Source organism: Mytilus californianus, unplaced genomic scaffold (assembly GCF_021869535.1).
Source record: "Mytilus californianus isolate M0D057914Y unplaced genomic scaffold, xbMytCali1.0.p SCAF_2, whole genome shotgun sequence".
NCBI classification, from domain to species: domain Eukaryota; kingdom Metazoa; phylum Mollusca; class Bivalvia; order Mytilida; family Mytilidae; genus Mytilus; species Mytilus californianus.
In genome coordinates this window covers 104,185,010-104,302,185 of record NW_026262668.1, presented here as the reverse complement: position 1 = coordinate 104,302,185, position 117,176 = coordinate 104,185,010, and the positions used below count along the sequence as shown (strand labels likewise).

General features: G+C 32.6%; 3 protein-coding genes and 2 long non-coding RNA genes across 15 annotated transcripts; 2 read left to right on the top strand and 3 right to left on the bottom strand.

The window, feature by feature from the left end:
- The first annotated feature begins 27,728 nt into the window (after positions 1-27,728).
- Positions 27,729-53,513, top strand: LOC127730651 (uncharacterized GMC-type oxidoreductase Mb1310-like). Its single transcript, XM_052239150.1, has 12 exons — positions 27,729-27,849; positions 29,251-29,373; positions 37,080-37,285; positions 37,881-38,070; positions 39,862-39,996; positions 41,533-41,654; positions 44,705-44,872; positions 45,260-45,410; positions 49,106-49,263; positions 50,524-50,698; positions 50,953-51,178; positions 53,247-53,513. The coding sequence occupies exons 2-12, from the start codon at positions 29,262-29,264 to the stop codon at positions 53,383-53,385; spliced, it is 1,782 nt and encodes a 593-aa protein (XP_052095110.1). The 5' UTR covers positions 27,729-27,849; positions 29,251-29,261; the 3' UTR covers positions 53,386-53,513.
- Positions 46,561-47,249, bottom strand: LOC127730669 (uncharacterized). The gene is made up of 2 exons (XR_007995212.1): positions 46,785-47,249; positions 46,561-46,624 (listed from the first exon to the last, which is right to left on the bottom strand). It is a non-coding gene; the product is annotated as an uncharacterized LOC127730669 (long non-coding RNA).
- A 1,613-nt stretch (positions 53,514-55,126) lies between the features above and the next one.
- LOC127730672 (uncharacterized) lies at positions 55,127-85,579 on the bottom strand. Its single transcript, XR_007995214.1, has 2 exons — positions 85,537-85,579; positions 55,127-55,461 (listed from the first exon to the last, which is right to left on the bottom strand). It is a non-coding gene; the product is annotated as an uncharacterized LOC127730672 (long non-coding RNA).
- On the bottom strand, positions 56,568-74,895 carry LOC127730656 (tRNA N6-adenosine threonylcarbamoyltransferase, mitochondrial-like). Of its 11 annotated transcripts, none has more exons than XM_052239158.1 (10): positions 74,504-74,886; positions 69,685-69,784; positions 67,032-67,126; positions 63,863-63,925; positions 63,064-63,193; positions 62,187-62,391; positions 61,255-61,403; positions 58,887-59,017; positions 58,464-58,535; positions 56,568-56,735 (listed from the first exon to the last, which is right to left on the bottom strand). In XM_052239158.1, the coding sequence occupies exons 1-10, from the start codon at positions 74,731-74,733 to the stop codon at positions 56,657-56,659; spliced, it is 1,254 nt and encodes a 417-aa protein (XP_052095118.1). In that variant the 5' UTR covers positions 74,734-74,886; the 3' UTR covers positions 56,568-56,656. The 11 variants fall into 11 exon arrangements, 10 of the variants coding, with proteins under 10 accessions (XP_052095118.1, XP_052095126.1, XP_052095123.1 ...); XR_007995209.1 differs by lacking the exon at positions 56,568-56,735 and adding an exon at positions 59,734-59,812 and having other exon boundaries at positions 74,504-74,891; XM_052239166.1 differs by lacking the exon at positions 58,887-59,017 and having other exon boundaries at positions 74,504-74,891.
- LOC127730648 (glycine--tRNA ligase-like) lies at positions 75,025-104,811 on the top strand. The gene is made up of 17 exons (XM_052239147.1): positions 75,025-75,309; positions 81,077-81,178; positions 83,834-83,933; positions 86,465-86,606; positions 87,069-87,157; positions 88,430-88,506; positions 89,539-89,684; positions 90,408-90,557; positions 91,265-91,427; positions 91,753-91,917; positions 92,924-93,029; positions 93,539-93,686; positions 96,764-96,849; positions 97,693-97,802; positions 98,626-98,719; positions 100,186-100,373; positions 104,564-104,811. The coding sequence occupies exons 1-17, from the start codon at positions 75,079-75,081 to the stop codon at positions 104,675-104,677; spliced, it is 2,211 nt and encodes a 736-aa protein (XP_052095107.1). The 5' UTR covers positions 75,025-75,078; the 3' UTR covers positions 104,678-104,811.
- Positions 104,812-117,176: the final 12,365 nt, after the last annotated feature.

The following is a 117,176-nucleotide window of genomic DNA, read 5'->3' as shown; positions in this document are numbered from 1 at the left end:
TCCCAACTTGATAAAAGTGCCTGTGTATAAAATGTCTTAGTATTTTAAGTTAATTATTTATACGTTTGGACTGTTTTATCTGTCCTCAGGCTCAGAGCATTCGAAATTCGAGGTGTAAACACCCATTTATCTAATGAAATATACTCAACTCCCAAATGGTCAAATTTTAAACAGAATGGAGCGACAGTGAACATAAAAAGGGTATATTCACCTCATAATTATCAATAGGTACTCTCTCAGTTTCCAGTTAATGCGTGTTAGCAGACGACGTACTGCACTGCCTTGTACGTGGGCATATAAAATGCGAATCGAAATACAAACAAAACGAAAAATAAAAAGGAACGAAACGAAACGAAACGAAACGAAACAAAACAAAACGAAGCAAAATGACAAGACAAGACACAAACCAAAAACAAACCAAAACAAATGGAACGAATCAAAATTGAAAAAATGAAAAAAAAAAAATGAATACAAGTCAATATTTTTTAAAAACTTTTTAATAATTGAAAAGTTTAAATTCTCAGTAAATTTCAGACTGTGTGTCCAGGCTGGTCTCGTTCTCAGAAAATTTCTCACACAAAATGTGGGTATATATTTGTACTGATACGGTCGTTAATAATTTAGCACAAATCTTCCTGCTGTCTTTTTCAAACACACTTTTTTCGTTCTGAAGAGGGGCCTCGGTGGCCGAGTGGTTTAAGTAGTTACTACTGTTATTACTAGCCAGTCAACACTGAGGTTGTGAGTTCGAACCCCGCTCGTGCGGGTGCACTCGACTCCAATCTTAATCAGTGACGAGGATTATCAGTTTTCCTATCGAAGGTCGGTGATTTTCTCCGGGTACTCCGGCTTCCTCCACCAATAAAAACTGTCCGCCACGAAATAGCCCAAAAGCGGTGCTTAAAAGTGGCGTTAAAACACCAAAAATCAAATCAAATGAAATCGTTCTTAAGAACAAAATGTGTGTGTTTTCTGGGACTATTATACTAATTATTAGTACAATAGTCCCAGGTGTTTTGTCGAAAAAATGACATCATAGATATGATCAGATATTAAACGGAAATGACAAACGGTTTACTGTCAATAAATCGTATAGTCTGTTCACTATGGCATGGTATTGGTTGCAAAAATTTGATATTTTTCATTTAAATGCAATATTTTTATTTTAATTGGTATATTTCTTCATTTAAATGCAATATTTTTTTATTTGAATGGTATAATTTTTCATTTAAATGCAATATTTTTTTATTCAAATGGTATAATTTGTCATTCAAATGCATTTTTTTTTTTATTTGAATGGTATATTTTTTCATTTAAATGCAATATTTTTTCATTTAAATGCAATATTTTTTATTCAAATGGTATAATTTGTCATTCAAATGCAATATTTTTATTCAATTGGTAAAGTATTTATATGCAATAATTGCATTATGGGAAATTCTTTGACGTCATAAGGTCAAATTTACAACACCGTTTGTGATTGGTCTGTAATTGTTTGGATTTCTCCCCTTTCTTTCTAAACATGAGTGACCAAGAATTAAAAAACGCGTCAGAATATCGCCCCTCTAACTAAATCTGGCGTTCGTGCGAGTTCTACACTTGCTGTTAAAATATTCTGGTCCTAACTATTATTTCTATTTCAAAATTTCGATGGTCAAAACGTTCGGACCACCACTTTTCAAAAACTTTCATTATTTATGGATCTTGTGCATGTATAACGTTTTTTTAAATAGATTAGACACCGTTGGTTTTCCCGTTTGAATGGTTTTACACTAGTCATTTTTTGGGGGTCCTTTATGAGGGGGGGGGGGGGGTAGGAGGGGTCCTGATCCCGAAATTCGAAAAAAGAATTCCCGGATCCCGAAAGGATCAATCCCGAAATCCCGAGCTTAAAAACACCCGATCCCGGAGTCCCGATAAAGGTCCTACCCCCCCCCCCCCCCCTTTATATCTTGTTGTTCGGTGTGAGCATAGACTACGTGTGGAAGACCGTACTTTGACCTATAATGGTTTACATGTACAAATTATGACTTGGATGGAGAGTTGTCTCATTGGCACTCATACCACATCTTCTTATATCTATATACAACGTAAACCAGACGTTTCTCAGATTGTTTTTTTCTTTTTATAATAAATCCTTTGCCGCGCGTTGTGTACTGATTGATACTTCAGTCTGGGAGAACAAGATTTATTTCAGTACTAGTTGTAATTAGCTTTGAGCAAACTTCCAGTAATTGCAAATACTCTTATGTCGGTGCTATGTGTCTATTGTCTTAGTATTAGGGTTTTTTTTGTGTGTCTCCTACTGATCTTTTGAGTTAATCTAATTGCAACTGATTAGTGCAGGTTGTTCTTTTATTGGACTGTTACACTGACTGTCAGAGCTTCGGGATGGGTTGAGTGCTCACAAACATGTTGTTGTACTGTTACACTACTGTCCCAGGTTAGGGGGAGGATTGGGATCCCGCTAACATGTTTAACCCCGCCACATTCTGTATGTATGTGCTTGTCCCAAGTCAGGAGCATGTAATTCAGTGGTTGCCGTTTGTCGCTGTGTTATACATATTTGTGTTTCGTTCATTTTATTGTACATTAATTCGGCCGTTAGTTTTCTCGTTTGCATTGTTTTACATTTGTGATTTCGGGGCCTTTTATAGCTGACTATGCGGTGTAGGCTTTGCTTATTGTCGAAGGCCGTACGGTGACTTATAGCTGTTGATTTCTGTGTAATTTGGAGAGTTGTCTCATATGCAGTCATACCACATCTTCGTTTTTATATAAACCCTGCCATATTCTTTATTTGCCTGTCCCAGGTCAGGAGCCTGTAGTTTAGTGGTTGTCGTTGGTTCATGTCTCGACTCATATTTGATATTTTGTAAATTGTTTTGTTATGTATAATTAGGCTTTTAGTTTTTCGTTTAAATTGTTCACACTTTTCATGTCGGGCTTTTTAAAGACGACATTACAGTAATAGGTTTTTGTCATTGTTGAAGGCATTACGATTGTCTATAATTGCTTACATCCAATTCATATTTGAACTCCGGTGGATAGTTACCTTATTAGCAATCATATCCCATCTCTTCGTTTTTATATTATATACCTGACTTCTAAACTCGTGTTTTCCTGAACAAGCATGAAATATTTGTCACTGGGCGTTAAAAATTAGCAACAAACAATCAATCAATTTAAACTTGTGTTAAATAAGAGGAAAACCATTTGATATTTATTTATTTGTTGGGGTGGGGGACAGAAGGATTTCATATATGAATATGGTTGCCTGGTATAAGAGCTGAAAATAGGCATGATTAGCGACAGATTAAAATGAATAATAATGCCATCTCTTCCCTTCCCCATCCTTCATCTATAAATTAAACTGACCACCACGGTATGGCCCAATAGTGTTGAAAGTAGCGTTAAACACCAATCAATCAAAATCCCATCCCTAGAATATCAAATAATAGTCCCTTAACTGTTATTGTCTGTGTAGTTCTTACATTTATCCAGCTTATCGTCCTACAGGGATGCCCTAGCTACTAAGGCTGGCATACCATAAAAACGTTTATAACACAGCTCACATTCTAATATATCTGCATTCATAAATTTATTAATGTCATTTAGACTAAACGACGCCATATTTGTTATGTGCCTCTGTCGTCCAAAATACCTATAAAAAAAGAAGAGATGGAAGAGAGCCAGAAGATCTTCCCAATGCAAAAAAACAGAAATGGACTTCTTCTGGCTCACTACCGAAGAACAAACAAACGCGCCCTATTAAAATGTTTTAAAAACGCCTTGCCCCTACCCTTTTTTCCAAAAAAATGGCATTGTTAAATATATATACATATATATAATCATCATTAAAATGCTATTATATTTTTATAGGACCTACTTTATTACATGATCTGGGACTAATGACATCTATCTATAAGTCCAAGCATACAGTAAATTATTATAATATGAATATGTTTCTTGTTTTAATAACTACATATGATGCTATGCATGAGTCACCATTTATCAGGACAGCAATTGGGTTTACATAGAGAGAATAATGTGCAAAAAATAGATAAGGGGCGGGACCAAACCTATAGATAACATATAAAAAAATGATGAAATATGAAAAATACGTTGATTGTTTTTTGGTTGCCTTATGTCCAGTGGCAAATATTTCACGCATGTTTAGGACAAATATAATAGAGATCAAAGGATAAAGAAAAGAGTGAAATGGTAAAAACTAAAAGATATAGAATTATAGAAACGATCTTTGATCTGAACACCCTCCCCCTCCCCTCACACACACACCATAACCATTACTGCCAATACTCGCATATATACATCTCTATACAAATATATAAATCTGATTTGTATCTAATTATATTATATACTGTGTCACAAAATAATCTTGTATAACCCCCCCCCTTTCCAAATGCAGTATTGAAAAGTAAATCATTTATAAGTCCTGAAGAAAAAATATGTTTTGAAATATGCCCTGCATACTTATTTATGCAAAGACATATAGTAATTATTGAACTACTGTGGGGCTTGAAAAAAAAATCTATTTAAGGGATTCGAAGATGGGAACTGTAAGTAAAAAAAAAAGCTCAGCAACGAATCCTAAATGTAAAATGATTTGCGGCATATGACATGAGAGCACATATTATAGATAGTCCAAAATATGAAGTTCACCGCGGCCTTATACAGTGTACGTCCTATGTCATAGGACTATTGTTGTAACATGGGTTAGTAACTGGTTCCAATTTATCCCGAATTGTCTTTATTAAAGAATTAGTTCCGGAGTATCACAGCTCAGGTCTCTTCTTGTGGGTCTCTGGTTCTGTTGTCGTAATTAGGTGATTTTTTTTCTACATGTAGCAAAAAAGACGGGGCTTAGCTGTTTTTTTTATTTTATTTCAATGTGTAGACTGAGGGGAGTTTCTTCAGAAAGGGTTTTCATTTGAGGCGTTTTTGCCATGCACGCAGGCCGGCATCTCTTTCTATCCATGAACAGGTTGTGTGTCAAATTAATTATTATTACTTGTCAAATTAATAAAATTAATATAGAAATAAGTAATGAGGCATTGCGAACTGGTCAGCTAGCAGGACACATTAATGTTCGTTACCAACCAATCATCAATAAGTGTAACTCTCCCTCGAGAGATACTTACTTGATCTACTAGTGATTATAAATATAAAAAAGAAGATGTGGTATGATTGCCAATGAGACAACTCTCCACAAGAGACCAAATGACACAGAAATTAACAACGATAGGTCACCGTACGGCCTTTAACAATGAGCAAAGCCCATACCGCATAGTCAGCTATAAAAGGCCAGTGTTAACCGTTCGTCTATTAAAGAATGACGTATTATTTATATTTCTCTCTGCAGAGCAGGGAAAGGTATTTGTTAACAACAACAACAATATTGATACACGACAAGACTAAAAAGAATTAATGCCGAGTCGTCGAGTTTTTCGTATGCTTTTGCACGCCTTGTATCAGCTCCATCCTGTGAAAAAGGGGTATCTTTATTCTTTATCCCATATATGATGATGTATAATGCAACACTAAGACTAAAGATCATGATAAAAAATAATCCGAAATATTAAACATACACGAACTGAGAAAAAAGCATTAATTTCTGCCAAAAAAATGTGATAAAAAAAAATTTGTACGGAGGACACTTTATTTTTTTGTCGTCGTGCTCTTCCTTTTCACTATATAGAAAGATAGTATCTATAGGTATTTTCACTTCTATAACAGAAGGATCCATATACTAAGTAAACATTTCAATGAAAAACGCACGACCTTTATTCCGATAGGGGAAACAAGATTTAAAAGGTTCATTTTCTATGTATTTCCAAAATTATCCACACAAACTAAGCTAAAAGAAAAATACATTTGATATAATAAAATAAAAAGAGTGAGTGTCGAGTTGGCGAAGTGGTATCCTTGCTGCCGAGCCGAGACTCAACAGACAAGGATAGAACTAGCTGCTTTTGGCTCAGTAGTAAGTAGTCATTTATCCACTACGCTACGGCTCACCCGATATCTAATAGGAAAATTTAACTATTTAAACTGTACTGGCTCTGTTGTGCAATATCCTGTATGTACATACGCATGTGTAATTATCGTCATGCATATATTGTGGGAATTTTAAATACTTTGATCAACATTTCCTTAAAATATCACTGTTAATGAAACCATCATTCAAAATAGGTTAAAAATTCTTGATAAAAATCTAACTGAGGAGTATAAGATTCGATCCCATATCTCCTCTATTGCAAGTCCAACGTGTTAACCGTTCGTCTATTAAAGAATTTAAACATAAAGTTTATAAATTGAGGCTATTTATACATGATGATCAATGATTTTGTTTAACACATGAGTACACGTACGATGAAGAACATATGAGAAATGACGTATTATTTATATTTCTCTCTGCAGAGCAGGGAAAGGTATTTGTTAACAACAACAACAATATTGATACACGACAAGACTAAAAAGAATTAATGCCGAGTCGTCGAGTTTTTCGTATGCTTTTGCACGCCTTGTATCAGCTCCATCCTGTGAAAAAGGGGTATCTTTATTCTTTATCCCATATATGATGATGTATAATGCAACACTAAGACTAAAGATCATGATAAAAAATAATCCGAAATATTAAACATACACGAACTGAGAAAAAAACATTAATTTCAGCCAAAAAAATGTGATAAAAAAAAATTTGTACGGAGGACACTTTATTTTTTTGTCGGCGTGCTCTTCCTTTTCACTATATAGAAAGATAGTATCTATAGGTATTTTCACTTCTATAACAGAAGGATCCATATACTAAGTAAACATTTTAATGAAAAACGCACGACCTTTATTCCGATAGGGGAAACAAGATTTAAAAGGTTCATTTTCTATGTATTTCCAAAATTATCCACACAAACTAAGCTAAAAGAAAAATACATTTGATATAATGAAATAAAAAGAGTGAGTGTCGAGTTGGCGAAGTGGTATCCTTGCTGCCGAGCCGAGACTCAACAGACAAGGATAGAACTAGCTGCTTTTGGCTCAGTAGTAAGTAGTCATTTATCCACTACGCTACGGCTCACCCGATATCTAATAGGAAAATTTAACTATTTAAACTGTACTGGCTTTGTTGTGCAATATCCTGTATGTACATACGCATGTATAATTATCGTCATGCATATATTGTGGGAATTTTAAATACTTTGATCAACATTTCCTTAAAATATCACTGTTAATGAAACTATCATTCAAAATAGGTTAAAAATTCTTGATAAAAATCTAACTGAGGGAGTATAAGATTCGATCCCACATCCCCTCTATTGCAAGTCCAACGTGTTAACCGCTCGTCTATTAAAGAATGTAAACAAAACAATGTCAAATTGAGGCTATTTATACATCATGATCAATGATTTTGTTTAACACATGAGTACACGTACGATGAAGAGTATATGAGAAATGACGTATTATTTATATTTTTCTCTGCAGAGCAGGGAAAGGTATTTGTTAACAACAACAGCAATATTGATACACGAAAAGACTAAAAAGAATTAATGCCGAGTCGTCGAGTTTTTCGTATGCATTAAAAACATGGAATCCCGAGGTCCCGAATTTAAAAAAATGTAAATCCCGACATCCCGAAATTCGAAAAAAGAATTCCCGGATCCCGAAAGGATCAATCCCGAAATCCCGAGCTTAAAAACACCCGATCCCGGAGTCCCGATAAAGGTCCTACCCCCCCCCCCCCCCCTTTATATCTTGTTGTTCGGTGTGAGCATAGACTACGTGTGGAAGACCGTACTTTGACCTATAATGGTTTACATGTACAAATTATGACTTGGATGGAGAGTTGTCTCATTGGCACTCATACCACATCTTCTTATATCTATATACAACGTAAACCAGACGTTTCTCAGATTGTTTTTTTCTTTTTATAATAAATCCTTTGCCGCGCGTTGTGTACTGATTGATACTTCAGTCTGGGAGAACAAGATTTATTTCAGTACTAGTTGTAATTAGCTTTGAGCAAACTTCCAGTAATTGCAAATACTCTTATGTCGGTGCTATGTGTCTATTGTCTTAGTATTAGGGTTTTTTTTGTGTGTCTCCTACTGATCTTTTGAGTTAATCTAATTGCAACTGATTAGTGCAGGTTGTTCTTTTATTGGACTGTTACACTGACTGTCAGAGCTTCGGGATGGGTTGAGTGCTCACAAACATGTTGTTGTACTGTTACACTACTGTCCCAGGTTAGGGGGAGGATTGGGATCCCGCTAACATGTTTAACCCCGCCACATTCTGTATGTATGTGCTTGTCCCAAGTCAGGAGCATGTAATTCAGTGGTTGCCGTTTGTCGCTGTGTTATACATATTTGTGTTTCGTTCATTTTATTGTACATTAATTCGGCCGTTAGTTTTCTCGTTTGCATTGTTTTACATTTGTGATTTCGGGGCCTTTTATAGCTGACTATGCGGTGTAGGCTTTGCTTATTGTCGAAGGCCGTACGGTGACTTATAGCTGTTGATTTCTGTGTAATTTGGAGAGTTGTCTCATATGCAGTCATACCACATCTTCGTTTTTATATAAACCCTGCCATATTCTTTATTTGCCTGTCCCAGGTCAGGAGCCTGTAGTTTAGTGGTTGTCGTTGGTTCATGTCTCGACTCATATTTGATATTTTGTAAATTGTTTTGTTATGTATAATTAGGCTTTTAGTTTTTCGTTTAAATTGTTCACACTTTTCATGTCGGGCTTTTTAAAGACGACATTACAGTAATAGGTTTTTGTCATTGTTGAAGGCATTACGATTGTCTATAATTGCTTACATCCAATTCATATTTGAACTCCGGTGGATAGTTACCTTATTAGCAATCATATCCCATCTCTTCGTTTTTATATTATATACCTGACTTCTAAACTCGTGTTTTCCTGAACAAGCATGAAATATTTGTCACTGGGCGTTAAAAATTAGCAACAAACAATCAATCAATTTAAACTTGTGTTAAATAAGAGGAAAACCATTTGATATTTATTTATTTGTTGGGGTGGGGGACAGAAGGATTTCATATATGAATATGGTTGCCTGGTATAAGAGCTGAAAATAGGCATGATTAGCGACAGATTAAAATGAATAATAATGCCATCTCTTCCCTTCCCCATCCTTCATCTATAAATTAAACTGACCACCACGGTATGGCCCAATAGTGTTGAAAGTAGCGTTAAACACCAATCAATCAAAATCCCATCCCTAGAATATCAAATAATAGTCCCTTAACTGTTATTGTCTGTGTAGTTCTTACATTTATCCAGCTTATCGTCCTACAGGGATGTCCTAGCTACTAAGGCTGGCATACCATAAAAACGTTTATAACACAGCTCACATTCTAATATATCTGCATTCATAAATTTATTAATGTCATTTAGACTAAACGACGCCATATTTGTTATGTGCCTCTGTCGTCCAAAATACCTATAAAAAAAGAAGAGATGGAAGAGAGCCAGAAGATCTTCCCAATGCAAAAAAACAGAAATGGACTTCTTCTGGCTCACTACCGAAGAACAAACAAACGCGCCCTATTAAAATGTTTTAAAAACGCCTTGCCCCTACCCTTTTTTCCAAAAAAATGGCATTGTTAAATATATATACATATATATAATCATCATTAAAATGCTATTATATTTTTATAGGACCTACTTTATTACATGATCTGGGACTAATGACATCTATCTATAAGTCCAAGCATACAGTAAATTATTATAATATGAATATGTTTCTTGTTTTAATAACTACATATGATGCTATGCATGAGTCACCATTTATCAGGACAGCAATTGGGTTTACATAGAGAGAATAATGTGCAAAAAATAGATAAGGGGCGGGACCAAACCTATAGATAACATATAAAAAAATGATGAAATATGAAAAATACGTTGATTGTTTTTTGGTTGCCTTATGTCCAGTGGCAAATATTTCACGCATGTTTAGGACAAATATAATAGAGATCAAAGGATAAAGAAAAGAGTGAAATGGTAAAAACTAAAAGATATAGAATTATAGAAACGATCTTTGATCTGAACACCCTCCCCCTCCCCTCACACACACACCATAACCATTACTGCCAATACTCGCATATATACATCTCTATACAAATATATAAATCTGATTTGTATCTAATTATATTATATACTGTGTCACAAAATAATCTTGTATAACCCCCCCCCCCCCCCCCCCCCCCTTTCCAAATGCAGTATTGAAAAGTAAATCATTTATAAGTCCTGAAGAAAAAATATGTTTTGAAATATGCCCTGCATACTTATTTATGCAAAGACATATAGTAATTATTGAACTACTGTGGGGCTTGAAAAAAAAATCTATTTAAGGGATTCGAAGATGGGAACTGTGAGTAAAAAAAAAGCTCAGCAACGAATCCTAAATGTAAAATGATTTGCGGCATATGACATGAGAGCACATATTATAGATAGTCCAAAATATGAAGTTCACCGCGGCCTTATACAGTGTACGTCCTATGTCATAGGACTATTGTTGTAACATGGGTTAGTAACTGGTTCCAATTTATCCCGAATTGTCTTTATTAAAGAATTAGTTCCGGAGTATCACAGCTCAGGTCTCTTCTTGTGGGTCTCTGGTTCTGTTGTCGTAATTAGGTGATTTTTTTTCTACATGTAGCAAAAAAGACGGGGCTTAGCTGTTTTTTTATTTTATTTCAATGTGTAGACTGAGGGGAGTTTCTTCAGAAAGGGTTTTCATTTGAGGCGTTTTTGCCATGCACGCAGGCCGGCATCTCTTTCTATCCATGAACAGGTTGTGTGTCAAATTAATTATTATTACTTGTCAAATTAATAAAATTAATATAGAAATAAGTAATGAGGCATTGCGAACTGGTCAGCTAGCAGGACACATTAATGTTCGTTACCAACCAATCATCAATAAGTGTAACTCTCCCTCGAGAGATACTTACTTGATCTACTAGTGATTATAAATATAAAAAAGAAGATGTGGTATGATTGCCAATGAGACAACTCTCCACAAGAGACCAAATGACACAGAAATTAACAACGATAGGTCACCGTACGGCCTTTAACAATGAGCAAAGCCCATACCGCATAGTCAGCTATAAAAGGCCAGTGTTAACCGTTCGTCTATTAAAGAATGACGTATTATTTATATTTCTCTCTGCAGAGCAGGGAAATGTATTTGTTAACAACAACAACAACAATATTGATACACGACAAGACTAAAAAGAATTAATGCCGAGTCGTCGAGTTTTTCGTATGCTTTTGCACGCCTTGTATCAGCTCCATCCTGTGAAAAAGGGGTATCTTTATTCTTTATCCCATATATGATGATGTATAATGCAACACTAAGACTAAAGATCATGATAAAAAATAATCCGAAATATAAAACATACACGAACTGAGAAAAAAGCATTAATTTCTGCCAAAAAAATGTGATAAAAAAATATTTGTACGAAGGACACTTTATTTTTTGTCGTCCTGCTCTTCCTTTTCACTATATAGAAAGATAGTATCTATAGGTATTTTCACTTCAATAACAGAAGGATCCATATACTAAGTAAACATTTCAATGAAACACGCACAACCTTTATTCCCATAGGGGAAACAAGAATTAAAAGGTTCATTTCCTATGCATTTCCAAAGTTATCCACACAAACTAAGCTAAAAGAAAAATACATTTGATATAATAAAATAAAAAGAGTGAGTGTCGAGTTGGCGAAGTGGTATCCCTGCTGCCGAGCCGAGACTCAACAGACAAGGATAGAACTAGCTGCTTTTGGCTCAGAAGTAAATAGTCATTTATCCACTACGCTACGGCTCACCCGATATCTAATAGGAAAATTTAACTATTTAAACTGTACTGGCTTTGTTGTGCAATATCCTGTATGTACATATACGCATGTGTAATTATCGTCATGCATATATTGTTGGAATTTTAAATACTTTGATCAACATTTCCTTAAAATATCACTGTTAATGAAACTATCATTCAAAATAGGTTAAAAATTCTTGATAGAAATCTAACTGAGAAGTATAAGATTCGATCCCATATCTCCTCTATTGCAAGTCCAACGTTTTTTTTTTTTTTTTATCTTTATTGATCATACTTCATATATATACATACGACAATTATTATATACACACATTTCGAATCCATATACACACATTTATATACAATATTATCACAGTTTGAAAATATCCATTCATTTTTACAGTTATATACATTATATATTTACTTTCAAAATATCCATTCATTATTACAGTTATATACATTATATATTTACTTTCAAAATATCCATTCATTACTACAGTTTTATACTTTATATACATGTACAAGTCCAACGTGTTAACCGTTCGTCTATTAAAGAATTTAAACATAAAGTTTATAAATTGAGGCTATTTATACATCATGATCAATGATTTTGTTTAACACATGAGTACACGTACGATGAAGAACATATGAGAAATGACGTATTATTTATATTTCTCTCTGCAGAGCAGGGAAAGGTATTTGTTAACAACAACAACAATATTGATACACGACAAGACTAAAAAGAATTAATGCCGAGTCGTCGAGTTTTTCGTATGCTTTTGCACGCCTTGTATCAGCTCCATCCTGTGAAAAAGGGGTATCTTTATTCTTTATCCCATATATGATGATGTATAATGCAACACTAAGACTAAAGATCATGATAAAAAATAATCCGAAATATTGAACATACACGAAGTGAGAAAAAAGCATTAATTTCTGCCAAAAAAATGTGATAAAAAAAATTTGTACGGAGGACACTTTTTTTTTTTGTCGTCGTGCTCTTCCTTTTCACTATATAGAAAGATAGTATCTATAGGTATTTTCACTTCAATAACAGAAGGATCCATATACTAAGTAAACACTTTAATGAAAAACGCACGACCTTTATTCCGATAGGGGAAACAAGATTTAAAAGGTTCATTTCCTATGTATTTCCAAAATTATCCACACAAACTAAGCTAAAACAAAAATACATTTGATATAATAAAATAAAAAGAGTGAGTGTCGAGTTGGCGAAGTGGTATCCCTGCTGCCGAGCCGAGACTCAACAGACAAGGATAGAACTAGCTGCTTTTGGCTCAGTAGTAAGTAGTCATTTATCCACTACGCTACGGCTCACCCGATATTTAATAGGAAAATTTAACTATTTAAACTGTACTGGCTTTGTTGTGCAATATCCTGTATGTACATACGCATGTATAATTATCGTCATGCATATATTGTGGGAATTTTAAATACTTTGATCAACATTTCCTTAAAATATCACTGTTAATGAAACTATCATTCAAAATAGGTTAAAAATTCTTGATAAAAATCTAACTGAGGGAGTATAAGATTCGATCCCACATCCCCTCTATTGCAAGTCCAACGTGTTAACCGTTCGTCTATTAAAGAATGTAAACATAAATATAATAAATTGAGGCTATTTATACATCATGATCAATGATTTTGTTTAACACATGAGTACACGTACGATGAAGAACATATGAGAAATGACGTATTATTTATATTTCTCTCTGCAGAGCAGGGAAAGGTATTTGTTAACAACAACAACAATATTGATACACGACAAGACTAAAAAGAATTAATGCCGAGTCGTCGAGTTTTTCGTATGCTTTTGCACGCCTTGTATCAGCTCCATCCTGTGAAAAAGGGGTATCTTTATTCTTTATCCCATATATGATGATGTATAATGCAACACTAAGACTAAAGATCATGATAAAAAATAATCCGAAATATTAAACATACACGAACTGAGAAAAAAACATTAATTTCAGCCAAAAAAATGTGATAAAAAAAAATTTGTACGGAGGACACTTTATTTTTTTGTCGGCGTGCTCTTCCTTTTCACTATATAGAAAGATAGTATCTATAGGTATTTTCACTTCTATAACAGAAGGATCCATATACTAAGTAAACATTTTAATGAAAAACGCACGACCTTTATTCCCATAGGGGAAACAAGAATTAAAAGGTTCATTTTCTATGTATTTCCAAAATTATCCACACAAACTAAGCTAAAAGAAAAATACATTTGATATAATAAAATAAAAAGAGTGAGTGTCGAGTTGGCGAAGTGGTATCCTAGCTGCCGAGCCGAGACTCAACAGACAAGGATAGAACTAGCTGCTTTTGGCTCAGTAGTAAGTAGTCATTTATCCACTACGCTACGGCTCACCCGATATCTAATAGGAAAATTTAACTATTTAAACTGTACTGGCTTTGTTGTGCAATATCCTGTATGTACATACGCATGTATAATTATCGTCATGCATATATTGTGGGAATTTTAAATACTTTGATCAACATTTCCTTAAAATATCACTGTTAATGAAACTATCATTCAAAATAGGTTAAAAATTCTTGATAAAAATCTAACTGAGGGAGTATAAGATTCGATCCCACATCCCCTCTATTGCAAGTCCAACGTGTTAACCGTTCGTCTATTAAAGAATGTAAACATAAATATAATAAATTGAGGCTATTTATACATCATGATCAATGATTTTGTTTAACACATGAGTACACGTACGATGAAGAACATATGAGAAATGACGTATTATTTATATTTCTCTCTGCAGAGCAGGGAAAGGTATTTGTTAACAACAACAACAATATTGATACACGACAAGACTAAAAAGAATTAATGCCGAGTCGTCGAGTTTTTCGTATGCTTTTGCACGCCTTGTATCAGCTCCATCCTGTGAAAAAGGGGTATCTTTATTCTTTATCCCATATATGATGATGTATAATGCAACACTAAGACTAAAGATCATGATAAAAAATAATCCGAAATATTAAACATATACGAACTGAGAAAAAAACATTAATTTCAGCCAAAAAAATGTGATAAAAAAAAATTTGTACGGAGGACACTTTATTTTTTTGTCGGCGTGCTCTTCCTTTTCACTATATAGAAAGATAGTATCTATAGGTATTTTCACTTCTATAACAGAAGGATCCATATACTAAGTAAACATTTTAATGAAAAACGCACGACCTTTATTCCCATAGGGGAAACAAGAATTAAAAGGTTCATTTTCTATGTATTTCCAAAATTATCCACACAAACTAAGCTAAAAGAAAAATACATTTGATATAATAAAATAAAAAGAGTGAGTGTCGAGTTGGCGAAGTGGTATCCTTGCTGCCGAGCCGAGACTCAACAGACAAGGATAGAACTAGCTGCTTTTGGCTCAGTAGTAAGTAGTCATTTATCCACTACGCTACGGCTCACCCGATATCTAATAGGAAAATTTAACTATTTAAACTGTACTGGCTTTGTTGTGCAATATCCTGTATGTACATACGCATGTATAATTATCGTCATGCATATATTGTGGGAATTTTAAATACTTTGATCAACATTTCCTTAAAATATCACTGTTAATGAAACTATCATTCAAAATAGGTTAAAAATTCTTGATAAAAATCTAACTGAGGGAGTATAAGATTCGATCCCACATCCCCTCTATTGCAAGTCCAACGTGTTAACCGTTCGTCTATTAAAGAATGTAAACATAAATATAATAAATTGAGGCTATTTATACATCATGATCAATGATTTTGTTTAACACATGAGTACACGTACGATGAAGAACATATGAGAAATGACGTATTATTTATATTTCTCTCTGCAGAGCAGGGAAAGGTATTTGTTAACAACAACAACAATATTGATACACGACAAGACTAAAAAGAATTAATGCCGAGTCGTCGAGTTTTTCGTATGCTTTTGCACGCCTTGTATCAGCTCCATCCTGTGAAAAAGGGGTATCTTTATTCTTTATCCCATATATGATGATGTATAATGCAACACTAAGACTAAAGATCATGATAAAAAATAATCCGAAATATTAAACATATACGAACTGAGAAAAAAACATTAATTTCAGCCAAAAAAATGTGATAAAAAAAAATTTGTACGGAGGACACTTTATTTTTTTGTCGGCGTGCTCTTCCTTTTCACTATATAGAAAGATAGTATCTATAGGTATTTTCACTTCTATAACAGAAGGATCCATATACTAAGTAAACATTTTAATGAAAAACGCACGACCTTTATTCCGATAGGGGAAACAAGATTTAAAAGGTTCATTTTCTATGTATTTCCAAAATTATCCACACAAACTAAGCTAAAAGAAAAATACATTTGATATAATAAAATAAAAAGAGTGAGTGTCGAGTTGGCGAAGTGGTATCCTTGCTGCCGAGCCGAGACTCAACAGACAAGGATAGAACTAGCTGCTTTTGGCTCAGTAGTAAGTAGTCATTTATCCACTACGCTACGGCTCACCCGATATCTAATAGGAAAATTTAACTATTTAAACTGTACTGGCTTTGTTGTGCAATATCCTGTATGTACATACGCATGTATAATTATCGTCATGCATATATTGTGGGAATTTTAAATACTTTGATCAACATTTCCTTAAAATATCACTGTTAATGAAACTATCATTCAAAATAGGTTAAAAATTCTTGATAAAAATCTAACTGAGGGAGTATAAGATTCGATCCCACATCCCCTCTATTGCAAGTCCAACGTGTTAACCGCTCGTCTATTAAAGAATGTAAACAAAACAATGTCAAATTGAGGCTATTTATACATCATGATCAATGATTTTGTTTAACACATGAGTACACGTACGATGAAGAGTATATGAGAAATGACGTATTATTTATATTTTTCTCTGCAGAGCAGGGAAAGGTATTTGTTAACAACAACAGCAATATTGATACACGAAAAGACTAAAAAGAATTAATGCCGAGTCGTCGAGTTTTTCGTATGCATTTCCACGTCTTGTATCGGCAGCTCCATCCTGTGAAAAAGGGGTATCTTTATTCTCTATCCCATATATGATGATGTATAATGCAACACTAAGACTAAAGATCATGATAAAAAATAATCCGAAATATAAAACATACACGAACTGAGAAAAAAGCATTAATTTCTGCCAAAAAAATGTGATAAAAAAATATTTGTACGAAGGACACTTTATTTTTTGTCGTCCTGCTCTTCCTTTTCACTATATAGAAAGATAGTATCTATAGGTATTTTCACTTCAATAACAGAAGGATCCATATACTAAGTAAACATTTCAATGAAACACGCACAACCTTTATTCCCATAGGGGAAACAAGAATTAAAAGGTTCATTTCCTATGCATTTCCAAAGTTATCCACACAAACTAAGCTAAAAGAAAAATACATTTGATATAATAAAATAAAAAGAGTGAGTGTCGAGTTGGCGAAGTGGTATCCCTGCTGCCGAGCCGAGACTCAACAGACAAGGATAGAACTAGCTGCTTTTGGCTCAGAAGTAAATAGTCATTTATCCACTACGCTACGGCTCACCCGATATCTAATAGGAAAATTTAACTATTTAAACTGTACTGGCTTTGTTGTGCAATATCCTGTATGTACATATACGCATGTGTAATTATCGTCATGCATATATTGTTGGAATTTTAAATACTTTGATCAACATTTCCTTAAAATATCACTGTTAATGAAACTATCATTCAAAATAGGTTAAAAATTCTTGATAAAAATCTAACTGAGAAGTATAAGATTCGATCCCATATCTCCTCTATTGCAAGTCCAACGTTTTTTTTGTTTTTTTTATCTTTATTGATCATACTTCATATATATACATACGACAATTATTATATACACACATTTCGAATCCATATACACACATTTATATACAATATTATCACAGTTTGAAAATATCCATTCATTTTTACAGTTATATACATTATATATTTACTTTCAAAATATCCATTCATTATTACAGTTATATACATTATATATTTACTTTCAAAATATCCATTCATTACTACAGTTTTATACTTTATATACATGTACAAGTCCAACGTGTTAACCGTTCGTCTATTAAAGAATTTAAACATAAAGTTTATAAATTGAGGCTATTTATACATCATGATCAATGATTTTGTTTAACACATGAGTACACGTACGATGAAGAACATATGAGAAATGACGTATTATTTATATTTCTCTCTGCAGAGCAGGGAAAGGTATTTGTTAACAACAACAACAATATTGATACACGACAAGACTAAAAAGAATTAATGCCGAGTCGTCGAGTTTTTCGTATGCTTTTGCACGCCTTGTATCAGCTCCATCCTGTGAAAAAGGGGTATCTTTATTCTTTATCCCATATATGATGATGTATAATGCAACACTAAGACTAAAGATCATGATAAAAAATAATCCGAAATATTGAACATACACGAAGTGAGAAAAAAGCATTAATTTCTGCCAAAAAAATGTGATAAAAAAAATTTGTACGGAGGACACTTTTTTTTTTTGTCGTCGTGCTCTTCCTTTTCACTATATAGAAAGATAGTATCTATAGGTATTTTCACTTCAATAACAGAAGGATCCATATACTAAGTAAACACTTTAATGAAAAACGCACGACCTTTATTCCGATAGGGGAAACAAGATTTAAAAGGTTCATTTCCTATGTATTTCCAAAATTATCCACACAAACTAAGCTAAAACAAAAATACATTTGATATAATAAAATAAAAAGAGTGAGTGTCGAGTTGGCGAAGTGGTATCCCTGCTGCCGAGCCGAGACTCAACAGACAAGGATAGAACTAGCTGCTTTTGGCTCAGTAGTAAGTAGTCATTTATCCACTACGCTACGGCTCACCCGATATTTAATAGGAAAATTTAACTATTTAAACTGTACTGGCTTTGTTGTGCAATATCCTGTATGTACATACGCATGTATAATTATCGTCATGCATATATTGTGGGAATTTTAAATACTTTGATCAACATTTCCTTAAAATATCACTGTTAATGAAACTATCATTCAAAATAGGTTAAAAATTCTTGATAAAAATCTAACTGAGGGAGTATAAGATTCGATCCCACATCCCCTCTATTGCAAGTCCAACGTGTTAACCGTTCGTCTATTAAAGAATGTAAACATAAATATAATAAATTGAGGCTATTTATACATCATGATCAATGATTTTGTTTAACACATGAGTACACGTACGATGAAGAACATATGAGAAATGACGTATTATTTATATTTCTCTCTGCAGAGCAGGGAAAGGTATTTGTTAACAACAACAACAATATTGATACACGACAAGACTAAAAAGAATTAATGCCGAGTCGTCGAGTTTTTCGTATGCTTTTGCACGCCTTGTATCAGCTCCATCCTGTGAAAAAGGGGTATCTTTATTCTTTATCCCATATATGATGATGTATAATGCAACACTAAGACTAAAGATCATGATAAAAAATAATCCGAAATATTAAACATACACGAACTGAGAAAAAAACATTAATTTCAGCCAAAAAAATGTGATAAAAAAAAATTTGTACGGAGGACACTTTATTTTTTTGTCGGCGTGCTCTTCCTTTTCACTATATAGAAAGATAGTATCTATAGGTATTTTCACTTCTATAACAGAAGGATCCATATACTAAGTAAACATTTTAATGAAAAACGCACGACCTTTATTCCCATAGGGGAAACAAGAATTAAAAGGTTCATTTTCTATGTATTTCCAAAATTATCCACACAAACTAAGCTAAAAGAAAAATACATTTGATATAATAAAATAAAAAGAGTGAGTGTCGAGTTGGCGAAGTGGTATCCTTGCTGCCGAGCCGAGACTCAACAGACAAGGATAGAACTAGCTGCTTTTGGCTCAGTAGTAAGTAGTCATTTATCCACTACGCTACGGCTCACCCGATATCTAATAGGAAAATTTAACTATTTAAACTGTACTGGCTTTGTTGTGCAATATCCTGTATGTACATACGCATGTATAATTATCGTCATGCATATATTGTGGGAATTTTAAATACTTTGATCAACATTTCCTTAAAATATCACTGTTAATGAAACTATCATTCAAAATAGGTTAAAAATTCTTGATAAAAATCTAACTGAGGGAGTATAAGATTCGATCCCACATCCCCTCTATTGCAAGTCCAACGTGTTAACCGTTCGTCTATTAAAGAATGTAAACATAAATATAATAAATTGAGGCTATTTATACATCATGATCAATGATTTTGTTTAACACATGAGTACACGTACGATGAAGAACATATGAGAAATGACGTATTATTTATATTTCTCTCTGCAGAGCAGGGAAAGGTATTTGTTAACAACAACAACAATATTGATACACGACAAGACTAAAAAGAATTAATGCCGAGTCGTCGAGTTTTTCGTATGCTTTTGCACGCCTTGTATCAGCTCCATCCTGTGAAAAAGGGGTATCTTTATTCTTTATCCCATATATGATGATGTATAATGCAACACTAAGACTAAAGATCATGATAAAAAATAATCCGAAATATTAAACATATACGAACTGAGAAAAAAACATTAATTTCAGCCAAAAAAATGTGATAAAAAAAAATTTGTACGGAGGACACTTTATTTTTTTGTCGGCGTGCTCTTCCTTTTCACTATATAGAAAGATAGTATCTATAGGTATTTTCACTTCTATAACAGAAGGATCCATATACTAAGTAAACATTTTAATGAAAAACGCACGACCTTTATTCCGATAGGGGAAACAAGATTTAAAAGGTTCATTTTCTATGTATTTCCAAAATTATCCGCACAAACTAAGCTAAAAGAAAAATACATTTGATATAATAAAATAAAAAGAGTGAGTGTCGAGTTGGCGAAGTGGTATCCTTGCTGCCGAGCCGAGACTCAACAGACAAGGATAGAACTAGCTGCTTTTGGCTCAGTAGTAAGTAGTCATTTATCCACTACGCTACGGCTCACCCGATATCTAATAGGAAAATTTAACTATTTAAACTGTACTGGCTTTGTTGTGCAATATCCTGTATGTACATACGCATGTATAATTATCGTCATGCATATATTGTGGGAATTTTAAATACTTTGATCAACATTTCCTTAAAATATCACTGTTAATGAAACTATCATTCAAAATAGGTTAAAAATTCTTGATAAAAATCTAACTGAGGGAGTATAAGATTCGATCCCACATCCCCTCTATTGCAAGTCCAACGTGTTAACCGTTCGTCTATTAAAGAATGTAAACATAAATATAATAAATTGAGGCTATTTATACATCATGATCAATGATTTTGTTTAACACATGAGTACACGTACGATGAAGAACATATGAGAAATGACGTATTATTTATATTTCTCTCTGCAGAGCAGGGAAAGGTATTTGTTAACAACAACAACAATATTGATACACGACAAGACTAAAAAGAATTAATGCCGAGTCGTCGAGTTTTTCGTATGCTTTTGCACGCCTTGTATCAGCTCCATCCTGTGAAAAAGGGGTATCTTTATTCTTTATCCCATATATGATGATGTATAATGCAACACTAAGACTAAAGATCATGATAAAAAATAATCCGAAATATTAAACATATACGAACTGAGAAAAAAACATTAATTTCAGCCAAAAAAATGTGATAAAAAAAAATTTGTACGGAGGACACTTTATTTTTTTGTCGGCGTGCTCTTCCTTTTCACTATATAGAAAGATAGTATCTATAGGTATTTTCACTTCTATAACAGAAGGATCCATATACTAAGTAAACATTTTAATGAAAAACGCACGACCTTTATTCCGATAGGGGAAACAAGATTTAAAAGGTTCATTTTCTATGTATTTCCAAAATTATCCACACAAACTAAGCTAAAAGAAAAATACATTTGATATAATAAAATAAAAAGAGTGAGTGTCGAGTTGGCGAAGTGGTATCCTTGCTGCCGAGCCGAGACTCAACAGACAAGGATAGAACTAGCTGCTTTTGGCTCAGTAGTAAGTAGTCATTTATCCACTACGCTACGGCTCACCCGATATCTAATAGGAAAATTTAACTATTTAAACTGTACTGGCTTTGTTGTGCAATATCCTGTATGTACATACGCATGTATAATTATCGTCATGCATATATTGTGGGAATTTTAAATACTTTGATCAACATTTCCTTAAAATATCACTGTTAATGAAACTATCATTCAAAATAGGTTAAAAATTCTTGATAAAAATCTAACTGAGGGAGTATAAGATTCGATCCCACATCCCCTCTATTGCAAGTCCAACGTGTTAACCGTTCGTCTATTAAAGAATGTAAACATAAATATAATAAATTGAGGCTATTTATACATCATGATCAATGATTTTGTTTAACACATGAGTACACGTACGATGAAGAACATATGAGAAATGACGTATTATTTATATTTCTCTCTGCAGAGCAGGGAAAGGTATTTGTTAACAACAACAACAATATTGATACACGACAAGACTAAAAAGAATTAATGCCGAGTCGTCGAGTTTTTCGTATGCTTTTGCACGCCTTGTATCAGCTCCATCCTGTGAAAAAGGGGTATCTTTATTCTTTATCCCATATATGATGATGTATAATGCAACACTAAGACTAAAGATCATGATAAAAAATAATCCGAAATATTAAACATACACGAAGTGAGAAAAAAGCATTAATTTCTGCCAAAAAAATGTGATAAAAAAAAATTTGTACGGAGGACACTTTTTTTTTTGTCGTCGTGCTCTTCCTTTTCACTATATAGAAAGATAGTATCTATAGGTATTTTCACTTCAATAACAGAAGGATCCATATACTAAGTAAACATTTCAATGAAACACGCACGACCTTTATTCCCATAGGGGAAACAAGATTTAAAAGGTTCATTTCCTATGTATTTCCAAAATTATCCACACAAACTAAGCTAAAACAAAAATACATTTGATATAATAAAATAAAAAGAGTGAGTGTCGAGTTGGCGAAGTGGTATCCCTGCTGCCGAGCCGAGACTCAACAGACAAGGATAGAACTAGCTGCTTTTGGCTCAGTAGTAAGTAGTCATTTATCCACTACGCTACGGCTCACCCGATATTTAATAGGAAAATTTAACTATTTAAACTGTACTGGCTTTGTTGTGCAATATCCTGTATGTACATACGCATGTATAATTATCGTCATGCATATATTGTGGGAATTTTAAATACTTTGATCAACATTTCCTTAAAATATCACTGTTAATGAAACTATCATTCAAAATAGGTTAAAAATTCTTGATAAAAATTTAACTGAGGGAGTATAAGATTCGATCCCACATCCCCTCTATTGCAAGTCCAACGTGTTAACCGTTCGTCTATTAAAGAATGTAAACATAAATATAATAAATTGAGGCTATTTATACATCATGATCAATGATTTTGTTTAACACATGAGTACACGTACGATGAAGAGTATATGAGAAATGACGTATTATTTATATTTTTCTCTGCAGAGCAGGGAAAGGTATTTGTTAACAACAACAACAATATTGATACACGACAAGACTAAAAAGAATTAATGCCGAGTCGTCGAGTTTTTCGTATGCTTTTGCACGCCTTGTATCAGCTCCATCCTGTGAAAAAGGGGTATCTTTATTCTTTATCCCATTTATGATGATGTATAATGCAACACTAAGACTAAAGATCATGATAAAAAATAATCCGAAATATTAAACATACACGAACTGAGAAAAAAGCATTAATTTCTGCCAAAAAAATGTGATAAAAAAATATTTGTACGAAGGACACTTTATTTTTTTGTCGTCCTGCTCTTCCTTTTCACTATATAGAAAGATAGTATCTAAAGGTATTTTCACTTCTATAACAGAAGGATCCATATACTAAGTAAACATTTCAATGAAACACGCACAACCTTTATTCCCATAGGGGAAACAAGATTTAAAAGGTTCATTTCCTATGTATCCCTGCTGCCGAGCCGAGACTCAACAGACAAGGATAGAACTAGCTGCTTTTGGCTCAGTACTAAGTTGTCATTTATCCACTACGCTACGGCTAACCCGATATCTAATAGGAAAATTTAACTATTTAAACTGTACTGGCTTTGTTGTGCAATATCCTGTATGTACATACGCATGTGTAATTATCGTCATGCATATATTGTGGGAATTTTAAATACTTTGATCAACATTTCCTTAAAATATCACTGTTAATAAAACTATCATTCAAAATAGGTTAAAAATTCTTGATAAAAATCTAACTGAGGAGTATAAGATTCGATCCCATATCTCCTCTATTGCAAGTCCAACGTCACGCCCCGAAATGACAAATGTAAAACAATTCAAACGAGAAAACTAACGGTCTAATTTATGTACAAAAAATGAACGAAAAACAAATATGTAACACATCAACAAACGACAACTACTGAATTACAGGCTCCTGACTTGGGACAGGCACATACATACAGAATGTGGCGGGGTTAAACATGTAAGCGGGATCCCAACCTTCCCCCTAACCTTGGACAGTGGTGTAACAGTATAACATAAGAACGAACTATAAAAATCAGTTGAAAAAGGCAAGTTAACTCATCAGATGGATACAAACAGAAATACTACACAGAGTGGACGTGGCCGGGTACTTGTATATCCCAACAACAAGTAGACACTAAGTACAGATCTGAGAGTACTCGCAGTTACTGACAGCTAGTTCAAAGCCACTAACAACTAATTAAAAAAATCATGCATCTAAGACTAAATTATCAATAAGTACAAATCCAACATCCAATTATTGAAGAGGCATGCAACTTTTACATTCAAGATACAAAAAATTTCATTTATAAAATAGAGTCACACGAGGTAAAAAAAGTATGCAATCTTATTGCCTATGATGTACGTCAATGTACACACATATGATCATTGATAATTTAGACGAAACTGTTATCAATGCATTAGAATTTATTGACACACAGGAGAATATACTTTAAAGATTCTCAACAAAATAGATTTAACTGCATTTGTTAAATCCATTCTTAGAAACAATGAATTTGAGTTTAATGGACTGTTATACAAACACATTATGGGAGCACCCATTGTCACCAACATGCACAGATCTGCATCTGTCTGCCCTATTCATTAAAATCTTAGATAAGTTCCAATGGAGAGAAAACATCAAATTACACTGTCAATAGGGATGACGGTTTTATGGTCTTCACAGGCAAACTAGAGCAAGTTGAAGATTTCTTTAACCTTGCAAACGAAATTGACCATCTACTTAAGTTCTGATATGAGGTGTCGACATCTAGTATGGCCTATTAAGAGGGTGGTAAAGGGTTATTCACGTTCGTGCAACGTTTTCGGCCTTTTTTATTTCACGTGTTACCGTGTTTCGACGTTTTATTTCTCGTTTTCTCGTGTTTTGTTCGATGTGCGTGCTTCGTGTTTTCCCTTAATTAATTTCCGTGTTTCGTGTCGGTACTCTTATTTTCTCGTGCTTGTCCCGCATTTGATTAAAAAGTAAACCGGGACTAATTCAACGTCAGCCCAAATATTGTTTTGAATAATAAACTAATTAACTGGTCCCAAGATATTTATCAATAGCCTATTGTATTACTATGATAAATCGGATGCAACTAACGGACGCTAAAAGGTGACCACATGCAGGGTCGCTATGTCCATTTATAATGACTGCATGATCTCCAAGAACGGCTGAGTAATAACTTTTGGTACTATTTTCCTTAATATTTACGATTTTATTCCTTGGCTCCGTTTTTCCAGAGTGTTTTTTTCGTGCAACGTTTTTGTGATTTGTTATTTCAGGTGTTTCCGTGTTCAGACCCTCCCTTTTGCCACCCTCTATTTAGATACCAAAGTGTACAAAAGTGAACGATTCCATAATAATGGAATTCTTGATGTTAAGTCACATATATTAAAAACACAGAAACGTATCAATATTTATCAATCACTAGTGCACATCCAAAACACACATAAATTTAAGAGCATTACAATGTGTGAATAATATAAGAAATTTCTACTTCTACCACTAAGTGACCACCGCCATTTGGTTGACTATCCTGTCACTGTTTGGTGTGCGCTTGCATACTTTACAAGTCCAAAAATAATTTTAACAGAAAGGAAATAATTTGTGCTGTACATAACATTTATACATGGTGCAAATAAAAACACGGGACTTGAAATTTAATGTGCATGCAGTAGTCTCTTGAACGAGTCAAGACTTTCTGCAGCGGTCACTGATAGTGACATCAATGAATTAAATAAACATTTAATTAACTTACAAGATAACTTAATTGATAGAGAGTACTGTAAAAAGGAAACAGTAAAAGTTGTAAAAATGTATATTAACGAACAGTCTTTATTTTACTTCATTTGAAACAGATTTTTTTTTATTTGATTTGTCAAAATGACAAGTGTGCATAATGATTTTATTGTTACAAATCAAATCCCAAAAGCCCACTTTAACTCAGTATGTAGAAACCACAGCACTATTTTAAAATATCTCTCTGTGAATATCTAGACACAGATGTTTGATACCATAGGTCGTTATAATTAAATCTTGACCATTTAGCTTTCACTTGTTTATCAAAGGGTACAACTGTCAACTTTGCTCAAGTTAGGCAACCCTTGCAATGCATAAAATGTAGTTTTACAATAAATACACGTTTGAAAAGGATCTAAAGATTGTTTATTATCATATATCAGATAAGTGAATTAGCGATCTGTGAAAATTCTTTATTGCCATGTTTTAAATATCTTAGATACACCGTATGGAGATGCTCTTAATTGCAGGAAGCTAATACAGATAAGATGAATAGGTGTTCCGAATGAACAATAATTTAACTTCCGAATATTCCTCCATAGACTATATTTCTAACTAATAAATATGCGTGAACCCTCAGGGGTTCACGCAAAAACTACTATACCAATTGAATAAAAAAATATTGCATTTGAATGACAAATTATACCATTTGAATAAAAAAAATTGCATTTTAAAAATGAAAAAATATACCATTCAAATAAAAAATATTGCATTTGAATGACAAATTATACCATTTGAATGACAAATTATATCATTTGAATAAAAAATATTGTATTTAAATGAAAAATTTTACCATTCAAATAAAAAAATATTGCATTTAAATGAAGAAATATACCAATTAAATTAAAAATATTGCATATAAATGAAAAATATTTAATTTTTGCAACCAATATCATGCCATAGTTCACGTGAGTCTGTTCCTAGTATATATGTAATATCGATCTGTTTTATTGAGGGGAAATGGCGATCTACCTCTTTTATTGCGGTGTTGACGGCAGATATTGTATAAAGTTTCTATTTAATTTATTTACAACTACTACTATTTTAGGCAAAGACGATAGGCTCGTATAGACATCTGTTTTTTGTTTTCCTCTACTATGAATGTCTGATTGTGTATATATATGTGTGTCGTTGGAATGCATTCTCGTTGGTGTATACCCAACATCTAATAGACGATCATAGACTATCCAACGTAACATAAAACTGTAAGGTTTACAAAGAGCATTTTGTTTTCCAAACATGAATCTTAAATGTCACTGACATTCAATGTTAAAAATAATTTCCATATAAACGTATAACTCTTATTTGTATTAAAGTTAATGTTTCATAATTCGTGCTAATATGACTTTTTTTTAAATATCCAGTTGGCATATACTTAATATATGATAATTTTCTTGTAATCACATGGGTGTTGGTAATATTTTTTTACATATCCAGTTGACATATACTTAATATATGATAATTTTCTTGTAATCACATGGGTGTTGGTAATAAAGTGTTCAAGGCTGAAGAGTAATAATAGAACACAGATGAAGGCCACCGGAAAATAGGACTACTTTTACCATGTATTAATGACAACAAGCCCTATACTACATGCTGGCAGATAGGTAAGTGCATCTTTCTAAGGATTTTTCTTTTTGTATATCTTAGCACTTTGTGTTTTTTTCAGTTCTGAGAAAACAAATATGTATCTTCTACAAATGTTTACAGGTCGTGAAATATAGCGTTGAATAATTATGACCGAAGACAAGATTACAAATGAGTAAATTTTTTATAGTGGTTTTTTTTTCGTTTGAAAACAAATATGCAATTTCTACAAATGTTAATCTTCGTGAGATATATATAAGATAGTTATTAGTGAAAGAGTAATAAGCAAAATTCCTATTTCAACATTTCATTCAGTGAAGTAAATATATGATAGAAAAACAAAGGATATGGGGTATCCATCCATGACACAAAATCAGTACATGCACAGCAAAAAACACAAAAAGCAAAGGAACAGTGCTTTTATTGCTGTTCTTCATCTCAAAGTCACAGTAAGGCCTTAACATGAAACAAAAACACTCTCACCTCGCTGGTAGTTTAAGACGACCCCTAGCACCGGTTTGAACGTTATTCTTTGCAAAACAATGGTACACTACTAAATTTAACAATATGAACATCAATTAATGAGAGAGACTTTCTATACAAAACTATTAAAGAATATATATGCAAAATATATGTTTACCGTCGGATGATGAAAAAATTTAGCTGTACAAGCTTTGAGACATAGACATATATTGTATTATATGTCTTTGGTAGAGAGTACACATAAATTTATATTTTCAGACAATGTACAAGTATTGTTTTAATCCTGCAATTCAAACTTGACTCTGAAACATTAATTTATTTTCTTTTTTAACTTTTTGTGTTGTCCATATTTTGGCGACTTTTACTTGTACATACTGGATACAAGAAACTAAAAGTCAGCTATTTCTAAAAGCTGAATAACAATGATCACTTTGATGAACGTAGTGCACTGCGGACAATCGAGATATGTGGGTTTAATACTGATTTTAAAGAAGACTCGGAGAGAAATAGATAAAAGTTTTTTTGTAGAACTGAAAATGTTAACCCTTTGACCCTTTATATAGCTTTGAAACAGTACGAGCTACACAAAATCCTCTGACAAAATATTGCAAAAGAAGTAAATAATTATATATGAAAACAAGAGTAAGCGATTTCAGTCCCTTTGCACAGAAACTCCCTGGAAATAAACAAGTACACAAAATACAGAGATATGGACGAATAGCGTTTAATTTCAACCATATTAAAAAAAAAACCAAACAATTAAACAATAAAAGAAAGTGTTAAAGAATAAATAGATAATATTTAAAATGATGCAGAACACTTCCATAACTGTCATCACTTCACCCATTATTACTGTCGTTTATTTAATATTATTTCAACATTGAATGCAGCATGGATACATACTTTCGCATACCTTTAATCATATCAATTTCTTTCAGATATAGTCACAATGATGGAAGTTTTTTGTAGGGTAGCTGTCTTGTCGACGGTTTTCATACCAATGACAATTTCTGAGAGAATTTTGAACGAACCAACTCTAGACTCGTATGATTACATTGTTGGTAAGTTTGTTTTTGCTTCACGTCTTCACCAAGTCAAACCCCTTGAAAGTACCATCCATTTAACATTGGTTGCAATAACATACCGTGATTGCATAGTTTAAATTAAAAAAAAACGACATTTCACCTCTGGTATATATCATAAAACGATATTTGTTGACATGATGTTACTAACGAGTCTGCATCAAAAACGAAGGGTAGTATTAAGATTAAGTTAATTGCATATTCTACTTATATTTACAATGCAATACAAAAAATCATCGTGACCTAACAACACCAACCATTTACCAATGAGCTGCTACGCGCGTTGTGCTGTACGGTCACTTCATATTCTATAAATGTCATCAGGTGAAAATGGAAAAACGTTCCCTAGAACAACAGCCTAGTCAATTTAGCTCTAAAATCGCTCAACCTGCAACTAATTGCAACACAAGGTTTTTTTAGTGCAAATTTTAATATAGACTTGTACTAACAACATACTAAAACTATACATTGATATAATTTGCGGAAAAGGTTATTTTGGGGTGAAATATGTGGTTTTTAGAGAAAAAATGCTGATACTGGAAAAGAAGAAAAATTGTTATTTATGGTTACATTTTTAGACCTAAAGCTCGTTGAAGACAGGAAACCTTATGTTATAGAGTATTATGTAGTCCTCTAGTTATTATTATTCATATTGAAGTAATTTTGAGGTGAAATGAGTGATTTTTAGTGAAAAAACGCTGAAAACTGGAAACGTAGAAAATCTCCGTTGCTAATGGTTAATATTTTTGAAATTTGATCTATATAGAAAAATGAACATACTATTTTATGTTTTATTTGTGAAGTCCTTTTGTTATCAATATTAATATTTGGGTAATTTTGGTTGAATATATGTTTTAAGACCGAAAACCCGGAAAACTGGAAATGAAAAGACTAGTCTCGGTTATTGATGCATGGTTAAAACTTTCAAATTGGGATCTTAACAGAAAATAGAGAATACTATCTGATGTTTATCTTAAGAAGTCCTATAGTTATTGGTATTTAAAAAAATTGTAATTCTTGTGTAAAATGTGATTTGTAGAGAAAAATTGTGAAAAATGGAAAAAAAAACCTCGATTATTCATGGTTAAAACTTTTAACATAGGATCTTTATAGACATACTATATTATCTTATGTTTATCGCATATGTATTCCCCTTGTTATCGATATCAATAATAATCAATTTGGTGTGTGAAATATTTTGTTTTACACAATAACTACAAAACAAGAATATATCCATAGTACACGGATGCCCCACCCGCACTATCATTTTCTATGTTCAATGGACTGTGAAATTGGGTCAAAACTCTAATTTTGCATGAAAATTAGAAAGATCTTATCATAGGGAACATTTGTACTAAGTTTCAATATGATTGGACTTCAACTTCATCAAAAAATACCTTGACCAAAAACTTAAACAAAAAACTTTAATCTGAAGACGGACGAACGAACAGACGCACAGACAGAAAAACATAATGCACCTAAGTGACGGGCATATAAAAGAAAAATTTTAAAATCTTGGTTTTTTCTAGTTAGATTTTTAAAAACGAAACAATGGAGAATGGAAACAGGGAATTTGTCAAAGAGAAAACAAGGCCACTAATGGGTCTTTAACATAGCAAGTAAATCCGGCACACGGAGGTGGACTTTAGCTGACCCCTTAATTATGTTGTACACTAGTTCAGCAAAATGGACACCACCCTAAACTCCAGTACATACAAATGAACCAAAATTATCACACAAAAAAAAACACACACAAGACAAACAAAGGCTAGAGGTTCATGACTTGGGATGGGTGCAATAATGTGGCAGGGGTAAAACATGTTGTGTGAGAACTAAACCCTCCCCTAGTTTCTCTAGACAATATAGAATAAACAAACACACAGTAAAACTCAGTTTTAAATATGTGCATTTTGTGGAAGTTTCAAATTTTATCTTATGTTTCGGTTATGTATAAAATTTATAGTAATTACACGTGTAGGTATAATAAACAAAAAATGAGTGTGTTCAAAAATAACTCTTAATCAGTTTGGTTACTGACTTTGATTTTGTCATGTTAATTGCTGGAAAAAGTCATTTTTCTAGTGTCCTTGTATCGTCATTGACTGTATTTGAATTGCATAAAGTCACAGTTAAACACAGACGATGTGATTGCAGATTTATCTTAATGTGTTGCTAATTTTATTTAGCAAGCTCTATCAATGTCCACGTTTAATTTCAGATATATAAGCTTTTTAAATTTAGGAACATATACTAGTTCACTGAATTAGCATTAAATAAAGGCAACAGTAGTATACCGCTATTCGAAATTCATAAATCGGTTGAGAAAAAAAACAAATCCGGGTTACAAACTAAAACTGAGGGAAACACATCAAGTATAAGAGGAGAACAACGACACAACAGAAACTCAACACTAAAATGCAACACACACAGAAACGAACTATACTATAACAATGGCCATTTTCCTGACTTGGTACAGGACATTTTAAGAAAAAATGGTGGGTTGAACCTGGTTTTGTGGCTAGCCAAACCTCCCGCTTTTATGGCAATGTTAAATATAACATTAAAATGACATGATTACATAACAGGACTACAATACAAATAAATGGCAGAACATACAGGACAGAGACACACACAAATAATAGCTATCAGAAGGTACCAGGCTTACAATTTAATACGCCAGACGCGCATTTCGTCTACATAAGACCCATCAGTGACGCTCAGATCAAAAAAGTTAGAAAGCCAAAACAAGTATAAAGTTGAAGAGCATTGAGGACCAAAAGTTCCAAAAAGTTGTGCCAAATACGGCTAAGGTTATATGCCTGGGATAAGAAAATCCTTAGTATTTAGAATAATTCATACTTTTGCAAACAGTAAATTTATAAAAATGACTATATAATAGATATACATGTTAACACCGATGTGGTGACTAACTACAGAATAAAAACGAATACGTAAAACAACCTAAATCAGCACATAAAAAAGGCAGAGCCGAACAACGTATTATATGTTAGCCGAAGAAATCGACGCACAATGTGACGTAACATTTAAATTTCTATAAATTTCCAAACAATAGGAGAGAGTTCAAGATTAGGTTTGTAATACCGATACAAGATGTATTAATAACAATGAAAATTACAATACTTATTAATATAAAATTGTGGTAGTAATTAGATAATTAATTATATTATCAAGCTATGTCGGTATTCTAAATCAAACTGTAAACCAAATACATCGTATAAATTTAGTTGACTCAAACTAAAATCTTATAAATGAACTGGGTGGTTAATTATCTTTACCGTAACACACGAATAGAACAGAAAAAAATGAAATTACAACTACAAACGATAAGACATTTGACAAAATCCGATGAGAATAACAAATATAACATCAAAACTAAATTAAAAGAGGGGCAAAAGATACCAGAGGGACAGTCAAACTCATAGATAGAAAATAAAATGTAGATCTGATATTGTTTAAGACAATTTCAAGAGCAGCTTTGTCAATACCATAATAAGTTTACCTCAAGAGCTTGAATTTAAATAGTAATTGTACTATTAAAGTGGACCAATTTTGGATGTTGAAAATGAGATAAGCACTGTTGAATGAATTTATGGGATTACTTCCTGGAGGAAGTGTTAATAGCAACAACGCATTATGTGTGTACCATATAAACCTGCATGTGTGTGGTGGTCTGAAACATCAACCAAATGGTAATGACAAAGAACTAACATGGGTTGTCTGCTATATGAAAATATTATGGTCAAAGATATATATATACTTACTAGTATATAAAGAAAAGCATTACCAAGTTCTTTATTTAATATATCTCATTGAATTAATTTAAGAAAAGGTAATCAGCTTTAGCCTAAGAACTGTAAAAAAATTATCATGCATCATCTGTGTATGAATTAAAATTTGTAACTGTCTGTGGGCGACTTTGATGGCCAGAGAAACGTTTAGATAGTCATGTCTAATCTGAAGGTATGTCTGTTGGTTTTTGTTAGTCGTTTGGGTGCTTTCTCGTTGACTTTAAAAACCTCAAATCTCTCTTTATTCTCTTTCTCTGTTGGTTTTTGTTAGTCGTTTGGGTGCTTTCTCGTTGACTTTAAAAACCTCAAATCTCTCTTTATTCATAAATATACTCTATTACAGATATATCAATGTTAAAGACGATGTTTTATGCTTCCGGAATGCTGACCTGTATTCAACTCATTTGAACGAAACTGTAAAAATATTTAAAAAAAATACACCTCATGCCAGAAGAATACAAATGTTTAGTTTTAAGGTCCACTAAACTCTATCAGTGATCTCTTGGTAGTAAGTTTGATCGCTTGCCAATGAAACCATCACTTATTATAAAATCTCCCCACTTTAAAAACATAAGAAGATGTTGTATGATTGCCAATGAGAAAACTTTCCACAAGAGATATCAATGATGTGGGTGTGGATGTAAACAACTATAGTTCATCGTCAAAATATAAAACAAGTCAAACGAGAAACTCAAAGGCCTGATTAATGTTAAAACAATAAACGGAAAAACAAATATGACAGACAGCAAACAATAACAACCAAGTAATAAAGGGCCACTGACTTGTGATAATCATATTCATAGTGTGCAGGGTTAACCCTGTTTGCGAGCACTCAACCCTCTTATAATAAGGAACAGTTTTTATTTAGGTGCCGGCTGAGGACCACCTTCTGGTGCGGGATTTTCTCGTTGCATTGAAGACCCATTGTCCTGGTGGCCTTCGGCTGTTATCTGCTCTTGATCTGGTCGGGTTGTTGTCTCTTTGACATACAATATTCCCCATTTCCATTCTCAATTTTATTTAAATAGCAAACAACGTAAGAACAAATTGTAAAACCCAGTAGGAAAGGGCTCAACTTAAAAAGATCAGCACGGATTGACCAAAAGGACAATGAGTTCTCATAGCTAGTCCAAAGCTTAGTAATTACAGTTGATGAATAAATACTGTTGGCACCGACTAAAATATAAATAAGTACACATCCGATTAGTAACCAAAGTGAAAAGTGGATTCAGTGTTACAGTCAAAGCTTTATTTATATGGTGTGTGAGTACTGAGATCGTCGCAAATTACATGAGTAGCTATTTGCTTCGAGGAGCCTGAAATTTTCATTTGTGAAAAAATATTTAACATAAAATCATTTAACACTCATCTTTCTTATTTTTTCTGAAACATTGTTGGATTCTAAATCTTAACATGTTTGTTCCAGAAGGTAAATGAAAAAAAATATGTTGTTTTCTTTCTAAAGTTGTGGAGAAAAAATACATTAAAGACTTTGAATCTTGCAATAACATTTTTTTTTATAAAGAACAAAACATGTGTTTCTGGAACCCCTCCCCCAACAAAAAATAAACTGTCTGCGCCTTTAACACAGGGGCAGAATTCTTTCGAATACCAAGTAAGAATGTGACTAAGTTGATTTCTCTAATTCAGTACAGTTTTCCATTTATAGGTTACTTACCAACACTATTTTGGCGAACTAGATTCTTGGATTGTAAAATAGCAGAACACAATCTCGGTCTATATCTTTATTCAAATAAAAAATTTTGAGACAGGAAAGTGATTCATTTGTAAAATTATTCTTTCAAATTGAAATAATTATGTATTGTATTGTATTATTTCAACTGTTTTAAAAAATACCGAACATTTTTTGTATAATTTTATTTTTTTCAACTTTGGCAAATAAGGGGAAGCAACTCATATAACCTTACTTTTACTACAAAACATTTTTATAAATTACACCACTTTCCGCAAAATATGTTTTTGTATAGTTTTAGTATGTTGTTCATAGATAGTAACAGACTTGTTTTTCAGAGAAAACTTTGTGTTGCAATTAGTTGCAGGTTGTTCACTAAATTGACTAGACTAACAGCCAAGATCATATAATATCATTGATATGGTCATAATTATAAATTATTTACAAAACTTTGAATTTTCGAAATACTAAGGATTTGTCTACTCCGACGAATAGATTAACTGGTAAAACTAAATTTTATCATCGGTACAAGGACATCATTCGTAAATATAAATCAACATGCAGACATTTTATATTTTATGGTAACATTCTTTACAAAGCACAAAAATGTCGGCATTCACCTCAAAAGCTAACCAAACCTTTAAACTGACTTATTCGGAAAGGATATAGTTATGATACTGTTGTCAAGTCATTAAGGATTGCATATTTTGGTATTAATATTGATTCACTCATAGGGTCTTTGCATCGGAAATAAACACATTTATTCTAAAACCAGTTGTTGGCATGGTACGGGTTATGTTCTTTTCATATATTTTATGATGGTATGATACTAAACCCTAACGGGAGGGATTGTACTTGATTTTCATATGATGAAGTTATAATCTTTCAATCAGTTTAATTGAGGCCTGGAGCTGGCATGTCAGTAACTGCTAGTAGTCCTTTGTTCATTTATGTATCATTTTCATTTTGCTTAGTTTCTTTTGTTACCTATTCTGACATCGGACTCGGACTTCTTTTTAACTGAGTTTTACTGTGCGTATTGCTATGTGTTTCTTTATTCTACATTGGCTAGAGGTATAGGGGGAGGGTTGAGATCTCACAAAACATGTTTAACCCCGCCGCATTTTTGCGCCTGTCCCAAGTCTGGAGCCTCTGGCTTTTGTTAGTCTTGTATGTTTTTAAATTTTAGTTCATTCATATGTTTTGGAGTTTAGGGTGACGTCCATTTTCACTGAACTAGTACACAATTTTATTTAGGGGCCAGCTGAGGACCACCTCCGGGTGCGGGATTTTCTCGCTGCGTTGAAGACCCATTGGTGGCCTTCGGCTGTTGTGTGCTCTTTGGTCGGGTTGTTGTCTCTTTGACATATTCCCCATTTCCATTCTCAATTTTACCTTAGCTGTATTTGTCAAAACCTTTCAGAAGGTTTGGTCCTGAATGCTTTTCAACTTCGTATACACTTTATTTGGCCTTTTAAAACTTTTTTATTCGAGCGTCACTGTAGACAAAACGCGCGTCAGGCGTACAAAAAATTAAGTTCATTTACAAACACTGGGTCGATGCCACTGCTGGAACATAAGACCTTTATTTTAATTTAAGTATTGTTTTCAGATTACCAAAACACAGTCTTGCAGTGATAAAATGAATTTCAAAATTGGCACGTTGGTTTTAACTGCCAAGTATATTCTATACTGATGAAAATGTAATACAAATGAAATTACGGGTATAAAACTGGAAATTGTAATCTCCTTTTATTTACATAAAATTTAAATATAGTTATGCTCAAGGTCTTTGGAAAAATATATAACACTAAAATCAACCATTGACCTATAAAATATAAGACATTCCAGCTAAGCTCTTTGTATATCTTTCGGTAATACGTATAGTTGGGTTGGGACATGAAGAAATACCATTTGATATTATAAATATATACGTACGGAATAAAACATAAAGATTAACATTTTTGAAATAACGCAAAAGTTTGCGAAATAATGCAAAGTTTGAGAAATTATGCAAAAGTTTGCGAAATGAAATTTATTGATTTAAAACAAAATCATGTGGTTCTATTACGCTTCCGTAGATTCCTTATGCTCAGCCCTTAAATTTTGCGATACAGTTGTTATTTCATGGTCTGTTCTAGTTTTGACCAGGACTATTTACCTAGCATGTCATTTTTTTTCAGTCGGCGGAGGCACTGCAGGGTCTGTTCTGGCGTCACGTCTGTCAGAAGATCCCGTATCTGTACTGTTACTAGAGGCAGGTGGTTCAGAGCTAGATAACCCATTGATAGATGTTCCTCTTATGACGACCTCACTACAGTTTTCTGAACAAGACTGGCAGTATTTTACGGTCCCACAAACAAATTCATCCCTATCTTTGACTAAAAAGGTAGCTTAAGTATTTCTGAAAAGTGACTATTATATATACTTTTCAACAAATTAAGTTCTCGTTACCATTTGATTAAAATTAATCGACTGTAAACATCTTATCTCCCTTTCGGAATATTTACTGTTAAAATTAATTTGGAAGAAGCGTGCTGTTATTTAGGCTGCACATGTCATATGGAAGCCGACCAGTGTCATTCTAAGTCACAACTCAGTAACTCGTCATAACGAATTGGCTAACTCGGTATAACGACTTAGCTAACTCGTTATAACGACTTACTAGTAGTTACTCTTGATAACGACTAAGCTTACTTTTCTTAACAATTTAGCTATCTCGTTATAACGACTAAGCTATCAATATCTCGTTATAACGACTGAGCTAACTCGTATAACGATTAAGCTAACTTGTTATAACGAGTAACAAAGTCATGATACAGACTTATATTTAAAGTACACCCTGACACTTACCGGCTTCCGTAGAATGAAAAGAACAACCTTCCTGTATAGGAATAAATATGATGATTGAAGTATTTAGTTGTATGCAGACTTACATTCAAGTCAGAAACATTAAACTAATACTTGGTAAGTGTTTTTTGTAGCAAGGATATTGGCCAGTGGGTAAGGTTTTAGGAGGATCGAGTTCTACTCACTATATGGTACACATCCGTGGAAGCCCACATGATTATGACGAATGGGCCGCCGAAGGATGTGATGGGTGGAGTTATAATGATGTTTTACCGTACTTTAAAAAGTCAGAGGATGTTCAGATACCGGAATATAAAGATAAAGGTAATACAGTGAATACACATGTATAGCTTTTTACTTAGAGGTGAGATCTTACGAAAAGTTCGAATTACTTCTGTAGAGGATAAAATCAAGACCAAAGAATCAGTTGACAAAAGAGACAAAGAACAGTCCATAAAACACATCACAGAAACTGAAAACAGCCAGACGAATAATAACTGCCAAAAGGGTGAAGTCGGATGCTCCGAAAGGGAAAACAGTTACACACATGTAGCATCCATGCACTGGCAAAACAGTTAGGAACATGTAGCACCCAATGGCAAAACAGTTACGAACATGTAGCACCCACTGGCAAAACAGTTACGAACATGTAGCAACGACAATATATGGAAAATACACATTCATCTATGTAGTGTTACCACATTTATTAATTATTTACGTTTTCGTATCAGATGAACTATCCAAAAAAATCGACAACTAAAATATTAATGCAAACAAATCTGGTAGTGAAATACTACATTAACATACAAACGCTGAAATATCTCGCCTGCTTTACTTGTCAAGATTAAACTTACACTGAAAGTTTGTAATACGAAGGTGTTGCTACAAATATCATATACATTTAACTGTATCAATGATCCATGTAAATGAGGTTAAGGTCAGATGAACACTGTCAGACAGACATGTGCACCATGCAATAATTTCGTACACCAAATATAGTTGACCTATTCCTAGTAGTATCTGAGAAAAAGGCACAACCATGCAAACTCAACATTGACTAATGAGCCATGAATATGAGGTCAAGCTCAGATGAAACATGCAAGACAGACATGTACACCTTACAATCTTTCCATATACTAAAAATAGTAGTCCATTTGGTTCTAGTATCTGAGAAATAGAACAAACCTGAAAACTTAACATTGTCCAATGAACCATGAGAAAAGGTAAAGGTCCAATGAAACCTCCCAGACAGACATGTACATTTTACAATCATTCCATACATCAAATACAGTGGTCCTATTGAATATAGTACATGACCAAAATACAAAAACTTAACATTGACCATGAAACCATGAAAATGAGGCCAAGGTCATATAAACCCTGCCAGACAGACATGTACGTTTTACAATCATTCCATACACCAACTGTAATTGACCTATTGCTGATAGCATCTGATAAAACTGACAAAACCAAGAAAATTAACATTGACCAATGAACCATGAAACTGTAGTCAATGTCATATGAAACTACCAGACAGACATGTACTCTTTACAAGCATTACATACACCAACTATAATTTACCTATTGCTAATAGTAACTGATAAACTGACAAAACCATGAAAAGTAACATAGACCAATGAACTATGAAAATGGGATAACGGTCATATGAGACTACCAGAAAAACATGTACAACTTACAATCATTACTTACACAAGATATAGTGGCGTTTTGCTGATAGTATCTGAGAAATAAACAAAAGCACAAAAACTAAGCATTGTCTACTGAACCATGAAAAAGGCCATGGTCAGATGAGACCTTCCGTCCTATTACTCATAACAAGTGAGTATTTTACATGACAAAAGAAAGTGTACACAGCAGTCACTGATTTATGAAAATGAAGTCACTGGCAATAGACATATGACGGACAATAACTTCGTAACATATATTATCTGTATACAAGGTATGAATCATCCAGGTGTTCTACCCTCTTAAATATAAAGCTTAAAACAAATAGTTTACGCCGCCGCCGCCGGATTGTAAACCCTATGTTTCCCATTCTGCGAGGCGAGACAAAAAACAATTAAAAAAATAGTTATATAAATGTAATTTTGACAGCGTATCGTTCAACTGGTGGACCAATTACCGTTACCTCAAACCCTACAGCGGATAGCCAACTCATCAGTGTTTACCAGCAGTCCGCATTAGAAAAAGGATGGGCCATAACAGACTGTAGTGGGCCGAACATTACAGGTTAATATAATTACAAGTATAAAATTATGGAAATGTGGTCTGATTGCAAATGAGACAACTATCTAACAGAATCCAAATGAATTGGATTTAAGCAACTATAGGGGACTGTACGGCCTTTGACACTGGGCAAAATCCATACCGTATGGTCAGCTATAAAAGACAAAATATGAACTTGACAATTAAAACGAAAAAAATCAACCGCCTGATTTATGACTAAACACTAACAGACAGCAGACAACAACCATCTTTATAAAAGGCTCCAGACTTTGTACAGGCACATATATAATGTGGCGTGATTAAAATTTGTTAGTGAGCGCTCAACCCTACCATTAACCTGGGACATATGATCACATATTAGACCAATTTTGTTTACAGTTCTGTTCAGGTTTGAACTTTTGTTATTTAAAATCATGTAACATGTACATTAAAGAATATGTTTATAACTGACGGTACCATTTATTTAATCTCTCTAAATGTGAATTCAATTTTGAAATAAAGAAAGAGTTTTAAAAGTTTTGATTTTTAACCTTTCTTTTTCAATATTAATGCATGCGCAGTTCCGGTATTATTCCAGTTAGTTTTTTTTAGATATCATATCGCCTTATTGTTCGCTGGCTTTTTGATCGCTAGCTTCAGCCTGGTCAGTTACTATTATGATTTGAATTAAAAACAAATAAGATCTGTAAATGAAAAAAATAAAGATAAGTGTTGCCTTAACAGAATGCGGAACATCAAAGAAGAGGCCAACGTTTTTCATAATTGACTTGAAAAAATCGACCAAACTCTACTTTCAGACTATCCAGACCTAAAATTCAGATATTTTGCTTTAATTTGCAATATAAATCAAGTTTACTGAACCTTTAGACAAAGTGTAGTCTATTTTACAAAACAAATACATTGGACATGTAAAATCCTGAATAATTTGCTTGTTTCCCCATTGAATTGGCTATACATAGATATATGTAATAAGAAAAACACGTTGTCCATATAACCTTCCATTCACTTGCTAGTTTTTTGTTATTTCTACCAATTGTTCCGATGTAAACGATACAGACCAATTGGTTTGTAATACCTATAATATTTTTAAAATAGCTTACATAATAACAAAGGGTGACTTCGACTGAATTTCTACAGACGTCCATATAAGAATCTCTAAATTATGTCTGTTGGGTCCAGGGGCTGATCCAGGATTTTTGGAAAAGGGGGTAATTCCATATATAACGGATTATATACCACAGATAAAAATAATTTTGGACGATTTAATGCTAAAAAAAATCATATAAATCGTGAAAAACATGGTATAATTTTTTGGGGCGATCAAAAAGGGGGGCGTACGCCCTATACGCCCCCTCCACCTGGATCCGCCACTGTGATCTGCTTCGAAGTTGTATTTTAGCAGTTTATAAGGTATCAATTATCACATGCTGTCACATTTGATATTTTGCAATCTGTTGATTTACTTGAACTTTAATTATTAAATAAATTTGTTTAATACCAAGGACTTCTTGTGTTTGCTGCAAATTCAGTTCGTTACAGGGTTTTGTCCCACTCAAAATGATGTTCGCGCTGGTACAAGATGCAGCACAGCAAAAGCGTATATAAGACCAGCTTTGAACAGGAACAATCTTCAAGTCAGCATAAACAGTCATGTAACAAAGGTAGTATAATAAGTTAAGCAAAAATTCAACGTTTAGCCTTTACATCTTTTAAAATTTTGCTCTTATTCGTACAATAAACTAGAGGCTCTAAAGAGCCTGTGTCGCTCACCTTGGTCTTAGTACATATTCAGTGGCGGATCCAGAGGGGGGCGTAGAGGGCGTACGCCCCCCCCCCCTTTTGCTTGAACTTTTTTTTTTTTTTTTTGTAAAATGATGAATCAGACTAGACTTCGTGAACTTTGCCATTTCCCGGTCGTGTAATTATTATTATGCGACAATTCTTTACTTATAAAGATATTTTTCGCTCGTATTTACTGTTATATATTATTGATTATGTCAGTCATATGTTTCGCTACGGTGGAGCTGATCAGTACGTTTGAAACGTCACTCAGTCATTTTGAAATTCAAATTACAGTAACACATTGCTTAGGGGGAGGATGACAAGCATGGCGCCTTCAAACGACAAAGGATTGAGCAAGAACGTATTGACTTCTATTTCATATTTCCACTCAACAGAAAGTAATACTCGATTACACTCTCATGAAAAAAAAAGTTCTACAGCAATATTATTTACCTACGAAAATATGTTTAACCCCACACGCCCCAGCCAATTAATAACATTGCTGAATAATGATCCCCAGTCAGTAAGCTCTAGATATATTTAAAGTCTAAGGTACGGACCATTTGATTTGATAGGGCAGTCTGAGATATTTTAGAGAAAAAATTCTTACCCTGAATTTTGCCTTAAACAAAAATTCTATCCGTATCTGTAATGAAAACAATTATCGTGTCTCCTTTTTTGCTATAAGAAAAAAAAAATCCAACAGAATTATTCAGCATTAAATGAACATGATGAATAAAAAACGGGCGTAATTTTTTTTTTTTTTTTTTTTTAGGGGGGGGGGGGGGGTTGCATGTAAATCTCATATCTGACCGGAATGTCTGTTTCGCCGAACTGATATACTGAATACTTTTTTCAAGGCCCAACTGCAACCTGCCTGGTGGGTGTGGCTTTATGTCTCCATTTGTCGACCGTCATTCACAACTTCGTTGTCATTTGATTTTCAGACTTATTCGTAGCCGTTGGTTGATTTGAAACCCCTCACTTCCCTTGTTGAGTGAAACATTTCAACCAAACATTTGGATAAAAATTGCTTGTTTGTCTTTGTTCGTGTCGGTCGTATTATAAACTTCATTGAATAGCCGTATATCATGTTTACAACAAGTAATCTGTGAGGTTATGCTAACTAACCATACAACAAACGAGAATTTTCCATGTCCATTTTTTACTGACAAATCCCACATCAAATATATAAGTACATAGCTTTAGATCCATTCAATCATTTTATAATAGACAACTAATGGGGAGAATGCGGCATCACAAATGTCCAACCCAAGCTTACCGGCACTTTAACTATAAAATATACATACCCCACGTTAGGAACCGTCACTAAAAATGTGCATTTTAAACTTATTTTATGTTTTGTAGCCCAAAAAAGGTCCCAAAAAATTTTCGCCGAGCGGAGCGAGGCGAATTTTACGTACTACGCCCCCCCTTTCCAAAATCCTGGATCCGCCCCTGATATTCAACAAAGGACACTCCCCAACATTGTAGACGAAATAGAATTCATGACAAAAATATCTGTTTTGATGACCTTATATTGCTGATCATTTAGTCTGTTTAGTTTCTCTCTATCTTCTTTAGTTTTTGCTCAAAACATAAGAGGTAAAAAAAAAATCCTCATTTAAGGGCAATCACTCCTATAAAGCGTGACATTCTACTAACTATATCGGCAAAATTTGACTTTTAAGTAGATCTTGCCTTGCTGATCATTTTTGTGATTTAAAATGTCTATTTATCTATTATAATTTTCATCTTATAAGGCAAAACGCAAAAAAATGGTAAAAAACGTCATTAAAGGGCAATAACTCCAATAAGGAGATGTTGGACGATTTCCTCCATATTGTCTTAATTGCAGATCTTGTCTTGCTGATCATTTTTGCTTATTTAAGTTTCTATCTATTATTATTATTCTTAAGATATAAGGAAAAAACGCAAAAAATTGGTAAAAATCGTCATCAAAGAGCAATAACTTTAATAAGGAGTCGATTGACGATTTCAAAGATGCAGACTTATAAGTAGATCTTGTCTTGCTGATAATGTTTTGCAGTTTCTCTCTTTCTATGATAGTTTTCAAGATAATAGGCACAAATGAAAAAAATGGTAAAATTTGTCATTTAAGGGCAATAACTCCCATGAGAAGTCGTCTGATAGTTTTGACGTAAATAGACAATTGGTAGAGCTCAACGTTCTTAACATTTCTGCTTCTATCAGATTTTCTCTATTTGTAATGGTTTTCAAAAAATAGACAAAACTTGCATTTTATCCCTATGTTCTATTTTTAGCCATGTTGGCCATCTAAGTTGGCAGGCGGGGTCATCGGACACATTTTTAAAACTAGATACCCCAATGATGATTGTGGCCAAGATTGGTTACATTAGGCCCTGTAGTTTCAGAGGAGAAGATTTTTGTATCAGTTAACGGACTACGACGACGGAAGACGGACGCCAAGTGATGAGAAAAGCTCACTTGCCCCTTTGGGCCAGGTGAGCTTAAAATGAAGTTATCCTCGCATGCAGTACTGAAAAGATATTAATTTTGGAAAGTACTCATTAAACCTTTCGTATTTTCTCATGATAGATACATTGCTATTTTAATTTAGTTCAAATGTATACCAGTGACACTCACCGATTTGTTTGTGTGTGAAAAAGATCTTTTCTTTTCCCCCCAAGTTTTTTGTATATCCCACTTAGTGCTCTTGGTGACTCTATAAAAAACTCATCATTGATACAACGCTTATAATTAGGTACGGCAGACGCTCGTTTCGTCTACATATAAGAAGCATCTATAAAGGTGCTAAGAAGCTATGGATATAAAGAAAGCATCTTCTAAAACCAATGCCACAAACCAAATGAATCTTAATTCAAATAAAGACTTCCTGTAAGATGTGTTCTACATCGTTTCAACCTAAGAATTCAATTGTTTACAGATTAAAATAGAAAACAACAGAGCTGTTGGAGTAGTATTCATGAAAGATGGAAAAATAAAGACTGTTGCTGCTACAAAGGAAATTATTCTGTCAGCCGGAGCTATTGGATCTGCACAGCTTCTGATGTTGTCTGGTGTCGGACCACGAGAACATCTAGAAGAGTTAAAGGTAAATAACCCATGTGTCTGAAGATGACGAAGATTACATTTGTTTCAAAGGTAAAGAATATTCAATGTGTTTGAATATCGTGTGATGTTGTCAGATGTCCGACCGTATCAGCATGTTAATGCCATACACAAGAACATGCGAAGATACTTGCATGATTTATTTTCATATAAACTCTTAAACGTTGAATGTTCGAGTATCTTACACAGTGTGTAGCTTACAATTGCTCGTGTCCTGACATAAATTATTTTAGAGTCCCTTTCTTAATGGATTAAATAAAACGATTTATTATTATATCTTCTAGTTGCTAGACTATAGGTAGAAATCATAACGTTTGTTTATCCAATTAAAACATAGGTACATCAAATTGTCCGTATTCTATAATTTTAGATCGATGTGAAGAAAGACTTGCCAGTTGGTAACAACTTAAAGGACCATTTACTTATCGTTATGTCTTATAAGTTGAATGTATCCTGGGCAGTAAATCAGGACAAATTGAACAATGCTGAGGAACAGGAAAAATACATACTCAACAAAAAGGGTAATCATTGAATATAAAAATAAGAAGATGTGGTATGATTGCCAATGAGACAACTCTCCATAAGAGACCAAATGACAAAGAAATTAACAACTAGCTTTATTTTATGATTTTGGTTTGCTATAAAGCGAAATGCTTGTTATGTTCTACTTTACTGTTAACAAAAAGTTTGAAAAAACATAACTTGAAGAAAGACCATAGTCAAAATATAATTAAATGCTCCGCTGGGGCGCAGCTTGATACGACCGCAGAGGTCGAACCCTGAACAGTTGGGGCAAGTATGGACACAACTTTCAAGCTTGATACAGCACTGAATTTGGATTGTAATTAAATATTTGACACAGCATAGGTCTCTGACACAGAATGAATGTGGTCTAAGAACTTAAAACATTTTAATTTACCTATTCAAACCATATCATTATTATTTGCTTTTATATATAAATCAGAAATAACCAATTTAAAATGGAAAATTTTAAAGAAAAAAAAGGGAAAAAAAATCCCCCCCCCCTCCAAATTTTTTGAACCCCCTTATGATTCATCACCCCCAAACTCAATCCCAGCCTTCCCTTTGTGGTATGGTACCTTGCAGTACAATTTCAGAGAGATCCATACACTTGAACACAAGTTATTGTCTGGAAACTAGAAAAATGCTTGTTTTTTGGCCCCTTTTTGGCCCCAAATTCCTAAACGTTTAGGGCAATTACCCCCAAACTCAAACCCAGCTTTCCCTTTGTGATATGGAACCTTGTAGTACAATTACATAAAGATCAATACACTTACACACAAGTTATTGTCCTGAAACTAGAAAAATGCTTGTTTTTTTGCCCCTTTATGGCCCCTAATTCCTAAAATTTTGAGGCAATTACCCCCAAAACCAATCCCAGCCTTCCCTTTGTAGTATGGTACCTTGCAGTACAATTTCAGAGAGATCCATACACTTGAACACAAGTAATTGTCTGGAAACTAAAAAAATGCTTATTTTTGGCCCCTTATTCCTAAACGTTTTGGGCAACTACCCCCAAACTCAATTCCAGCTTTCCCTTTGAATAATGGAACCTTGTTGTACAATTTCATAAAGATCCATACACTTACACACAAGTTATTGTCATGAAACTAGAAAAATGCTTGTTTTTTGCCCCTTTTTGGCCCTTAATTCTTAAAATTTGGAGGCAATTACCCCCAAAATCAATCCCAGCATTCCCTTTGTGATATGGAACCTTGTGGTACAATGTCAGAGAGATCCATACACTTACACACAAGTTATTGTCATGAAACTAGAAAAATGCTTGTTTTTTGCCCTTTTTGCCCCCTAATTCCTAAAATTTGAAGGCAATTACCCCCAAAATCAATCCTAGCATTCCCTTTGTAATATGGAACCTTGTGGTACAATGTCGGAGAGATCCATACACTAACACACAAGTTATGTCTGGAAGTTACAAAATGCTTATTTTTCGCCCCTTTTTGGCCCTTATTTCCTTAACTGTTGGTACCATAACCCCCAAAATCAATCCCCACCTTCCTTTTGTAGTATTGAACCTTATGGTAAAATTTCATAGAGATCCATTCACTTAAACTAAAGTTAGAGTGCGAAAACCAATGTGTCTTCGGACGACGACGACGACGACGCCAACGTCATACCAATATACGACCGCAAACTTTTTTTGCGGTCGTATAAAAAACGACATGACATACAACAAACAACGAAACACTAAACAGAAAACGAAAGATTTTAAAACACGAATCCTAACAAAACTGGAACGAACTCCTTTAACTCTTGAAAGGTCAGTAGTTCTTGCTCCTCTAGAGCCACCCGTGATGTTCCTCAGATTAAAATCAGGTAAGTTATTCCACTGCAAAAAAAAGATGAAATGTTACACCATATTTAGAAACAACTATTTCAGAAAAATCGGTGTGTTTGAGTGTTTAACACCAGTATTATATATCACATATGTGTGATTTAACACTAACTTTTAAAACACTTAAAAGTGTTGGTTTTGTGAACGTTTACTCGAGAATACGTAAATAAGTATTTTTGACCCGATTCCGTGCCATATATCACGGACTGTACACCTTACGCAGCGGTTACACTAATTCAACACTTATTTGATTTTATTTGATATTTAGATTCGTTTTTACTATAAATTAAACATGAAAAATCTTCGATGATAATTTTTGACTTTTTTCTGTAGTTTGAGTAAGAATAATGTTCTTGGGTAGGGTGACAAGTATTCCTGTGGACTTTTACCATGCGATCTAGAACATTAATATTCCGGTCTAACACTAAACAGTGTTCATATTCTAACAAAAATTTTAATGTTTTGATATTCTAAATGTACAACATCTCAGTGAAAATTGATGAATTTGGCAAAATATTCACATGAAATCATCTATTCTCGTCCTGATATGCCTTAAATACTTGCCACTGGAACACATGGCCTTAACCATTCAATTTATAAACGAGTCCTTGCATATTTTTTCTCCTTTTACAAAGATAATCAATTCAATGTACTGGCTTTATATTTGATTTAAAAAATAGATATTTTCTGTAATACTTATATCAGCAATTACAGACTAAAGCATTAACTCACTTTCGAACAAGGTAGTAATATGAGCTCTTCTCTTTTTTTTTTTTGAGTCTTTAGCAAAATGTTCCACAATTTCCACATATTTTTCCCGTTTCCATATATTGCATTATGATTTTCCCTTAGTTATTTGAAAACTGCTAACCATGTAAATTAAATAGGAACGTGTTCAGTTTTATTTTGTTGTTTTTTCAATGAATTATCTAATAAACAGAAGATTGATTATTTTAGAAATTCCCTGAATGAAATCAGTGAGTCTGTAAAAAAAATCTTAATAATTTCAGGGATTTTGTAAAAATCAGGGATTATATAAAATCACTAATCAGTTCAGTGATTTTACAAAACTCCTGAAAATTCTGGGATTTTTCAAAATCCATGATTTTACAAATTCACTTGATTCCGCGCCATAGTGATAAGATTTATACTTTTTTTGCGCATATTTTGAATCTATTTATTCGTCTTTGACTTCCAGAATCTTGACTGAGATCCTTTTATACATGTGACCTATTGAGCATTTTAATGGTTGTGTAGAATATTTTACAAATCAGTGTTTTGGTCGAGAAAGGAGGTTCAAGATTGATTTCAAAGATCTTCTTTTCGTTTGTTGTCCATTTAATTTGATTTATTGAACTTTGTTTTTACTTCACTTTTGGAATGTTTTCATTTGTCTTGTAGAAACTTTGTATCCTACGTGTTTGAACTTTCATTTGTCTGGTGAACCTTTTTTTTCATGGAAAGGTTATTTGTCGTTTCGATTGATGCTACGTGCTCGGTGGAGAAGCAGCCAATACCAATTAATGTTTTGACCAATTAAGCTGGGAATCTAGCCCATGATGATGACTTCACACACTGAAGGAGGGCACGCAACCAAGGAAGCAGGTTGTCAATAATCTTTTTACCTACTGATTATATGCCAGTTAATCTACTCGACACTTGATAGTGATATCTACTTAAAGAAACATTAAAATCTATTGATTAAAGTAAATGGTTTCCAGTGCAAAGTGACGCTGGTCAATATAAATCAAGTCACATAAGTTTTTTTTATGTTGTTTAGACCAAATATCGATCTTATTGCCTTGTTTTAAATAATCAACTTTAAAAATTTGAATTATACAGGAATATACAGTGGCACAGGATGTGATGCACTCTTGTTTGCACAGACAGGGAAGGAGTCTCATGATAGAGGATCCCCAGATGTTGAAGTTCATTTCTTCAGTAGTGCACCAGAAGAGGAACAGTTACGAAATGGCTTGGATCAAAACATCAAGAATGAAGTATTACGATATAAACTAGAAATTATCAGATTAATAACAAATCTAAATGAAAATCGTGGAGATTTTGTTTGGCACCAGTTAGGTCTGTTAAAATTTGAATTTCTTCCGTATGTACAAGGCCTATATTTTCATTTTTAGTATTACATTCATTTTTAAGTTTCACTGAAAGGCTAAACTTTTGAAATTGTGAATAAAAGATTTAGTATGCCAAAGAATTTACTTTTAGTATTCTTATGTGGATATGTTACTGTGACTTGACTGTTAGTGTTGCTCTCCACCCAGTGCAACTTATTCAAACTTCTGACCAAATTGCAATTTGTTTTACAAAACCAAACTGTTCAACTGGTCAGAAATTTGAACAAACTGCTGTAGAAAACCACAGTCAAGTCGTGAAAGTGCAAGGTGATAAAATAAAGCATACTTACAATCCTATAAGACTTTTAATTCCACTTCAATGTTATTATGAAAAATTGGTCTAATAGTTTGTATAGAAATTTTATTGTTATTGTAACATTTGAATTAAAACATTTTATATTCAGTAAAATATGTGTGAAATTACAATATGTTGTTAATAAGTTTCCATGGGAGATAACCTAAAACATTTTTCTTTTGAATGTAGAAGACTTTTCGAAAGCAAAATTGATTATCTCCCATGGAAACTTCCTAACAACGTATTGTAATTTCACACATATTTTACTGAATATAAAATGTTTTAATTCAAATGATGTCTGATTCTTATAAATATAGAAGACTTTTCGAAAGAAAAATTGTATAAAAGCTTAGTTTGGACATTTTTATAAATTCAAAAAAATTCAAAATTACTACCTATCACCTTTAGCATGACAATAACAACAACAATTTCTATACAAACTGTTAGACTGATTTTTCTTAATAACATTGGAGTGGAATTAAAGTATTATAGGATTGTAAGTATGCATTATTTTATCACCTTGCACTTTCACAACTTGATTGGTTTTCTACAGCAGTTTGTTCAAATTTCTGACTAGTTGAACAGGTTGGGTTTATAAAACAAATTGCAATTTGGTCAGAGTTTTAAATAAGTTGCAATAGGTGGAGAGCAACACTTACAGTCAAGTGACTCAAGTCACAGTAACTTGTTTTCAATGAATCTGACAGGTCATCCTCCCTCAATTAATGCTACAATTTTTGTTGTTATCTGTTAAATAATCATAGCACATTGTTTCAGGCACTGAGACATTTCCACTTGTCTTGTTTATACCATAACATTTCTGTTGATAGCTCTTGGATAAAATGGTGGCTGATGCTTCTTCCACTGGCATCAGGTTTCTACCTGTATATTTACACCCAAAAAGTCAGGGCACAATAAGACTCAAGAGCAAAGACCCCTTTGATTATCCAGCTCTAGACCCAAATTACCTTGCACACCAAGATGACGTGGATGGGTTTGTGAGAGGTAAGATTTTTTTCTGTATAAAAGCAATATTTTGCAACTTTCATAGTTGATGTCCTTTCGCTTTACTGTAAAATCGTGTATTTTCTTATTTAAGAAGTGACCATCTTACAATTATTTTGAGTACATCATTTATACAATCAATACCACTTTTTCTTAATTGTTGTTTAGGCTGGGCATGTTCTAAGGACTTTGCATGTAATTTTTCAAAATAAAAACAAAATAAAACGTGTTGATAATGGCTTATATGTTTCAAGCTGCCAGGGTGGTTCAGAAAATAGCAAGCAGTACAGCTATGCAGAAGATTGGAGCTATATTGATACCACGTGTGTATGAAGGTTTCTGTGATGATGTGGAGTTTGACAGTGATGACTACTGGAGATGTTACACAAAGAATCTGGCCTCATCAGCATTCCATTATTCCTGTACATGTAGAATGGGTTCTGCTAACGACCCAACAGCAGTGGTTGATCCACAACTTAGGTAAAGTAGATCATGTGTCCATTTTTAGCTCACCGGGCCCGAAGGGCCCCATGTGAGCTTATGCCATCACTTGGCGTCCGTCGTCGTCTGTCGTTGTCGTCGTAAACTATTTAAAAAATCTTCTCCTCTGAAACTACTGGGCCAAATACCTTCAAACTTTTACAAAATGTTTCTTAGGGTATCTAGTTTATAAATTGTATCCGAAGTTTTGATCCATCGACAAACATGGCCGCCATGGCTAAATATAGAACATAGGGGTCAAATGCAGTTTTTTGCTTATATCTCAAAAACTAAAGCTTTTAGAGCAAATTTGACATGGGGTAAAATTGTTCAATTGGTCAAGATCTATCAGCTCTGAAATTTTCAGATGAATCGAACAACCCATAGTTGGGTTGCTGCCACCAAATTGGTAGTTTTAACAAAATTTTGCAGTTTTTTGTTATTATTTTGAATATTATTATAGATATATATAAACTGTAAGCAGCAATAATGTTCAGCAAAGTAAGATCTACAAAAAAGTTAATATGACCTTAATTGTCAATTGACCCCTTAAGGAGTTATTGCCCTTTAAAGACAATTTTACACAATTTGTTCATCAAGTTTGCTAACATTTAAAAATCTTCTCCTCTGAAACTGCTAGGCCAATTACCTTCAAACTTTAACTAAATGTTCCTTAGGGTATCTTGTTTATAAATTGTATCCAAAGTTTGTATCCATCGACAAACATGGCCGCCATGGCTAAAAATAGAACATAAGGGTCAAATGCAGTTTTTGGCTTATATCTCAAAAACTAAATCTTTTAGAGCAAATGTGACTGGTAAAAATTGTTTAATAGGTCAAGATCTATCGTCCCTGAAATTTTCAGACGAATCCAACAACCCATTGTTGGGTTGCTGCCACCGAATTGGTATTTTTACCAAAATTTTGCAGTTTTTTGTTATTATTTTGAATATTATTATAGATATATATAAACTGTAAGCAGCAATAATGTTCAGCAAAGTAAGATCTACAAAAAAGTTAATATGACCTTAATTGTCAATTGACCCCTTAAGGAGTTATTGCCCTTTAAAGACAATTTTACACAATTTGTTCATCAAGTTTGCTAGCATTTAAAAATCTTCTCCTCTGAAACTACTGGGCCAATTACCTTCAAACTTTAACTAAATGTTCCTTAGGGTATCTTGTTTATAAATTGTATCCGAAGTTTGTTTCCATCGACAAACATGGCTGCCATGGCTAAAAATAGAACATGGGGGTCAAATGCAGTTTTTGGCTTATATCTCAAAAACTAAATCCTTTAGAGCAAATGTGACATGGGGTAAAATTGTTTAATTGGTCAAGATCTTGGACCCTGAAATTATCAGACGAATCGAACAACCCATTGTTGGGTTGCTGCCACTGAATTGGTAGTTTTTAACAAAATTTTGCAGTTTTTTGTTATTATTTTGAATATTATTATAGATATACATAAACTGTAAGCAGCAATAATGTTATTCAAAGTAAGATCTACAAAAAAGTTTATATGACCAAAATTGTCAATTGACCCCTTAAGGAGTTATTGCCCTTTAAAGACAATTTTACACAATTTGTTCATCAAGTTTGCTAACATTTAAAAATCTTCTCTGAAATACAGGTGAGCGATTCAGGATCTTGAGAGCCTCTTGTTAGTATCAGCATTCAGCACCCTAATGGTTAATAACTATTATGTAAACTATCTGCCTGATCTGAGAGCTGCTTGATAAAACTCCATGTTACCTTTTGAACTTTGCTGAAACTTCTTTGTTAGAACATAATCCTTACAAAGTTTTCAATATTTGTTTTAATTATGTTTCTGTAAGATGTTGAATTTCAGATGTGATATTGATTTTACTTTAAGAAAGATATATACCACTATGTCACTATAACTCTTAAATAAAAAATATTGATATTGTCTCTTTAATAATGTGTGCTGCAGTTTATTTTATGCATCAAAGATTAGCAAATACTGTATTTGTGTTGTCCTATTTAAGAGTGTTTTTTGCCCAACAGCTTCTATACAACATTATTGTATTTTCATTATCATTATCAGGGTGAAAGGTATATTAGGCTTGAGGGTTGCAGATGCCTCTGTTATGAGAGATATAGTATCTGGCAATACTCACACACCAGTGGTTATGATAGCGGAGAAGGCAGCTGACATGATTAGAGGGAGGACTACAATAGGCTAATAACACATAATTAACACTTATATTATATATTATGTTGTGAATTATCTTATTCATAATTATTAAATGATAAAAATACATGAAATTGTCTTCCTCTTTTAGTACATTACAATAAAGCAGCAGTGCTTTCACTTTGTCTATTTTTATATGCCTACATGTGGAACAAGAGTGTGCAAGGCTGAAAGGACAGTTACCTCAATAATATTTGAACAGTTATTTGTTAATGCCCTGCAATGAGACAAATACTTATTGTAAATATTTATATTTTCCCTGAAATCAAACTGCCTCAGCATTTCAATGAGGTTCATGAAAAGGAGGTGAAATCAAACTGCCCCAGCACTTCAATGAGGTTCATGAAAAGGTGGTATGTGCATGAATGAATGGGAAATAAATTAGCCATTTCACAATGAAAAAAAAATAGAGGCTCAAAAATCTCTGTTTTGTTGATCTTGTACTGCTGATCATTTAGTCTGTTAAGTTTCTCTCTACTTCTTTAGTTTTTGCTCAAAACACAAAAGAGGGTAAAAAAAATTCCCCATTTAAAGGCAATCACTCTTTAAAGAGTGACAGTCTACTAACTATATCGGCAAAATTTGACTTGTTAGTAGATCTTGCCTTGCTGATAATTTTTGTGATTTAAAGTGTCTATTCATCTATTGTAATTTTTATCATATAAGGCAAAATGCAAAAAAAAAATGGTAAAAATCGTCATTAAAGGGCAATAACTTGAATAAGGACATGTCGGACGATTTCCTCCATATTGTCTTAATTGTAGATCTTGTCTTGTTCATCTTTTTTGCTAATTTTAGTTCTATCTGTCTATTATAATTTTTAAGATATAAGACAATAACGCAAAAAATTGGTAACAATCGTAATCAAAGGGCAATAACTCTAATAAGGAGTCAACTGACAATATTGAATATGCAGACTTATTTGTAAATTTGTCTTGCTGATCATTTTTGCAATTAAAGTTTATCTCTTATCTAGTATAGTTTTCAAGATAATAGGCAAAAATGAAAAAAAAAATGGTAAAATTTGTCATTTAAGGGCAATGACTCCTATAAGAAGTCGTCTGACAGTTTTGATGTGTACAGACAATTGGTAGAGCTCAACACTTTGAACATTTGTACTCCTCAGATTTTCTCTATTAATAACGGTTTTCAAAATAATAGACAAAACTTGCATTTTACCCATATGTTCTATTTTTAGCCATGTCAGCCAGTTTGGTTGGCAGGCGGGGTCATCAGACACATTTTTATACAACCGGAAAAAATTATTGTGGTCGTATATTGGTATCACGTCGTCGTTCGAAGACATTTGGTTTCCAGACAATAACTTTAGTTTAAGTGTATGGATCTCTATGAAATTAAACCAAAAGGTTCAATACCACAAAAGGAAGGTTGGGATTGTTTTTGGGGGTGATGGTCCCAACTGTTAAGGAATTAGGGGCCAAAAAAAGCATTTTTCTAGTTTCAGGACAATAACTTGTGTATAAGTATTTTGAATGATCTGAAATTGTACCACAAGGTTCAATACCACAAGTAGAAGGTTGGGATTCATTGTGGGAGTAATTGCCCAAACTGTTCAGGAATTAGGGGCCAAAAAGGGTCTAAGACAAGCATTTTTCTAGTTTTCAGACAATAACAATAACTTGTGTTTAGATATCTCTTTTTACAAAAAGAAAATTTCTTCAAAATTATTTTTTTTGGAAAAGGGGGGGGGGGGGTAAATTTTTTTTTTGGGGGGAGGGGGTGTCAATTTTTTTCCCCTCAAGATTTAAGAAATTGTCAATTTTGCAAAAAAAAAATTGGGGGTCACAATTTATTTTGCTAATTCTTTGTATATAGTATGAAAACAGATTTACTAAGTATTGCGCAACAGCACAGTGTATTGCACAACAGCAAGAAATCTTCAATTGAATATAAATTCAAATCATACAACCAATTTCAAGTTCTTTGACTACATTTATTCTGTGTCAGAAACCTATAATGTGTCAAATATTTAATTACAATCCAAATTCAGACCTGTATCAAGCTTGAATATTGTGTCCATTTTTGCCCTAACTGTTCAGGGTTGGACCTCTGCGGTCGTATCCAGCTGCGCTCGGCGAAGCAGTTTACTTAAACTAGATACACCAATGATGATTGTGGCTAAGTTTGGTTAAATTTGGTCCAGTAGTTTCATAGAAGATTTTTGTAAAAGTTAACGGACAGCGACAACAACAGACGTCAAGTGATGATTAAAGCTCACTTGGCACTTTGGGCAAGGTGAGCTAAAAAGGAGCTTACACAGTGCTTATTTACAAATTTGCACACAAACACAGTAAATAATGAGCTTTAAGCAAGAAAACATGTGAAATAAAAATTGCAAACACACTGCACAAAAATAGCCCTTTCCTAACAGCTTCATTATACTGTTTACCCTTAGAAATAATGAATATGAACAAAGCAGATGTGGATTATACATCAATGAGAAAGCAACCAAATGATTCAAAAATAAAAAAATCCATAGTTTAAAATATGGTACCCAAAATCAAAAGGGGGAACGTTAAAATAAAAAACTAAAGGCTCTTAAAAGCCTGTATGGCTCACTTAGGTCTATATGCATCTTCAACAATGGACCCTCTCCAAAATTGTAGACTAGAATAGAATTCATGGCAAAAATATTTTTTGTTGATCTTGTATTGCTGATCATTTTTTTCTGTCTACAGTTTCTCTCTATCTTCTTTAGTTTTTGTGCAAAACACAAAAGAGGGTAAAAAAATCTTCATTTAAAGGCAATCACTCCTATAAAGACTCTAATAACTATTTCTGCAAAATTTGAGTTCTTTGTAGATCCAGCTGATCATTTTTGTTCATCCTTTGGGTCAGGTTAGCTTAAAATATTTTGACCATAACCCTGCAACATATTCTTGTGTCTGCCGCAAATCAGTGGTTGTCTATGTAATATCTGATGTTTTTATTATTTGTAGAATTTGGTGTTGGTTATCTTTGATAATTTCTGTTTACTATTTTATATTCAGGATGATCAAGAGCTTGACATATTGTATAAAGTCATGTCTATTGTTGAAGACTGTAAAATGCATATTACATATAAACCATATTTGTTCATTACATGAAACCATTTGGATAATATAAAAACCCTATATGGCAAATGACATTTCATTGTAGGAAGCAAACAATCAATAAATATTTTCCTCTTTAATTGTCTACCTAAAAACATATTGTGAGTCTCTTTGATCAAATTTATGTACACGCACAACATTAATTGTATATCAGCTCTTTAATTTCAATTTTGGTAACTTTATATTCATCAATCTGACATCATCCCTTCTGTCTATTCCAAAAGGAAACCTGAAATTTTAATAAGAATATTAATGATGATATGAATATGAACCCTGCTTTGTACTAGACAGACACACTGAGCTGGGTTTTTAACTTGGTAGTTCAGAAGGTAATAGAACAGGGGAAGACAAGTCACACTAACTGGACACATTATCCAATCTTTGATCTTACTCTGAAATGCCACATGCTTATATACCAATGTTCCAGTCTCATTTGACCCAGCTGGAAACAAAACCAAGACCTCTCATGTCTTTGGATTGAAAGAGAATGGGCACACCAAAATAACTTTTATTTGCTGGAATTATGTGTAAGAAAGCTTCTCTAAAATTTGTTATTTTGCTGCAACCAATGTTTTCACCAAGGAATATGGATAGAAAACCTTAAAATAAAATCAGCAGCATTTTTCTTCAATATTGGCACAATCGTTACTATGACTTCATTAGTTTGTAAGTCGTCATGTCTAATTCATTCATATATTTTTTTATTTTTATTAATTTCCCCAATATTCATGACATTATGAGCAAATTTGAAGTAGTTCTCAAAAAGTCAATTTTCTTGTGATGAAATGGGTTTTGATGCCTTTTCTTTTACTCCATTTGAGTGACATTTCAATGAGTTGAACTAAATCTACTGACTGTACACTAAACAAGGTAATTATTTTTTCTTTTCTGTCAAAATATTTAAAGGATTAAATGCCTTCAACACCTTATTTTACAATACACCTATGCTGAATTCTAGATATCTTTTGGTTGTTTGTGTTTTGCTGTCTAATTGATGTATACCACATATCTCCTTTAAATCATATGACTCCTATATTACCTGTTCTGCATTTAGTATTATTTAACTTTAACACAAGAATAAAGTGAAACCAAATCAAGTGTAGTCTGTGCAAAAACTTTTATACCAACTAGCCGGATGCTCATTTAAAGATAATATGTCTAAACAATTTTTGAAAAATTTTCACTCGCCTGAAACTATTTGTACTAGTCAAAGGCTAAGGGCTACGGCTTGGGCTAGAGGGGTTTGGCACAGACTTCAAATGTACTCATTTCAGGCCACATAATACTGTTATATTACTTGCTCCTTCGGTATACAAAATTTAACAGCAGGTAATTTATCAAAATAGAAAAACAAAGGATATGGGATATGTACATATTTTGATAATTCATAATCAATGCAAGATCAATAACCAGATGATACCCTCAAGGACAAATAGATCGCCAGGAAAGTTTCTAAGTGAAATGTATATATCTGGATTAACATGTATTGTATAATAGCATGTCCTCAAACTGATCATGCTGCATAATATGCATTTTGTTTTAGTTACTATGACCTTGACCTCAGATTTAATAATCTCAAAACTGAAGGGATCTTTATCTCATTATATATGACCATTTATCCAAGTAAGGTTGCAATTCAATAAAAAGTATTTGATTTAGCATCCAAAAACCACATTCCTGCACAAATTTCAAAAAATAATTTTTTGTCATTATGACCTTGACTTTAGACATAGTATTCTTAAAATCTAATAGATCGTCCTCTCATTTTATGTGACCATATATCCAAGTAAGTCTGCAATCTGATATAAACTACTTGATTTAAATTCCAGAAACCCAGATTTTATCAACAGACAGGTTAAAAACTATATACCCTTGCTACATCATAGTGTGGGGTTTAAATATGAGACAGGATTCTCCAGTTAACGTGTAGACAGTTTCTTATATTACATATTCTTACTTTGGTTCAAATCGAACAGACATTGGATCCTCTGCTATTCCTTTTCCTGCCATCAGTTTCTCCATACCATTCCTTAAACATATAAACATACTTTTAATTCTCTCACAAAAGAGATAACAGAAAGGGTATAGTATCAATACAAAGTGTCTGTGGAGTGTACTTCCAATGCCATCATTGGGTCATCTCCAGCTGGCCTACATGATATATATTTAAAGATATTCAATTTCATTGGACAAATGTCATGTTATGTTGAATGGCAGGTATGTAACAAACACCTTTTTAATGATATATCTTATAACTAGTAGGTAGATAAAAAATATTGAAATTGTATCAAAAGATTTCAGTCAGGTTTTGTTCATTCAAGTTCATGTCTCTATATATATATACCGTATTAATACGTTTTTAGAAAATATTCTGACATACCAAGCTATCATTATACCATTGTCTGTACATAGATGAGGAGGAGGACAAATTAACTGACAGGAAAACATATCACAGACTTGTGTTAAGCCTCTCCTGATATACTGGTTACTGGCCACACCACCTGAAGCTACCTACAATAGAAATCATATCACAGACTTTTGTAAAGCCTTTCCTGATATACTGGTTACTGGCCACACCACCTGAAGCTACCTACAATAGAAATCATATCACAGACTTTTGTTAAGCCTCTCCTGATATACTAGTTACTGGCCATACCACCTGAAGCTACCTACAAAAGAAAACATATCACAGACCTGTGTTAGGCCTCTCCTGATATACTGGTTACTGGCCACACCACCTGAAGCTACCTACAATAGAAATCATATCACAGACTTGTGTTAGGCCTCTCCTGATATACTGGTTACTGGCCACACCACCTGAAGCTACCAATACAATAGAAAACGTATCACAGACTTGTGTTAGGCCTTTCCAGATATACTGGTTACTGGCCGCACCACCTAAAGCTACATACAATAGAAATCATATCACAGTCTTGTGTTAGGCCTCACCTGATATACTGGTTACTGGCCACACCACCTGAAGCTACCTACAATAGAAATCATATCACAGACTTGTGTTAGGCCTCTCCTGATATACTAGTTACTGGCCACACCACCTTAAGCTACCAATACAATAGAAATCATATCACAGACTTGTGTTAGGCCTTTCCTGATATACTGGTTACTGGCCACACCACCTGAAGCTACCTACAATAGAAATCATATCACAGTCTTGTGATAGGGCCTCTCCTGATATACTGGTTACTGGCCACACCACCTGAAAATACCTAAAATAGAAAACATATCACAGACTTGTGTTAGGCCTCTCCTGATATACTGGTTACTGGCCACACCACCTGAAGCTACCTACAATAGAAAACATATCACAGACTTGTGTTAAGCCTCTCCTGATATACTGGTTACTGGCCACACCACCCGAAGCTACCTACAATAGAATCATATCAAAGACTTGTGTTAGTCCTCTCCTGATATACTGGTTACTGGCCACAACACCTGAAGCTACCAATACAATAGAAATCATATCACAGACTTGTGTTAAGCCTCTCCTGATATACTGGTTACTGGCCACACCACCTGAAGCTACCTACAATAGAAATCATATCACAGACTTGTGTTAAGCCTCTCCTGATATACTGGTTACTGGCCACACCACCCGAAGCTACCTACAATAGAAATCATATCACAGACTTGTGTTAAGCCTCTCCTGATATACTGGTTACTGGCCACACCACCTGAAGCTACCAATTCAATAGAAATCATATCACAGACTTTTGTTAGGCCTCTCCTGATATACTGGTTTCTGGCCACACCATCTGAAGCTACCTACAATAGAAAACATAGTATACACTTTTGACAAATCTCATTCCTCTGGTTAAACCACTCAAAAATTAAAAATTAGAACTCAGTTATATTTGAAACTGTCCACACCACCTAGGTATCTATCATATAATACAAATCAAAGAATTACTCCAGACCTCTGATATACTGAAATATATTGAAATCATATTATAGACTTGCGTCAGTCTGATCTCTGATACTTATAACATTGTGAATCACCTGAAGTAACCTGAAAATAAAAATCATATTATAGACTTGTGTCAGTCTGATCTCTGATATTTATAACACTGTGAAGCACCTGAAGTAACCTGAAAATAAAAATCATATTATAGACTTGTGTCAGTCTGATCTCTGATACTTATAACATTGTGAAGCACCTGAAGTAACCTGAAAATAAAAATCATATTATAGACGTGTGTTATATCTTTGATTTACTGATTACATTGCTTAGCACTTGAAGCTATCTACACACGAGGCTCCTAACAGCCTGAATCACTCACCATGTAAAAAATATGCCATTTTGATAGGTCTTATTTAGTGGCATTTTTGTTGGTCTTGTATTAATGATCATTTTTACTTTTTACAGTTTATATGTTATTGAGATAAAAAAAAAAACATCATTTAATGGCAATAAATCCTTTAACTATTGTGACAATTTGGCAATGTTGACTTACTTGTAGACTTTTTTTGCTGGTCTATTTTGCTTTTAAAAATTCTCCTATAGTTTTGACAAAAATGCAAAATGGATAAAAATCTAGGCAGGGAAGCTAAGAAAATTATGAGAGTTGGTCCTAATTGGAGCCTTAGAGCTCTGGAACTGTAAGCTTACTACCAAAATCAGTATTGTATGAAGAAATATGAAATTTCTCTGTAGGATTTTAGTGTTTAACATTTCCATTACGTATAACATACTTTTACAAAGAAAAAAAAACAATTCAAACATAAATTACCAATACTCTTTTCTGTTCCGGCAACAAGCCTTTTAACTCGGAGTACATAAAGGCCCTCTGTAACTTCCTACATAAAGTATATGTCATAGCATACTGTAAAGCTGCACACACATCGGACACATTTGATAGTAGCTGGCCTTCAGGTAGGTCTGAAAAATACAACACCATTTAGATAAACAGTGTTCAAATTCTTAAAAGTGATACATTCAACTTTAAGTTTTAAATTCCAAAGAGTCAAAGGGATTAATCATTTAGAAACAAATTATTTTCTTTCCTGCATAAAGATGACAAAATGCACCAAGAACAACCTTAATCCATCAAAATAAGCCAAATTCCTATGAAATTCTTTGCGTGTTTGTGTGGTTAATAACAGTTGGGACCAAAATAGTCTAAAACTGTGAGTGAACTCACAAAAGGAGACCCCTTGCACTGTAATTCAGTACAATGTATATTGAAGTAAGTAAATTCAATTATCTCCCCTTTATATACTTAATTCACTTTTGTTTGCCGTATTATATAATATAAGTTTGTTTCCTTTCAACTCTATCAGAACAAAACTGTTTTGTTTGAGGGGGATGAGGGGTGCAAATCAGTAATTTCCAGAAAAACTAGAGGGCAATGTAGCAATTATCTGAAGGGATTGGATTTTGGTTTTGTTCTGATCTTTTAACAATGAATATCCATGGTTATAGAGACACGAGCAGTAAATTTCTCAAATGAAATTATTTTTCGCCCATTTTCACTGGCACCACAAATTCAGATTACATGACAAAAAAAAATTATGAGGGGAAACAGACAATTTTTTAATTGTGCTTCAGTATGGATAGTATTTAATCAATCACATAACAAAGATCAAACATTTGAGGGGACCTGTTGATTACAAAATATCTAAGAAATTAAAAAATCTCTATAATGATTGGTAGAAATGTTACCTTGTCTTGTTGCTTCATCATGAATCAATCTTTTGAAGTATGTCTTCAGACCAGTAAATGAGAAGTCACAATCTCTATAATGGGTCATTACATGTGGTACAGGAAATGATAATGGATTCCCATTTTCAGCCAGCATTTCTATAGCACCACCACCAGATAGACCTTCACATTGTGGCAAATTCTTCAGACATAGGCTTCTAGCTGTCTAACACAAATAAAAGTCTTTTCAAATGAATAGATGTTTAGTACAATTACCAGTAAATCCTTTTGATGTTAATTAATAAAATCTTTTTGATGAAAGAGATGAGTAAACAACTTGCATCTATTAAATCTCACACAATAGTCTTTGTGACAGATTTATTTAGTTTGATTAATTCACAATTGCCCAAGACTTTCACATATTGTTATCTCTAGACATCTTTTGACATTTTGTGTTATCAAATTTATGTATACACCCAAATCTCCATTTTTTTTGCATTACTATTTGTTAACTCTACATATAACTATCAACTGCATTCCGTGAGAATGTTCACTGTACATAGCTAAAAAAATAGCTGTACCTAGTGATCACAGATACACATGCAATTATAAATGTATTTCTAAATATCATTTTTTAAAAGAACCCAAAAAATGTATTTCGAAGAAAAGTATAAATTATTCTTAGATTTCTCTCAATTTTTGAAATTTAAAAATATTTTCAAAATTTAAACCAACATGATGCATTCTTATAAATTCTGCAAGATATCCAAGGTGGTTGCCCTTAAAAACTAAGTCTGCCCTAACAGTTTATTAATACAATTAAATACAACATTAATATAGCTTTAACAATACTATGCATTTTTTGTATGAATACACATAATAAATGTAATAGTTTTACCTTGTCAATGCAGTCTCCTGGAGCCTCATCCAGACTTGTACCTAACATATCAAAATCATCAATATCATTAGCTACAGCCAGCAGACAATGCCCTCCGCTCATCAGGAAAACAAGATACGGAAAATCAACCCTACAAAATCATCAATATCATATTATACTATAGTACAAATACTCTAAAACAAGTCTGAGTATATCATCAATTGACCTTTGACAAACTTCAGTACTCATCAGTAAGTTAATCTTGAATACATTTTGTCCTGTTTTATCTGTTATTTCATTGTCTTTGATATATTGATCAGGGTTAATTTTATACCGCCACATACAGTGTGTACATGTGCCATATCAGGCATGAAAATAAAAAACAAAACAAAACATCTTACTGGGATGCTTGTTCTCACAAGCAACGAAGATTCTTAATATAATCCATGATGAAAGGTGAAAATATTTTGCCGAGATGACTATTTTTTAAATGTTAATTTCATTTGCTGCTAATAAAAGTGAATGAACTGAAAGAAAAGGTGTAAGCTGAAAGTCATGACCAGCTATCCCATATTATCCAAAATATGTTCAAAATAAATATTTAGGCTATCTAATTCATTTGCAAGAAATTCATAGAAAAGGTTCTTTCTCAGCATCTTGTGAATTTTAAAACAGCTCTATGTAAATTTTTAAACTCCCAGAGTAAAAAGTTATGAAAAAGGTAAAAAAAAAAATCCCTTCTAATTTATAGAAATGAGTGTAAGTTACATGCTTGATTTTCAGTCTTGTGCTTTTGGAACAAGTGTGGTCTCAAACTTACTTCTTTAGTAATCTGACTGTCAAAGCATGAGCCTCCATATGGTGTATTGGTATCATTGGTTTACTGAAATACAGCAAGCATTGGGTAAGTTTTAATGTAAATCATAAACAAAACTAAACAATAGATCTCTAGATTTCTGGTTTATTGCAATACTTTCTTCACATTTATACAACTTCATATTTTCAGAAGTATTTGTCATTTTTTAATTTTCAGATACTTTTTTGTTGTTTCAGTTTCATTTTTATAAGTAATATGGCACAACCTAACAGGGAAAAGGCAACATTTTCATGGTCACGACAAGAGACTGTAAAAAAAAAATGTAACATAAAATAATTAAACCAACACAAAGGAGGTTATTTTCTGATCTCCATGATCAGGCTGACAGGCAGTTTGTTGATTCTGACTGAATATTCTCACTCTCTCTCTGATGAATTAAATTGTTTCTGTCAGGTACAAGTTAATTGTTACCAAGTCTCATTTTCATCATCACCTAAAGTACACAGCGATAGTAACCCATAAATTGATGCTTTCAATTTACCATGTTCCAAGAGTTAAACCTGCAATGTTGGCATTATTTACTTGTGTGTTAGTTGTTTTGTTGAACTGTTTTTTTTTAAAGTGCTGTATTTGACCCATACTTTCTGTATAATGTTATAGTTTAACAAGTAAATATCTAATAATAACATATTGGTCAGCATCAAGTAAACGCTTCAGTGAACAGAGCTATTATCTTCGTATATATTATATGTAATGACTGATGATATGATATCAGAACCATACATAGGAAATAATGTAAATAAAAATAATTGTGTAATACAGATTAAAGCAAAGGAAATATCTAATACAAATGTAATAACAAATGTATCAATTTCACTATCAGCACTTATCCAACAACATGTGATCCTATACTAACATATTCATTGATCGGGTATAAAAAATCCAGTGTCAGACCATTCGTATATAATTTTTTTCCCCTTCTTGACTTGTTTCCCCATTTCATTACTTATTTAACTTTAAGCCAATAGAATCTTAGCCACAACTATAAGCAACCAATTAGAACTGACTGTTGTTTAGTAATAATTTCAAGATGGCGTGTATATCGATTGAATGTAATAGATAAGCCCACTGATGCAAAGCAAAATATAATGGAGTTAAATGTTAACAAAGAACTGAATTAAATTGAGTGAAAATATGGGTTTTTCACACTGAAAAGCTGCAACACAAAAGACCCTTCCAATTTTGCTAAATTGCAATTTTTTTTATGTCACACTGTACCCTGAAATTGATCCACATATGTTAAAATTTTTAGCTTTGAAATAAGCAATCAATCATGTTCAAATCAAGTTAAAGATATGCACAGAGGAATTGATGCTACTATTACTCCAAACCTGAAATGATTGTGTTTATTGATCCAGATTTAGACTTTGATACACAAAAAAAAAATCAAAGTGCTTGTAAGCACTGAGGGGTAACGATTGCTTTAATTTATCAATAGGAAGTAAAATTAAACATTGAATTGTATGAAGCATTGGTTGTTGTTGATTCAACTACAATTATGGACAAAGGAAGATAACTCCAATTTTAAAGATTACTTTAACAATGACATCATTGATATTTTTAGAACAGATATTATATTCCTGCACCTTGCTCAAGATACTGTGGATTCATTTATTTTCGTGGGTATCAATTTTCGTGGATAGAGAAAAAAAGACGTTTCGTGGTATACGTAAATTCGTGGATCGCTGATTACAAAAAAAAAAAAATCAGATACGTAATTCGTGGATTTCTTTTTGATTTTGGAGATCATATAACCTCCTTGGTTTAATCAATAATAAAACAAACAAAAAAGAAGGAATTCATTGAAAAAGTTTTGAATTGTCAAAATCCTCGCTTGGTCATTCTAGGTTTAAGTGTTCATTGAAAACTTCTATTACAATAATGGACAGAGACAACTAATTATTTGTTTGTTTTACAATTTATAAATTCTTGTCGGAATTTTATAAGGCATTCAAAACTCTATGATTGAAAGCTCATTTCCCTAATCACGATATAATTAACAGTCATATAAGTAAAAGGTGTGAAAATAAATGTTCCTGTCATAAACAATATTACCTACGGGCAATATCCCCGTACTTAATCCTATTGATTTTTTATCACCAGTACACAAAACTATGACACGGTAATTAACAACTTGCAGTTATTTTCCATGAACAGTTTTAATCAATTTCAAAAAGTAAATTATTACCGATATTCGATATATTTATTATTGATTTAATCAAAATACTTGTATCTTCTTTCAATAAAAACACGTGTTATGTTACAATGTTTATCGCTAGTCAACACTATACTAGAACAGCATAACATAACCGGAAATAAACATCCGACTCCATACACATTTCTCGGGACTATTCTTCGTTGAATTCTTAAATTCGTGGTTCGCTGTGACCCATGAAACCCACGAAAATTGGTATACCACGAATAAAAATGAATCCACAGTATGTAATATTCTTGACAAGTGTAACATCATTTTGTAACTGGAATATCTGAGCATATATTTCATTGATAGATTTCTGGAAATGTTCATGGATAGGATGTTTAAAATGTTATGATCTATGCACTATATTTTGTGTATCTCAAAAGTAGTGATCAACCTTGGAAGATTTAGACATCAAGTCAGTACCATAGGGTTTTGATTGCATTTCATGTAATCTATACCCAAAAACTGCTTGTTGTGACATAATTTTTTAATGGACTTTTGTTTCTAGATTAAACATATGTGCACTGGTAAAATTATTCCACTATGACTTGTAATCTAAATTCAAAATGTAATCATTCATTCATGCCTAAAATGTAGACTGAGGAGCCATGCCCTTTTCTAATGGACCTTTGTCATTATTTGAGATCCTTACAAAACATGATTTCATTATGAATTGTAATTCCATAGATCTGGACTTTGATGTAAAATTTTAATACAGAATCATTCATGTGTAAAACCTAGGCTGAGGCGACAGTTTTTTCAATGGACCTTCAAAACTATCAACAAATCTCATGTGTACTAGCCTTCATCTAGCAGTTGATAAGATCTGGATCATAATAAAAAAGTTATCATGGAAAAAAAAAAAAAAATCATTTCTTAATTGTTTTGGAAAGGGAAATTAAAAACCAATACCTTGATTTCTCTACTAATTCTTTGGCATATTCCAAGCCTACTCTTAATGACAGAGCAAGTCCTGGTTTATTAGTAACTGCAATAGCCTCAAGATCCTGCAAGAAAAACAAAATTATCTATATAATGTTCAACAACATGTCAGATTTTAAGATATTCTATCATAAGTGCATAAGTCAAGCTAATTCTTTACAATGTACTGTTCTTTTTTTACAACTGTCACTCAAAAGCTGGAGCATAAAGCACTATTCATGTCAGTCACTCTCTTTTTCTGAAGTAGAACAGTTGTCTGGACTATTTTCATTTTGCCTGTAGATGTTGAACAGATTTTTAGCTCACCTGGCTCTTCTAGAGAACCACTAAATGGAATGAAACCAGACATGACATGAATGTTCCTTATGAGGTGCTGACCAGGTGTTGTTACTATGTAGCTGATCCATCATCCAAGATGGCCACCAGCTGGGGACTTCGTTTAACATAGGACCCTATGGACAATACATACAAATGTCTTCTTCTAGAGAACCACTGAATGGAATGAAACCAAACATGGCATGAATGTTCCTTATGAGGTGCTGACCAAGTGTTGTTACTTTGAAGCCGATCCATCATCCAAGATGGCCACCAAAGAGGGACTTAGTTTAACATAGGACCCTATGGTAGATACATACAAATGTCTTCTTTTAGAGAACCATTGAATGGAATGAAATAAAACATGGCATGAATGTTCCTTATGAGGTGCTGACCAAGTGTTGTAACTTTGTAGGCGATCCATCATCCAAGATGGCCGCCAGCGGGGGACTTAGTTTAACATAGGACCCTATGGGAAATACATCAAATATTTTCTTTTAGAGAACCACTGAATGGAATGAAACCAAACATGGCATGAATTTTCCTAATGAGGTGCTGACCAAGTGTTGTTACTTTGTAGCCAATCAATCATCCAAGATGGCTGCCAACGGGGAACTTAGTTTAACAAAGGACCCTATGTGAAATACATACAAAAGTCTTCTTTTGAAGAACCGCTGAATGGAATGAAACCAAGCATGGTAGAAATGTTCCTTATGAGGTGCTAACCAAGTGTTGTTATTTTGTAGCAAATCCATCAACCAAGATGGCTGCCAATGGGGGACTTAGTTTAACAAAGGACCCTATGGGAAATATATACAAATTTTTTCTTCTAGAAAACCACTTAATGGATTGAAACCAAACATTGTATGAATGTTTCTTTTGAGGTGCTGACCAAGTGTTGTTACTTTGTAGCTGATTTGTCATTGTCCTTATAAAGTCATTTTCTACAATTTCAATGAATTTATTGGTAATTTCTGTAAACTTTACAAAAGTCTTCTGCTTTTGATTAAATTACGGGACCAATGTTAAACCAAATTTGGCCTCAATCATTATTAGGGTATCTGTTATCATTTTAATCTATTTTTACAAGATTTCCAAAACCAAAGTAGAATCAGGTGAGCGACACAGGCTCTTGAGAGTCTCTAGTTAGGTTACAATTTCCCTTTTCAGTTTGAATCACCTTTTTGCGCAGAATTATAGTCCTCAGTAATTGGGCAGCAGGTAGGGAATTCATATCATTCCATCACATCTAGTTTCATAAATAAATGACAGTCCAAAGAAAACAAGACATTTTATATATGTTGGATGAAAATATCAGTGCCAATACAAAAGTAACAAAAGAAAGTTTTAATAGTACTGAGTTTTACAGCTACTAAATCAGTGTAGAATTAATAAATACTAACTGAAAGCATTTTTAATGTACCTTTCTTATACTAGACAGAAAAGAATAAAGTTACAAAGGCATTAGATTGGACATGCTAAATGTTTCACTTGCTTGATTTAAATGAATAATATGTTGAAAATCTTGGGAGATCAAGGTCTTACTGTAACTGTTGTTCAAATGTTTTAGTTTTGTATTCCACTGTAAGTACAGGGCAAATTATGAGGCTTTGTTAAATTTCTTTGGTCACAAAAGTCTGCAATTTTTTTTATGTGTTCCTCAATGCACTGATGTAGCATTATTTACATCCTCTAAAGAACTCCACTCAAACAGGCACTAAGGCCATCTTGAATTTGCAATGAGGTGAGGTTTTGCTTCCTAATGAAGAACTTAAAGTGACTTTATGATGAAGTTAAGAAATAAAAGTGTTGTTCCTTTGCTTTGTGTTTTGTGACCTGTGTGTAGGTGGCATGAATAAAAACACCATATCCCTTTCATTTCATTATGTTATGGTATAATATTAAAAAATTAAAATGTGATTTTATTTATAGTAATATTTATCCTTACATTTAGACTAGATGGTTAAATACTCAACATATTGTAAAGAGACCCTGTCTATTGTTGAATATTGAATGTTGACTTCTAAATGTCTTTTGGTTATTGGTATCATTGGGTTACTGTCACATTGACATATATCCCACATCTCCTTTTATTCATGTATGTTAGCTTGGCCACATATTAAGAGTTAAAGAGTGTAGGAGTCAAGAGTTGTTTTGAACAGTAAACACTGAATTATGACCCTTGTATTGAACATCAAACCTTTTATTACATATGTACATTGTAGGTTGGAACATCAATTTAGATTTTATATTAACCAAACATGATCAACAAACCTTAAGTCACTACTGTGTGATTGGTTCAATTTACCTGCAATACAACATTGGCAGACTTCAAAGCCTCCTGAACAACTGTGTCAATATTTTCCCTGTGTAAATCCTGTGCCACTGAAGGTATTATTCCACCATGACTATCAAGAAGAAAATCTTCATTAAATGATTATGTTCATATATAATTTGTAAAAGTAAATCATGCATTTCTTTTCTAACATTATAACTTTTAACTGATGTAAATAATGAATTCATTTTTGACCCATTACTTGCAATAGAGCAAAAAACATAAGTTTTGCATTTATTCATTTATTGAATTATTTATTGAATATCTTTGAACACCACTAGTACTGGAGCAGAAATAACTACATACATGTATATATACCAATTTCTAGTTAGTCCACCACTGAAATAATAATAATAAATGTTCCTGTATTTTTATTGGCATCACAACAGACAAAATTTGACATTACAGACCAAAAGTGATTGTTTTGTTGATGACATAAGGTAAATTGGTGCAAAAATGAGGTCATTCACTCAGTAAAATTCCAGAAAATCCAAATTGATATATAAAAGGTGAAAGTGATTTTTTACACATGTAATATCTAGTTAATGTGTCATTCATTCCAATCTGATAATAATAAGGACTGCTAACTCAACATGAAGTTTTGTATGTGAGTCAAGTATGCTCCCTTAAATTTAATAATCAACCAAGGCCACACTTGTGTAATCACAACATGTTTCAAACCCTAAAACTAATCTTCGATGTTTACCAAGATTCTTAAAAAAAAAATCACTAATTTGCATTATCACGTAATTTTTAAGCATCACAGCAGAAAAATAAGGCCAACTGGCACAAAATGAGGTCAGTTGCAGTAAAATAGCACGAAATAAAAGAAAAAATGCATTAATTAGCATGCCACATTGAAAACTTTAAATGCTGTTACAATATTGTGAAGTATAAAACATATTCCTTTTGACTCAAATAGCACAAACTCAAAATACGTGTATTACTAATCCAAATAATTATGACTTCTTGAGAGGTTTCATTTTTTGCTATGATGATTCCTACTCATAGTTATTTGGTTATGGTTCCATAGCTATTGCCAAAGATATTAGAAAATACTTTTAGAACATGGTAATATTCCAATGGTGCTGACTACGATTACATTGAAAATGTAACAATAAGGGACTAATTACCAGAATGCAAGGTTGGAAATTGATAAATTACAAGCATAGGTTGCATAACAATAACGTTTGTGTCTACCGTTACATTACGTCAATGCATTTCAATGTAGGTAATATCATTAACATATAATTTGAAAATCCATTTGTTCTAAATTAATTCAATACATGTGATTCAATGTTTGAAATTTTTCACCCAAGAAAAAATGGTAATGGGAATAACTTCTTCCATTGTTCAAAGTATCCGGGATATAAGTGACAGTAAGGCCAAGGGTTGAAAAACTCATCAGATACCAGACTCATTTGATTCTGTGACACTCGAATCAAAAAAATTAAAAAGCCAAATAAAGTAGGAAGTTAAAAGTATTAAGAAAAAAATATTCTGTAAGTGCAATACATAGAGGAGATCCCTATTCTTCTAAACATCCAACCATTGAACTTTATTCTTTGCCTTTGACACTACTAAATTAAATTTAAACAGTAGTATTATCTTGATGAACATTAAAACAATTAATACTTTAAAAAAACTATTTAAACATTATTTATTGAAATGTAAGAATTATTATAATATTAAATAATTATGATAACCAAGCATATCGGAGAATTTAGCAACAAGACTATATATATGCTGTTTAATAGCCCGGGGTACACTATTTTATACAGGTATGCATAATTTATCATACTAATGTTCCCGCCAACATTCATGACATTATTGTTTATTTACATAATACTCAATTTTTTTTTACCTAGGTCATTTACCAATCCAGTGAATGAGTTGCAATGCATGATGGACTACTACCTGTTTCCAATATACAGAGAACACATGTGTCCCAGTCTATTTATCCATTTATATAACAAATTATTCAGGATGGTAAATTAGACTTATTTTAATGAAATTACTTATATAGCAGTTCAAGTTAAAAAGTCAACATCTTTCTTTAATCTCTGACTCATGATGCTTTGCAGCTTGTAATTCTTCATGTCAAGTATGCTTTCTGTGCCATATTCTCTTCCCATTGATTATAAAAGAGTATTGTTTTTGTAAAGACATAACTATACATTATTTGAAAATTCCTTATACAAATAGTATCATGTAACCAATTAATCTAACTTAAGTTTTAAAGAGCTCAAAGGAAATTTACTGTCCAATAGACACTTTACTATCAATTCCACATGAAATGAATGCACAAGTATACTTGTAACAATAGACAAAGCCTATCCTTTCTAACTTTGACCATGTTTGACAAGACGAATAAGAAGTTGAATGCTGAAGCCAGTGAATTTTTTTTAAAATCTGAGCATCCAAATTGAAGATTATGCTACAAATGTATATAGACATTACATGTGTTACAGTAGATGAACAAAATAATCAAACATGAGATTCCCGGAAACAATACAAAATGACACTTTTCAACCAAATTTCATATGTTTTTAAGTGATTGTAAACTCATTGTGTCATTTGGCAAATTTCTTAGGGGCATGTTTACATTTTGCATTTTGGAAAGTACAATGCAATGTGTTCTGACATCAGACAACCTGTTAAAGTTGTAATAAATTAACAAAATCGAAATATAACCATAGACTCTGAGATGAAGAACAGAAATATAAGCACTGTTCCTTTGCTTTTTGTGTTTTTGCTGTGCATGAACTGATTTTGTGTCATAGATGGATATCCCATATCCTTTGTTTTTCTATTATAGACACAAATATTATTGTTTCATCCCTTATTAATCTGTTCCCAACCGGACCTTGCATTTCGGCAATTGGTATCGGGTCAATGTTCACACCCATAACAGATTCATTTTTATTCAAATACAGGTTGAATTATTAGATGTTTTTTGATACATATATTTAAATATTTATAGTGAATAAAAATTCGTGAATTGGTTTTATTGTTATGTGTTCAAAAATCTTGATTGTTGTTATAACTAGCTTTGGTGTAGTTACCTTGATCTTTTTGATTTCTAATAGTGCATGCTTTGAATGATTGTGTGAGCTTAACATTTATTATTCAAATTGTTAATGTTCATGATTGCTTCAAGCTTTTCTGAACATGAAAATAAATGCTCTGTGGATTCAAACCCTGAATTAATAGTCTCAGAATGTTTAATTGAAAGTGTCATGCATCATCAAACATATAAATGGAACGTATAGCTGAGATGCAACACCATCGAGTTTGATAGTAGTTCCGTATCTTCCCCCTTTCTTTTACAAATCTTAAGTGAATGAACTTGGCCTTTGATCATCATGACATTATTCATTTCGTCAAAATAATTCTCAAAAACACTAAAAGAAACCTGTTTACATTTTTAGAATGTCACTTTATTTTCAAACAGTTAAAAAAAAGGCAGTGTCTGTGTGTACCCACATGCGGGTACATTCCCCGGTACAAATAGTCAAATTGCCATTCATAGGCTACGCGTACCCACATCCGGTTTTATAATAAAATGCCATCGGATCGGGAATGAAACATGAAATTATACGGAATTTGTCACAATTAGTGAATAAATTGATTAAAACTACTCAGAATTTTTATAAATATTTATATATAGGTAAGTGAACAGTTTTTCTCAGTTAATAAATATTCTTAAAATGGAAGAGACTGATATACATGTGAGGAAGACATTTCAAAGTTATCATGAATTGGAACAATTTGTTCAGAACTATCAGTCGATTAATTTTATACAATTGTATAAAAGAAACTCGGAGTCAATTGCAGCTGCAGAGAAAAAAAGAACTGGAAACACAAAAATTAAAGAGGAATTAAAGTTTATCAGAATAAATTTTTCCTGTATTCACGGTGGCAAAAAATTCCAAACAAGTTCGACAGGAAAAAGACCTAATACAAGGTATTTGTTTTAAATTGTAGTTTTAAATCGAATTTGCCATGTTTCATTCATTAGTCAAGTTTATTTTTTTTTATGTCGAATACTTCTAGTTTTTCTATTGTAAACCGTTCATGATATTAAGGATATGTCTACTTTCGGTACTTTCCAAATGGAATGTCCTTTCCGTTTTAAACTTGGCGTAACTAAAGATGGACAAAACCTTATTGTGAGGGAATCACACAGTTCTCACAATCATGTTTATTTAACCATCTTTCTAGACAAAGGAAACTAGATGACCATACACTAGAAGGTGTAATTATATATGCAAATATATATATGTATAATATAAAAGTATTAATTTTTATCATGTTTTTCTTTTACAGGGACTGTACAGTTTCATTTTCCATCAGTGTGCATTTAATTTGCAATGTTTATTATGTATCATTATCTAATAAATACTATTTGTAATTTTATTTTTCATACTATTCACTTGTTCTACACGAAATCCCCATATTATCGATAATTTCCGTATATATTTCACGTTTCATTCTAATGTGAACATGATTTTGGGCAAACTGATACGGATTCTCGGCAATCAGTCTTAAACATGAACAATATTTTTTCGACATAATCGTAGCCATATCATGCATCATACATCTTATCACTATTTGTCCGCCATTACTGGACATCACAAAAGTTCCCGTAAAATTTGGAATGGAAAAGTGATTGTTGTATGACGTCAAAAGTTCAAGCGGACAGATTCTCGGGTCAAGCGGGAATAGCGATAAGGTGTATTGTGCCATATTTTGCGATTGTCCCTATTTGATAACCATAAGGACTGCTTACTCCACATGAACTTTTGTTTGGGAGTTCAGTGCATCCCCAAGTATGTTTCCTTTATCATCAACCACGGCAGCACCCGTGTCATCACAACTTGTTTCAATCCCAAGAACTAATCTTGGATGTGTTCCAACCTTCCTAAGGGAAATAACTCGAACACCTGCATCAAGTGTTTTGTTTTTCTTCGCATTTCCTATAATATTTCTGAGATATGTTAGTCTACTGAATGTAAACATTTTATGGAAATAATCTGGAATAATTATCTAGTGCTGTCTAAATAATTTCATGCCGGTTTCGGTTCATGGGCGCAGACATCTTGGAAATCTGAAATTGTGACCCGTGAGGGATTTACGTAAAGAAGAAGAGGGGAAGAATAAGATAAATAAAAGAACATGAAAACTAATAACAAATAAATTAAACACTTTAAACATTGTTTCAATATTGTGAATTGATAAAACATATTCCTTTTACTATTATAATCATGATTTTTGCTACAAAAAAGTTGTTAAATTGAAAATTTCCTTTTGATTCTCACTGTTGAACTTCCGGTTCCGTGGCAATTGCATCATGACGAAATCTCTATGAAACAACTATTTTCTTGTGTCTTTAAGATAAGCAGGAGGTTTACTGGCGCGATTTTAGGAGATCTTAATAGACGCACCATACATCTAAGTGTTCCGTGCATTTGTAATTCTAAAAATCAGAAGAAGCTATTTGGGAAAAAGTTACAGCATATGGTACAGATGATGGCACTGACAGATCCAGAAATTGAGAAAATTTTGCAGCCTTTTAGACAGCAAGTTAAAGAACAGGTGACAAATCACCTTTCTCTCATCACTTGTTTCTTTTTTTTCAAATTGTTCAGCATGGACTTGTTTACCATTATTATATTGAAAATTTTGGTTCACACAGAGTCAGAGAGTGCATAACCATGATAACTTTGCATTTAACACATGTAAAAATTATATATCATTGAGAGATATTTTGGGTACAAGTCAAATCAACACCTGGTGAAAGTAGCATAAAGTCTCCTGCATCAATTGATTGTTTATTTAGAAACAATTTTAGGTATATTTTTACACAACCAGAAAATTTTTGCAGTCGTATAATGTTTATTGTTATGACTTGGTTAATGTTGTCGTCAGAAGACATTTGGTTTCTAGACAGTAACTTGAGTATAAGTGTATGGATCTCTAGGAAATTGTACCACATAGTTCCATACCACAAAAAAAGTAAAAATAACAAAAATACCAAACTCCAAGGAAAATTGAAACCAAAATTAAACTTTTTTGTTGATTTCAACAAAAATTGTAATCTTGGGGTTCTTTGATATGCTGAATCTAACCGTGTATTTAAATTTTTGATTTCTGGGCCCTGTTTTCAAATTTGTTCACATTAAGGTCCAAATGGCAAATGAATGGTCCAAAATAAAACTTTGATTTCAACAAAAATTAATATACATGTATGGGTTTTTTTGATATGCTGAATCTAAGCATGTATTTAGATTTTGGATATTAGACCATAATAGGTAAATTTCCAATATCAAATTTTTTTAAGTTCTTTAAAAGACCTCATTCATTAAGTGTCAGAAACCTATGCTTTGTCAAATATTTAATCACAATCCAAATTCAGAGCCGCGTTGCACAATTAATAGAAATTGTAAACAGAGTAATATAGTTTGAAATTTACATAGATATATGAAGATGTGGTATGAGTGCCAATGAGACAACTCTCCATCTAAGTCAAAATTTATAAAAGTAAACCATTATCATGATTATAGCTCAAAGTACGGTCTTCAACACGGAGCCTTGGCTCACACTGAACAGCAAGCTTTAAAGGGCCCCAAAAATTACTAGTGTAAAACCATTCAAACAGGAAAACCAACGGTCTAATCTATATAAAAAATTCATAAGGGTTAGCGGAACCCAGTGTCTCGCCTACTTTTGCTGTTAGTCGCAGGCTCAACAAATATGAGGAAAAAATTATTAAAAATTTTCCTCTAGATACTATCTTTTGATTATAAGAAGTTCTGATCAAGTTTGGTAAAAATCAAAGAAGGTTTATGAATCTAATAAATGTTTTAAAAACTTTAACTGCAGACTGTACATAATGTTAACTGGAATAAAACTAAGTCCATTTATAAGTAAAATACGGATAAACAGGATTTTTTTTTTAACAAAATTTACTTTTGAATACTATCTAATGATCACAAACAAGCTTCTATCCAAGTGTGGTACAAATCCAGGATAGTTTAAGAAAGTTATTAAAATTTGAAAACTTTAACCACAGAGTGAATGTTATGATAACTGGCAGAAAAACTAAGTCCATATATGAGTAAAATACAGATAAACAGGATTTTTGTTTTACAAAATTTTCTTCTGGATACTATCTTATGATTATAAACAAGCTTCTGTCCAAGTTTGGTACAAATCTAGGATAGTTTAAGAAAGTTATTAAAATTTGAAAAACTTTAACCACAGAGTGAATGTAATGTTAACTGGCAGAAAAACTAAGTCCATATATGAGTAAAATACAGATAAACAGGATTTTTGTTTTACAAAATTTTCTTCTGGATACTATCTTATGATTATAAACAAGCTTCTGTCCAAGTTTGGTACAAATCTAGGATAGTTTAAGAAAGTTATTAAAATTTGAAAAACTTTAACCACAGAGTGAATGTAATGTTAACTGGCAGAAAAACTAAGTCCATTTATGAGTAATATACGGATAAACAGGATTTTTTTTGGTACAAAATTTACTTCTGGATACTATCTTATATTCATAAACAAGCTTCTGTCAAAGTTTGGTTGAAATGCAGGATAGTTTAAGAAAGTTATTAAAATTTGAAAAACTTTAACCACAGAGTGAATATTTGTGGACGCTGCCGCCGCCGACACCTATGACGCCGCCAACACCGATGACGCCGACAGAATGTAGGATCGCTATGTCTCGCTTTTGCGACAAAAGTCACAGGCTCGATAAAAACGAGAAACGAGAAACACTTATGAACCACATCAACAAACGACAACTACTGAACATCAGATATCTGACTGAGGACAGGTGCAAACAATTGCAGCAGGGTTTAACGTTTTAATGGTACCAAACCTTCACTCTTATCTGAAACAATAGTGTAACATCACAACATAGAAAGACACACTATAAAATATCAATTGAACTGGCTTAACTCAATCAAAAGACATATTAACACCAGTGAACATACACTGAACAAAATAAATTTGATCTATGATACAATGTAAATACAAAATAAATAAACTAAGGGAAGAATAATAAAAGTAACATGTTATACCGCTGTGAAATGTTAAACAAATTAAGAAAAACAATATGCTTGAACAAAAATATCAGCCATTTGCAATTACTTTAAACAGTTCATTATTAGATATTTTGAAAAATAATTAAAGATAAGTTTTACAGATTATTTAAAGACATTCTATTAAATTAAATGATGAATAATATATTGGAAGTTGTTTTATTTTAATTTTTTTTTTAAGAGCTTCATGGTAGGTTTGTTTGTTATTCTGTATAAATTAATTTTCAGAATGCTATATATCATTTTTTTATGAAGCCAACCCCTTTAAAAACTTAGCTGAAATTGTCCATTAACATGATTAATGAATAGATTAATTAAATTCTTGGTGTACCTAGATATGCTGAATCTAACCGTGTATTTTTCAGTTCTTTGACCACATTCATTCTGTGTCAGAAACCTATGCTGTGTCAAATATTTAATCACAATCCAAATTCAGAGCTGTATCAAGCTTGAATGTAGTGTCCATACATGTCCAAACTGAAAAGGGTTTGACGTCTGCAGTCGTATCAAGCTGCGCCCCACAGAGCATTTTATATTTCTATTAAATTAACAGAAAAACCACTCCTCACTAAATTATTATTTCAGTATTCATATAAAACATGTATTTTATGTCATAACATATTTTTTTCATGATAAGAATATTTATTTTGACATGTTTGAAGGAGTGTAGATTGAAATTTAAGTTTTAGTCTAGACTGCCTACATGTGGGGGATAATAATAATAAGAAAGGAGAAAATGCAGTGTAATTTTATGTGTTGGTATTAAGTATTATTACAATGAGAACTGTAAAAATGCATATACAATGTCATGTAATTATGTTTTTTTTTATACATACTCACAAAATGCTTACATAAAGAAGGAAGTTCATGAAGAGCTGTAATTGACCTAAGATTTTAAAGTTTTTTAATCAGACCAAAATGCTAGAAATAGTTAATTTACTATTAATACAAAATAACTCCTTTTTGGCACCGCACATTGAAAATTACAGGATATTGACCCCTTAGTTATGCCTTATTTGTGTTGAACACAACTTCTGTTTTGGTCCATATTTATAAAAATTTATTACAGGTTTAGCAAAATAAACTTTGGTCGCCACCCCTGATTAAAAAAAATGTGTGTCTTATCTGTCTATGGATTCAACAACCACCTTGGCATCTTTTGGATCGTAGGTTTCGACCAATGTTCCTTATAGTTTTTTTAATGAATTATGAAAAGGAAACAATTTTCACTAAATTGATAAAAGAAAATTTTTTTTGTTTTGTTTAAAGATGACTTATTTTATCTCAAATAAATTGTGCTTAAAAATTTAGTAATCATTGCAATAAACACATCCGATATATCAGTCAGGGGTACTACTTGTACAAGTTATTTTTATTTCCTTGAAGAAGTAAATAATAATATACTTAATGTACTTTCACTGTACTACAATCTGTCGATACTTATAGTTTGGCATTGCACAAGGTCATGTTTTTCTCTGACTGTTAATGGCGTCTTTACACTTAATCCATTGGATGTTGGATGTGTACTGATTGATATTTTAGTCTAAGATACATGATTTTTTTCATTAGTCGTTATTGGCTTTGAACTAGCTGTCAGTAACTGCGAGTACTCTCAGATCTGTACTAAGTGTCGTTTTGTTTTTGAGATGTATAAGTACCTGTCCCTGTCCACTTTGTGCTTTTGTTAGATGTATTTCTATGTGTATCCATCTGATGAGTTAAGCCTTTTTCAACTGATTTTTATACGACCACAAAAAATTTTGCGGTTGTATATTGGTATCATGCCGTTGTCGTCGTCGTCATATGTAAATAGAAATCTATGAAATTTTAACACAAGGTTCATAACCACAAAAGGAAGGTTGGGATTGATTTTGGGGGTTATGGTCCCAACAGTTTAGGAATTAGGGGCCAAAAAGGGGCTCAAATAAGCATTTTTCTTGTTTCCAGACAATAACTTGTAGATAGGTGTATGGATCTCTCTGAAATTAGACCACAAGTTTCCATACCACAAAGGGATGGTTAGGATTGGCTATGGTTGGGGGGGGGGGGGGGTGTTATGGCTCAAACCGTTTAGGAATAAGGGGAAAAAAGGGGGGAAACAACGGTTTCCTGGTTAATGGACAATAACAAGTACAATGTTATGTTTGGATTACCTCCCTTACACTGCTTTTAAATTATGCAGAAAGAAATGTTGTATTGTCTTGAGGTGATTAGCTGTCAATTTATTATTAGAAGTTACTGTTAAAAATGCTGATTTAGGAATATTAATTTTAGCCATGATTATGGATGTCATTTTCTATTTTAAGACTTTTATGATGTATTTAAATGTGTAATTATGGTTGCAAACTCCATTGGAAATTTGAATTGAGATGATGACCATATCTTGAGGGAAAGATTTTTTGTTTTTGCAAAAGGGGGGGGGGGGGGGGGGGGGTGTGAAAAAAAATTGTGGGGGGGGGGGGGGTAAAAAAGAAATTGTGGGGGGGGGGGACAATTTTTTCTCATTTCAGATTTCAAAAATTAAAAAGAAAATTTCTTCAAAGTAAAAACTAATTTTTTTTAGGGGGGTGGGGGTCAATTCGCAACAGCATAGTGTATTGCACAAAAGCAAAAAATTGAATATAAATTCAAATCATATAACCAATTCTAAGTTCTTTGACTACAGTTATTCTGTGTCAGAAACCTATTATGTGTCAAATATTTAATTACAATCCAAATTCAGACCTGTATCAAGCGCGAATATTGTGTCCATTTTTGCCCCAACTGTTCAGGGTTGGACCTCTGCGGTCATATCCAGCTGCGCTCAGTGAAGCAATTTATTATAGTTTGTTCTTATGTTGTATTGTTATACCACTGTCCCAGGTTAGGGGAGAGTTGAGCGCTCACAAACATGTTTAGCCCCGCCACATTCTTTATGTGCCTGTCCCTAGTCAGGAGCCTGTAGTTCAGTGGTTGTCGTTGGTTCATGTTTGTGTAAACAGTGGTTAAGATATTGACAATATCTCAAGGTGTGATTTGTAACAGTAATTTAATCAAATTAAATAAATTTCATAGTATCTCCTCTTTAAAACACCTGAAAAAAGTTCAATCAATTTCAACATTAACGTTTTTGTTATTTGTTTCAATTGTTGCATCTGTGTCAACACAACAGATGAATTTTGGTTTCAGATAATTCATTTCTCTTTCCAAAATGTAAGTATCAGTAGTTGAAATGAACATATTGAATGTTAACAGAATTTCTGGCTTTGCAGGGTGATTTAGTAAGGAAATTAAAGACAGAGAAGGCCCCAGAACTAGATGTAGCGAGAGCAGTTGCTGATCTAAAGCACAGAAAACATGCTCTGGAAGCCAAGGTAAACCTTTTTACTTTTATTACTTCATTTATCTAACCTGACTGAGCATGACTTAAATTCAGTGATATTCTTTTTAACAAAAGATTTATTATTGAACTGATTTTTATACCCCACCTACGATAATAGTAGGGGCATTATGTTTTCTGGTCTGTACGTCTGTTCGTTTGTCCGACCGTCTGTCCGTCCGTACGTCTGTCCCGCTTCAGGTTAAAGTTTTTGGTCATGGTAGTTTTTGATGAAGTTGAAGTCCAATCAACTTGAAACTTAGTACACATGTTCCCTATGATATGATCTTTCTAATTTTAATGTCAGATTAGAGTTTTGACCCCAATTTCACGGTCCACTGAACTTAGAAAATGATAGTGCAAGTGGGGCATCCATGTACTATGGACACATTCTTGTTAATCATCTTATTCATTTATATACTGTACAACAGTAAATTTTCTTAAGCAATTCATTTTTGCCATGTATAGAAAAACATATTGAATATAAATCGTTGTGAATATGTAAAATTTGGATTTACCAAGATATACATTGCAAATAGAAGAAGAAAATTAAAAATTGCATATATCTTCACAAGTACACTAGAAAGGGCTAAGCTAAATTTTTTGATTCAGCCATGCTTGATCTATGCGATCACTCTGTTTTTGGAGATGGTGCAGAATACTAAGTTGAAGACATGTCATGAAACTAATTATGTGCTTTTATGACTTGCAGAAACTTTCTACACCATTTTAATCATCAACTGCCAACTTTTGACATGTTATTTGCCCTTGGATTAAGAAAAGATTGGTCGAACAACCCTTTTTCTTTTAGATATACACTTGCATATAGTTTCTTTGTAAATCAAAATTTATAATGATTTACTATTTATGAATTAATTTGAAAAAGTATTTTTACATCAATTGAATCAGTTGATAACAATTTTGAAAGTATTATATTATTATCTTATGCTTGTGTAAGTTTTTGTTCTATGAAATTCAGGTCAACATGTGTGTTATATATATCTAAGTTGATTCCCACACTTTTTTGAAATGGTATTACTCTAATTCTTTCCATAGGCAAGTAAGAGTCAGTATGATTATAAACTGTCATGATTTTCAAATAATTACATTCAGAGGTGTAAGTATTAATTGGAAACAACCCCAGTCTTAATTCACCACATTTAATATCTCCTGACCTGTTACATAATTAAATAGGCACAATTTATTACACACCTAACTGAATACACACATTCTTGACCTCAATAGTAAACCTACAAATGTATTGTTTATTTTGATCTACACTACATTAAAATATTCTGTTAATTTTGCTAGCTAGCTGAATGATTAATCAGGCTTGGTTTTTTTTCAAAGAAAAGACAAAAAATGTAAAAAAAATGTAAAAAAAAATGCAAGCAAATTTTATTTCACTTGTAAAATCATTGTCATTATCATCTGACATAAGTCAATAATCAAGATCTAATTAATTAGTTACAATTATCAGAAATTTGGTTGAAACAATAAACAAAATTGCATAACTCTTACCTGAGCATTTTCTGCAATACAATTTATTTGTTTGTTCTGCATTTAACAGTAATTGGAAATATCTCAGCATTAGGTATTTGTACATTTAAATACAGGAAATGTTTTTTTTCTTAATGAAGAATAAACACCAATTTAGATAAAAATTAGTTATTATTTTTTTTCATTTTTGTTGTTGAGAAAGTGCATTTCCAAGGCCTCTTTCTGGAAATTATTAAGCCAGTTATTATTAATGTCATATAAAAAAATATATATTACTTGTTTGACGATTTCCCTTTCCATTCATGTCAATACCATTAAATTGCAAATATTTATAAAAAAAAAATATCTGACAGAGTCTAAAATTGAAATATCAATATATATATCATTATTTGCATCAATATTGCGAAATTCCCTACCTGTGGGCAATAACATAGAAATTTAGCAGTAAGATTGGAAATGAAAAGAGAAAAAAATATTGAAAAAATATGGTTAGAAAGAATATCAGACTAGCTATGAATATGGCTGGATCACAACATCCACGATGCTTTGATTTTAGATGTTTTACAAAACTTTTGCAGAAGCTTTATAATGATTAAGAGATAATGTCTGAAACAAACCTTTGAACATTTTTTTTTTTTCATTTTTAGTATTTTTCTGATCGATGGACTTCTTTACAGTTCACATTTACAGACAGTCTTGGATAAAAAAATTTTGACATGATAAATTTGTAAATCTTCATGGATTGTTATGAAACTTGGACAGAAAATAATCTTCAAGACCTAGAAATAGCATCTAAAGAAAAAGTTTGAATTTTTTTTTAAATTCTGTATTTTAGTGATAAATGGACTCACTTTCTTAAGTCAACATTACACTTTTACACTGACAGCAGCAATAGCAGGCGAGACGCAGGGTTCCCGGGAACCCTATACAACTTTTTTTAAATTTATTTCTGAATTATACTTTTCTGTTATAAATGATTGTTGGCAAAAACATGCTTGCAAGTTTATAATTCATTTGCTATGGGTTCCTAGGTGTAACTTGCAGAATTTTGTGATTTGATAGGCACAAGTAATTGGATACAGTGTGCTTTTATTTCTTACACCATGTACACAGAATAACTATTGTACAGCTATTTTTTATATATTTTCAGGAACTGGAACTTGCACCCAAGGATCTTTTTGATAGGGCCAAATTAGAAGATTTGCTGAAACAAAAATTTTTTGTTGATCAGTCTTTTGCTATATATGGAGGTATGTATCACATATGTTGAAGCTGATTAGGCAAAAATACATGTCTTGGAACAATTTAAGATAAAACCTTGACTTTGACTTTTTTTGGGTAAAGATTGCATTTCATGCAACAAAACCCTTATGTTGCTGGCTTGATCGTTATATATTTTCCAGACTTTATCACTACTTTTTAGATAATTAAAATATAGTGCATTGAACACAACATTCTATACATAAAGAAATTTATCAATTAAATGCATACTCAGATATTAAAGTTACAAAATGATGTATATAAACAAACTGTCAAGAAAATTACATTAATTGTGCATGGTGCATGAATCTAGTATCTGTGCTAAAAATGTCAATGATGTAATTGTGAAAGTAATATTTTGGAGATATCTTCCCGTCCATAATTGTTGAATTGTAGTTGAACCAACTACAATTATACCTCTAATAAGTCCCCTATCGATGAAGTCGAAGGGGACTGTAGGTTTGCACTCTGTCCGTCCGTCCGTCAGTCCATCCGTCAGTCCCGCAAATCAATTTTCTAGACTTTTTTTCTTCATGCTTGAAGATATTGATTTGATATTTGGTGTTTCGTTTTATCATGACAAGTTACAGCCAAGTTCGATTTTCACGATTTTAGCTTTTCTCCTTGTTCAGTTAAAGCCCTTTCCCTAGAATTAAATTTTTGATGAAATACTTATTAATTACTACATTTCTGTTCAAAGGGAATTAACTCATTTTTATACGACCGCAAATAATTTTTGCGGTCGTATATTGGTTTGACGTTTGTGTCATCGTCGCCTTTGTCGTCGTCAAAAGACACATTGGTTTTCGCACAATAACTTTAGTTTAAGTGAATGGATCTGTATGAAATTTTACCATAAGGTTCAATACCACAAAAGGAAGGTTGGGATTGATTTTGGAGGTTATGGTACCAACAGTTAAGGAATTAGGGGCCAAAAATAAGCATTTTTGTAACTTCCAGACAATAACTTGTGTTTAAGTGTATGGATCTCTCTGAAATTATACCACAAGTTTTCATACCACAAAGGGATGGTTAGGATTGGCTTTGGGGGGTTATGGCTAAAACCATTTAGGAATTAGGGGCAAAAAAGGGGAAAAAACAAGGGTTTCCTGGTTAATGGACAATTTAAAAGCAGTGTAAGGGAGGTAATCCAAAAACAAAATTGTACAATGTTGTACAATGTTGGATTACCTCCCTTACACTGCTTTTAAATTATCTATTTAAGACTTTTATGATGTATTTAAATTGTATATTATGGTTGCAAACTCCATTGGAAATTTGAATTGAGATTATGACCATATCTTCAGGGAAAGAATTTTTTTTTTGGAAAAGGGGGCAGGGGGGGGGGGGGGGGGGGGAGGAAGGGGGTAAAAAAGAAATTGTGGGGGGCAATACGCAACAGCATAGTGTATTTCACAAAAGCAAAAAATTGAATATAAATTCAAATCTTATAACCAATTCTAAGTTCTTTGACTACAGTTATTCGGTGTCAGAAACCTATTATGTGTCAAATATTTAATTACAATCCAAATTCAGACCTGTATCAAGCGCGAATATTGTGTCCATTTTCACCCCAACTGTTCAGGGGTGGACCTCTGCTGTCGTATCCAGCTGCGCTCAGCGAAGCATTTTATTTAACTTTGCCTAGAATTAAATTTTTGATGAAATAATTATTAATTACTAGATTTCTGTTCAAAGGGAAATAATTCTTCTTTTTTTTTAAAGATTTGTAAAAGACATTGTATTAAGATAAATGACATTTTGGATTTTTTTATTTTCTTTAGTAATTTGTTTGAAGAATTTAGTGGTAAGTTTGCTCCATTACAATGAATTTTTAACTGGTAGGGGACTATGTATTGCCATGCAATACACACAGAATGCTTGTTTATATTATTATATGACTATGAAATTTCTCTTTTCTCATTGGCTTAAAGAATGAGAGGTTAAAGATTTTGAACAGCTAACGTGAACCTAAATAGTTATTTTCCTAGACAACTTCAATGACTTGGGTTTATGACGTCTTGCAAATATTCTTTTTTCTTCTTCTTTATTCTAGATTTGTATTTATTTTTTTTAGTGAATTTTATTGAATATTTCAATTTATTAAAGTGAGAAACTGCCAAAGCAGATAATTTATTTAGTATAAAAAGAAGGAGAAGTTAAATATATTGAACAAATACTAGAAAATTGGAGATGGATAAAAAAAAGTCATATAATAAAACAATTGTTGACTTTTGATATCAGTAATACAATGATTTATCAACCCAAGAGATATGACATTCCATTGGCCTCGGTGAATATCATATCTCTGTGGTTGATAAATCAAAAGACAATAATTGTTTAGTATTGCCTTCCAATGCTTAATACAATGTTTAATTTTTAGTTAATAAGACAGTCCTTCTCAGAACAAATTTATTATCTTGTAAAACAGAATTTAGTGAAAGTAGACTTAAAGACAAAAAATTAAACTTTGCAAGTTGTACATGTTGAGTATTAATGGCTAATTTGGATTTAATTACAGGTATAAATGGATTGTATGATTTTGGACCTATGGGCTGTGCTGTAAAGGCCAATTTATTGCAGCTATGGAGAAACTTCTTTGTGTTAGAAGAGCAGATGTTAGAAGTAGATTGTTCTATGTTAACTCCTGAAACTGTACTTAAGTATGTATATTTACAAGCTAGTATTTCTACAAGGTTACATAAAAAGCATATAATCTTGTATATTTACAGTCTAGTATTTCTACATTTACAGGCTAGCGTTTCTACAAGTTTACATAAACAGCATATAATCTCATATGATACTTTTATACGTGTATTTCACAATTTTTAAATTGACTAATATTATATTGTTTCTTTGGAGGAATAAAACAACATATATGATTTTTGCCAATATCCAGATGCAGTTCAAGGAGTTACCTAATTTCATATAAATCATAAATAACATATACTTGGTCATCATGGTCTGTGTTTTTAATTAAATCTTTAGTCCGCACATTCACTTTAAAAAATGTACTATTTATAGTCATGGTCTATCCAGTTATACTTTTCCATTTGTTTAATTTTAATGCTACTGAATAACTGTACAGTGATACATTTGTTGAAATGAATTATTTGTGTTTTTAGGGCCTCTGGTCATTTGGAAAGATTCCAGGATTATATGGTGAAAGACTTAAAAACTGGTGAATGCTTCAGAGCAGATCATCTTATTGAAGGTAAAGAACTCTTTATAGATATTTCCAATAAGAAATAGTTTTACATTTCATCAATCTGTTTGAAATACAGTTCCAGTGTCCATGCTTCACTTACAAAGATCTGACAAAACATGATTCTACTTTCTATTCTGGTAATCAATGTAAGACGTTTCGGCCATACTGCCAGTTTGACCCCAGTCCTTACAGCCATAGTCGTTTCAGCCATGGTTTTTCTTTGCTATAAAGGGAGGAAAAGATAATTGTTTTTAGAAAGAGACGTTAAGAAACAAATGGCAAAATACATTTTAGTTATACATTTATATTATTGATAAAAATGTGTATCAATTTATGAATGTTATAGGAATATTGGTAAAATGGTGATAAAAATGAACTTTGTAATATATGGAACAAGAAATTATAGCTATTTAAAAGTGAAGAAAATTGTTGTTCTTATCAATCAGTCATTGGTGTCCCTGTTTCTCATACTAATGTTTGTTATGGATGGCAAATTGTTTATTTTCTATTCTCTGTTACAAAAAAAATTAATTAAGCACTAAAGTCAAAGGGAAATATTATGTCTTAATCATGTGAGACATAAGTGTACTTTGGCCGAACTGGTTGCTAAACTGTAATGTCTCTAAAGCCTGGTAATTATTATGTCAGCCAATGAAATTGTAGCCTTCAAATTATTGAAGGTGTGTACCATTACTACAAAACCAGAGGATCCAGAGGATCCGAAAAAAAAAAATGGAGGACTCTGGGTATGTCAGTTGAGTGTCAGATCCTTGTTAGCAAAGCGTGGACACAGGATCTGTATTTTAGTCAGATTGTCATTTCTAAAACTATTGATATTTTCAATTTTTTCAAAATAGATAAGAATTTGAAAATTGCATTATAAAAATAATGTATTAGATTATAATTATAACTTTCGTCATGATTATAACACACTTTAATACAATGTTTACAATTTTCGACATACATGTATATTTTGTGATGTGAACAATTAGGGTTCACATTGGGGTATTCGACAATAAGCAAAATCCATACACTTGTGTATTCTTTAAAGACCCTACAATAGCAAAACAGTTCAAAAGAGATAACCAATTATGACAGCAAGCAACCAATGACCACCACTGGATTATAGATTCCTGACTTGGGAGAGGCACATACAGAAAGATGCTGTGTTTAAGATGTTTGTGTGTGCTCAATCCCTTATATATACCTTTTCTGTTTTGTCCCTTTGCAATGTTATCTTCTTTAATGTAATTTATTTCATTACAATTAAACATACAGCTCAACTGGAGAAATTAGCAACAGACAAGAAAATAAACCAAGAAAAAAAAGAAGAAATAAGGAGGTTACTGGCTATGGTAGTATTTTATTCAATTAATATTGTATTGATAGAGATTCATAAAATTTACCATGCAAGCAAAGTGTAATTTTGAATGTTTAATATTTTCCTTTCAATAATCCCAATTAAGTTGGAATGGGTTTAATATTAAGATTGTTATTGACATATTTTAATGGTGCCTCAGATAAGTAAGAAATTCTTAAAAGAAAAACGAACCACATAAAGATTTTGAATAATTTGGGAATTGTTCCACTAGTGCTTATGTTACTTTCATACATATGATATGCATGTAAAACATTTTGAGAGTATTTATTCAAGAATATGGTTTAATGTTAGATGTTAAAGATGAATCTCCAGAGAAATTTAAGTTCCTGATTCGTTAATTCATATTTCGGGGATAATATATTTGTAAGGTTGGCAGGAATAAAAAAGAATGAAATTTAGTTTTTTTAATAAATGAAAAAAATCAAGTAAGCAGACCACAAAATAAGTAACACTCACCTAAGTATTGTATAAAATTCTAAGACTGTTAACTTATTAATAAAATTGTGACAATTTTTTTTCATAATACTGATATAAATATTATATGTGGTTTAATAGTAAATGTTATTGTTATTTGCTTAATGTCCATCTGCAAATATTTCATGCATATTCATGATAACAACAAATTAACAAGTAAAACAAATAAGTAGTTCTGAACAATGGATTGACCTAGACAGAAGGTGTTTTGCTACTGGACAAGTGAGAAAGGACAGAAATTTGGCTTAGCAACAGGCTGAACCACTTGGTGAGTTGTTGCAAGTTTCCTTTTAAGAGAGATTCATAGCACTCTCCAAACAAGGGGCTTCTGAAAAATAATCAGAAGTAGTTAGACAGCACACATATTGGGAATACAGATTGCATGATCAAACTATTACTGAAAGTAGATACTGGCAATACAGAGTCTTTTATGCACATGTAGAAGAAATCATGAAAATATGTAGTAAAATGTTCTATCCTGTTGTAATTGGTTTATAAAATATAGCTTTATCACTGTTTAATTTTTTTGTAGATTGATGGTTTCAGTAAAGATGATATGGGACAGACAATTAAACAGTACAACATGAAGTCCCCTATAACAGGAAATGATCTCTCAGAACCAATGGAGTTTAATCTGATGTTTGCTACATCAATTGGACCAACTGGTCATATAAAAGGGTTAGTATATAAGCCCTTACTATTGTGGGTTGTTGAAGTTTGTGCATAAAATGAAACTTTACTGTTATATTTTGATGATGAGGTCTATTCCTTAGTTACTATGAATGATTGATCATTAGTATCTGGTAAGTGGAGTGGTTTGGAGGAGTATATATCTGTTTGGATATAGTTGTAGCTCAAAAATGATAGGTTTAAAAATAGTTTGTATGTGAATTAATAATATGTACAAAAACATTACAGATTTCATTTGACCAGTGGGTTGACCTCAGTTTGAGAGATTGCTACCCTTAATGAATTCTACCATATTGCATATTAACTCTTGGTTTTCAACCACAGTGGTTTCTATAAATTGGGAGTTGTGTCCATTTGTGTTGCCTCTGTTTCACAGATTTCAACAAATGAAACAAGAGTATTTTTACATTGCATTTTGATATGTGAAAAGGACAAAGTGTCACTGATAAAGGACTCTGCATGATATCATACTAATTTACTATAGACAATTCACATGTTTTTACAGTGAAGAAATACTTTTATCAAACGGCATATTTAAATCAATTAAGAATATAGCCTACTATGTGGTATGGGTTTTGCTCATAGTTGTAGGTCTTATGTTGACCTGTAATTGTTCACAACTTTGTCCTTTGGTCTTTATGGATAGTTGTATCATTGGCAGTCATACCACATCTCCTGATTTCAAAATTTATGTCTTATTTTTTTATATAGATTTTTGAGACCAGAAACAGCTCAGGGCATTTTTGTAAATTTTAAAAGACTTCTTGAATTTAACCAAGGTAAACTCCCATTTGCTGCAGCCCAGATTGGTAATGCATTTAGAAATGAAATCTCACCTAGAGCTGGCCTTATAAGAGTCAGGTAAGACAACTCTTTAAGCATTTTAAGAACACTTTGATCTCAGATACTCATCCTCTGTACAAATAATTATAAGTGTGTTACGCTTTCATTACCACATCTCTTTATTTTCATATTAATATGCATCGTGGAATTGTTAAGAATATAATTCATTACTGAAATATAGCAAAATGATTGCTTCTCTAACATGTCTTGATAAAAACAATCAAATAGCAACACAGTTTTCCAGCAAGACCCTTGTTGTAAAACTGAAAAAAACAGAATAAATCATCTATCAAACTACTTAGAATATAAAAATGTCCTATTTAACAAACAATATGAAAATATAAAGTATCCCTTTTTCAACACTGTTTATACACCCTTAAAAGTGAATTTTCAAATTCTGTTTACTAGATAAAGTGACCTTTTATTTAGATTAGCACCCTTCATTTTTCAAATACTGGCTGGAACTCTACATCACATTTGAAATACTTCTCTGGAAAGTGATGTGTGGAATAAAAACTACCGGTATTTTAAGTATGAATATTTAAGTATGTGAAATTAAAAGTGGAGCTATCAATTTTTTTCTCCTGTAGACTGCAGAAGAGTATATAGACATGATAGAAGTATTTTTTTATATGTGAATTTAACAAGAATAGAAGGAATATTTTGAAAACATTACAAAGTCTTATGTAAAATGGCAAACATTTTAACTGTACTGAATTTTTTAGAGAATTTACAATGGCCGAAATAGAACATTTTTGTGATCCCAGCAATAAAGATCATCCAAAGTTTGAAAATGTAGCAGATCTTAACCTTACTCTTTACTCTGGCTGTAATCAGATGGAAGGAAAACCTGCTGAAGTCAAAAGACTAGGTGATGCTGTCAAAGAGGTATAAAACATCAAATCTGCTTGTTTGGTTCTATTGTTTTTGTTTTAATTGTCCATTGATTTGAGCTACTATAGTTAACATTTCAAACAAAAAATTTCAGAACTTTATTAAAACACAAAATATCCATATTTGAAAAAGATTGATGGACATGATACATTAGGTGCTTAAAAAAAAAAAGAATATGGTGAATTAAAAAAATGAGTGATACATACTGTAGAGACATATAATTAAATCTTAAATCATAGAAAAGCTTTGAAAAAATCCTAATTCCTTTGAAAACAAATCTACACTGTTTATATAAAAAAGTTTTTTATTTTTATTGCAGGGTCTGATTTGTAATGAAACACTAGGCTATTTCTTAGGCAGAATTTACTTATTCATGATGAGAGTTGGAATTGATCCTAAAAAGTTACGATTTCGTCAACACATGTCCAATGAAATGGCTCATTATGCTAAAGACTGCTGGGATTGTGAATGTAAAACTTCATATGTAAGTGAACTATAGACTCAAGAAATAGACTACTGAGTAGGTTTTTACAGTTTGTTCTTATGTTGTATTGTTACACAGCTGTCACAGGTTATAAGGAGGGATGAGCAATCACAAATATGTTTAACCCCTCCAAATTCTTAATGTGCCTGTCCCAAGTCAGGTGAATGTAATTCATTGGTTGCTGTCTGCTATTTTTGTTTTCTAGTTTGAATTGTTTGTCTTACTAATCTATACAGAATAAAAGAGGGTGACATAAGTTTTGGGTTAAAAACAACTTTAATGTTAGTTGTTTCTTTAATTCTGGTGCATTTCAATTGTTTCTTAAATCTCCTGTTTTTGAAAATTTGATCAATGTGTGTCACATGTTGATAATGTCATATATGTAGCTTTTATACCTCCAGTGATACAGTCAATTAAAAATTATGAAACTGGTCTATAAATGTATAAAATGGACATATAAAAGGGCAATAAACATGCATTTTTTACTTCAAAATTCGTTTTCTTGAAAATCTGTCCACAGAATTTTGATTAAAATTATACATTATTGCTATAAAACATGTCCCTTCTGATCAGATGAAAATATTTTTTGAAAACTATCTTCGAAATTAAATTCACATTATGCATGTGTGATGATATGATGGTCCTTCCTCATTTTAGGTTTAAGATTTGTTTTGAAATCCAAGATAACTACTGCCACTTAATTGATTTTCAACAGATACTTCTTGGCATATTTTTTTCATTTCAATACATAAATCAATGAAAATCTGTCCCCAAAATTTCGATTAATATGATGTGTAATTGTTTAAAAAAAGTTTCCTTTTTGATTGTTGTTGATATGAAAATATTTCTTGTAAGTTCTCAGATTAAAAGTTTCTTCTGAACTTTGTTTATTTAACTTTAGTACAAAACAAAAGAACCAAAAACTTAAATAAGCTTCTCTTTCTCTTTGAAAAGTATTCCACCATTACCAATGATTAATATATATAGCTACTATGTTATATTTCAGGGTTGGATAGAGTGTATTGGTTGTGCAGATAGATCTTGTTATGATTTGATGGCTCACACTAAGGCAACTGGTATCAAATTGGTAGCTGAGAGAAAACTTGCTGAACCTATATCCTTTTTATATGATTTTAGAACATAAGTTTGTGGTCATTAGATGTTTGTTTCATCACATTCTGCATTTGTGGATGTAAGGAACATAACTTGTGCTTATAAGCATGAATAATTTTAAAATACATATATATATATATATATATATATATATAAAAGAGGTGATTTGGTATATAAAACATCGGTTTGTACAATGTTAATATATTACAATCAGTATATAAAATATAAAAAAATCAGAAGAAACATATTTTTTTAAATGGGAGTATTAACAATACAAAACTTTCTTCATATGAACTGTGATATTTCTATAAAAATATTATTCACATGAATTACCTCTTTATTAAAGTTTTCACTATGGAAAAGATAATAAACATGAGGAAATATTATTGGTTTAGAATTTTTAGAACTTGAGAAAAGTGATATTTAATGTGTCTTTGTTACAGGAATAAGATCAAATTTACTTGAATTTGTATCAGTCTGTATCATAATTTGATCCTTGACAATAAACACAGAACAGAAGATGTTGTTGAATGTCAACCACAGATGAAGGTTCTTGGGAAATCTTTTAAAAAGGAGGCCAAAATAGTCTCAGAATATCTTAGCAAACTTGAAGTCAGCGAAATAGAACAAATAGAACAAAAAATTAAAGATAATGGGTATGATATGTATATGTTGTTTACATTATATAGCTTTCAAAAGTCAAGTAGTAAATAAATAAATTCCTAGTTTTTTATGCTCCACATAAAAAAATTTGGGACACTTATAGTTGCCACTTTTTAGGTATATCATATCTATCTAAAACAACTAGTTTCTGGATGAGAACCATAATTTGCATTGGACTAGGACCTTGTAACTTTGTAACATTACTATCTACCAGCAGTTGAAGGATTTATGCCCTATGAACTTGCAGCAGTACTACATATAGTGAAATGCTAGTCAACTTTTAATTAAAACATTTGCTCCAATTACTGTAAAATCCGAAAATAATGAGTCCATTAATTGTTGTGAAGCACTGATTACTGGTAAAAATGCAAGATATAATGAATGTAATTGCAATAAATTGCTTCGCCGAGCGCAGCTGGATACGACCGCAGAGGTCCAACCCTGAACAGTTGGGGCAAAAATGGACACAATATTCACGCTTGATACAGGTCTGAATTTGGATTGTAATTCAATATTTGACACATAATAGGTTTCTGACACAGAAAAACTGTAGTCAAAGAACTTAGAATTGGTTATATGATTTGAATTTATATTCAATTTTTTGCTTTTGTGCAATACAATATGCTGTTTCAAATTGAGGGGGAAAATTGTCCCCACCCCCACCACCAATTTTTTTTTAAACCTCCTCCCCCTTCCCAAAAAAAAAATTCTTTCCCTCAAGATATGGTCATAATCTCAATTCAAATTTCCAATAGAGTTTACAACCATAATAACCCATTTAAATACATCATAAAAGTCTTAAAATAGAAAATGACATACATAATCATGGCTAAAATTAATATACCTTAATCAGCATTTTTAAAATTATTAAAATAGTAACTTCTAAAAATAAATTGACAGCTAATCACCTCAAGATAATACAATATTTCTTTATACATAATTTAAAAGCAATGTAAGGGAGGTAATTCAAACACTACATTGTACTTAAGTAATAGTCCATTAACAAGGACACCCTTGTTTTTTCTCACTTTTCTGCCCCTAATTCCTAAACGGTTTGAGCCATAACACCCCAAAGCCAATCCTAACCATCCCTTTGTGGTATGGAAACTTGTGGTATAATTTCAGAGAGATCCATACACGTTCCACAAGTTATTGTCTTGAAACTAGAAAAATGCTTATTTGGGCCCCTTTTTAGCCCCTAATTCCTAAACTGTTGGGGCCATAACCCCCAAAATCAATCCCAACCTTCCTTTTGTGGTTATAAATCTTGTGAATAAATTTCATAGATTTCTATTTACTAATACTAAAGTTATTGTCCGGAAACCAAATGTCTTTGGACGATGCGGACGACGACGACATGATACCAATAAAAATCTTGTGAAGCTAAATCCCTACTAAAATTATGCAATGTTATGAATGCAAGTTTTTATTATTGCGAACCTGATACTGTGACATTTTTTGCATTAATAAAAACATTGCAATCATTTTTAAATTTACAGTAACATTTCAGAGTTTTGCTCTTGAATTCTCTCAAAATGGTCATTACGATTTCAAGATGATATCTTAAGGTTCCTCTGAAGGAGGAACTTGGAACTTTGCAACACAGCAATAAAGAGTAGTTCTATGAAACATGTATTAAAAGAGTGTATAGCTTGAGATAAGTAAAAAGTATAATCCTTTGCTGATTATAGAACAGATGCTTACTTTCTGATGAACAATGCTGCTGTTTGCATGTTGTCAGTTCCTCAATGGTTGAAATTAAGATATGCTGATGATACTAAGCAAAAAGTTCAAATTGTTGTAAATATCCAGGGGCAAGTCCTCATTGTCATGAACTCATTTTCATGGTGAGCGACTTCTAAAAATTGTATGTTTTTTGTCATGCATATTTCTCACTTATAATGCCTTTTTGGTATATGGGTTTCTTGTAAGGCCTACATTTCTGTCAGATAGGCTTCACCTGGTCTCAACCTCATTTAATCAATTTAAGCAATAGGTCAACTATACTTGGTGAATGGAACAATTTGTTAGGTGTACATGTCTGTCTGTCTGGCAGGTTTCATCTGACCTTGACCTTGACCTTGTTAAAATGATTCATTGGTCAAGTTTAAGTTTTTTGTTTCCTTAAATACTACAAGCAATAGTTTAACTATATTTTTTGATCGGAACAATTATAAGGTGTACATGTCTGTCTGGCAGGTTTAATCTGACATTGACCTCATTTTTTTTTGTTCATTGGTCAATGTTAAGTTTTTGTGGATTTATCTGTTTCTATAAGCAATAGATCAACTGTATGAATGGTGAATGAAATGATTGTTAGATGTACATGTCTGTCTGGCAGGATTTATCTTACCTTGAACTTGTTTTCATAGTTTATTGGTCAAGGTAAAATTTTCATGGTAAGATCTGTTTCAAAGGTACTATAAGCAATAAGTCAACTATATTTGGTGTATGTAAGGATTTTTATGATGTTCATGTCTGTCTAGCAAGTCCATATGACCTTGACCTCATTTTCATGGTTCACTGGTTGAAGTTAAGTTTTCTTGGTTAGGCCTGTATCTCTGATACTATACACAGTAGGTTATCTATATTTAGTGTATGTAATGATAGTACTGTGTATATGTCTGTCTGACATGGTTCATCTGAGCTGGACCTCATATACATGGATCATTGATAATGTTATTTTGGTGTAATACTTCAATTATACCTGTAGTAAAAGTTTTTCCTTAATACTTTCAGCATAAATTCAGTCATGATCAGTAAAGCAGGCAAGGCATTTCAGCATGTTCACTCTTGTTATATTATGATTAAATTATAGGGGTATTTACCATGTTATTATTTTATAGGAGTATTTACCATGTTATTATTTTATAGGGGTATTTACCATGTTATTATTTTATAGGGGTATTTACCATGTTATTATTTTATAGGGGTATTTACCATGTTATTATTTTATAGGGGTATTTACTATGTTATTATTTTATAGGGGTATTTACTATGTTATTATTTTATAGGGGTATTTACCATGTTATTATTTTATAGGGGTATTTACTATGTTATTATTTTTTAGAGAGGTAGAGGTTACAGTGAACAGCCAGACTTTTAAAGTAACAGCTGACATGGTCATTATAAAGCGATACCAGAAAAAATTACATGGTAATTAATATTATATTTATATAGAATTTGACTGTTTTTCTGGTTTAGTATGATTTCTCTGTTTAAAACAGTGTCTCTACTACTTTTATGGCAGCCTACTATATGCAGTCATGTTTAATATTTCATTGCCTTCATGTTAGTTATCATAAGCAACACAAAAACATAAATATCATGTTTTATTGAGGATTTTGTTTACATGGGGTTAAAACATAGAATTTTATTTGCATACCAAGTTGGTTTATATTGGGAAAATATTTAAAATGTTTAACTTTCATTTTTTTCCATACCATTTTTCAATTCTATAAAAACAACATATATACTGCTGCTGATTTTAACCTAAAAAATACAGAGAAATAGTTAAAAATACTTCTGTTTGAAACAAATATGGGTTATAACAACAAGAACCCAGATACTTTTGCAAAAGTATGTTTAGAAATTGGAATGCTAGTTGTAAGCCATCATTGCTTTCATGAAATATATGACAAATATTTTTTTTTATCAAACATTACCTATATGTGAATCTGCTCTCTATTTGTAGTTTTAAGTTATTTTGAGATTGATACTTTATAAAGTTGTTTGGTTATTTTTTAAAGTATTTATGCAATTATACTCTGATCAACAAAAAAAGCCCATATTTTTACTCTATCTACATACAAAATGTCCGTCGAAAAAAAGATCCTGAAATTGAAGCAGAAATACAATCATGACAAATTGATTTATAAAATGGTTTGTAATAAATACTAGAAAAAAATCTTAGATGTAAAGTTTAGAAAGTATTAAAAAGACATAAAAATGTTGATTGCAGAACAATTAAATTCATCTCTATGATATTTATATTTACAGTTGAAGAAATAGTTCCATCCGTTATAGAACCTTCCTTTGGTATTGGTAGGGTTATGTATTCTGTATTTGAACACAATTTTAAGATGAGAGAAGGTGATGAACAAAGAACAGTAAGTTTATAGAGAAAAATGGGACACAATTTACTTGTAGGTCTCTATTCGTCACAAAATAAAACTGCTACAGTTTATATATTAAAATTGAATGATTCGTAATAGAAATACATCATACAGTCTGTAACTTATTCAAGGTATACTGTAAACATAGACATTTTTAGGATTGTTATTTTCACAATTTCAATGCATAAGCTTTCTGCTCAGGGGTTTAATTTCCTCATCAACTATAAGTTCCACCATCGCATCTATGTTATTGGTTTCTATAAACCATTGGCACATGGTATATTTACACACATTTATGGTACCGGTAAATGCAAAATAGGCAACAATTTCTATGTTTACAATAGTTTATTTTTTATCTGATTGATTTTTGATGTTTCATATCAAAACACTGACTTTGCCATTTCAATTCAGAGAAAGTAATTGGATGATACAACGTCTACACTTTATATTTGAAATGAAACAATTCTTTAGTTTTACTTTCTAACAATATGTTGATGTTCTTACTTTATGATTTTACACTTTTTATTACTGTATGCAGATATTATTCTGTTCAGTATGGTTATATGTCAATAAGCTACTTTTAGTTATGTCTTGCTATCAATAGTAGGAGATATATGCTGTTCACCATTTATTTTATGTCAATAACTGATTAACAATTAAGCCTTATTAGCAAAAGTGGGGGATATAATATAAGCTGTTTGGCGTGGTTTTAATCAGACCTCATATATACTAATTTAATACAACATAAACAGAGAATAGTTTGAAAATATTTTGTTAATGAATTTATTTCAAGCTGGTATAACAATTTTATTTTCAGTATCTATCACTGCCAGCAGAGATAGCACCATACAAGTGCTCAGTGTTACCTTTAAGTGGCAACAAAGAATTTCACCTTTTAGTTAAGGAGCTTTGTAAGTATATGATTTTACAAAAGGATGTCCATTCAGATGTACCATGACATTTAATGCATTTTGATACCACATATAAAGTGATTTTATATCTATTGAAACACTTAGCACCGTTTGTCCATCCATTATCAGTTGTTTATCATTCATTAATGTTTATGAAAATTTCCTGTGGAACTTCACTGTCCATAGGAGCCAAATTTGCCCACAATCATCCTCAGGGTGTCTAGTTTAAAAATGATATTTAATGTTTATGTTGATGAGCTAAAAAGACTAACATTACTGGTAACTAAACATGGGAGTAAAATCAGCAAACAAAATCCTAAACAATTTTTCTTTTATTCCTTATTCAATTGATTAAATGTTTAGTATACATGGTAGTCATATCATAATAAGAAGTTAAAGATTAAATATGAGTTTTGTTTTCAATTAGCATTTTATGCATAAGTTACTTCCCTAGGACATAAAAAACAACTTTTTATCCCATTCCTGAATCAGTTTATAAAGTATTAGGTAAAAAGTCATATCATAAGAAATTACAGATCAAGGTTGAGTTTCATTTCCGATTGAGCAATCGTTTTGGAAGTTTCAGACCTTGTGCCTCGAAAATGGCTTGAAAATATCATTTTTCTGCTCTTTTTTCTGTAATTTCTAATTCAGACAATTATATATTAAGTATATAGTCATATCATAAGAAGTTAAAGATTAAGTATGAGTCTTGATCTAGATTTGCAAGTTTTGCAGAAGTTTTTCCCCGTGGACATAGAAAGAGCTTCAAAAATATCAGTTTCCAGTTAAAAAAACATAGATTTTTCATGGGATGGGGACGGGTTGTAATTCCCAACTACATTAGCAACCACTTATTCCCAATTTAAGTTGGAATTGGAATTGGAAATTCACCAGATCTACCAAACAATCAAATGCTAGTCCCATGTGTAAATGAATTAAATATTTCTATATTCTATACATTATTTATCAGTATTTCATGAGATTGTTATAACTGTTGTCTCCTGTACATTTACCTAGATGCCAACCAATTAGGAAGACATGATATTACTTTATAGAGGGTTTCTCAATTAACATTTCATCTTTTGATTTGATCTGTATATTTACAGCATTTATATTTGTGTAGGAATGTGGTGTCTTTTCCATTTTAAAGCTAAGATCAAACTTATACATTTTAGTCAGCAGGAAATAGGATTTTTTTTTCACTTTTCAATATATTTGCATGATGCTTTTCAAATTCAGAATGAAGAATGCTGTTAGACTATTCAAAGGTAACAAGGAAAGAAAAATGCCAGACGGGAACAATACTAATCAGAATTATATCTAAACTAAATGGTCAAAGTCTTAAGTTACCTATAGAAAAGAACGAAAATTTTTAATTAAAATTTTGATTCTCTAAGAACTATTTTTTGCTAATTACATGTATTATTATTATGTTTAGATATGGATTTTTTTTTGTATTTCAGCAAAGGCCCTGACAATGCATGACATATCTCACAAGGTTGATGACAGTAGTGGATCAATAGGTCGACGTTATGCCAGAACAGATCAGATATCTATACCATACGGTATAACCATCGACTTTGATAGCTTAAAATCACCTTATACTGCCACTCTAAGAGAAAGGGATTCTACTAAACAAGTCAGGGCACCTGTAAGTCACCAGTATTTCTTTAGTGTACATGTTTTTGTCGAGCCTGGTAACTTTATTTCAAAAAAGCGAGACAGGGATCCTAGATTACGTCATCTGCGTCATCAACATTTAGGTTCAGTCTGTGGTTAAAGTTTTTTTAGACATCAATAACTTTGTCAAACCTACATTGGATTTTATGAATTTGGACAGAAGCTTGTTTATGACCAAAATACAGTATCCAGAGCAAAATTTAGAAAATTTTTATTTTCATTTTTCCATATTTTACTAATAATTGGACTTATTTTTTTTTATAGTTAACATTCAGATTTTGTCTGAGGTTAAAGTTTTTGAGTCAACAATAACTTTGTCAAACCTTCATGGAATTTTAGGAAATTTGGACAGAAGCTTGTTTATAACCAAAAGACAGTATTCAGGGCAAAATTTTGAAAATATTTCTTTTCATTTTCTGTATTTTACTGATAAATGGACTTATTTTTATACGATCGCAAAAAAATTTTTGTGGTCGTATATTGGTATGACGTTGGCGTCGTCGTCGTCGTCCGGCGTCGTCATCCGAAGACACATTAGTTTTCGCACTCTAACTTTAGTTTAAGTGAATGGATCTCAATGAAATTTTACCATAAGGTTCAATACCACAAAAGGAAGGTGGGGATTGATTTTGGGGGTTATGGTACTAACAGTTAAGGAATTAGGGGCCAAAAATAAGCATTTTTGAAACTTCCAGACATAACTTGTGTGTTAGTATATGGATCTCTCTGACATTGTACCACAAGGTTCCATATCACAAAGGGAATGCTGGGATTGATTTTGGGGGTAATTGCCTCCAAATTTTAGGAATTAGGGGCCAAAAAGGGGCAAAAAACAAGCATTTTTCTAGTTTCATGACAATAACTTGTGTGTAAGTGTATGGATCTCTCTGACATTGTATCACAAGGTTCCATATCACAAAGGGAATGCTGGGATTGATTTTTGGGGGTAATTTCCTCCAAATTTTGGGAATTAGGGGCAAAAAAGGGGCAAAAAACAAGCATTTTTCTAGTTTCATGACAATAACTTGTTTGTAAGTGTATGGATCTTTATGAAATTGTACTACAAGGTTCCATATCACAAAGGGAAAGCTGGAATTGAGTTTGGGGGTAATTTCCCAAAAAGTTTAGGAAAAAGGGGCCAAAAAGGGGCAAAAAATAAACATTTTTCTAGTTTCCAGACAATTACTTGTGTTCAAGTGTATGGATCTCTCTGAAATTGTACTGCAAGATACCATACCACAAAGGGAAGGCTGGGATTAATTTTGGGGGTAATTCCCTCAAAATTTTAGTAATTAGGGGCTATAAAAGGGCAAAAAAACAAGCATTTTCTCAGTTTCAGGACAATAACTTGTGTGTAAGTGTATGGATCTTTATGAAATTGTACTGCAAGGTTCCATATCACAAAGGGAAAGCTGGGTTAGAGTTTGGGGGTAATTGCCCTAAACATTTAGGAATTAGGGGCCAAAAAGGGACCAAAAAACAAGCATTTTTCTAGTTTCCAGACAATAACTTGTGTTCAAGTGAATGGATCTCTCTAAAATTGTACTGCAAGGTACCATACCACAAAGGGAAAGCTGGGATTGAGTGTGGGGGTATTGAATCATAAGGGGGTTCAAAAAATTTGGGGGGGGGGATTTTTTTTTCCTTTTTTTTTTATTTAAAATTTTCCATTTTAAATTGGTTATTTCTGATTTATATATAAAAGCAAATAATAATGATATGGTTTGAATAGCATACATGTGAACCTCCCGACAGGAGTACAATAATCCTGTTTTCAGGAGTCTCCTCCCAACCTCCCGTTGAAGAGGAAATTATCCCGTGTATGAAGTTTTTCATGAATGAAAAATTTCTGCACAACATATCATCTCAGGCATCTGGTGTAACTCACATTACCTGAAGTTATATTTTACCTGTAAATCAATTAACATGCATAATTATATGGCTTCACTTGTTAGCTTTGGTGTCAAACATACTGGTAATCAACGATTTTTTTACCTCAGGCTAACTGCCGTTGTGAAACAAAAACTGTGTATTTATTGGGTTACTTCCCTTGATTTATCCTGTTTTAAGTTACTTTCCTTTTAATAATGAAAATTTTTAAAAGAATATAAATGAAATATAAATTGAACAAATAATCATAAAAGGATGGTAAATAAATGATTTTAAATGTCTTAGGACAAATAAAAAAATAATAATTTGAAATATATTTGAGGATTCTATACTTCCTTTCAAGGCTTAAATTGAAATTTATATAATAACTATGACCCTTGTTTTACAGTTAGAATGATTTTCTGAGTATGCAAACAAAAGCTATTTGCAGATAGTTAAACAAATGTTCTGGTTGCAATGATTGTTTTATAGAATATGAAGTAAAAAATTTAAAGAACATACTGAAAAAAAAAAATGTTAGATTGAACATGTAGAATATAAAGATGGAGAAACTTTATAAGTACAAGGGTACTATAAACATAATAAATTGGATGGAAAGTTGAAGAAAACACACTTTAAAAGACCATTTTTACAGCACACGGTTACATTTACGACAAAATTTATGTCGATTAAAAACCTCCTGATCTGAGTCCTAATCTCCTGACCAAAATTTCCCAATCTCCTGATCTGAGTTTCACAGTCCATCACATGTATGAATAGGTAAATTAAAAAATTATAAGTTCTTAGACCACTTTCATTCTGTGTCAGAAACCTATGCTGTGTCAAATATTTAATTACAATCCAAATTCAGTGCTGTATCAAGCTTGAATGTTGTGTCCATACTTGCCCCAACTGTTCAGGGTTTGACCTCTGCGGTCGTATCAAGCTGCGCCCCAGCGGAGCATTTTATTTTTACAGGTCATAAGTGAATATAGTCTGAGGTTAAAGTTTTTCAGTCATCAATGACTTTGTCAAACCTTCTTGGAATTTTAGGAAATTTGGACAGAAGCTTATTCTGACCAAAATACAATTATCAGAGCAAAATTTGAAAATATTTATTTTCATTTTTTCATATTTAACTGATAAATGGACTTAGTTTTTTTTTACAGTTAACAAATAGATACAGTCTGGAGTTAAAGTTTGTTACACATCAATTACTTTATCAAACCTTCATAGAATTTTAGGAGACTTTGGCACAAGCTTTTTTATGATTAAGAGATAATGTCGGAAGTAAACTTTTGAAAATATTTTTTTTTTCTATTTTCAATTTTATCTGATAGATGGACTTAGTTTTTTACAGTTAATATTTGCAGACAGTCTGGGATTAAACTTTTTTGACATGATAAATTTTTTTAATTTTATTAATTGTTATTCAAATTTGAACACATTACTTAAACTCAATATCCAAAAATCATTCAAGTTGTATAGAATGTACTCTTGACATTTTGCGTGAGTACCTAGACCATATTGACAGTGGACAATGAAACATTATTCTGATCTAAAACTAAGATACATATGATATTGTGCTTTGTTATAAGTCAAACAGATATGTATATGTCATTTCTTGCTATTTTGATAAACAGGCAGTTACACATTCTAGGTGTTATACCACCAAATCATAGTACGTCATATCCTGTTGCATACGAAAAAGGGTTGAAAAAAAAATTCCCTTGAATTTGACAGTTGTAGGAAATTAACCCTGCATTTCATTGCAGAAAAAAAGTCTGAGTCATAAACATATATCTTGGGTGTTTAAAAGCACAATTTCTTTTTTCATTTGGTGTTTCTATAAAATATTTTGGAAACTTGAGATGTCATGGTTACTAAAGCTTGTTAACAGGGCAAAAAAGGGGTGAAAATTTGATTGGTTTACTTCTGGTTATGGTTATTATCTTATATGCAATGAAATGGTATGTGAAATTTTCACCGTAGTACTTGACAGGATTAAACTTTACTCATGCCAAGTGTTTCTTTATTTGAAACAAAGATAAATTCTGCCCAATTTTTTGAAAATTGCCAATTTAACATAGACTAATAGAGTTTGACTGTCCCTCTGGTATCTTTCATCCCTCTTTAATAGGGGAAAAACACTGGTGGTATTACACCTAAATTCTAAGCATCTCATACCTTATTTTTGCAGGGATAATTTTTTTTTATTAATTTTCAATAATATGAATGTATTGTTTAAGGCAAATTCAATGAAACATTAAAAATGAAATTTTGAATATGCAGGTGGAAGAGTTGCCTAGAATTGTACAAGATCTTTCAATTGGCCGCAGGACATGGGATGATATACTCAACAACTATCCATTGTTTGAACAACAGGAGGCTACAAAAGACAAATGAAATGATTAGTCTTAATATAGAACATTTTAGTCGCAGTCAACCACTGGCAGGTTACAAGAGATTGGTGTCTTTCATTGTATGCAATATTTATTGTACTAAGAATCATTTGAATAAAATTCGATTACTTGATCAAATGGTCGTTGAGCTCAGTTCCGTATCCATAATGTATATAAATAAAGACTGATGGGGAATTAATATCAACATGACAGTAACCAAAGTTAATCTAAGATAGACATGTGGGTTACTTTACAGTATTCTGTGACGAATAAGCCTTTAAACTATAAACAATGGCTGAATCTCAAAATCTAAACAGTTTGAATTTAACATAGAAAACATAAATCTTACATCAATACAAAATTTCTAAATGATCAAAAACACAAGGAAACAGAACAATTTCAATACTGAGTTGGAAAGCTACACAGACATTTTTGGAGACAAAGTAATATGTCATTACTCAATGCTTCTCTTATATCTTGATTAGTTTGAAAACAAATGATCCAATTACATAGTTTAAATCCGTCAAGAAAAAAGACCAAGTTTAATACCATTATTATTATAGATGACACATGACATGTAAAACAATTAATCCTTCTTACTTAGAAGTGTTATCATTTGTCAGCAAGAAGTTCAGATTTTGAGAATTAAACCAGAAAAGGACAAGATAGTACAGTGATTCATATTGTCATACAAAAGTAGTGATAAGATATCAATTTGATGACAGAAAAATACACACAACTAAGATTTCATTCCAAATTCATAACTCCAAAACATCTTCTGAAAGTTTTACTGCATCTGGAAAATTTGAGATAACGACACTTTTCCTGTTGGTAACATGACATGTAAAACCATCCTAAATAATACCATAGTCAAGAATAATTCCAGTTACTAAAAGCAAGATCGTAGTATTTTTTTTTATTATAAATGAAATCCTTTGATTTTACTTACCTAAAGGTGTATATTGGCCACTGGGCAAAAACATTAGTACAATGCCCTTATGAATTTGTAGAGGAAATGCAAAAAGATAATTTAATTTTTTTTATTCAAAGCATTAATTAGCTAATTACTATTAGTTCATAAAATACAGAATGTAAAATGATAAAAACAAGTAATATACAAAGTGTGTCAATATGTTCATTGAACCAAACAGTAAGACTTAAATGACAATTCTTTAGACTCATTTATGCTCAGTTAAAATATGCACAGGTTAAAGTGAAATATTGAGAGGAAATTTTGTTGAAGTTTAAAAAAAATGGTTAAATAATATTACAAGCACTTTTTTAAATGCAATATCAAATGTATTTCTAAAGGTCTGGATATTTAATCACATGAAGAATTACTTTTTCAAAGGTCCAGAATTTTTTTTACTGAACCTTAACAAATATTATTCTAAAGGTAATTTGATATTTACTGAAAATTTGGTTCAATAAAGAAGGGGGTTCTTACTATTACGAAAATGACTTAAAATATCATATGATAGAAATAAAAGGAGGTATGTGGTATAAGTAAATGAGATAGTCCCCACCAGTACAAAATATTAACAATAGGATACTAGTAGCTACATTTGGTCTATGGGTTCCTAGCAAGGTCTACATGTCTGTCAGACAGGGATAAGGTGACCTCAACCTCATTTTATGGACCAATGATCAAGGTTAATTTTTCAAGTCCTATCTGAAATACTATAAGGAATAGGTCAACTATATATGGTGTAAGGAATACATGTCCAACTGGCAGGTTTCATATGATCATTACCTCATTTTTCATGGTTCATTGGACAATGTTTAGTTTTTGTGGTTTAGTCTATTTCTCAGATACTATAAGCAATAGGGCCACTATATTTTATGTATGGAATGGTTGTAAGGTATACATGTCTCTGGCATGTTTCATATGACCTTGATCTCATTTTCATGGTTCATTGGTCAATGTTAAGTTTTCATGGTTTTGTCAGATTATCAGATAAAATAAGCAATAAGTCAATTATATTTGGTGTATGTAAGGATTGTAAGGTGTGCATGTCTGGCAGGGGCTGCTTCACAGGTACTATAAGTGATAGGACCACTATATTTGGTGTATGGATTGATTGTAAGTTGTTCATAGAAAAACATAGGATATGGGGTATCCATGCATGAGACAATATCAGTACATATAAAAATAAGAAGATGTGGTATGATTGCCAATGAGACAACTCCCCACAAGAAACCAAATGACATAGAAATTAACAACTATAGGTCACTGTATGGCCTTCAACAATGAGCAAAACCCATACCGCATAGTCAGCTATAAAAGGCCCCGAATGAATTACAGGCTCCTGACTTAGGACAGACACCTACAGAATGTGGTGAGTTACACTAGTTTGAAGGCTATGTACAGCAAAAAACACAAAAAGCAAAGGAACAGCACTTTTATTGCTGTTCCTCATCTCAAAGTCACAGTGAGGCCTTCAACACACACCAACATGACTAATAATAGATCCAACGGGTAAAATGCAAGCTTTGTCTATTATCTTGAAAACCGCTTTAAATAGAGAAAATCTGATAGGATCGGAAATGTTTAGAATGACAAGATCTAATTTTTGTCCATTTACATCAAAACTAAGACAACTTCTTAGGAGTTATTGTCCTTTTCTGCTTATTATCTTGAAAACTATCATAGATAGAGAGAAACTTTAAATAGCAAAAATGATCAGCAAGACAAGATATACTAATAGAATACATTGTCTACAGACGACTCCTTTTTGGAGTAATTGCCCTTTGAAGAAAATTTATATCATTTATTATCAATCTTTATTGCGTTTTTGCGTAATATCTGAAAAAATCTATATTAGATAGATAGAAGCTTAAATAAACAAATATGATCAGCCAGACAAGATCTGCAAACAAGGTTGATTGTTGAAATCGTCTGACGATCCCTTATTGGAATTATTGTCCTTTAATAACGATTTTTGTCTCGCCTGTAACGAAAGTCACAGTATCCGAGACATAGGTATTACTATCCGGCTGCGGTGGCAGCGTAAACTATTTGTATAAAGCTTTATATTTCAGAAGGTAGAAGACCTGGATGCTTCATACCTTGTATGCAGATACCTCATGTTACGAAGTTTCCGTCTGTCATATGCCCATTGTCCTTGACTTCATTTTCATGGTTCAGTGACTGCTTGAAAAAAAATTACAGTTTTTTTGTCATGTGAATTTCTCACTTATTATGAGTAATAGGATAGCTATATTTGGTATATGGGTTCCTTGCAACGTTTACATATCCGCCAGACACGGTTAACCTGACCTCGACCTCAATTCATGGATCAGTGATCAAGGTTAAAGTTACGTGATTAGGTCTGTTTCTCAGATACTACAAGCAGCAGGTCAACTATATGTGGTGTATGGAATGGTTGTAAGTGGAACATGTCAGACTGGCAGGTTTCATCTGACCTTGACCTCCTTTTCATGGTTCATTGGTCATTATTATTTTTTTTGTTTTTGGTCTGTTTTTCAAATACTTATAGCAATATGTCAACTATAATTGAGGTATGGAATGATTGTAAGGTGTACATGTCTGTCTAGCCGGTGTCATCTGACCTTGACCTCATTTTCATGGTTCTTTGGTTAATGTTAAGTTTTTGTGTTTTGGTCTGTTTTTCAAATACTAATAGCAATAGGTCAACTATAATTGAGGTATGGAATGATTGTAAGGTGTACATGTCTGTCTAGCCAGTATCATCAGACCTTGACCTCATTTCCATGGTTCATTGGTTAACATTAAGTTTTTATACGACCGCAAAAAAATTTTTGTGGTCGTATATTGGTATGACGTTGGCGTCGTCGTCGTCGTCTGGCGTCGTCCGGCGTCGTCCGAAGACACATTGGTTTTCGCACTCTAACTTTAGTTTAAGTGAATGGATCTCTATGAAATTTTACCACAAGGTTCAATACCACAAAAGGAAGGTTGGGATTGATTTTGGGGGTTATGGTACCAACAGTAAAGGAATCAGGGGCCAAAAAGGGGCCAAAAATAAGCATTTTTGTAACTTCCAGACATAACTTGTGTGTTAGTGTATGGATCTCTCTGACATTGTACCACAAGGTTCCATATCACAAAAGGAATGCTGGGATTGATTTTGGGGGTAATTGCCTCAAAATTTTAGGAATTAGGGGCAAAAAAAGGGGCAAAAAACAAGCATTTTTCTAGTTTCATGACAATAACTTGTGTGTAAGTGTATGGATCTTTCTGATATTGTACTACAAGATTCCATATCACAAAGGGAAAGCTGGAATTGAGTTTGGGGGTAATTGCCGAAACGTTTAGGAATTGGGGGCCAAAAAGGGGCCAAAAATAAGCATTTTTCTAGTTTCCAGACAATTACTTGTGTTCAAGTGTATGGATCTCTCTGAAATTGTACTGCAAGGTACCATACCACAAAGGGAAGGCTGGGATTGATGATGGGGGTAATTGCCTCAATATTTTAGGAATTAGGGGCCAAAAAGGGGCAAAAAACAAGCATTTTTCTAGTTTCAGGACAATAACTTGTGTGTAAGTGTATGGATCTTTCTGAAATTGTACTACAAGGTTTCATATCACAAAGGGAAAGCTGGGTTTGAGTTTGGGGGTAATTGCCCTAAACGTTTAGGAATTTGGGGCCAAAAAGGGGCCAAAAATAAGCATTTTTCTAGTTTCCAGACAATAACTTGTGTTCAAGTGTATGGATCTCTCTGAAATTGTACTGCAAGGTACCATATCACAAAGGAAAGGCTGGGATTGAGTTTGGGGGTGATGAATCATAAGGGGGTTCAAAAAATTTTGGGGGGGGGGGGATTTTTTTGTTTTTCATTTTTTTTTTCTTTTAAAATTTTCCATTTTAAGTTGGTTATTTCTGATTTATATTTAAAAGCAAATAATAATGATATGGTAGGAGATACACACCAAACAGGATGTGTAAATTATTATATAATAAGTATTGTGCAATAGCAAGAAATTTTCAATTGCACAGTATTGCACAATAGCAAGTAATCTTCAATTGCACAGTATTGCGCAATAGCAAGAAATCTTCAATTGCACAGTATTGCGCAATAGCAAGAAATATCCAATAGCACAATATTGTGCAATAGCAAGAAATTGTCAATTGTACAGTATTGCGCAATAGCAAGAAATATTTAATTACACAGTATTGTGCAAAAGAAGATACTTCGTATAAATTGCTTATTTCTTGACCAATTTCAATGGGGTTTTATTCTTGAATTCTTGGGGTTCTTTAATATGCTGAATCTAACCGTGTATTTAGTTTTTGGATTTTGGGCCCCGTTTTTAAATTGGTCCACATTGAGGTCCAAAGGGTCCAAAATTAAACTTTGTTTGATTTCATCAAAAATTGAATTATTGGGGTTCATTGATATGCCGAATCTAACCGTGTATTTAGATTCTTAATTTTTGGTTCCGTTTTCAAATTGGTCTACATTAAGGTCCAAAGGGTCCAAAATTAAACTTAGTTTGATTTTAACAAAAATTGAATTCTTAGGGTTCTTTGATATGCTGAATCTAAACATGTATTTAGATTTTTGATTATGGGCCCAGTTTTCAAGTTGGTCCAAATCGGGGTCCAAAATTAAACTTTGTTTGATTTCAACAAAAAATGAATATATGGGGTTCTTTGATATGCTGAATCTAACCATGTATTTAGATTTTTGATTTTTGGGCCCCGTTATCAACTTTGTCCACATTGAGGTCAAAAGGGTCCAAAATTAAACTTTGTTTGATTTCATCAAAAATTGAATTCTTGGGGTTCTTTGATATGCTGAATCTAACCATGTATTTAGATTTTGGATATTGGACCATAATAGGTGAATGTCCATTTTAAGATTTTTAAGTTCTTAGACCACATTCATTCTGTGTCAGAAACCTATGCTGTGTCAAATATTTAATCACAATCCAAATGCAAAGCTGTATCAAGCTTGAATGTTGTGTCCATACTTGCCCCAACTGTTCAGGGTTCGACCTCTGCGGTCGTATCAAGCTGCGCCCTGCGAAGCATTTTATTGTGTTTTGGTCTGTTTTTCAATTACCATAAGCAATGGGTCAACTATATTTGGTGTATGGAATAATTGTAAGGTGTACATGTCTGTGTGACAGTTTTTATCTGACCTTGACCTCATTGTCATGGATCTTTAAAAATGTTAAGTTTATGTGATACTTGTAGTCAAACCTTTATCTTTAAGACTTTCAACATATAATCAATGGTGAGTAAAACAGGCGAGACATTTCAGCGTGTGCACTCTTGTTACCAATTTATTTAAGAAATATGATAGATACTTAGAAACTTTTAAAACAAGCAAGGCAAGATATAGAAATAAGTCTCCTAACCTAAATCGTAGACTCCTTATTGGAGTAATTGCTTTTTGATGACGATTTTTACTTACATTTCTCGTTTTGCCTATCATCTTGAAAACTATAAAAGATAGATAGACATTTTAAAAAGAAAAACTGATCAACAAGACAAAATCTTTAAATGAGTCACATTTTGCCGAAATCGTTAGTAGACTCTTTATAGGAATGATTGCCTTTAAATGACAATTACCTAGGTTAGAGACACAGGGTCTTTAGTTCTAAATTCCAAATTGTATCAACGACCTCAAAACCTTAACCCATTTGTAAAGAGTATCTACATCTTTTTTTTCTCGTTTAGGATATTACCTGGTTTATTCCTCTACTGAATTCATTAGTATTTTTAAGTTGTGTTTCCAATTAATGAATACATGCCTATTGGGTAAGTCTTTTTGCAGAGAAGTTTTGTTGACAATGTTCAAGTCGCTAGTAATAGCGTGGCGAGTAATAGCGTGGCCAGCCGGATTATACATGAATGGGGGAACTAACACAGATACAATTTGGAGGCTTAGACGTGAAGCCGTCAATATTGAGCTCCTGCAACACTTGTTTCTAGTTGAACATGTTAGTCGTGATAGGTGTGGAAAAGATATAAGAGCTAGTACTTATGGACTGGTTTTTAATGTAGGAAGGTATTTTCCATTGAACTGATGTATAACCGGAGACGCTTACCCTGTCGACGCTCCCGATCTCGTACCTTTTTGAGTCCATAAATTGATGGCAAGGAAATCTTGTTGGCAAAGGCAAGTTAGGGAAATGATTGTTTCTCCGTTACGTCTTGTCCAATTCCAACCGATCAGAAAAGTCTGACGGGCAATATTTGAGATGATAGCTATATTTGTATTTGTTTGAGTGGGAACAGTATCAGTGGTTTCCAAACATAAGGTGTAAAAAGAATGAATATAGCTTCGTGCCGATGTGACTTTTACCCAATGGCTTTTGTATATGACAGAAGGTCATTAATTGTGACATCTGAAGAGTAGATGGTGTTTATTGACGATTATTATGGCTGTGCCTACGTCGAGGAGCAGAGTTGAAAATAGTTTTCACATCCACCGAACCGCAGGAGGTACTTGATAGGTCTTGATAGAATACCTATATCATCAATTTTGTCATTACAACCACTAATGTTTCCTTATACCAAGGCATAGATGATCTTCGAAAGATTTGGCACTACATTTTAACGACTTCTTTGCAGGTATCTTTGATGAGATATTACCAGGTGTCGCAAAGAGTATTGGTTGAGAATCAGTTACCACACACAACGATATGCGTTTAAGGTATGCGCAATTAAACAGACATATATTTATTAAAACAGTCATTGTTCTTACAACGGTGGTTCGCAAGAATCACTCCACCTTCAACAACAAAAAAACTTGCTTTATACACAATCATTAGTCTTAAGATCGGCAAAGGTATGCTTTTCTTTCTGCGGATTTTATTTTTTTTCGGTTTTTAACAAACGTCATAAAGATACAAGAAGGAAATTGATAACTACCCCTTTGATGTAAACCCTGCCACGGTACATTGTTTTATTCGTATACCACAACACCGTGGAACAAGGTAACAAGATAGTACAATTGATCAACAGATAATATAGACTTAATGACTACATGATAGATTAGATATAATATTAAAAGACTTACTTTATTCCACGCATTAAATGTCAATCACGCATAATATTTTACGGATTTTAATTTTTGCGATCTGATGGTTTTTTGTTGTGGCACCTGACGAGTATTCCAGAAATGAGTAAAGCGCGAGTCAGATGAACCAAAAACTGGACACTTTATTTGAATGGATCAACATTTCAGAGGCGTATTCAAAATCTGCGATGTACAATTAATGAACACACACGGGTTTATAACCATCTCACGAAACCCTATGTTTATGAAGCGGTATCCTCTCTTTAAATGTAATACTGTTCAAACAGATAAAGCTTCAAACACAATTGTTTTACATACATAAACCATTATTTGGACGTTCTAACTAAAGAACTTGGAATTCACAACAAAACTGGGAATCCCACATTAATATTTTACATTGTTCAATAAAATTGAGATTTTAGAAAATTACAAATCCTTCCTTTTCTCCTTGAGTATCAACACAAGAATGGACGATTGTATTTTCCCGTCTTTATATTAGATATCAAAACTTCCCAAACATCCCAAATATCCTTAGAAAGAACCATATATAGACTGTTCGTCAAAATGTGTGATTTAACAATTTTTTAAAGTTCTTCCACATCCTAGAGTAAAAGATGACCTTTAGAAATATTGTGATGAGGTACATTCAAACAACTGTGTCAATCAGTTGTGGGTTCTACTCCAAAAGCTTCAATCAGAATCTTCACTGATAGTTCCCGAGGGTATCACCAGCCCAGTAGCAAATACTTCGGCACTGGAATGAAAATACGGATTTTGTGTTATTAAAATTTGCTGTTACTAAATTTGGAAATTATTTTAAATTAGGGAATATATCTCCTTAATGCAAAGCTCTGATTCCTTGCCCGGCTTTGGCTATACTTTTTTGTACTTTTTTGTTTATAGCTCTTCATCTTTTTAATAGTCTTTGAATTCTCAAATATTTCGGCCTCGAGCATCACTGAAGAGACATTGATTGCCGAAATGCGCATCTGGTGCAGAATTATTTTTTTTTTACATTTTTGCAGTTATATCAAAACTTAAGGCTTTTCTACGCTTTAAACTACTATTATTCATTCTCAATTGAAAGATGGACTTCTTTGCTCTCATTAGACAAAGTTTTTTTTTCTACAAAAATGGGAATCGTAGATACAAATTCCTTGCTTTAGGTCATGAAAAATATTACCATGTGAACATGGTAAAGAACCACACTGATTTCCACCAACAAATACACAGACGATGATATAATTAAAATGCAGGAATTTTCGATCGATTATATATTTGTTCAGTTGTACATGATGTATGGATATGTTAACAAGTAGTTGGTACTACAGTCGGTATGAATTGTGAGCTTTTTTAGTCGTCTTGTTTTTTATACTCACATGAAGCAGAATTCGTAGTCTACAAAAAGAAAAACAGATTTCCAGTTTCTTTCATTTCAATTTCAGCTATATATCGATGATGTCCTATCACACATTTCAGTGGGTGTTTGCATCTCATATAACCAAGTGAACTTTAAATAAGTATACTACCAAAACTAGAAGGTCTGGTACATATGTTAACTTTTTTCTCGACATTGACACAGATGGAAGAACAAAACAAGCTATATCAGAAAAGCAACAACTTCAGCCTCACAATTGTCAACATTGTAAGTGTCCTTACAAACAACGTTATATTGCTGGGTCTTCCAAGTGCTCCACGAAACCACTTTCTAAATTATTAAAATAAATTTTATCAGCAATGAAGGCCGGGCTTCAAAGTTATGTAAAACTACCTATTCCAGACACGGCGTGAATTAGAATAGCATTATCCTTTTAACTTCACCTTCCGTTATATAGATGATGTCCTCTCACTGACTAATTCAAAGTTTGGTGACTATGTTAAACGCATCTTTCTCAACGAACTTGAATTAAAGGATACAACTGATACAGTTAAGGCTGCCTCATATCTTGACTACCATATAGAAATTGACAATGAAAGTTGCTTGAGAATAAAATGTTAAGACAAAAACGGATGATTTCAGCTTCCCAATTGTAAAATTTTCGCTTCCCAATTGTAAACTTTTCTTTTCTATGTAGCAACATTCCAGCAGTGCCTGCATATTGAGTATATATCTCCAAGATGATACGATATTCCAGGGTTTGCGTTTCCTTGATAGAGGGTTGCTGCTCACAAAGAAGCTAATAAAACAAGAGTTCCAAGTTTTGAAGTTAAAATCATCCTTTCTAAAATTGTACGGATGCCTTCACGAGTTGGTTGACCGTTATAGAATATCTGTTTCACAGATGAAGACGGATATGTTCCAATCTTCGTAACCACAATACCGTCCTCCTTTCCCCTGAATGCGACTTACAGAATTGGACTTATCACTAGGTGTGTACTTAATAAGCAACAAGACGGGTCTCACATGTGGAATAGGACCTGCCTACCCTTCCGGAGCACATGAGGACACACCCGGTTTTTTTACATAATTTAATTGAATCGTCACACGCGTTCATCTCCAAGTTTGACGGTCACCATTGCGAATTGGTTGTCCAATATGAAGTCTAATATCAAAAGTGACATATTTTCGCGGTCTTAGATCTTTGTTTTTGTTTTCGTTTGCCCATTCATGATATATCTTTTATCAATTTGCTACGTCTCATCACTTCTTCTAATGGGTTAGTTAAAGCTTGTCTTTTGATTATTAAAATTGGTTATCCTTCTTAAAACAAGAAAAAAAAGAAAGAAAAAAAAAACACGTAGCAAAATTGTTGATTTTCGATTCATTAGATGTATTGGTGATAGTCATTTTCACACATAAATGTTATTTTCAAAACGCTAGCCTACCTGATGAAGGTTATTCCAGTACCACGTGTCAATCTAGACTATTACAATACAACCTTAATCCAAATGTCTATATTGAAACAACAATACATGTTCATAAAACGATTTATTTTTCATTATTCAACTTTGCATACAATGAATAATTTTGGCGTGACAATGCTACTGAATGTTACATTCAGAAGTGAAAAGCACATCGGAACGCTCATATTTCCTTTAACTGTTACAACATATGAATACAATCAGAATGTTTATGTTGACATTCCAGTTACATCTATTATATGTTAATTATGCATATTTTGCCCGATACTATGTATTTTCACCCTTAATGCAATATATATATATATATATAGATCAAACAGAGAAAAGATAACATTAAAGCTATCGAATATATAAAAAAATACTTTATGATGTAAACATTGCTGCAGTTGCAGGATAACTGGCTTGTAATGAAGATTTTTGGTGTATAAAGTAAGGAAGTTTGCTAGTTTGATATTAAGTGAGATGCTGAGGATATCGAACATCCTATAATTTTACAGTAATGCTTTCATGAAGAATAGTTGTATCTTATAAAATTGTGTATGATACCAGTGGATAACTGGAGATTTGAATGCTAGTTGTGTTTCAAAGTTGGAAATCTTTTAGTTGGAAGTCCAGTGGAGTGCTTTTGATTTCTTTAGCACCTATTAAGGTAACGTAATGCTTAAAAAGATTTAAAGTTGTGTTTTAAATGAACTAAAATTTAGTGGGAGACCCTTTGGAGTGCTAGAAGTTTGAAAACATTGAGTAAATTTTACGTAATGCATGCAATGTAGTGTTTTTGTGAGTGAGCCAGTGGAGTGCTACAAATTTGGAACCCTTTATAAAATTAAGGCAATGTGTGTAGTTGTGTTTCTTTTGAGAGACTCGGTTAAGTGTAGACGTTCTGGAATTTTAAATTTAGTTTACAAAATCCTGTAGAAATATAAAATCAGATATACACAACATAATATTTGTACTCCACTGTACCCTTCTCTTCGAAATTTTCTGATTTGAAAACAAGGAGATGCGAGTTTGACTGCGACTGGGTTACTGGTTCCAGCAAATCGTCTTACAGCAAATGCAGTATTTGATTTAGATCTTAACCAAACTTTATCATAAAAACATAGCATAAAAACTTGCATAAATTAAGTAAAATATAAAAACATGTATTATGCTATACTACATCGCTTTCATTTCCTTCCTTAATTTGGCGCTAAAAAAACATGTGCAAATACAAAAATCATATTTTGATATGAATAAATAAATAAATAAATTTGACACGCACACATTTTTACTGCAGCACACAATTTTTGCATCGAGTAAAGGTAATATAATAACTAATAAGTATAAAAGATGCAAGAAACATTACTAAACTATATTATAGAAAAGATATAAAAAAGATGTAGAATGAAAGACTTTCGCTTTATCACACAAATTCATTTTCTTGTCAATAAAACATTAAACCTCAAGAGATGAGCGAAAGCGAAATTTGAGGCCTTTATTCATTGGCACTAATATTAGTATATTGACAGCTAATACTTCGGCAAGCTTTTGATACCTTTCAATATTCAACAGTTGTTTAAGTTTCTTCAAATGAAACTATACAACTGATTTCCTTTATGAAAATAATATATTGTATATGTTCA

Bases quoted from the DNA above. Each gene is read 5' to 3' on its own strand.
- LOC127730651 (XM_052239150.1), top strand. From the start codon at position 29,262: ATGATGGAAGTTTTTTGTAGGGTAGCTGTCTTGTCGACGGTTTTCATA. The intron at 45,411-49,105 runs GTAATCATTGAA...TGAATTATACAG, and splicing joins ATACATACTCAACAAAAAGG to GAATATACAGTGGCACAGGA. The intron at 51,179-53,246 runs GTAAAGTAGATC...TATCATTATCAG, and splicing joins GTGGTTGATCCACAACTTAG to GGTGAAAGGTATATTAGGCT.
- LOC127730648 (XM_052239147.1), top strand. From the start codon at position 75,079: ATGAAACAACTATTTTCTTGTGTCTTTAAGATAAGCAGGAGGTTTACT. The intron at 90,558-91,264 runs GTAAGACAACTC...TGAATTTTTTAG, and splicing joins GCTGGCCTTATAAGAGTCAG to AGAATTTACAATGGCCGAAA. The intron at 93,030-93,538 runs CTATATCCTTTT...TTGACAATAAAC, and splicing joins TGAGAGAAAACTTGCTGAAC to ACAGAACAGAAGATGTTGTT.
- LOC127730656 (XM_052239158.1), bottom strand. From the start codon at position 74,733: ATGTTTACATTCAGTAGACTAACATATCTCAGAAATATTATAGGAAAT. The intron at 69,785-74,503 runs GTAAGCAGTCCT...TCTTCTTGATAG, and splicing joins CAAACAAAAGTTCATGTGGA to TCATGGTGGAATAATACCTT. The intron at 63,194-63,862 runs GTAAGTTTGAGA...ATGATTTTGTAG, and splicing joins ACAGTCAGATTACTAAAGAA to GGTTGATTTTCCGTATCTTG.